This window comes from Gavia stellata, chromosome 19 (genome assembly GCF_030936135.1).
Source record: "Gavia stellata isolate bGavSte3 chromosome 19, bGavSte3.hap2, whole genome shotgun sequence".
NCBI classification, from domain to species: Eukaryota; Metazoa; Chordata; class Aves; order Gaviiformes; family Gaviidae; genus Gavia; species Gavia stellata.
In genome coordinates, this window is record NC_082612.1 from 13,196,555 (window position 1) to 13,340,733 (window position 144,179).

Sequence of the window (144,179 nt, forward strand, 5' to 3'; positions counted from 1 at the left end):
AAAGATAGACCTGGAAGTTCTTGGTCCCCTGTTGTTCTAGGATTTGGAGTTGTTTTTTAATTGCTGTTCTTGTGGGTGACTAGGGGATTGCCTTAGAACATGCATACTTAAGTAACTGAAAAGATCCTCCCTTCCTAGGTAAGAGGCTGTATTGACTCAAGTACCAGGCTAGCAGGCAGCTAGTGGCACTTCCTCCAAGCCTAAATACATCACCATACACAGAAAAGGAACATTCCCTTAAGGACTTTTAATAAGCAAGACATCATAAAAAAGCAGATTAAAAAAATGGGGGTTTGTTTTTCTTCTCCCCCTCCAAGGTACAAATTTGAAGAATATCATGCCTGTAACCAAAATACAGATAATAAATACTCTCGGCTTTGTAGCATTTCGCTTCACTGACTCCAGCTGCTCTGGACATCTCTTGGACTTAAACCCCAAGAATGGTATTGGATGTGTGAACCTCAGCTCAATATTGAATACTAAACAAATTTTCACCTTATGAAATCACTTCACTGTTGTAGGCCTAATATTTTGGCACCATCAAATTAATTTTGCTTCCCAGAATTTAAAGGGAACAACCTTGTATACAGCTGGAGGCAATGTTTTCCTTTATAGTTGTTGGCATTTTTCTGTTCCAGGACTACCCAAACAATATTTTTGTTTCATGAACAATTTAAGTATTTCCAAATGTGATCTTGTCCCAGTGAAAGTGGGATCTTTTGAATTTTCTAAAAAGAAAAAAATAATCAATTGTATATGAAGGAAGAATGTGTTCAGAGTAGACTGCTCCAAATCAAGGCAGGAAGAGGAGTGAAAACTTGCTCATCCATTTCCTCAGTGACTCTTCCCAAAGCAGAGAAACCCAAAGAAAGTTTTGACTGAAAATGATAAACATTCTGGGTTTGATGAGTTGGCCACTGGCAAACTCCCACAGGAGACTCTGGCAAAAGATCCCCAAGCTGTTCTAACAGGCGTTAGACACATAATACACACAATAGCCTAATATTGGAGTTCATGTTTTAGAGCGAATCCTCTGACTTCACAGGTGTGTTGGACCCCTGCAATTCACATCAAAATATAGTTTCATTTTGCATAAGGATTTCAGGTTTTTGGCTGCGCTAACCTTACAAAATGAGCCTGATTATGTAGATTGATAATCCATTCTCTCTGCATCTGTTTGAATTCAAAGACAAAAATGAATCTTTACATAAGAACAATATAGGGCAAGAATGCAACCTTTGATCCCAATTTCTTTGGTTGATTTTACATTTCTACTCCCAGCTCTTTCTTACTGGATTCAATAGTGTTTACTTATTTTTCCTCTGCAAATTTTACACTGGCATTAAAACAAGAAGTGGTAGCTCTTATTTAAGATCCGTGTTCATATACAGTCCACGGCAAGCTTACTGCCCATAAATCAAACTGATATTTCTCAATAACTCCTCTCAAGCTATTCTGCTCTGTTTTCTAATCCAAAGAGGAACTGTCAGTCATGTTTATGGGTCAATTTTCAGTTTATTACTCTGGTTGACTAACAGGCTTCCTTGCTAGATCTGACCTATACTTGCCATTGTAAAATAATTAGAAGTGATGCCTCAAAGTATTTACTGCTGTGGGTTTGTTAAAGTTAAGGTTTGCTCAGAAAAAATAAGCAATGTGTCTGGCTGACGACAACAAAAACTTCAGGGAGGAGAGGAGACCTTCCCCAGCTACAGATAGCTATGGGCTACAGTCACCTTCCTGCGATTCATGTCCATTATTAAGCAATAAAAACAGAGTATGTAAAAACTATGTATTAATACAGTTGCCTCTGCTCCGAGGCAAATTGACAAGTGATATAAAGCTCCAATGTGCCAATATTCAGGATTACTTGCACTGGCCACTACTAGGATAACACACAACTCCCAAAACATGGCCAGAAAAACACTGCATTATCAACGTGCCTCTTCTTGTGCACCTCGCATCGCCCTCCAAGCAGCTACAGAAAAGGTGTTAGCATACTATTCTTCCTAGTACTGAAACCCGTGAGGAAGTCTGTGAAACTCACTCAGTAAGTCTCCTAAATAAACTCACTGTGTGATAGAAAAATAGGAGAACAGAAGTGGAGAAGGCTTGTTGAAGGTTTTGAAAAAAATGGTCTTAAATGGAAGGTGTTATGACATACTTTGGAAAGCCTGAGATAGTGAAAGACCTCAAACAGGGGATTGTTTATCAGCACCACGGTTTGTTAAAAAGCATACTAAACATAACAGAAGCCTGCTTGCTTAGTTTTGTAACCATTTTAAAAAGTGGCATAGTTTAGAAGGATGAAAAGCTCTTGAACCCACAGCAAACCTCAAACTTCAATAAGGAAAGCACACATTTATTGAAAGAAAAATATCTGTGTGCCTGAAGCTTGCTTTTTAAGAAAACTGTTACAGAGGATTTATAAAACACTCAGGTGGCTCTAGAGATAGATTTATCCAGGATGCATTAGATGGAGTTTCTGAGGTGTTTTTAACTTGGTTTGCAATGATTGCAGAGCCATCGTTTGCATTGCTTTGTGATTTCACTGAGGTGTATCATTTGGAAACACAACTGCCATCTCTGAAGCCTCTTCAGCAGGGATAGTGACAAATAGATACCTAAGCCACGATTTGGCTGTTGCTAATAGGTGAATGGGGAGTTTGCAGGGCTGAAAGTCAAATGAGGTAGAATAGAAAGCCTGAACTTCTGCCATGGAAAAGAGAAACTGATCAATTCAGAGGTGAGAGGGGACCCAAAGACACTTAAAATTCAGAGCTATTTTTCTTCCAATCTAATAGCAGACCCTTAGCTTTTGTCTCAAAGGGTTTAGCTCAAGATTTCTTCATTTTAGTCCTTTCATTTGACACGTGTGTGATACAAGTGATAGCCAGGTGCTGCCCTTGGTCACAGCAAGCTGTGAAGACAGCCTTTTAACCTGGCACTAAAATATGGTCCACAGGGAAGAGAACTCGCTTGGCTCAGTATCATTTTGTAATCCTGCAAAGATTCCTCCCAGACTTTAAACTGAGTGTGTCTGCAGACCCCTGCAATGGTCCTAAATTCTTCACCTCCCCATTTCAGGCACAGAAACTAGATGGGTAACAGTCTTTACTGCCTATTCCTCATCAGTTAAAAATTAAATTTGCTCTTGCCATATCCAGTACTGATTACATTTAAATGAATTTAGACATAGCCACCCATTTAAATGAATTTAGACATAGCCACCCATTTAAATGAATTTAGACATAGCCACCAAGTATATTTGTAAATAATTAGTAACTGATGTGTATGGCACCACAGAGGAAAGTGCTGAAGTTGCTTCAGCAGTTAGCCTTCTTAATGCCTCTTCCGATACAAATAAAAAAATCATGTCTAATAGGCTGATACCAAAGGTTAGGCTTCTACAGACCTTAGGTACACTGCGTGCCCAGGGGTCAAACTTGGAGCAACGAGAGCACTGTGTACATGAATAGCTCTGGACCAGACTGGGGGGCCAGCAGGTCTACCAGCTCTGCCGCAGCACTGGGGCTGGCAGTGACCAGAGGTACTCATGGCAGCAAGCAGGGAGCTGGGAGGGGAGAAGAGAGGAGGCTATCTGTATTCACACATGAGGTTGTTTATACCAAACTCTGCTGACCCGGAAATACAGATGCACCCAAGTCTCATCCCACCAGCTTGCTACTCTTCAGGATGGGAGTAGCTTAGGGGGCACAATAGTGTCAGAGAGCTATTTCTTCAACACTTAAAGATTTATTCCACAGAGAACATTCAAATATTTTTTGTTCACTCTCACTTAATTCCTTTTGCCAGTATTAGAGAGCATGGGAAAGCAAAGTCCTGCAATGGATAAGATCTGCAGGGTTCAATCCCACACACAAACTGTTTTATGGGAGCACATGGACTGAAACATGGAGCATTCAACTGCTGAAATATGAGATTTCACTAAGTGACTGGGTGAACAGATTCTTTTCTTAAACATTTGCAGAAAATGAACTAAAATGGTAGAATAGTTGAATTAACTTCCCTAGCAATTCCCCACAAGCTTTACCCAGGGGGGTACATGACTCAAATTATGTACATAAAAAAACACAATAAAAATTTTTTGTTCTGATTTTCATACACTGATCAAATGCACTGAAAGAATGAATTTATTCTTTGTTGTTTTCAAAACCAGTACACCATAATAAATATGTAAATGCTGACTAATTAATGAATTACAATTCAAGCTGCAGACAAGCTGTTGCTTTTTAGGTACTGCATTGATTGAATTCTGTGTCTTTTTTTTAAGTGCACCATTATCCTCCAGCAAAATGTTTGATTTATGATACAGATACAGTAGAAGTTTTAAGTTTTATCCCCAGATGTCTCAAAAAAATAAAGACAAAGCAAGCATCTAACTGGGAATGACACCAAATGTCAACATCCCAGCAGTTTTTACAAGACATGTACTCCCACATGGGTAGTGCTGCAGAGGACCAGGGTAAAACAAAATAGATGGTCATCCATAGAGGGGAAAAAGGCCACTTAGGGATGATTATACAATACATCTTTTGGTGGAACCTTATTCACACACAGCTTTTTGTCCAACCAGCATAGACATGTCTTTTCCCCACTTTGATTTGACCTTGTTCATTAGCATATTGCCTTCCTGATAAGCAATTTTAAGTCAACAATACAAGTTTCATCATTACCTGCATTTTTCAACCAGACGAGATTAATGCACAGCCCAAATCTATGCTTCAGACCCTTGTAAACCACAATGATCCTTCTGTATGTGGAGGGGCTTGGAGGTGAAGCAGTATGATTTGGGTTGTCAGGATTCGCATAGTTAATTTAGCACTAGCATGAGCCTGAACTTACAGAACATGATATCAGAGCTGACAGACACAGCAATACTGTTATTTTAGCCTTACAGTTAATAGCATAAGCACTTAAAGTCACTTGATAATTACTCAACAGCCAAGAAACTTTGCCTGTTTACTCGAAAAAGGCCTAGCTGGTCACGATGCCCCACCTAGTTGCAGGTAAACAGAAGCCTGTTGTGCCTGGGTAAGCAATCCTAGCAGACAAGATGCACATAACCCCTGCAAAACCCTCTGCACAAAATAACAAGTACTACATCTCAGCCAGCTGCTGTACACACACCACCACACACTGTGCTAGTCATATCAGAGATGTCACAGCCCATACACACGAGGAAAATGAGCTCTTCTCTTAACTCCGTGTGGTGTTTTCTTATTTCTTGATTAGCATAGAGAAACCTGCATAGTCACCACCATAACTCTCGAGGGGACACCACACAGTCTCTGCAGAGCAGTCTCATTTATGTTCAGGAAGATGTTATTTAAACACTCAAGAGCAAATCTATTAGGTTGCCTGCTGATTTTACAGCAGAGAAATATCTAGATGCTCTCTAGAGGGTAAGTTTAGACTTTTTTTTTTAAATCTTTATTTGCATGAAAATACACAAAAATTTGATCTTCAAATGCATCTGACAGATACTCTTCAGCTATTGATGTGAGGAAAAAAGCAGCAGAGACATAATACAGAAAGATAATTCAAGAAAAAATAATCACAATGTAACAGTGTCCTGTAAAATTGAATACATGAAACCTTGCCAAATCTTTATTTCTGAGACCATCAAGAGGAAAAAAACACCAATGTTATAGAATGTCATAAAATTCTGTATTGATATTTCCAGAACAAGTGTCTGTATTTCCCCCAAAGTATTTTTAAATTCATCTATTACTGTAGAAATAAGTCAACATTAAAATGAAATCATTCCTAGTCCAAAATTGCTTTTCTGCTGGATTTGATTTGGAGGAGAACTTGGAACTCTGTGAGCTTATTTTAAAAGAAAAGCAAGTGTTGCATCCTTTGCAAGGCACACTAATCAGATTTAGATGATGCAGTTTAATAACAGCCAAAAAGCAAACTGGCAGGAAAAAAAATCCCATTAAATTGCTCAGGACAGTTGCTCTGGTGCAGATCCCTGCCTGGCAGAGGGTGCTGACTGAGGTCCCAGCTTTACCAGAGACTGACGAGGACTCGCCACCTTTGCCAAGGTGTGCCCTCCCAGCAGACCTGCAAAGCTCCGGTGCCTGTTCGCTCTCCATATATACTCTAACACTTGAACTGTGTCCTTAATTGGACCTTTCCCAACCTCCCGACTGTAGCGGACTTCTCCGCGGAGTGCTGATGGCTGCACGCCAGCCCGCAGGGCCAGGCGGGAGAGCGGGCTCTGTGCTCTGCTGGGCTAGCAGAGGTCAGACAGCTCACGGCATCAGTCACAGCCCCCAGCAGCCAGTGGCACCAGAAGAAGTGACATCAGATGCAGGGTGGCATTTAAAGGGGGAAAACCCCGTATACGCTGAAGCTCTGGGAGAGCATCCTGGAAAAGGGATGAAGCTCACCCTTGCCACTGCTATTCCTCCAAAGGCAAAGCCCCACAGAACAGAGGCTGGCTAAACCTCCCAAAGTCACTCTGGCTACAGCTGAGCTTTCCGGACTGGATTCAGAGTCTGAACACATGGCCGTGACCGGAGGCCGTGCAGAGGGAGTCTCTGTGCCTCGGGCAGCCCAGCGTACTCCAGGTGAACAAAGAGCAGAGCAGCTTCTGCCTCCATGCCTCAAATAGTGCAAAATATGTCCCCACTAACGCTGCTTGTTCTGGTCCTGGGGCTGACAGCAGAGACTGCTGTTTCTAGTTTTTCTGATCTTTGGAGAAGTTTGTGCCACTGAGGGCTTTAAGCCTCATGATTAAGTTATGCAGAGATTGACACTGTACTGCAGTAATAGGTGCAGATGTTAAGTAGCAGTGATTGGTCTGCTGTGACCAGAAAACCCATATTTAATCTGAGTGCAAACACTCAGTTTTATCAGTAATTCAGCTTAGTTATTCAATTCCCTTCCCACTTTGAGGTAACTCTTTTTTAAAAAAATAATTATTACAATTCGTAACAGAAGCGGTGTTCTTTTATCCAGCTTTGAACCGAGGTGCCCACCTACCAGAATAAATCAGGAGTTAACTGGGACCATTGAAAAGAGTCAAAAGCAAATCTCTGCCTGCTTGCATTACTGCTATCTAAAAATGCACTATAATTAGGTTTCTACACACACAGATACCAAAACGGGGTCATTACACCTGCTCCTCCCAAGAAGCCTTAGTACTATTCACTAGTTAATTGTCCATTTCTGCTCTCCCCAAATAAAAACCAGTGGTTATAACAAGTATTTATCTTCAGTCCTTGGCTACTTGACAAGGATTATTCAGTGCTTAAAAATGCAAGTTGAAGTGAATTAGCAGTTGAACACCTTTTTTTAATTATTATTTTTAACATTGAAATGTCTGTCTTAAGAGTCCCAGGCTTTTTCAGAATAGCCAGGTGCTGTTTCTTGACGCTGCCTCAGACTCACAGTGAACAACGTGAGGGGGCAGGAGTGAAGGAATGAGAACTGCCCACACAGCAGGGAGGATGAGCAATTTCATTTCTGCTTGCAGACACAAGCTTTTATCTCCTCTGCTAAATACCAGCTTTTACTGTAGAGATGCAGTGAGCCACAGCTATTCTTAAAGGACTTGTTTTGTGGTGGGCAGATGCAGGCTTTAACTTTAAAGAGGGAGAAAGTAATAAATATTTAAAAACACCCACAGGTAGCGTGTGAATAGTTAACGTCTGTTCAAGCTACAGAGGATGCTTCAGAGAGAGAAAGCCATAGGCAGTTTGCCCTTCACCACTTGCACAACTTTCACTTCAAACACAAGATGCTTCACTTATCTTCCCGCAGTTACATCTGCCAATATAATTTGTCTGTTTGGAATAGAGAAATGGCCCATCATCATTGCCTCATTAAGTAGTAAGAGCTGAAACTTCTGTCATGAACCATTTGAAATGCAATTTCTCCTACTCTGGCAATAAGATTTAGATCTGCAAATTCGATGTCTTAAGATGTTAAAGACTCCCCTACTAATAACACACAGGAACACACCCCAACTGAGACAAGCCAAAGCCTTTGACACATTCCGAGTGGCATGCCCTTTCAAGTTTACCTTATACCCCATCTGTATTCTGTGTAACTGAGATAAAGCATGTTAGACTTCGGTGAAAATGAGTGGGAAAGCATTGCATCAAGCGCTCTTCAGAATCAGTTGGTTTATTTCACTTACAGTTTTTTTAGAGGCAAGATAAATGGTTTATATTTATAGGGCCTAGAAACTTAAGACTGAAATGTCTGAGATTTGGATCTCATCTTGTGACTCTGGGAATTTATGCCCGACAATCCAGTCTGCCAAGCATAGGTAATCACCTAATACAATTTCTCAGTTGGATTTGGTCACTTAAATAATTTGGGAATCTGAGTTAGAGATGGTGCTTTAAACTGCCCTTGCTCAAGAGAGCAAGTAAGGCAAGAAATACTGCAAACCTCCCCTAAGATATCACCAAGTTCTCAGAGCTAAATGAATCTCTGAAACGGAAGGGGCACACAGACAAGTTACACTGAGGGATGCTACAGCAGCTACTATAGCACAGTTGGAAGTGGTAGCCTGTTTACCTAACACTCAGGACCCAAACTCAAGACAACAGAAGCTACTGGGAAGGTGGAAACTTGTTAGTGGACTTAACACCTCTGTGACTTTTGTAAACTTGACTGTAAGGCGACATATACAATTTTGGTTTGGAGCAGCCTTTAAACCATTGCTGATGAGTTCTATAGACACAGTGGACTTCCTCAGGGCTATTTAGAGAGCAGAGGAATTTTTATGTGTGATTTGACCCCAGCAACGTCCATGGAATAGAAATGTGTCTTTCTAGAGGGACTGAAGTGTGTATGTATCCTAATACAAAGCTTGCTAAAAAGGAGTCAGCTGGCTAGGTTGGCTATGTATGACCTTGCTTCCAGATGTTACAAAGCACAAGGAACAATGCTTAAATCAGAGTCCATATGCCAGGCATTCACATGAAGAAAATGAAAGAGGCAATTCTGATAAAAGAAACTCCGGTATGGCACACGCATAAAAGATCAGCTGATAAGGTACATACACTTCCTCATCAGGAGAGGCCACAGGCATGCTGTAGGTTCCCATGTCCTCCCTCAGGATCTATCTCCATCCGCTCCTACAGCTATGCTTTCTCCTTTGTAAGATCCCAACAGGCACTCGAACCCCCAACTCCTCTTCCACCCACTGGGCATGAAGTCTACTGGTCCCAAACCAAATAAGCAAAACACTTACAGAAGTAAAGTGAAGGACACTCTCTCCCCCTGCAAAACATCCTGGCCTCAGCCTGCAGAACAAGAGCATTAAAAAGAAGAAAGCCAAAACCTCAAACCTGGAGCCCTCTGCCTCTAACCAAGGCAGCTGTTGTGCAGAGCCCACCCACAGCATCTTTGGGCAGCACTCTGCGGAAGGAATTGGTGCAAGCTGTTATCGCGAGGGACCAAAAAAATATCTTACCTATTCCTCCACTAGAAGTGTCTGGCTATACCCAGAAGTTTTTCATGTGTTTGCAAGGCCCTAGATGTTTCAGAATTAAACACAAGCAATCTAAAAGACTTTGCTGTTTAGGTGATGCAAAATATAGCACAGATTATGAGCCAGTGAAAAGCATGCCTTACCTCTCACAGTTTTATTAAATCTTTTTTGCAACCTAATAATAAAGCCTTTACACTGTCCTTACAAAGTATAACATGAAACTAACATTATTCTAGTTACGAGTCATACATATGGAAAACCTCTTTCAAAACATTGCTATTTTGCCTGTGGACTGCAAGAATATCTGTTCTTCCAGTGAAACACATTAAGACTGAGAGCTACTCTGGAACCAGTTTTTCCCCAAAATATGCCAAAGCACATACCTAGTGGGTATACTCCTTTGCTTGGAATCAAGTAATTTCTGAATTGTAGCATGCATACTACTAAAAATGCACAAAGATGAAAATTTGGTGATTGACCTTTATTCTTCCAAGTCATCACAAGAGCAAAGGAAACTATTCAATGGGTTAGTTTGTCAGTGTGCGTCTTAGGTTATTATATCACCTGGTTTTGGTTAGAATCTCAAACCTAAACCATTCTGTCATTGTGATGAATATGCCCCATAGCACAGAAAGCTGCTATGGATGTCAGAAGGCAGTGTGCTATGAGCATATATGGATCATATGGATAATCTAGTTCTGAGTATTGTAGAACAGAAGTGAGCACAGTATTTTCCAAAACTTCTTTTCCTTCTAGTGTATTGGAAGAGAGAAATAAGAAAACAGTTAAAGTGTTTGTCACCTGCATTTTAACATTTTGCTGTGAAATGATAATGTGACATTTTTCTGAAATTTCAAACTGTGTGCAATAGCTTGCTAGAATTATGTGGGAAAATACCTCCAAGGCTTTCTTCCCAGATTATTTTATTTCCTTTATTACAACAAATACGTTTATCTTAGTTTTCAGAGCACTGATTGTGAGAAAGGGGGGAGGGAGGCAGGAGAAAAGAAAAAGCAACTTTGAGTTGCCATCACCAAGTGCAGAAAACTTCGCGTGTTTAATCTAATGACAAATTGCAGTGTAATTGTTGCTTCCACACTGACTACTCACCAAAATGACAGTAAGTGATGTTGACAAAAGGTAACAAGCCATGGCACAAAACTTCTAACACACACAGAAAGAAAACCCTGGAAAGGGTGTGGTAATGATAGTTCATCATCTTGATTCTGAGACGCCGGAGTTATTTGTGGATGGATCTCCATCCTTTCACCAAACCACTCTGACTTTTCTACTTCATTTTCGTTCCCTTTGATCTTTCATTTACTCTGGACAAAATGAAATGTGGACTAAAGGCTCCATCAGGAGCCAAATATGTTGTAAACTTCAGACCTGCTAATGTTAGCTCAGACAATTGCTGTAAATGGAGGGCTGCACAGTACGAGAGCTCTGCCAGGGATCCCACAGACCATACATTCGGTCAGCACACCCACCTCTCCATAGGGGCGATCAGTACCCACAGCACACATCTCTACCTCAGAATGAGAAAAGTAAGGACAAGGACTGCTTTGCTGAACCCAAGTACTCACAGGGGCTGTGGGCATTTGTTTGTTGTTATTCTACTATTTATACTAATGGCAACAGCATAATGAGGTTTGTTCTTTAAAATGTAAGCGTGGAAATGAGACACAGGAGCCCAAGTCCAGGTCTTTGAAGGCATCTAACCATATAACTCCTAATGAAGCCTCTGTGAGGCAGGACACCTAATTTTGAGGAACTGAACAAATAAGGCTTTCATCTGAAGTCAGAGACCAAGTCCCTAAGTGAATTTCTGGCTATGCTGACACCTTAAAACTTTTACCAAAAAGAGGTACTACTTACAAAAGAAGTCCAAACACACAACAACGTCAGTTTTAAAATTTCACAAGAACCAAGGTATTTTCTTTATCTATTTTTACTCCTGATACCAGAGAAAAAAACACACTAAAATTCTGAAATACTGCACTTCTAATAGCATCTTTTATACCAAAGTACTTGAAAAACTGGTATATGCTTCTCCACGAACATCACAACTAGTTATGTGCAACACAGCAATACAAAATTAAAAGGAGAATTTTGGTTGCAGAATGTCTTTCTTCAAATGTAAGCAGTCCAGTCTTCAGAGTCTAGAGCTACGAAATCCTCTACAGCTGAAAGATAGTCAGAAATTACTTCAACCAATAACATCTATTTTGCCTTTTGCCTAAAACTGCACATTACCTAGAGCAAAAAAGTTCCCTATGGCTGAAGGAGGCCTGTTCAGTACTGTGAATCAGGGACTTCCAAGCAACATTTGTTCCTCTATCCTCCACACTGTCTTTGAAGTCTCCTACCCAAGCACAGATCTAGGCAAGCTATGATTACAATAGCTTGTGAAATCTGTCAGATCACAAAACAAGATGGGAAGGAAGGCTGCAGATTTTCCTGACATGAAGCAACTGAGGGCATTAAAGGACATTTCTGGGGTTCCCAAGAACTCCCACAAGGACAAAGAGAACCCACATGGGGACTATGGCTCTATCTCCAGACAGTTAGGTAAATCTATTAGAAAATGCAAACCTGATACAAAAAAGAACCAGCCCGCACCCCAAAAGCAAACCCAGCTATAATTACGTGTTTGCAGTAAAAAATAACTGCACCTATATGCCAGCCAAAGAACTGAAAAATCAGGTTAAGATGAAGATGCAGGGTTTCCTCATCACTACACTGTGAGTTAGTACACCAAAATATAATTAAATGATTTAGACAAGCACCAAGACCAATTTGTACTTCTTTCTCAGCAGATTAGAGAAACTGCACTCAAAGCAGCTTGTTAAGCAGTAAGTAACATTTTAAAAGGCATTTAACAATCTGTTCCTCATGTAACTCCTTTCCAGCCAAATTGCACCTATAAAGTTATAACAGAACTGCTTCGGAATCAAACATGAGTTGCATATTTTTATTACACATGAGGTGGTTAGTGTATTACAATTCAATTAGCACATATATACATAGTTTTCTTTCACTGCACTTTATGAGCACTCCAGCAAAACCTTTTTTATACGTTTACAATATGAAATTACATTTAAGTGATATATCCAACATCAGGGAGTTGACATGCACAGAATAATGAGTCTTGTTTATCTTCTTTGCATTGTCCTGTTCACCTAACTTTCCTATGGGTTTCTGAATGACCATTTTTAAGTTTGTTTTCTTTTTTTTTAAGTTTCAAGAGCAATCTTTTACCATGACATGTTGGTTGTTTCCAAAGCACTGTCACTCGTCCAGTTCCATATATCAAGGGCAAGCTGATCTTTACAACAGTACCATCCACCAGCTGAAAAGCACAAGGTCCCAGTGACCAAACACAAAGAGGCTCAAGGTACCACAGCCAGCCCTTCCACTCCAGAATTACATTTGGGCTGGAAAGAGCAGCAATGACCAGAAAAGCAGGGCTTAGAGCAGCTCTGCTGTTCAGTCCCATGGTCAAGCACTGTCATTAGAGCTCCTGTGAAATTTCTACCTTTAGACCAAAACCTTGCTCAAAGTAGTTCGCTTTTTTGAAGTGGAATCTACTTACCCAGAGAGAAAAGACCCCAATGCTTCCCACAATGAATAGTTCTTACAGTCAATCCCTCGTCAATACATAAAACGCTGAGGCAACCTGTGCCTGGGATTTTTGTTTACCCACAGGCAGCAGAGATGCACATTTGCATCCTTCGTGCTCAGTTATTAACAGTAAATATTGCTGGCTCTTTTTCTTTCATAAAGGGTCACTGGTACCAGTGTAGTGTAGAGTCTTTTTGTCTCATGAATAAACAATCAAAAATCTGTTCTGCCCTTCTACAGACAAAGCACATTAAGGATAAAAAAATCCTTCCCCCCCTGTGTGTTTTCAAAAAACTTCCCACTGAATCCTGCATTCCAGTGGGAAACAAATTTTATTTGTGTTTATGTGGACATGTATTTGTGCTTATCCATGTGGGATGGTTGGAGAAGAACCATGGAATAGATCAGACTATTAAAAGCCAAGTGATCTTTGCATTATTGAAGCTAGTTGTCAAGCACATATTATCCAGCATGAATTATGAATTACCATTTCTGAAGCATCAGGTCACTGTTCTTATGTGCTCCCACATTAACTTGCAAGATAATCCTAGATGATCTGAAGACATCAGACATGCTCTCCTCCATGGCCTTCTCCTTCCCTGTCACTCAGTAAGTGACAGCACAGCTGTTTTCAAAAGTTAGGTGGGAAGAACACAAGGATGTGTGGGCAGAAGCACAGGTGCTGTCTTGCTGGACAATATATGCTGAATTTCTTGCTTTTGTAACAGAAATGGTCTTTCAGAGTGAGCACCGGCAACATCTTTTACCCAAAATCGAAAGGCTCAAAGTATTATGAAAATATAAGAGTAAGAATGAAACACTAGTCCTTTTCCATGAAACTTAAGATACACTCTAAAGCAAAGAAAGCTTTTCTACTCTTAAGTTGCATTTGTAAAAGGCTTAGGGAGTTACAGAATATTCAGGACCATAAAATAGCTGTATTAGTTCTCTTCATCTAGTTAAGTCATTATTCACCCCCCCTCAGCATAGGAATACCAAGCCTGACAGGTGCTCCAGGCAGGGAGATATCAGGCTGTTGAGCACAGAAATGTATATTCACCTTTGTGAGCGAATCCAGTCTAGGTCAAGTTTAGTTTCCCAAGGCTGTTGGAAGCAAAAGAACCTAATAAATGTACTGGAGAAAATGAATGGGGTATGAGGAAAAGTCTGGGCTTTTTACTTTTGCTAAACTGCTTTTTCCTCTTTCTATCTGAAAGGTAATTTGTACTTTTTCAATCTTTTGACTTGCCAGTTTAGATACAGTTGGTCTATTACTAATTCATCATAATTAGCAACACTCATCCTATTAGGGTGTCTGTTGAATTAAGTAACAGGAGGAGTCAGTGTATTATTCATCTTGCTATTAAAAAGAAAGATTTAAATGGTTACAGCAGAAGTCTGAGAGCCAGAATTTCTGTCTTCCACCCTCAGTTCTGTGACAATTCATTACAGAAACTCACATGGGTCATAATTCCCCTCCGGCTTTTTTTTTAAACTCTTCAGAGAAAGAGGATACAACACTAAACTGAGATATTCCTGCACAATTTTCAGCTACTCCGCTTGAGTTTCACATCTATAAAATGGTGAACATGGTAAATAACATTGCATATCATTAGACATTTGGTTAGGGTGGTAACCAGTGATGTGCATACAATCAATGAATTTCTAAGCAGGCAGTATTAGGTTGCCATTCATGCATTTCATAATAATAAAATTACTAATGTAGCTTTCTGTCATTTAGGATAGGCAATCTCTTCTGGGCTAGCCTACTGTGCATGGTAGGAAGTTAGAGTTTGGAGAGAGCTGCCTAGGAGCACACTTTACATTTTCATCTGTGCTGGCAGTGTTACCAATGAGGATGAAATTCAGAAAAATAGCAGCAAAAGGAAAGATGCAAGGAGCTTGTTAAAATCTAGCTGAACATTGAAAAGATAGACAGACAGCAAGCCTATCAATCTGTTTGACATTTACAAATGCCACTGGCCAATATTTTTCCAAAGTTATTATTTTACTCCAGAAATAGTTTAACATTCATGTATATACTGTAATGTTAATTCATTTTTGTCATCAGTATTTTAAGTTTTATGACTAAAACTACATATTTGATTTCTTAGCTGAAAGATAAGTTGTACGAGATAAGGGTGTGCAAAGAGGATAATTTGTCACAAGCGACTGAAAAACTAAAGGAGACAAACATCACACAAAAAAAGGGGTGGAGAAAAAGAACCAGTTCCTTCACTCCTTGGTAAAAAAGTTGGGGTTTGTCAGGAAGCCAGTCTTTGTGCCCAAGAAGTGAATAGAAGTCCTTCATTCTCAGGCAGATGCTTCCCTAGGACTGGATACATGGGAAACATCTCCAGCAAAACTTCTCCACTGGGACTCCCATTTCAGGTTCCTTTCCCCTTTCAGCTCAGTATCTGAGGCTGGGAAAAACCAAAGTCTAGTGAGGGATAAGAAAACAGGGGACACTGTTCCCTGATCTAGCAGCATGTGTCCCTGCTAATCACATCAGGGTGGTTCATTTCTTGCTCACTGAATAGCAGAGGTGGAGTTTTCAGTACTCCATTACTTGGCAGTACTGCTTTAAACTGTTCCACCTGTACAAAGCTTCCCCAGTTTCACCAGATACAGGTCTGCGAATAGGTATTATGCACAAAAATAGTCAGAGATAATCATACATTTCTCTTGATTTAGAAAACAAGGCTGTTGCTATGGAATATGTCAGCTGCCTCTCATTCTGCTGTTAGCCCTACAATAGTGGCCAGCACAGCCATATGAAAAAGCCCTCAAACAAGAGCCAAGAGAAACAGAACTTACAGAAATGCAACCACGTGTCTCAGTAGTGTCATCACTCCCTGTTCCTAGGAAATGTCCTAATTCATCCGGACATTGAGCGCATACTCAAGAACATCCCTACACATCTTTACATTTAAATACATACTTAAACACTACAAAGGACCTTCAACTGAAGCTTGAAGGTAATACAGATGCCAGTTTAGTGCTTTTAATTATATAATGATAATGCTGTTTCATCTTATCAGAATATCATAATTCACACCTACAACCTTGTACTAACATCTTTCAAACACTGCCAGTTTTGATCCTCCAAAAGATCCCTATCTTGATCTTCCAAGAGGTTAAAAAAAGGCAGAGGTCATATACAGATTAATTAGCACTGTTTTCTGAAAGTCTATATTAAGCCCAAGATAAGGGCAGTTCAACAGAACGCAACTACTTAAGTGAGCACCAGTTTTGTTTTAAATCAATACTCAATTAAATATTTCCTGCAGTCTTCACCATTAATTGCTTCACAGTAGAACAAATAACATTTTAACTGCCTGTAAACGGGTAACAAACCTGTTTTCGTATTTTGTAATTGTTTCTCTACCTGGCACTCTCACACTTCTTCCTTGCTCCTGCCCAAACACATTCAAAGAATGAAGGGATGATATGATAACATACATAGAGTTAGAAAACATATCTTTTGACTGCAAAAAATGTATTGGGATAAATAACAGCAAGTAGAAAAAGAGTATCAGAGAAAGTGATAACTGATCAAAAACACAGCTCTAATAGGTTTTGTTCTTTATCCGCGAAAGCACTTCAATCTCTTTTTTTCAAATTTGGGAAGTTATTCAGTTTGCATGCCCTGAAGATTTTTTTTTTAACAATATTTAAGCTTCTTTTTACATATAGTTTGTAATTAAACTGGATGATATCACTAATATTAACCTCAAAATATTAAAAAGATGGCATAACAAACATCTATCATCAGCCAGAAGGTAAATATTTTGTATCCAAAGTTTCCAATGCCCAAATCAGGAAAGGAGTTGCTGGTTAGCATATTATTACTGCAACTCACAGAACACCAGAAGTCAATACACAATGCTGGACTTGATTCACATCATATGAAAAGCATTAAAACATCTGTTCTGCCTAAAATGAAAGGACTCTTTATTTAGAAACTTTGTGCGTTCCCTATGTCATGACATCACCTGTACAAATCTCTGCCAATACTTCATTTCTGTAGAGAACTCACATGGATGCTTTAATTTCCTCTTTCCCAGAGTGGTGAAATACCCTCCTCTATTACTTTTTCCATTCCAGAGAGCTGCTCAGGCTTCAGGAACACGTGGGCTAAAGGACTAGATCAGCACCCACTTTCAAACAGCTCCATTACCCCCTCATTTATTGAGAACAGTTTGCTCATGGGTTGTAAAGCCTGGTGTGCTGGTTTTGGCTGGGATAGAGTTAATTTTCTTCATAGTAGCTAGCATGGGGCTGTGTTTTGGATTTGGGCTGAAACAGTGTTGATGCACAGGGATGTTTTAGCTACTGCTGAGCAGAGCTTACACAGAGTCGAGGCCTTTTCTGCTTCTCACCCCACCCCACCAGCAAGTGGGCTGGGGGTGCACAAGAAGCTGGGAGGGGACACAGCTGGGACAGCTGACTCCAACTGACCAGGGGGATATTCCAGACCATATGATGTTATGCTCAGTATATAAAGTAGGGAAAAAGCTGGCTGAGGAACTGCTGCTTGGGCTGGGCATTGGTCAGAGGGTGGTGAGCAATTGTTTTCATTTGCATCACTTGTCTTTCGTTGTTGTTATTTTCTTTTTCATTACAATTTTTATTAGTAGTATTATTTATTAGTATTAGTAGTAGCATTAGTAGTAGTATTATTGAATTTTATTTCATTTCACTTATTAAACTGTTCTTATCTCAACACATGAGCTTTCTCACTTTTACTTTTCCCATTCTCTCCCCCATCCCACCTGGGGGGAGTGAGTGAGCAGCTGTGTGGTGCTTAGTTGCTGGCTGGGACTAAACCACAACACCTGAGTAGAGTTGTTTGCAAGGACATCAGCTTCTGTACTTAATCCCTTACCTACCTGCCCGCCCATCCCACTCTGAAAATCTGCATTCATCCTTTTCTGCAGCCCTTATCTAGAATAGCCTTTCCACAACTCTTCACTTCACTTAATTGCATCAGTAAGAGTTGCACACTACCTTTCAAAAAAGCCACAAACTGCGGCTGTTCCTCCTCTTATGTAGTCCATAAAATGTAGCAGGAGATAGATGATTAGAACTGATGGCATGACTTTACATTACGAAGGGCAGCTAACCCTGCTAGTACAGAGTACAGTATGCTGGTGAAATCGTTTTTATTAAGAGCAATGACAAACAGTAAAACTAATTCATGCAAGAAATTAGGGACCTTAATCTGATGCTCAAGACCAGGACTTCAACAGGTAAACTGTGACTGATATTCTCAGAGTCTCAGTGAAGACGGAGAACTCTGAAAACAGAGTTTATCCTATTTTATCAAGTAAAAATAGACCACAATTTATCACACAGTGTTGCAAGGGCAAGCTGCAGCACATGTGCCATTCTTATGTCTTCAAGCACTCCTGATTAGGGCTTTGTAAGGTTTCCCTGCAGCTGGCATTCTTCAAAGTTCTACATATCTACAAAATATTCTTCCATTAGCAACTACCAAGTAATTTCCACACAAACATCTAATGAGAAGTCACCAAGACTGATCTCAGAGGGATGAGCTAACATAACTTTTTCCAGACCAACCTAACTTAATTTGCCTAAACCAATTTTTACGCCATTACCCTCTCCTGCCCTGTGCCATGCCCCAGCCCCAATCCCATCCAAGATGAGAAAGGAAAATTTCAGATCAAAACACAGTTGTTGGGAAAACAGAACATTTTCAGCAACTGAAGAAAGTAGAATTCAAATTTAAATGGGAACCTCAGACTTTCTCACACTTTCCAAGACCATAAGCAGGCATTCTCTTTTAACCATCTGATCTGTAAAATGCAGCTAACTCTTCATAACTCTTACCCTTCAGGCAGCTTTAAAAAGACTTATAAGGAATAGAAATTTTATAGAATAATTTAAGCCATTTCAGGGAATGGAAAAACTGTTTTAAAATTACCATTATAAGCACATCGTGTACTATGCCATTTAAAATAAAAATGACAGGCTGATATATAATGAAAGATAAGAATAATACCTAGCACAACGTGCACACAAGTCACTTTAAAAGTAGTTAGAAGTAGGTATTTTGCAAATGTGCTTTACCTTTTCACTTTTAGGGTTATTTTCCAATTATTATCTATGAGAAATATACACAATTTAAAGTGATTTTTCATGTACAGGGTGTAAAAGAAGAATAATTATAGTAAATCTGGGAAGAGGCTTCTGTATAAAGCAATTGCAAAGGAGAAAGAATAATACCTGGTCTGCTTAAAGACAAAACAATGGTTTTAACAGAACTTCTTTGTTGCTAGGTGAATGCATCCTTGTGTGAAATTTAACTGGACAGCCATTGCAATTAGAGCTCTCTAAAACCAGAAAGTAGGCACCACTTGGGCAGCGAAGCTTGCCATCAGCCCAATTCAAGCTCCTTCTTGGGAAAGCACAGACAACGTGCCATATAGGCAGATCTCTTCAGGCCAGAAGAGAGGGGCAGATGCTTCTTTCCTCTGGAAGATTATGGATCAAAATGCTTAAACAAATACTTCAGGTTCAAATGTGGTATAAGTTTGTTTCTGATAATAGATGTGTAATTCCAAATAAAGTTAATTTCTCTCAAAGATTCTCAAAACCCATTCAAAAGGATTCTCAATAAGCTGTTAGTATCAAAACACATTTATAAATATCGTCTATGTTATTTGTTTTGATGATTATTTTAAAAAACCAAAGCACTAAATTATTATATAGCTACCTGGCTATCCCACTGAGGTATTAACAAGAGAAAGATGGAGTCACTGTATTCCAGTGAGCTTAACGGAATGCTCCTGACACAGTAAAACAGTCTAATTGTACCAAAGGAAAACTGACATGCTGGGGGTTTGGTTTGGTTTTTTACATGAAAAATAAACTAAAAATCCTGAAATTAGAATAAAATGTTTTTGTTATTTCAGTCTAAACAGACATCTTAATTTTCACCGTCAAAAGATATCCTTTCAATCTGAATTGCCACAGAAAGCTTTATTTCAGTACTTTCCACATTTTTGTGGCACAGCAGTGCCTCACAAGAGCAGGGCTTCCAGACCACAGCTCTTCAAAGTGAGCCAGGCTCTTTGCTTGCACCACATCTCCCACAAAACTTTTCCTACTTCACAGCCCCCACAAAGTAAGTTTTGCTCCAAAGCCATAGTTGCAATAAAGGGTACAGCTTAGATGAGAGGGACCTCTTATTATGTCCCAGTGTTAGTATGCACCCTATCTGGACATCAGAGTAACTCTGTTTTGCAGACCTTCCTTCCTGGAAGAAAAAAAAATAATTCAAAGTGAAAATGGCCAAGCAAATTTATTCTTACTGCAAACACACCTTTGTTGGCTGAAAAGATATTTCTCATGGTGTCACCTGCACTATACTTATGCACTTCTCCCTCGGGATAAATATGCCCGCAGCTTGGATATTATAGCCACATTATTAAGAATCTCTTCTGTTTAAGAGTTATACAAGTGAAAGCTTTTCATCATAAAATAATTTTACTTGTGGTTTAAGACTAGAAGAAAAATGCTCTGATTAAGTTGTATGCATCACATGGTTAGGCCCAAGTATTGCCCAGAAGGCAATCTAGATAACTATAAATAATATACAGGCTAAGGCAAAAAGATCTCTTGATAATCACTGACCTGGTCCCATTGCCTTTCTCTGGCCCTCCACAGGAACACAAATTAAAATTCCTCATAGTATAAAGCTTCTTGGATATCTGTTGTTGTCACGTTAGCTCCTTCTAGTGTTTCAGATCCCATGTGATAACGTTAGAGATGAGCTTCCTCCACCCTTTGTTACCCCTTCCAGCAAGTTGACCACATGAAATTAAATATTTAAACTTTCTCAGAATTTGGCTCACTGTTTCAGTCCTTGTCACCTACTTGTTGTAAAGCACATCCATCCCCCCTTCCAGCATGCCTGATGCTGTTCAGTGACAGTCTTTAGTGGTTTCTCTGTCAGTATTAGTTACCCACACACTGGATCTTCAGACAATGGGCTCATATTGACAGTAGGATGCATATATTATCATCACACATAATGCAATGGCTTTCATTGCCAGGTTGGAAAGGTGATTTTTCCCAAGAGATTCTCCAACCCAACACAACTGCCCAGCGCATGCGACTCTGATCTGCAGCAAGAGTGCGACAGCTCTGCTGCGTGACGGCAACTTTACTTCAGTTCTCTTCACGTTTGTCTCATAGGTGTAATCGCCTTCTGACACACTCCCTCTGATCATGGGCCTGGTTTAACAGCATTTTACAGCTAGTTTTCATAGACAAAGGAGTACCAAGATGAAGAAGAATCAGAACCCAGTGGCAGGTGTCTAATGAAAACATCTCTAAGTCCGTAAGATATTTTTTGCAATACATTTTACCAAGTTAGAACAAAGGGACAATAAGAAAATTTAGGACATATTTGCAATCAACAGCAAGATAATAGAAAGATTTTATGCCCTGTTCTTCTTAAGAAACTAGAGTTCAGGGTTTAAAATCAGCAATGCTTGCACATACCATAGGGATTTCCATTTAGATAGCCACTGGACCAATTACCACTTCAACTTCAAAAGGACCAATTATCACTCCAACTTCAAAAGCCACAGTATATTCCTACAACGTGCATCTATACAACATGTTACTCATTGAGATATACTCATTAGGGAGAAACACCTCCAGTAGTTTTCTAGACAGTCCCACAAGGAACAGCAGTCACACCATGATAATACAGAGTATGTCCATGAAGCACAAGCAGCACCATGCACAAGACTTGATCTAAAAAAGCCAAGCAAGTCTTAGAGGTCAGCATTAAGGCCATGTTTGCATCAACAGGTCTTAAAAGTCTCTCAGACCAGACAATTCTGCCTTATGCTGAATACCATAAACCTCAAAGCCTGCCATCCATCATCAGCTTTGACTTTGGACACTGTAGAATAAGTTGACTAGATCAAATGACAGTCATATTCACATCCTAACACCACACAAGTTAATAGAAATAGATAAATGTTAAGTTACGCAATAAATTAAAGCAATTGGAATCAGTGAACATACCTACTTTAAAATCCTGCCCAAGCTTGATACAAAGTCCAGCCTTAAGGCATCACCAGCAGCTACATTTCTAAACAACAGCAGGTAAAGCCTTTTCAGCTATAACCACCGAGAACCAGTGACTATGTTTTACAAGGCACAGGTTTGACACCTCACCTGGTGAGGCGTCCTTCCAAGAACTTGGGAACTCTCGCCCTAGAGTTTTTTTCCTTAACAGAGCAAATATTACAACAAATCTAATAAAAAAAAGAAAACAGTGATCTTCTACTCCCCCTCCTACTACAATACTGGTGAAATCTATCCCATAACACTACTCACCTCTCCCACTGTCTTGCCACGTAGCCTGGAAATGAGACTCCACAGCTCTCTAGCTAACGTTACTTCTGCAGTCTGGAACAGAGACACAGCCCTAAGGGGGGAGCCTTCCTCTGCAGCTTTATGAGCTCCTTCATTTACATCCACAGCCAGAAACCATCAGCCCAGTTTACTGATCAATTCACCCAGCCAATTAAAAAGCGGAGAACATGTACCCTTTTAATGACTTAAAGCTGTACAGGTGCACCAGGCCCGTGGATTTAGTCCTCACTTCAGCCAAGGATGGGAGAGGATAATTAGCCTACAGCTGATCTGCAGAGTCCATCACTGCTGCTAGACAGCACACAGGAATCATTCATTTAGTTTAATTATGCTAGGAATCTTACCATTGATGGAAAGCTTTTAATGAAACTTAAAGAAAAAAAGAAACTTCCACGTCCTATCTGAACTTCTGAAATCAGCTCTGTTCCTGCTTTTCAAATAGCAAAATTCAACGAAAGCATTAAACCACAAAATCACTCATTCCAGTCCTCTATGTCACGGTTCATCCTCACACCTCCATAAAATTCTGATCAAAAACTTGCAGTGTTTAGCCTGCAGCTTGTCCCAGGAAGGTACACGCAGAGGAACTGACCTCCAAGACTGCCTTTATTGTCATTACCCCTTAAAGCTCACAAGTTTCAGAACATATTAGCTCCCTCTGGAGTGACAGACAAGCTCTGTCAGGGTGTTGACACCTTGATGTTGCCCACAAACACCCCGGGTTCTGGCTGTCAGTGGTTATTTGTTAGAGCTGGCAGTCATCCTACAGTTGTTTGGACGGGATACTCTGTTTGGATGCTCTTCTATGTAACCTTTAAACGGTTCAGAAGAACAGTGGCATCTGCTCCTCACAGAAAGAAAGGGTAGGCTGGGCAATGCTGTAAATGCTTTAATTTTTTGTCTTCACTAATTGCTAAAACAATTTGTTTTAAAAGACAATTTAAAGATGAAAGGAACAAGAATAACTCTTAAAATTGTGGGCACAACACCAGTTTGGAAATTCCACCTTTTCTCTGCTCTTTCTTTCACTGCTTTAAGGTTCATTGATTTCACAATTACATGAAGAGTCAAACTAGGAAGCATATTCCTATTGGAAACATTTTACCTGTTCTTGTAACTTATGCTGCCTAATGTAACTAAAATTGAGAAAAAAAAATAAGAAATGGAAAAAAAAGTACAGTTCCTCCCCTCCCCGTGTATATACTTCACGTTTTTAAAATCTTTGTACCACGTCCTTCAAGCTTCAGCTTTTCCACTAGCATGGATTTCTTGTATAGTTAATTTTCAGGTTACATATATAAGGATAGTTAAGTGTCATCAGTGAACTGTTGGTAAGTAAGTGTCTTGCTTTTGACTTGTGAATGCAACAATTTCGAGACTTCTTTTATTTTTGGAGCATTGAAGAGCCATTGGTTGCATTCTCTTCATGTAATCTGGGAAAATCCATCTTTGTTTTGTAGAAAAGGTCAAGGGAAAGAAGGTCTTTCTCTTTTCCAAATAATTTGTTTAACGATAAGAAGCAATCTCGAAGTCATTTTGGACCTTCTTTTTCCTGTGGAAAATCTGTTGACGATGTTACAATGTTCTTTCTTCTAGATGTCCTATTTGTTCCATTGTGGATAGAAGCCACCTATTCACCAGGACAGTGCTTAGGATCCAGCAGGCATTAAACTTTGTTTACCCACAAAAGTAGGACAATAAATTATATCTAAATAAATCTAAGCTATATGGTGACACAAAGCACTCAGTATGGATTAGTTAAGAGCAAATATGTCCAAATAAAGATTGAAGTAAATTTTTGCTTGTGAAGAAGCTGCAGACAGCAAATAATAAATGTATCTGGTAGGCCGAGAATAAATAAATTTGAGTGGAAGATAATGGGAAGGAAGGTTTCCTGCAGGCAGCCTGAGGAATGTTAGTGTCAATAAATAGTAACATATTTCCATGCTGTAACATCTATTAATACTCCCCCAGGAAGTTAGGCATGATAAATTAACATTCCCCTTTTCTAGAAAACTCTGAGATGAATTGGTAAAACTCAGATCATCTGAATCCAGTGTCCTTTGTTACACAGTTCCTGTTTGAATTAAGATAAAAACAATACCTAACTCTGGACTTCTACTAAATGCGTTAATACTTTCTTTAGGTCATTAGGTCACATGAAAGGATAATAGCTGAGAAATGCAATGTATATAAAAGAACGTAAAAAGAGACTAAAATGATGGTGTTCTATGGCAAAAAGGAACCAACCAAACCAAACCACAATCAAGACAATACATAAAACAAAAACCAACCCAAAGTTGTATCACTTCATAATGAAGCAGAGTTTCTCTAGAATAAAATGGGACTCCGGCTTCTTTGACCGTGTATTAGATTGGGTAGTTACACACTGCCTCATGCAGCCCCTGGAATCTCCATTCACTAGATGGCCATTCACTGTCGTATCGAATAGTTGTCATGTTTTATCCTGCAGAAGGCCACATTTCAACAGGGATGAATAGTACTTATGTATTGCTTGGAAATCATTTTGAGTTTTTAAAGCTTCCCAGGGGTACCTGGTCATTTGTTCCTTATAAAAGATACAAGGAACATATATAAGGACAGACATACTTTCTTTGCTCAGGGATGATGTGAGAAATGTCTCCTCCACCCCCGTGACCATTGCTGTATAATGGTAAAGTAACACGTTAGTTATTCATTCTTACAAGGACTGATGTTAAAGCTGCCAATTAAACCTTAAAATCCCCCAAATGGGAAAGGTTTGGAAACTGCCCGATGTTCTCTGTTTTTTAAAATCGTTTCCTCAACAATCTTTCTAATACAGCTTGTGGTAAATTAATACAAATAGCATAGCCTTAGGATTCCAGTAGTTCATAGTGGTCCGTGCCACGTCAGATCACCTGCAGCAAGAGCAAACACATCGCCGTGATTTTCTCTTTTAAAGAAGACCTTACCGTTCAGCAACAAAAACAGCAAAAGGTTTGCTATCCCGTATTTTGCAGAACGACTAGATTCTGATGCCCTGACTCCTGCCAAGAACTCCTTCCTGCACAAACATTTACTCTGACTTAAATGTGGCTCTGCAAAGCCTTGAACCAGCAGGCAAACTGGAACTCTGGCAGGTAAAGAAACCCCACTCATGTCAATTGCCATTCTTAAATGTAAGCATAGGCATAAACTGCTTGTTGAATTTTGCTTAAGAAGATAGTCAGGACTGAAGAAATTCATTAGAATTTCATTTGGAAGAATCTAACCTGCCAGAAGGAAAAAAATCTTACTGTTTAACTATGTTTAAGATGAATAATTTGGTATCCAAAGACAATGCACCTGCATCTGGTTCTGACAAAACAGTGTAATATAGATATGAAACCCATTCCCCATCTCTTAACTATCCTTTGAAAATATCACTGTAATTCCAAATTTAAATAGTTTCACAAAGTTCTACAACATAATTCTTCTCCTCAGGACGTAACTCTGGAGGGGAAAACAGTAAAATAAAAAATTATGGAGATTTCCAAAGACTGTTAGTTTAAGTAACACAACTTGTGCAATGCATTGGTCATACGTAATAAATAATTATGCAAAACTCAGAAAAAGTATGTGAAAGTAGACACAGTATTTGTCTCAAAGGCTATTGAACACGCGAGCTAAAAACCATATGATTTGCTATAAGCAGAATTTCCCTGTGCTCCAGATTTCCCTCAAAAATGTACTATGGTTGATTTATAACCAGTATTTTCATGGAAAATAGGATGAAGCAAGTGCATCCTCCCTTTCAGCCAGGTGCAATGGAGAGGTAGCCCCATCACGGCAGCCTTCAGGCCACTGCAGAACCAGGAGGCAGCCTTGGGGCATGTTCTCCTGACAGACCTCAGGCGGAAGGAGCCAGTCTGAAAACATTTTCAAGATGGGTGGGTCTGCATTTGTAAAAATCAAAAAGAATAATGCAACAGGCAATGATAGTAGTCAGTGTTTTTATAAGCCAATGTTCTTTTGGTAGCGTGACTGTTTTTTTGAGGAAAACACTTGCCTTTTTGCCACAGCGGCGTGGTTAATAAGTCTAGTCTTTCTCAAGAGCTCCACAAGCCCAAGTCTTCCTTGCCTTGCTCAGGGCAGAATAGCCCGTACCTCTGCTGTTGCTGCCACAGGGGATGTAACAGAGAAATCACAGGCTTGGTGACCGCTTGCAGCATCCTGGGGCGCAGCAAGACATGAGGCAGGAGAAGTTCGGCCCCTGAATCTCTGGTTAAGTCCCAGAAGAGACACTTCCAAGTTCTGCAACTTTTAAAATGAAGCTATCCCATCCTCTGGCCTTGAGACCTAACCCAATGGTTTTCCCTTCTCTGCAGTCAGAGCACCCTGCTTCTTATCCCCCTAATGCCGTCAATCCTCCCCCAGCAAACAGCAGGTACCAAAGGGTCCTTCATTTCCACAATGCCTGTACTAGCAGCAATACCAGAACCAAGGATGATAGCATATGTACTTCGTTTCTGAGTACATTTCTTCATGCTGTTTCTTTCTCTGAGTTTTGACCTTCAAGCTCCCCATTAAAACTGTTGCTTTTGGCAGAAGCAAAAGCTCTTGACCACAAAATAAGGAGGAGGAGGGAGAGGAGGGAGCAGTGATGAAATGGAAAAAAACAGGCATCTGACCAGAATTTAGACTGTTTGAAGAATAACATGTCCAAGTTATTTTTCCCACCAGAAATAAGGGATAGAAAGGCTATGATAGTTTTTGAAACTGTGAGCTGCAGGAATGGTGGGATTTGTGGTAAAAAAATAAAAGCTAGAGGTACTCATATTTCGTCCAATGCCCTCTAAACTTGCTATAAAATGGCAAAGTGTTATCATTCCCTTGGGGACACTGAGGGGATGAAGTGATATCGTGAAACAAGTCTGCTAGGCCACTTTCCTTTTGCCTGCCCCTTCCCTTCCTCGTCCTGCCACCCACCTCCAGTTCTTGCCGCGGGCAGGTGAGCACCCCCAAGCAGCGCAGGGGCACCCCGGGTCCCTTACCCCTGCACGGTGCCTTACCCCTGCACGGTGCCTTACCCCTGCAAGGTGCCTTCCCTGCTCACCCGGGTTTCCCCCAGCAGGAGGGCCGCCTTCTGCAAGTCAAGTACATAGCTGTAGGAAATGCCTTATTGCAGCCTTGACATTTCCTGACTGCATCGGATTCAACGACAAGAGTCTCAAGGATGCTCTCGTAAAGATTGTGTTTTACTTATCATGGCCCAAACGCAAAGGGGGACATCAGTCAGCGCCTCGTTGTTATAGTCAGATGGGTTTGTATCTCTCAGAGGAGAAAGTTGGGAAAGGGGAAGGGAGGGAGAGAATAGAAGCCTGATTTTAAAAGATGGCTGGTTTACTGTAGCAGTCATTAGCCTGTTTTGCTAACCTCCTTTGACTGCTGCTGCTGTGGTCTTACAGCCAGTTCTCTGCTTGCGCCCTGCAGCGCCCGCCGCTGCTTGGGATGAGGTGTGTGCACTTGTGCGCGCGCGTGTGTGTGCGCACGTAGCGTCGCCTTTTGCACCGTCGGGGCAAGGCACCACAGCAGAAATCTGTTCTCTCATTTTCAAGTAGCGTGGGGCTGGGATACTTAGCCAAAAAAAAAAAAGCTACCAGCTGAAGAGGAGCATCAGAAAGAACAGCTCTGGAAAGGAACAGGCCACGCACTTCTTTGAGTCTGAAACTGCCTGAAGTTAACAGCTCACATAAGAAGAATAAACTGGCGGTGCTGTAATTGAATTTTTATGGAAATAAACAGGTGGCAGATTTACTATGGCTGCGGGGATAGCAGGGGGTGAAATGCTGCAGCCACATTAACCTGTTTAATTTAATAGCCTCTCTACTCCAAGAGAAAAAAAAAAAGATACTGTGCAGTTAGTTCAGTCAGCTGGGTGCCAAATGTAAATAACTACAATTACCTACCATGTCCATGTGCTGGATGGGAAAGGGCTCTGTGCCAACTCTCACTTAGTTGTCATGTTTATTAATTAAGCTCCAGGAAGTTTAAAAAACCAAAAGTTTTCATGAAAAATCAAGACACGCAGAAGGAGCATGCATATGGCAGCAAGCGCAGGGGTTACCTGGGTCCCCTCTGCGGTGTCTGCAGCACCGCAGCCTCACTGTCGGAGAGATGGGACCGAGGCGGTAGCTCTGTGCCAGGCTATCGCCCACCGGGCTGTTGAAAACTGGTCAGCATTTAATAGCAACCTTTAACGCTCGCAGGGAACCTGCATCAAATTAGCACAGGGAATCCAAAACCATCATGTATTTATAAGCAAGGTAATTGTATGGGGAGGGCTGGAAATACTAGATTTAGCTTCTCTCCCCTTAACTGCTGATGCGAAACAAAAATAGGCTGAGGCATTAGTAACGCTATATTTGCATCCTGGCATGTTAGAGGTATATGAAAGAAATGCTGCTATAATATTCGAAGAGGGCTCCAGGGCAGCCCTATAAAATTACACATTAAGGGAATGGGCAAGCTACACCGTTAGGCAGCCGCCAGCCAAAAATAGGTTCCAGGGCTCTGCCCCTTGTGCATATGGATGATGATACAGTCTTTAAGTATATGATCAGTCTTTAATGGTGAAATATAATAACAACACATGTCCTGGTGCACTGCTGTCCGTGAGTTTGTGTAACCCCCTACACCTGTGGGTAAGTAGCCAGTAGAATACTTTATACATAGTACTTCTTTTAATTCAAGCAAATGAATGTACTTCTCCAGAAAATTGCTCTGTTCAAGAAAGGGAGTCACATTCGCTGTTAGCATACGCTGGCGTTGGCTTTAATAAAGCTACAGCAATTTATATGCATTGAAGATCTGGTCCAAGTGATCATGTAATTAAAGGCTGCAATGCAATTGCATCTCATTAGTATGGCTGAGATGAAGCTTTAATTTTGTCTCTACCTGCCTTCTGAGCAAAGTATCTGGGGCTTTAACATACTCTCACTGTTAGTCTTTATGTAATTTCCTAGCTATCTTAAGAAGAGTATGACTGAAGACAAGAAGATCCCGTAATTTGAAACACTTCAGCAAGACATGACTGGAAAATTGCACATTGACCCATGTCTCATTTACTATGCTTTGTGCAATATACAGACTGCACACAGAAGAATCCTTCCTTATTCCTCACTAATCTTCAGTAAATTATTGCCTTTTCTCATTTATTCATGGACAAAAAACCCCGTCTTCCCCTCTGAACATTTAACAGTTGCTGCTCAACTTACTAGACATCTTCAAAACCCTCCTCATCATACTGTTTTGCTATATCTGTCACTCTAAATGATCTAAAATGTCAGGAGGACAGCGAAAATGGAAAGGCGTTTTTAAAGAAAAATGTCTTTTAAAACACAACAGGTAACATCCGGCTTGGGAAACTGAAGTTCATTTTTCTATTGTTCTAGGTATTCTCTATAAATCCCAAGAAGAAAAGCAGGAGCTTGCACTCCTGGCTCCATTTTAAAATTGTGCTTTCTGAAAGGATACTGATTTTGAGTAATTACGGTGATAAAAGTATAAAACAAATGCAGAACAAGGTCCAGGTTCTCTGTCCCCAGTGATGCATCTGAGCAAACAGTAAATTTAAACAGCAGTAAGGATTGCATGTTGCAAACTATAACTGCTAAAATATAGCTCATTCTGAGACATTATTAATGACCCTCCTCTTAGATGCCGTGTATCTTAAATATTGCAACGCACAATTAGGGTATGCAAAAGATACAAGGTAATGAATCTGTAAGCTGAGGGAGAAAAATAATAATCTGTTAGAGAGATGGTTCTTATCTCCTTTACTTCTCTCAACAATCTTCAGCCTGACCTGCATGAAGTTCTTTACTGAGAGAGTGGTGAAACATTGGAATAGGCTGCCCAGGGAGGTGGTAGAGTCACCCTCCCTGGAGGTATTCAAGGAGCGTGTGGATGTGGCATTGTGGGATGTAGCTTGATGGGCATGGTGCTGTGTGGTGTTGGGTGGGTTGTGGCTTGTTGTTGTTGTGTGGTGGGTTTTGGTTTTTTTGGGGTTTTTTTGTTTGTTTGTTTGTTTGGGTTTGTTTTGTTTTGTTTTGTTTTGGTTTGGTTTTTTTTGTTTTGGTTTTTTTTTTTTCCAGGTTGGACTTGATGATCTTACAGGTCTTTTCCAACCGTAGTGATTCTGTGATTCTGTGAAGGTGCATCCTTAGTGGGTGCACCCCTAGTCCTGAGAGCCTGTTCACCCCCTAATAAATGCTAGCATCGCCTTGCATGGTGAGACCCCTCCCCAGGAGCAGCATGAAGCACGGCAGAGCAGAAAGAACACCGACTCCTTCCGCAAAAAGGCAAATCCCCACGGCAGCGACCTTTGGAAGGCACACCCAGGAATGCCCCCGGGAGCCTGGAGCTGCGCTGGGTTGATGCTACCATCTAGTGGGTACCGCCGGGAGGACGAAACCAGGCAGGGAAGGAAAAGCGGCTCCGGTGGGTCCCGCTGAGCAGCAAATCACAGCAACTCTCTAACAAGCCTGCAATTTGGCTTGAAAACGCAGCGAGAAGGGCAAAAACCAAACGGGCTACAGATTAGCAGTTTCCTGGTGTTTGCTCTCTCTCAGGGAGGTCTCCAACCCAGCAGTAAGACTTGCTGGGAAATGTTTTCTTTGAGCAAAAAGCAAGTCAGGACTCTTTAAAAGCAGTCAGGACTCTGTGATCCACTGATAGCAAAGGATGATCCACGCTCTGTGTCTCTGGACTATGAGAAACAGCCTCAGATCTGCAAACTGAAAACTCAGTATTCTTAGTGTTGAAGCTCCCGCTACAATTCTGAAAGGTTTTTACTACAATTGCAAATAAAACCAATATAAATTCACCCTGATGGCATCAAATCTGAATTCATTTTTTAAAAAATATGAACACACAAAAAGAGCGCTTCTCTTTCTTTTCCCTGAAGCTCTGTTAAACTTTGGGAGGGTTGCTGTTCTGGAAGAAATATCTTCAGGCTCCCCAGTCCCTCACAACACGAGGATTTAGCACACAGGGAGTAGACATTTTCATGGGCAAAATATGCAAAATATTGCACTGATGGGGTCCTTCTTCCTCAGAAACCTGTGTCTAAACTGGCCACTGCAGGAAAATTATGTTGCTCCTCATAGTGGTATAGGATAATGAAAGTGTTGAAACTAGAAAAATATGATACAGGTATATAAGTGTCTTGGGAGTCTGAAGGTATCATAAACCACTCACACTTTACCTTTTTACTATCAGAACCCCATAATGCCTACATAGTGTTTTATCACCAGCTTTTCCTCAGTTGGTTCTTTATATGTAATGGATACAAATAACTCTTATAGGTAGTAGTGTAGTATTCAGTTATGTATTACTGGTAATCTAAATACTCCAATTTTACTTCTTCTTCAGGGGAACTGGTTTTTTTAATCCAGGTTACTCTTTGGCACACATGCATGAGAAGTTAATATTCCTCTGAATGAACAAAAAAATTGAAGTAAACCAAATAGCTACTAAAATAAATTTGGAAGGCTTTCCCCCTGACAGGATGATAAATATTGCAAGAAACCCAGTTCTACATATGTACAGGAATTTTACAGCTGTTCTGATGGGCATTCAACAATGTAAGTGTAAAAAATGCTGCAAAAACAAAGGGCAAAGTATTTTTTGTGTATATCTGCTTATCAAAGTCACCAAAGCTTTTTCCATCTTTTTTGCTGTTGTCTCATCTTTTTTTCTGGTTGTTTTTGGTTTTTTGCTGTTGTTCCTGTATTTGGTTATTGTCACTCAAGCATCTCATGTTTATTTCCCACAGCAGTATTTTCAGTCCAGAATAATATATGCAACTCATATTTAGATCTTTTGATACTGATTCTTGCTCTAGTTTTTGGGTTTTGGTTTTTATTTTGTTACTTCCACAATGGTTTCTTTACAGCATTATACTTCAAAACATGCCACAATCTCACTTTTAGAATATATCATCTTGTTTGCATTTTTATGGGTGCATGAGCTCCATAGACTATTCTTCATTTTTCCATTGCAGGAGTGCTAAAACGCCTGTGCTTTTGGTTTCACAGAGTTTTATGTAAAATATTCCTTCAACTCTAATCTGAATGAGTGTGATATCCTTGGATTTTATTGTTCCCAAGCACGAAAGGGACCTGACCCTAGTGAAATTCTATCTGAACTTGAGTTCACTTTTAAACCAAGTGAAACTCAACTCACATCCAACCTAACACCAGTGCACAGTCATCTGAAATGTTTGGGAAGCCCTTATAATGGTGAAACAAGCACGACTTCACTTATAGCTGTAAGCTGTATGGTAACTTGAATAGCAGGCCAGGATGAGTCCCATGGCTCTGGACAGTCCAAGTCAGACCCACCACAACTGAAGCACCACTGCAATTTGCAGGTTTCTATTTGTTTGCGAATATATCACATTGCTTTTCTATTAAACCAACCCAGGTGTGTGAATACGGACATGTTAACTCGAAGGGCCCAGAATCCCTGCTTATGAAAATCAGTTGATGTCAGTGGAATTGGTTGATTTGCACCGTTTAACCATCTGGCCTTCTGGCATTTTCTATCAAATACAGCTAGAATAACAGCCGAGTAGCTAAGCATAAGCTAACAGATAGGGAACGTATGCAAAACAGCTGTACCTTTTGTAACTGGAAAGTAAGAAATAGATTTTCCAGATGAGTCTTAGCTCTCTGTCTGGCACTGAAAGTGCCTTCACCTGAAATTTAGATGTCGACAATACTGAGCTATAATCTGCCTGTTGGTAACACCCCGAAATATGGCAGGCTGGACACACCCCGACCAACCCAGCACCTGTGCCATGGCAAATCCCCTGGAGCACTCACCAGCAGGCGTTTCCCTCACCACCCAGAGACGCGCTGAGTTTCTCCTGCTGAAACAGCTCCACTTGGAAAAACTGATTCAATACTAAACCAATGAGGAGCCCCAGCCCTACGCTCGGGGAGTTAGCATCTCTCTCTCTCCTGGTAGTGGTAGAAACCAAGATCCCCTCGAGCCCCCAGAGAGCTTGGAGGGACACTGGTGGCCTCGCCGATGTTCATTGGACTTCTCTATTCGGTTTCTTGTTTGGAGGGGGAGGCATTGACCAGCCTTCGCCCTTACCTCCTAGCCAACTTCACAGCTGGGCACGCTGAACACACACAGAGACCTTTCCCTCCCTCATTTCTGAGTAAGGCATCTACACCCTTCTCTTCCTTTCTGCTCCTCAGGCTAAACAGCTCCCTACTCAACATGCTGGCTTTTACAAACCCCGGGTTTAGTACTTTAAGGTATATCTACAAAGCCGGGCAGTGGTATTCAAGCCAGCGTGGGCATCGGAAAGGCCCCGGCTATGTTAGCACACAGCACCCGTCGATAACCGGGCTGGGCTGTGTGTGCCCAGGGAGGCTGTTGTTGATCTAACACGGTCCTGCTCCCTCCGGTACTCCATCCAGCTATCCGGGCAACGCACACTGCCTCTCCCTCTGCATCGCCCCTGGGCCTGCAAGTTTGATATGGCAGCACTAAGCCCTCTTGGGAATCTAATCTTAGCTTTTCTGTGCCTGGAACAGGCTTATTCGCCTGTGGACGTGGCAGTAAGAAAAACAGAATTTTTGGTCTCTTTTGGGGATCTGAATCCAGACCTAGAAACCTTCCTCATACTCCTATCACCCCCTAAAATCCATTCCACGTGTCTGCCAAAGCTGTTTGTCTCTGCTTCAACAATGACACCAAAATAATGCCGTCGTTGCCCAAATGCCAGTCGCTGTCATCTTCTCAGCAGGAAAAAAAAGGATCTTTGATCTGAGCTAGTTATTCATCCTGCCCCACACCTACTACTACTGTTAAAAAACATAACACACTGAAGGGAGATTGTGCTATATTTCATGAACATTCATTGCTGGCGCTAAGGGACGTACCCATCTGTTATTTGCTTTCAGCTTTGCTTACTGATAAAAGAGGAAAGACAGCTTGCTGATGGGCTCTTTGAAGCAAAAGGCTTCTCTCTTTTTCACAATTAAAGGCTATAAATTATTTTTTTCAGTAGACGGTATGAAGCCTACCTGAAATCAAAATTAAATTAAATTAGATTTAATTAAATATTCTGTACATTTTTTTGTATCGCGTGACTTTGAGTGATGGAAGCTTACAGCTCCGGGACCCAGGAGGGAATTAAGGGCAGAAGGCAGGCAGAAGGACGTAGCTGCCTGTAGGATAGAGGCTATGACATGTACTGGGCTATGTCCTTTCAGGGGTTCTCTCTGCTCATTCTTCAGCCATCGCAGATCCCAAGAACATCCCAGAACTGAAGACAGATAGCCTGCTAACACACTGGGAGTGACCTCAGCCGTCCGACACACCGCACGAATCCCCTCCAGCGGTCACTCCATCCACCAGAACCGTTGGAAGTTGTCCTCCACTTTGGGCTCTCTCAACGCAGCCAGGGGCACTGGGGGAGAGAAGGTCCTGTCAGAGCAGGTCCCTGCAGGGACTTGCGTCTTGCCATGATGAGCAGGCACTCCTGTCAGCTTGTTTCTAGGCATCTTGCTGACCTTTCCCACGCCAAGTTTCTGCTCGTGGGGGTGTAGATCTCTGCTGTGCAAAGAACAGACATAAAGGCATAAAACTGGTGCCAGGAATACACCTCCCAAAAAAACCATAAAAAACAGCCTTGGTTTTGTTGTGCTCTACTCCGCACGTGCTCAGACGCTTCAGTTACCTCCTGCTTTTTCAAAAAGGCAGTATCTGAAGATTTCAGCATTTAAACAGGGATGGTTTTCACCTCCAGGAGCACGTCATCAGGGATAAAGCACACCTTATGCATGCAGGAATTGTGTTTTCAGAGTGCAAACAGGTCCCTCCTTTTTGTTACCCAAAGTAATCACTGCAGTGCTAACCACCAACAATCAGTGCCTCAGCTCGGATTTAACACCCAAAAGTATTGGAAGTCCCCTAGAAAGCTTCCAGTTTTGCCAAACAGACCCGTTACCTGGCGGTGACCCCTCTAACAGACAGTACCTCTGCCACTCTCCACGCCCCGTCAGCGGATCTCTGGCCAGGCACTGGGTTCCTCTTCGTTCAGCGCAGGAACATTTGGCAGTGACAGTTCTGAGGAATGGGAGCTATTCAATGGAAAGGGACACCAGCGACAGACGATATGCAGTTTCTTTTGATATACAGTTCAAAGCAACATTTCAAGCTTTGTGATGGAAAGTTAATTTTCTGACATTATAATGCTTGCTGGTATTATACAACTGGGAAGCACAGGAAGACCGATCCTCTGTGATTCGCAGTCAACAAGTTCTGAGCTTTCCGGATTCAGATGCGCTATCTAATGAAGTGCCACAGTTAGCAGCATACTCTCTGCACTTCTCAAAACATTTGAGAGCAACTCATTATTTTGACAAGGTCATTTCTACTGCTTGGACCAATTAAACCTCTTAAAGAGAAAAAAATAGATTTCACGTTAGCACAGAAAATTCAGCTGTAGATTCAAGATATTTCAAAGTGCCTGCATAGTTCAGAATAAATAGCCATGTAACATTGGAACAAATTTGCTAGCACAAACATCTCTGCACATCCATTTTCATTTTGCTAAATGTGACCAATATACAGAATGCCTGTAAGACAGTCCTATGGGTGTGCAACCTCTACGTACAAGATACCCAAATAACTAGACCAGCAACCTTTCCCCATTCTCCCCTACGTATCTCCCCATTGTTCACAGCAATCTACAACATAGGAGCAAAATCTGAAGAGGAGTGTTGACTGGTGAATTCCTATTGCTTTGGGAGGCAGGAGGTCTGCGTAAGCTGAGTCACCATGCCACAGGTGTTGTCTTAAAATATCCTAGGAAAACATTCAGGGAAGAATACCCATGCTGTCTGCTTGTATTGCTGTTCTACCTTTCTTATATCAACAAGCCCTCAGAGAAGGCTGACAAGTACTACCTTACTAACACCAATCAAGTGTTTTGAGATTCTCGATGAGATTGAGTATATGGTTAAAAGGTGACATAAGATGGAAGGTAAATGCCACCCCAAGTGCAGTCACCCCTTTGTGTGCCTCTGGCTACGGGAATTGGTTTGCCTGAAAAACGCTGTAACGGTGGGTCACCTGGGCTCAGCTGGACTTTGGGGGATACATCGCTTTGTACAAAGTCAGGGTAACCTCACAGTGGAAAAATCTCAACTGTGTTACTGCTTTGCCTGCAGCAATCATTGTTATCTCTTCTGTAAGCATATCTGTCACTGTTGCAGCTGAACATAATTATAATAGCAATTTGTCTACACTTTGAAAAAGATGTGTAGTTTGCAGTGGTGTGACCCCGCTGTCATGGACTGTCTTGGCTCTGTTCTCCTCCATACAGCATGTTTGCCACATGTTTGGGTTTTTTCTTTTTCCTCTTGGACAATAAACAAAAAAAGCACATAACAAAACCTCCAGCAGTCCCAAGGCCCTTAATCTTTACTCAGGCAAACATGCCATTAAAGCTCAACTGATACCTGTCTCTGTTCAGACGGGCCGGCCCCAATAGGGCAGGTCTGGTTTCTCCCCATAGACCTCCCCGTTCAGGACAGCCCTGGGCACTGGCCTTTGCCTGGGAGCACTGGAAGAACAGCACAGGTACGCTCGCTCGTTATGAAGACGACTGTCGCCATTGACCGGGAGATCTCCCTTCCTGCTCTGGGCAATGGGGACCCTCCTCTGCAGACTTCTTGGGGTCACAGTACACAGTTCCTTTCCCCAAAGGCGGAAAGGGCCACCTCTCTCTCACAGTCCCACAGCATTTCCGAGGCACCAGAACAGAAAAAGGGCTTAGGTAGAATCAGGTCATGAAACCTTGTGTCATGTGAAAAGGGAGATCTCCTATGCCCTTGTCCTTGCTTAAGAAAATTAAAGAAGGGAAACAAGGAAAGAGATACACATGTACAATAGAAGTGAAAAAAATGTAGGTAAAAAGTAGGTAAAAATACCTATGCTTGTGCATTATTTATGCTAGATTAACAAATGCTTTTCATCTCTGGTCATCTAATACATACAATCCTTGAAATATACCTATATGTGTGTATACATATATATATATATTTCCTGGTATAATTAGTTCATTTGTTAGCCTGGTTTTATGCTGTCGAGAGCCTTCTGGGAGAAATACTAGGGATTTCACGGATAGTCTGAACTTTTTATTCCTTCCTTTCAAACAAGGTCTATGGATTATTTATCTGTTCCCTTCAAGTGTGAACACATTCTGTCATACATTATTACATGAAGCTCCTTAGGGACGATGTAATGCAATTAGATCCCCTTCTGTCACCTTCTTTCTAGGCCTGGAGATATTGTACTCTCCAAACCTCTTCTCATACATAACACATTCATTTAATTCCCCGCAGCACACTTTTTGCCCTTCTCTGCACTTCTTACAGTATTTAAGTACCATCTTCAAACTTTTGCTATGAGACTAGCCAAGAAAACAGCACACAGGAATTAGTCCAATTTTTGGAGATGTTGTAGAGATGTTTTCTTTCCTTTGACTCATAACAGTGCTCTTCCTGGTCTTCTGGCAGCTCAATCCTTTGAGAGAAGGAGCCTCAAAAGCAAGCCATTTCTAAAAGCGAGCTACAGCTTGTTGCTTTCTCTGGTGCACTTCAATCATTTCCAGGGCTGTACCGAGTATCCTGGGTTATATGATTTCCTTTGGCTCAAGCATGTCATCAGCATCTCGATTCTGTTCTGGTCGTGTTACAGTCAGCATACAAACAGTGCGAGCAATGAATTTCAAAATGGATATGCTGGGAGCTAAAGGGCATTTTCTTAGTTTTCAAAGTGTTGTCACAAAGTGCTAAAACCTGGAATACCTATCAGAAAGAATGAAACATCTGCTTAGGAGAGGAAGGTTATAATTTGTAACAGCAAGCATTTCTATCCTAAAAAAAAAAAAAATAAAACTGAGGGAACAAAATATCAGTCCCTCATCAAGCAACCCTCTGGAGAAATCAGCTATCTCCTTACAAGCAATACCACTTACGAGTGAAGCATTCTCCACTTTTCTTTCTCAAATGAATTTTGTGCTCAATAAAAGCATGAACGTGTGATTACATTATGCTTCTTACAGTTGCCTGTGCCTACCTGTATTTAGTCCGCTTCTAAACCCTGTCAAGTTTACATTTTCCCTATTGTTAAATAGACTATTTTGTGCCGTTTGTTTCTTCTGCACAATAATGAGCAGACTGGTATGTGTCACTCCGGCACTGTCATTAACAGTGGACTGGAGCAAGGCCATGCCTTGCTGGAGCAAAGCCAGACCAGGGAATTGTCTTAATAAATGCCAAAGCTTGTCCGAGAGAATACCCCAAACAAAACAAGCCAGAAAATTTCCAGCAAAATAAGTTCTCATTGACATGCATCAGGTTCCTCAAACACAAAATACTAAATAGAAACATGCCCATTTTAATTAATTGTTTCTGACCAATACTTTTCCATAAAATCGATTCACCATTTGCATATATAAACATACATGTGTCTGTGAGAGGGGCCCTGAGATGTATGACTGGTTTCCAGCCAGGTGGAGCAACCCTCAGGACCCAGGGTCTGTCCTGGAAGCGTCTTTGCTGTCGAGAGCCCAGCAGTTATTCCATGATTCATAGCCCAGGAGCAGATCCCACTTGCACGCTGCCACAGGTAAGGGGCTCCATGAATTTCTCAAGGAGGTTTTTTCCCTAGTTTTCCCCAGTTTTTTCACTGGAAGTTTCACACACATACTTTTTTTCCCCCTAAAAATTAAAAAAAAAAATATCCAAAGCTCCAGGGCTTCTGAATACCTCAGGGCTCTGAAAAGAAATTTCTGTTTTCCACTAGCTCTGTTCTCCAATATTGACTTCTTCAGAGAGCTCATAGTAAGTTTGAAATGCAGGTCTACACAATTCAACACTCGGGGTGAGCACATGCTTTAAAATGTAATTGCTTTGGTTTCCCTACAGGTAGAGGAAAAACACACTAAAAATGGTGCAGTGTTGCCCACTCTCATGTGTTTCTCATATTTCCTTCTCTTTTGGTGGAATACACTATATTTCAATTTTTTTACTGGATTCATCAGCAACACTGTACAGCCTCATAATAGGGGAAGTAGGCTCCTTGAAGAGTTAGCTTGGACTTAATGGTGGGTTTAACGATCTAGCTAGTGCACTTCTCTTCTTAATCTGAGTGTCATTACAACTCACCTGTGTGAAACGACATGAAGATCCAAAGCAGATGAATCGGTACTACATCTGCAAAACGAGTGTAGCATTGAACTCTGGTCTTCTCACTAGCGTAGTGCAGTGCAACTGTAGAGATGACTTATGAGGCAATTCCTCTATATTAATTTAGATGACATGCTCTCCCCCTCAAAAATAACTTAGGCATTCTTCTGCCCATGCTGCAAGTACATTTTGCTGAGTCAGCCTTTAACTAGCTTTTTATTTCAATGCCATAAATTTCAACAACTGATGATAAAATACATACTTTTTCTTGCTTAGGAGCACCAGGAGTTTAAGGTCTACATTTCTGTAAGCCTGGAGCTGGATTTGGTCATTACAGTGGTGCCTGGGTGTAAAAGTAATTAATTGTTTCTAACCAATACTTTTCCATCAAATCAATTCACCATTTGTATATATAAACATACATGTGTCTGTGTCAGAAAAAAGCTTTTAAATAAGCCAAAAATCAAAGAGATGGGAAAATTCGCCTTATAGTTGGGGCAGGGGTGGTGGTGCTGAAAGCCATATTTACAAATGAAACTACGCTCTCTTTTGGTTTTAAGATCCAAACTTGCCTTAACTATTGCACTAGCAGTAGCACCTGCATTTTTTTAGAAGATCAGTTATACATGCCAAATCCTAAAAGTAAGATTTTATTTTACTATTACCCTGAGTCTGATAGGGGCCTGGGTTGCTATTTCTGCTGTTTTAATCCTCTTTTTTGCTGGCCACATTTGCCTGGCATGCGTGGTGTCATGCCACGCAGCGGGAGAGGTTTGCTTTCCCCTGGAGCACTGCAAACACTGTCTAAAGGTTCACAGACTCTTAGTGGTAATAATTTCTAATGTCCTCAGTTCCCTGTCCTACTCACACGCTCAGTATCAGCCTGTAAGCCAGATTTCATGTCTAGACAGATTTTATATCCTCTTGGTTTGGCAAGGACAAAAAGATTGGGGCTTTAGCTTTCTATTGTGCGGAGTACAAAGTGATCCCCAGGCCCACATGGGCGTTCTACCTGGCAAAACGCTGTGCCATAGGGACCTAGGACACTGGTGTGTATGTACACATACATATACACGTACATACACACATACACAGGACCTAATCTCAGTCTTCCTCTGTTTTGGTCTCTGGCTTCTCTCCAGCGCCGCTTCCTGTGGTTCATTATGATTTTTGCCTTTGATTCACTTACCACAAGTCTTATGTTGATTATGGGGTATCAGAGTGATTTGTGACCTGTGGAGGCTGGTGACAAGTGGAATAGATATTTCGTAGACCCTTCTAACCCAGACATCAATGGTACAGTTGTCTGTGATAGTGATCAGATTATTCCCGCATTTCTAACACATTTGAGCAAATGTTAAATGCATCCTGCCCCTTCCTTCCCTTTGTTTTTCCTCTTAAAATGTCATTTGTAGAGTTAGACTTGTAAGACAGAAAAATATCTGAAAATATCTGATTTAAGGCTAAATTTACCTTTGCTCATGAATATCCACCCTGCAGAGGAAAGGACTGTAGCACCTTGAAGGAAACAGTGAGAATTAAAACATTCATTTTGAAGAAAATACATACCCAGTTTCACATAAGATATCTGAAGGCATGGATGGGTATGTTGAATCTTACATTTAACTTCACAGGGAGAGGTTATCTTTGTTATGTTTGTAAATATAATGAAGGACCGAGCCCAAAGGCACTGATTCAGCTCAAAGGCTGCAAATGCCCCTCTATACTGTATTGCAAGCCCCATAGGTGGGGTTGCTTGCTTGTTCTGAACCCCACCGCTGGAAATATCCCCTAAGCATTGAAGTCTATAATTAGTGTCTAAAGTTAATCTTTATGACTATTCCAAGGTTTGAGCCTAAAGTAGAAGCTTCAAAAAATTGCAGACAACTGAATTTAGGATGTTGTACTGGAAACCATTCCTTCAATCAGCATTATGTTTCTTCCTCTCTGGTAGTTCCAATTTAATTTCTCTCTAAAGCATTCACTTCTTCTCTTCCAACGCGAGTTATTGTTATGCTCTTCTGGTGATGAAGATTGACCAGAAACTGGGCTGTACTGGCAAGACTGGAGGCAGCAACTCAAGAAAGTGATTATTCTCCTCTTTTTAGCACTTCTGAGACCACATCTGGAGTAGCATGCCCAGTTTTGGGCTCCCCAATACCAGCAGGACATGGACACAAGTCCAGCAAAGGGCTGTGAAGATGGTCGGGGATCTGTGAGGAAAGGCCAAGGGAAACACGTACTGTGGAGAAGGCAAGAAGTCCTCAGCTGTCCAGTGGGTGGTTTTACAGAAGAGAAAGCCAGATGCTTCCTGGAGGAAGAACAGTGAAAGGACAAGAGGCAAAAGACATCATTTGAGCCAAGGGACAGAATTTCAGCTTGAGAGTGGTCAAACACTGGAGCAGGCTGCCCAGAAAGGCTGTGCTATGTCCATCCTTAGAGGCATTCAAAACTCCACTGGGCATGGCCCTGAGCAGCCTAGTCCAGCGTAGAAGTTGCCCAGTTTAGATAAGGAGGCTAGACCGAACAAACTGTAGAGGTCCCTTCCAACCCAAATTTTTCTGTGATTCTGGTCTGTAAGCCTAAAAGTCCTACAAAGAAAAGGAGCAACATGTGAATCAACAGGCAGAGGTATAAAGAAAGGGATGAAACCAGGGCAATTTTAATCCTGAGCTGAATTCCTCTGCCATTTGAGATGGTAAATTATTTCATAAGCATAACTAGGAAAATGTCCAGTTCCTGAGACCCATTTATAAAATTCACTGACATTGAAAGAAGTCTTCCAGAACAGCATCCTTCCCCCTCTCACAAAATGTGCTTGGATTTTTGATGACATTTCGCAGAGGGACAGCCAGCCCTGAGAGAGCTGATTGATTCCACTCCCTGTTCACCAGGGGTAGGTTAAAAGCTGGCGTGCCAGCATCTAGCCTAGCAATACCAATTATAATAGTAAAATGACTAATGAGATGAGTAATGGAGGATATCATGGCTTAAAATTTCACCTTTCCCACAGATGAAAGGTTGAGGGAGATAGTTGCATTTATACTCTAATTCCTCCCATATAGGCACCAGATGGCTTTTAGAATTGATTCCATTGATTTTCTTTTTTTTTCTTTTTTATTTGACATTCCAGCAAGAGAGCTCTTCTTTCGTAGCAGCTGTGTGACTTGTCTTTGCATAGTCCTACAACAGTTCTTTCTTCCCTTTCCTAATCTGTGCTTTTTTTGATAACCAAAAAGCCAATTTTGCAAAGTTTAAACGTAGCGGCGGTGCAAGACGGAAACATTATTCTTTTGCTTGTTATTAATATGGTTTGTCACTTAGGCTAAACAAAAATTCTGCCTTCAGAAAAAGGGTTACATGCAAGAGACATAAATGGTGGCTCACTGTACAGCATGTTAAAATGTTTTGCCTTCTACTAGGCCCACGCCTTGTCCAATATTGTGTGTCTAAGTCACACCTGGAAAAGCCCTTAAGCGCATACCTATTTGTAGGTGGCAGAAGTAGTTTGCTAACTAGGAATGGACTAGTCAGCTGGGGACTGCATTTGCAAATTGCACATCTACCAGCAAATCTGAGTAAGTATTGTAAGAGGAACCTTCTGAATAGCACACATATGGTGCAGAAATTGCCATACCTCCAGAAAGGAAATATACAGAGTGGTAATGATAAACACTATTAATAGTATTTTAGTCAGTGAAAATTATGAGTAACTAGTAATAATGTACCCTAGTGTTTTAATTTGAAGGTTTTTTTCTGAGCTTAGGAGTTTCACAAAAGTTTACACTGTAAAGGGCAATATTTCAAGAAGGAAGGCAGGCTTAAAGCCATGTTTTAAAGAGCTCTGAACATCAGGATACTTCAACAGTTCAGGCTTGTCCAAGCACGATTTTGCAGGGCGTCACGAGGCGGCACTGCTAGATCCCATGCTGGGAGGTCTCCTGCTCCTTGTGAATCTGTGATCGCTCCCTGCAGCAGTACTGACTGCGCTCAGGTCTGCTTCAAAGGGTCTCTCCAAGTGGAGTGAGGGTGTTGGAAAAGCAAGACAGTTCATGCTCTGCTTTAGACACTTCCTCTGTTGACAGCTATTGAGGTGAATAAGTAGCTTCCAAAGAATTTAGTAGCTGTGTCAGCGTCAGGCTCTCCTGAAAAAGGAGAAGAAAAAAAAAAAAGCTGTTTTACAAGCTTTGCAGTGGAGACTGTAGCAATAAGCATGTTTGTTTCACAAGGAATCTCTGGCCTTTATATCCCCAACTTCCCTCTGATGAGAAGACAGCTTACAAGACTGTAACATCTGCTGCCTTTTAGAAACAGGACGATGATATTAGCTCAGCCGTATTGCACAGGAGGGGTACTTGCATCCATGGAAATGTTGAGATGTGACCATAGGGAATGCCCTGACCTCCCAAGTCACTTAGAAACTTTTGAGAGTCTTGCACATCGGGTCACCATTCCCACCAGTTGTCTTTTGCCTCAGTGGAAACCATGACAAATGTGTTCACAGCTTTTACTTCACAAAGCGAGACAGTGCATGGAGAGTGCCAGTTGTCTTTGCTAGGTAACTGAGAGTCTTCAAATTTCTGGTCAAGAGGTCTATCTCTCAATTTGGAAGGGGATTTTATGTTTTCAATTTATTACTCTGAGTTTCTTTCAGTTGAATGGGAGATACTCAGTTTAATAACTTGAATTTATAGGCTTCTGCTAATAACTTCATCTGGCTATGGAGTATGAACAACAACAGTAAAGACAGAGTAGTTTTATAGCAAAATAGCTTTTGAAAAATTGAAGTTGAAATTATGCTAATATAGATATAAATAAATGGAACTAGTCTATGGCATCTCTACAGAGGAAAATAACACAGCAGGGATACTTCTTACAGCCTTTCTCACACCTTTTTTTGTGATTATTCAATGACTTCAACTTCATGCACTTCAGAGAAATGCAGTGATGCCTAGTTGCCATAGCAGTACTAAAAAACTGTTTCAAATTCATGAGTGTAGTCTCTTGTCTGTACAATTTTTTTCTCCTGGAATTGGCGGCCACAAGAGGCACGGTCCTGATCCATGCATTGCCGATGGGAAATGGGGAGTATTTACCCCTATGAGTGCAAGACGTGAACCCTCATGTGGGCCAAGATCTTGTCTCTATTCCACACCTCCAGGAGTCATTTCTGTTTTCACTGGTGTAAGGCAGACTGAAAACCACTGGCAGATACTTTGGAGAAAGGGGCTTTTCTCACAGCCCTTCCTTCCCTGTTCCCCTCCGCTTATGGACATTGCCTAACACCTGATAAAAATGATAAAATAGTTTGAGTTGGAAGGAACCTTTAGAGATTATCTAGTCCAACCCCCCCTGCAATGAGCAGGGACATCTTTGACTACATCAGGTTGCTCAGAGCCCCATCCAACCTGACCTTGAATGTTTCCAGGGATGGGGCATCTACCACCTCTCTGGGCAACCTGTTCCAGTGTTTCACCACCCCCAGTGTAAAAAATTTCTTCCTTATACCTAGTATAAATCTACCCTCTTCTAGTTTAAAACCATTTCCCCTTCTCCTATCGCTAGAGGTCTTACCAAAAAGTTTGTCCCCATCTTTCTTAAAAGCCCCCTTTAAGTATTGGAAACCTGCGATGAGGTCTCCCCGGAGCCTTCTCTTCAGGCTGAACAATTGCATCTCTCTCAGCCTGTCCTCAGAGGAGAGGTGTTCCATCCCTCTGATCCTTTTTGTATAGAAAAGAAGAAAGCACCCTCCTTCCTGACAGCAATGGCTTTATTTGCAGTTGACAGTTATCCAGGGTTTAGGCATCATGCCTATCTGTCGCCTTCTCCAGCCACCCTCCGCTCTCTTTTGGAAACACGAAACCTTTCACTTGTGCTGCCCTTTCCGACTTGCAGGTGGAGCTTTGACTGCAGCTGAACTTAGAAAAGTCTCTGTTACCCATTAACTTTTTCTTTCCGTAGCTATATTGCAGTCCAGCCACCGAAGTCTGATCCAACTACAGTATCAGGAACTGAAGAACCAAGAAGGCAGATTCAAAGCATCATACAAGGAGCTCCACTACATGAATATGTATGTGTGTGCACATGAGAGTGTGCACACACACACACACATGCACACACTCCAATTGCTAAATTACACTTTTTTCATAACTTCAGTCTAAGACAAATGAAATCGCCCCCCAAAAAATAATGAAAGCCAAATTGATCTCCTAAATGGATCAATAGAAGCTTAACTGAAATAGATAGGGGAGTTTATCAGACCTGATGTAGTAAAATACTAATAAGATCACTTCCAATTCACAGATATAGAACTAAATTTTCAGCACAAATTGATCTCATTGCCAAGGATGAATGGGAACCTTTAGTAACGGATTAGGGCTGTAAAGCATTCTTTTTCTATACAAACAGTAGATTTTCCTCTTATCCTCACTGATTTCATGTTTTTAATGCTGCCTTTCTTCTGCACAAAACATCAGATTTCTCTCTGAAGTGCTTATTTGTTTCAGAAAACAAACTCTTGGGTCATTGTCTGCACCATTTTGCGCTGGATGGTACCTGAGAGAAACAGTATGGGAGTAAGAATTACTTATGGCCATGAATGTAAAAGCGTTCCTCTCAGAGCCTTTGTTGCTACCCCTGCCTGCAGCGATCACGTAAGGGGTTTGGGGGAAGCGGAGCAGCCTCAGGAGAAGGGACGGAGAGTCCCCAGCAGCATTTCAGAAGAGGGAAGATCTGAACTGGAGGCTCCCATCGCTGCCACTGACCACTGGCTATTTGGTACCTTCTCCTTCAAATTTCTGTTTTGAGATTGTCTGCAAGAAAGAAAAAATTAATTTTTCTCTAACTCCTTGACTATGAAAAGCAGGTCGCTCCCTCTGCCCCAGAGGCAGACACCAAGCCAGCTTTTGGAGTAGGGCTGAAGCTCCCCCTTCTCTGCATTCCTCCTGGCTAGCGAGATGCTTTCCTCCCTCAGCACATTATCCTGGCTGCTTACCCAGGCATATGTACTGCTAGTTGGATGGATGATCTCGTTGGACTTACCACTACTATAAGAGTGGGATTTACCTCATCTGTTTTCAGCTGCCCTAAAGTCCAATGTGCAGCTATGTTCTTCTGTAGCCTAAGGCTGTTCTCCATGGTCAATGGGGAAACACAGGCTGCTCCAGAGGGAGTGGTGAGAAAACCCACCGCACTCAAATGGCTGTGAGCTGAGATGTGTCAAAGAGTGTCTCTGTGAAAGGCAGCAAAGTCCAACAGCACTGGAGAGGCAAGAAAGCAAAACTCCACTAAAAGCAGGAGGCAGGCAGATAGAAATTCATCCCACGTACACCAGAATAGCCCACATTGCCTCCTGGAAGGACCAGTTTCTCTCCGGTGACTACAGAGATCTTCAACACTTGCACTGAGTAAATGCTTAGTTTTCAGATGGTTAGAGGCAAGCAAAACGAATACAGCTTTGAAGATCCAGCATCCACTGCTGTGAAGTTAGCTCTTAATCTGATCCTGATTTTTTCTGGAAGGCTGTTCATGCAGCTGCAATATAACTTATTGGCTGCAGGTTGATCCACTTAAAAGAGAAAAAAACAAGGGGCAAGAGTAAGCATTCCGCTTCCCATTTTTAGTTATATACATGTAAATAAATGTATTCAAAAAGGAGACAGCTCTTGCACAGCTTTATCTTTCTCTGTCTGAGTCCTAAAATATAAAGAGAGAAAACAAAAGGAATTGCCAAGAGAAATCTTCTTGTGCTATAGGACAAGGAAAAAAAAAAAAGACACAATAAAGTATGCAGATGAAAAAACAAATCTGAGTTTTGACTATGTAAAGTTTTGGTAATGTTAAAAGGTGCTCTCTGTACCAGCAATTTCTGACCCATTGCGCATGGGATACCGAGTTTTGTTGTAACTCAGTCTGAAGGCAGCATACTGTCTGTGAAGCGATACCAATCGTGTTGATACAGAGACATTCAGTAAGGAGTTTGGTATGCTCTGGGATTAGGGAATCCAGAAGAGTTTCAGCACCACAGAGGAAAGATGGCTGAATATTTATATCCCAAGGTATCACATTTAGAACAACTTACAGGAAAAATAGGGGTGAAATTTTAACACAGCATGATAAGAGGCCTTTCCTCATGTTTCTTTTTAATAAAGCGATATTTAACAGGATCATTCATGCTTTTTAATTGTAGAACCGGCTCTGCATCGTTAAGAAAATTGAATTCATAGATAAATGCATTTATAAAAGTATTCTACTGAGGTAATAATCTCTTTGTAAGGAAACCCTGGAGTAGTGTACAAGAACAAACACTGTCTACTAAGGAAAGCAGAATGATACTGAAGATATCTGACAGTAAGACAACTGGAGGCCAAATGCAGGACTCTCAGCATTACCATTTACTACAAATAAACTTAAGGAAAACCAGACAGAACTGAAGAAAGATAAGATTTCCTGGACCAGAACTTCTGAAAGAAGCACATTGAATATGGCATATTATAATAGATGGAAAAACCAACTAAAGTGGAGTTACAATCAATTTTTGAAATAACAGAAACATAAATAAAAGAGCAGCAGTATCATGACACCCATCAAACCTGTATTTTGTTAATGAGGAGGAGAGGATTTCTGCAAAATAGGCTGTTAATGTAAAATCCATAACTGTGCCTAGACTTCAGATAGCTGCCTCTGGAATGATAGCTTCCTGGTCTGCTCCTAGCATTACCAAGAGTGCAAGAATATAAACTGTATCCAGAGTGCAGACAATAAAAACAAAGTTGTTTTTTTTTTTTAACGAACAAAATTTTTTAGTAATGGACTTGAATTACAGGCTTTGCAGGCAAAAATTTCAAAGCACTTTTGGAATCCAATGAGTGATAAGCACACTGTTCAGAGGAAGAAAGAAAAATTACTGCTCCTAATAGAGTCTGCAACTTCTAAATTAAGGCTCTGGAAGTTCCTCTTAAGTCTGAGAATTAATCTCAAAATACATCAAATTAGATGCTCCAAAACAGAGACAACCAAAATCTGTTGCTGTCTTTTAATATATTTTTCTTATTACTTCAGAGGCATAATTGTAACTGAGGCACAATGTGCTTGCCCTTTCCATTATCACTTGAACTGAAATGTTTGGAATAGGTGTCCTAGCAGAAGAGAAACAATATTGTGTGCTTGTCTTAACCAACCACAATCATTTTATGGGTATAATTCCTCAGTTGTAGACTAAAGAATTCAAAACAATATTTCTCGAATACGCTTGAATACCAGATAACTCTTAGGGAACCACAATTTGTTAATTGATACAATATTAGCAGAAAAAGGAGATGCAACTGTCAAAACAATCATTAAAAATATATTGTCCACGTATTAGCAACAAACCACATCAAGAACTAAATTTGTATTAGATGCATGCGCATTTGGGGCAGGATGGGGAGCCACAAATCTTACCAGACTGAATTTTCATGGTGAAGAAAGGCAGGACAGAAGCAACTTCAAAAAAGCAGTGCTGCAGGGAGATTCACCCCTCCCAGGGAGGGCAGCGCCCTTTTACAAGTGAAGAGAGAGGTGGTTTGTGCGCCACTTCAGAAGTACCTGCAGAGGAATATGGTGGGTGTCTGACCGGCGAACAACCTGTCTTGGGCCGTGTGTCACCTTTGTCACCTGAACTCGGCAGGATTTGTGTAAGTTCCTGCTGAAGGTTCACATCCATGCGGTCCACCCGTGAGGGTGTTGCTTCTTTCTTCACCTCTTGCTCGAACGTTTCACATGATGAAGTGACCAACTCTGGACAAGCGGTGGTCACGGCCGTGGGCAGAGGGACCTGCTGTGGACAGGCGTTTTGTGAAGTTCAGCTCAGCCACTTCGGAGTCTGAAGAGGAACATTTTGGTGGGAACTCATTAATGTTCATTTACTTCTTTAAAGCGCTTTGTATATGGCACAGTTGTCTGTTAGGTTTCTCTCCCTTAGCCAGGGCCAAAATAGCATCTGTTACACAACTTGTTGCAAAGCATTGCTACCTCTCATAAAACTTGGAAATAAGTGGTTTGTCCTAACGATTAGTTCTGACCTGGAAGAAAAGTAAAGTAAAGCAAATCAAAACGGGAAAAAAAGAAACAACCCAAAACCCCAAACTACTATTCTTTAAACTACACAGTAACAGCACAAACAAAAATGGCTATCTATCTTTCCTCCTAGATAGAGTCAAAAAGGGAGAGAGAGTGCATTTTTTGAGACCATGTTCCTCACAGCTATTAAACACCCTAGTCCAGATACAGTCGCTGGCTCAAGGGAGTCCTTTATCCCCTCGGTCGCTGGGAGGTAAGTCAGGGAAGCTATGTCTGTCCCTCTTTCTGATACTTTTTTGCTCTCAGAAGAAAAGCCACAGGCAGGGACAGGACACTAGATTATATGGACCTTTGCTTTCAGCTAATACAGCAACTTTTGTATACGTAGACCTGTGTCACCCATTTGCATTAAAAAAAAAAAAAAAAAAGGTTAGATGGCACAGAAAAACAAAGAAACTCCTGGGTCTCAGTTTCCTGCTAGTTTTAGTCCCATCTGGTGGCTGGAGGCTCTTGGGACACACACACACAGAGCCGAACCAGACCTCGTAGTGGAAGTCACCCAAACTCAAATACATTTGTTGCCAGAATGTAAATAGGGGAAAAATACTGAAACCAAATCAGAGACCTTGGAAGGTTTATAAGAATGTTCGTTCTGTATCGGTACAAATGAATGCCACAATAGCTTTGACCTCTTTTCACCTCAGTCCTAGTCAATGTAACTTGTCCCAGGCATCTCTTACCTGCCCTCAAGTTTCATCCATTAGCCATTGGTTTTCTCTGGCAAGGAGAGATAGGTCTGTCTCTCCAGCATCCTCCTTCAGGAGGACTTTAAGCTTGTAGTTGCCTCTTCAAGTCACCGTGACTTGAAATTCACGGGGACAAAACTCTGCCCATTCTTTCTTACAGGCAATGACTCTGTCAGTGTATTGCCCTGATCCTCAATTTAGTCTGTCTCCCTACTGTTAACTTTCTTCTTTTCTCCAGCCTCCTAAAATAAACCAGCTTTTGCAACTGCCCTCAGGAAATGAGGTTTCTTGGGTTGTTTTTTTTTTTTTGAGATGTGCTTGCCTCTCCAGGGAGTTGAATTAATTATGCCCCATAGAGACAGGAGCACAGAAATACGCGCAACGCTGGCAGCACTGACATGTTCAGTTTTGGGGCCGATTCCTTTTATAATGCTCATTGTTGCTCAGTATAAAAGACAGTATGGTTTACAACCTTCCAGTAGCTTAGATTTGTCACAAACACAGGTTTCTGGGTGGGCTCTCAAAAGCCACCTGGTTTTCCCCAGACTTTGCTCTCATTAAATTCAACAGCCCCCCTGGATAGGGCAGGAGCAGGAACCAAGCAGCGTAGGTCACGGGCCACCTCTCCACAGGGGCTGGTGGCTTTCCCAGGGGCATTGCTTCTGATGGTGCTCTGCAGCTCGTGCCTCCCATTTCCTCCGCCCAGGCGGGGAAAAACCACTCCAGCTAAATTTCTCTGTGGTGTCAGCACCTGAAAGGCTGGCGCTGGAGGTGCTTAGAGGAGAGAGATGAATATTGGAGCAGCGTCCCAAAATTGCAGCAGCACAACTCTCCCGCTGCAGCACTCGCTCCTTCCCCACGGCTGGTGGCCAACAGCTCAACATTAGTACACAGAGATTGCTCTTATGCGCTGCTTCCACCCATAATGCTTTATTCCCTCTCTCACACACGCTCATGCACACACCCCCCTATCTGCTTTTATTAGAGAGAAAAAGTTTTATGTAAGTCTGGAGGATTGGGTTTTATTTTTAAAATGTTTGCAGTAGTACTTCTGAAGCATCCCTATCATCTGGCAAAAACGGGAATTTAATGCAAAACCGTATTTCAGTCATTCTCCCAACACTGCTGCTTCCCCTACAGAAAGTGTTTTATTGAATCCGATTTTTTTGAAATGAATTTGATATTCATGAAAGAGCTCAGAGTGATAGCTTGGAAAGCGGTGGCCAGATTTTCGTGCAGAACCCAGGTAGCAAAACTGATTTCAGACCGGCTGCAACGACTGTTTGAAGAAGCTCGGTTTTTAAGCTGGGGGTTTGGTTTTATTCTGCAGAGAAACATGTGACACATGCACATCATCATGCAAGGCCGTGTTCCCACTGACACCCAGAGTTCTTCCCAGGCTCCTTTTAAAGGCTTGGTACCTGGATTGGGCTCTGTTGGATAGCAGGCTCCACGTTTGGTGCCTTTGGGAGGCAGCGTAATGACGGACAGTGACCAATAGTGTGGTCAAACCACGATTCAAACAACTGATCCAAAATCAAAAGGCTGATTTATTACCTGACAGATTCAATCTTCTCTTTCATCAGTTTAGTTAGAAAGAAAATGGTTGTATTTTAAAAGGAATGTTGAAAAATATGGTACAGATGAAATACAAAATAGAAAACTTTGTCTATCTTAGAGTATCGGAAAAGACTACCCAAAACCTTACACTAGTGGTTACATCCTCCAAAGGACTTCAAAGTTTGCAGCAGCATTGGTATCTACCCAAGAGCTATGTTCACATGACCCGATAGGCACAGCCTCTTTGATATGAGTAAACACAGGTGCAGATTTGCATCAACCAAAAATAGTCATGTGTTAAGTTTTTCCCGTAGCTCCCTTTTGTTATCTTTTCCATTCCCATCTAGCTTTGTTCCAAGTTCAAAATAACAAGCCTTTGCTTCATGCACAGTTGTAGTGTTTGGCAAACTGGGGGCTGGTATGATACCTTACCAATAAAGATGTTCCATGAATAAGGAAAAGAGGGTCCATCTTATTTTGTCTCATTTATATATTGGGGAAAAATAGATTCTGAAGTACTGTAGATTTATTACAGAGAGCTTGAAAGGACCTCCTAATTATTATTCACTGCTTTATAGATCATTGTTAAAAGTGTTAATTTCAATTATCTAAATGTTTTTCTGGCTTGTATGTCATTTGCAATGAAATTACTAGGGCCAGATTTACTGGTGTACACCATTTGCTGTGTGCAATTCCAGCCTCGGGTTTACGACTGCTTTGTGTTGCTGGAGTGGTGCACTGAGCTTTCTAATGATTCTGGCTTATTACCTTTTCCTCACACATTCTATATCAATTTATTATTCCACAGTGGATAGTTATATGCTTTCTGCAATTTACTTTAGAAATAGTATTAAAAATGAAGCTGACATGCACTAAATAATAGTTTATTGATTTTCTTAAACTTGCAACACAGGAATGCACCTCTGCATTGCTAACCCTAAACCACACATACATACATCTACGTGTATATACAGAAAACCACATGTATAACATAAGAGAAAGCCAGATGAATGCCATACAAGTTGAACATAAATACGTCTCAAATGACGTCTTGAAAAATTGTGAGAAAAAAACCCTACATAATACAGCACCAGTCTGTGTTTTGTACGTGGGCACATTCATAACATGAACAAAATACAATTTCTCCATGAGCCACGCTGTTAGAAGAGCTACACAAACCGCTCACCAGCAAGCCCAGGAAGGGGAGATGGCCACATGCTGCTCCCCCTCTGCCCGGGGAAGTTGTTGGGTTTCAGACTGTATTTCAAGCACAGAGTTTTGGTGCAGACATCCATTGTCAAGAGCCAAACAGCAACAAATCAATCCCGAATCTGTAGGACTAGATTGTTTCTGATACCCGATTAGGCAGGTTTTTTCTAAAGCAGGAATAAGGGCAGTGTTTGGGTAACCACCTAACCTTTTGACTAATATATAATGATTTCATTTCTAGAAGTAGCAACTCTAAGTGAGCACTGAGACTAGGTATTTTATTACGCACATGTGTCTGCTTTAGATAAAGGCTTTACGTATCCATTTTGGAAAGGATTTTGAAAACGATTTTTGTTTAAAATATGGGTAAAGGAATAAAAATGGGTCAAGGTGTATTCAACACAAGAGATAATTATTAGCATGAGCTACAGCCTGAAGCATTTTAGAGTACACATGCCGCCAGATAAATGTGACACTCATGCAGCACTGTATGCTATCTTCTACGCTAGCATGCTTTTCATCATCCAGATGCCTTTGTATGATCTAAAGTAGGGCTGCATGAGACTTGCAGTCAAATGCAGTGCTGTCAGAAAGGTATGATCAATCATCTCTGCCAAGCTGACAGTGGAGGATCTGATTTATCCTGCCTCTGACTCATATATTTATTATAAAATCAAAGGTAGCTAGAGTTTAGCATCAGTACAAAGTGCTGGAGTTTTGTTCAATAGTGAGCCGTTGCATGTGGAACAAGCATCAAATCTCCTGGCATTTAATGATTCATTTTAAATATATCTGGCACATGAATTAGCAAACAGAGCTGTGAAATGCTAACAGCAGCCAAAACTAATTTATGAATATTGAATTGCACTGTGCAGTATGTCAAGCAAAAATACAGCAAGAACTCCCTTAAAAGCTTCTTTGCCAGTCCCAGCTTTCTGGTAATCAGAACACCTGAGAGAGCTGTGCTGAATGTAATGCTCCAAATCCCCAAATAAAAAAAAAATTAAAAAAAAAAAAAGAAAAAAGAGAACAAACCCAGAAAACCTGAAATGTCTCCCTAGAAATGGATAACAGATTTTTTTTTTAATGAAGCTGTTGGTAATTGAAAATATACAAGTAATTAAGTGTACATAGATGGCTAATCATAAGCTTCACTGCTGTGCACATAGTCTTTCAATTTGTCCAAATCTATCAATATCCCCACAGAGTTTTCATAACCCCTAGCAGGCTTTGTCATGTGTCCAAATTTTATAACACAAGTTGGCCGTGGCAGGACCTCTAATGGGGTGTTGGAGTGCAAGTGCAAGGATTCTATTAAAACACTGCAGCACATCCGAGATACCCTAGAGGAGCTGAGTATTTGATGTGATAAGCTTTAAGATCCTCTGGTTGCAATCTGCAAACAAAACTATAGAAGCCTGTAAGGGAGGAGCTGTTTGGAAAGGCTTTAGATGCTGATGTGACCATAACTCGTGATCATGTTACTTTTTAAAAGTACTGTTACAGACTGGAAAACTGGTTTTCTATGACATGACAGTTTTCAGATGAGGAAAAATATGAGGCTTAAAAAAATCGAAAGTGGATGGGCAAGAATAGCACCCAGCTGAAAATTAAATACAGATGTCTCAAAAAGCTGGCTTGCAGGGGAGACACTGAAAGGAAATGCTTTCAGTGAAAAGTTATTTGTAACCTTCAGTCAGGGTGAATGTAGGAGAAAGCACTGGGGAAACGGGAAGAATCATCTGCCTTGGAGCTCATATTTATACCTCTAAGGTTTTCCTCATTTTCTCCCAGAAATTTCGCCAAGTGTGGCAGAATGCACACATATACACAGTCTAAAACACCTCAGGCTTTGCACACACTGTTTGCCGGGCTGCATCACAAGCCCTTTTGAAAGCCCCCATCCACTTCAAGCCAGAGATCCTGCCTTAGTGCTTTTAAACAGCTTCACACGTAGGTACCATGAAAGCTCAAGTTCTCGTGAAGACTTACTCGTTCATCAGTACAAGTCTGCCTACTATGCTATGCATATTCATTGATTAGTATCCTTAGAAATCAGCTGGATCTCATAATTAAGACAAGCCAGCATTGCTAGCAGCAAATTATACATGTACTTTAGATCCAATTACACTGTAATGACTGAGTGGCAAAGAGATACTGGCAGCTAAGACCGCATCGAGTGGCTTTCTTGAGGCAGAGTCACCAGTATGGGCTAAAATTAGAAAACTGTCCCATAACATTTAAACTCCTCATAACAAACAGGAGGGGGAAAAAAAGAAACACCAAAATTCCTAGGTAACAATTTTAGAAACATTGGAAGTACAAGTGGTGATTGCAAAAGCTAGCTACTTTATAAAACCCAGGACTCCAGCTCGCCTTGAACAGAACAAGCTCTGGGCTCAGCAAGGCGCCTGTCTGCAGCTACGGCCCCTTGTCAACATCCAAAGCACCAGCCCTAGGCAGTGAGGTGCACCCCAAAGGAAGCGCTGGTATTTCCCCTTCAAAAGAGATCGAGCTGAATTCCTGGGAGCAGAAAAAGGCCTGCAGAAAAGCTTAGCAGTGGGAAAGTTTTGTAGCTTTGCGTTGTGAGAAGAGAAGGAGCTACAGAAGCATCCAAATGATGGTAGCCACGGTGCTTTTGTAACTATGTTGGATCATCACCAATACGATATTTAGAAAAATATCAATGCTTTGGTTTAGATCACAACACTGTAGACATTCCTGTTACAGGGAATGTAAAAAGGATCCAAACTCTCTCTTGATAAAGTCAAGCCTTTGTTGAAAAAGGTTTTTTATCCATTGGGGTCTTTGCACTTCAAGGAAAACATTATTTCAAAAGTTCCTTTGAGTAAAAAAAGGAAACAAGAAAGCAAATGTAAACAGAATTGGTGTGTCAATTGTAGACATGCTCCCCAGCAGTTCCTTGGCAAAAAGACAGTGGCAGAAATCAAATTAAACATGGACTAACATGCAAGAAAAATATACATAGGCTTCTGAAGGCAAGCAAGAAATTCAACATCAGTTTGCCAAGTCTCAACGAGTCACCAGTAAGTGTTTAAGGCAAGGAGACTTTACTGAGTTACTCCAGACTCTTCACCACGGAAAACGGGATAAATGAGTGCAGAGGGGATGTCTGAGGGGACAAAAACCTCAACTGCCACTTTCTGCAGGCAAGAACTCCTACCTGGGCACAGGGATATCTCAACCCTGCCATCTCCCTTTGGCAGCACCAGCCTTCCCTGGGGACTGATTCTGCCAGGGGGGAGAGCCAGGCTGAAGGGGAGTCCACAGCACCTTAGGCAGGGTACAAGCTGGCATGGGCACAAGCGCACTTTCGTAGGATGGCTGTCCTCACTACTGTTATGAGGCTTGCACAGAAATACCTTTAAGGACTATAGAGAGAGTGTGAGTAAGTTTAAGAGACCAATCCAGTTCAAACATCTGAGGCTCCAGTGATGTTCCTGAACTGGTGTTTGTTACTGGCCTTATCTGTGCCAGCAGCCGTACGGACAGTGCAGTCACTGCAGAAAAGACCCCAGTCTTAGGAAGAAGCCTTATAACCAGACAGGGGCTATCAACACATTGTCCTGCACCTCCCCCGGACCACTTCTTCCCAAGTTCAAAATGCCGGACTTTGCCATTCACATCCTTCCCAGACATAAATATACCTTTCGCACTGGATTTCAGTGTGTTCCCTGCTACAGGCTCTGCTCTACAAGCCATCTGTGCTCTGCTGGTCATTAAACAAAATGTTTGATGTGTATTTTGGAAAACCAAAATGTCTACTTCCTCCTGAAAAAAGATCAACATCCATTTTTCTAAGACTGAATTAAAACCTGTCTGGGTCCTAATATATGTCTAATGCTTGAACCAAAAATTCTGGAGGTACTGAACATTACGGAAAGTGCTTTTCATCTTGTTGCATCAACGCAATTAGCTACCTACCTTGTGGATATAGATAACTTAAATCTTTTTCTTTAGATTAATGTTTGAAAAACATTCTTAAATTGAAGGCTGATCTTCCTCTGAAAATCAAGAAGCAGGAGCATACGCATTCAGACAAAGAATTATATTTATACACATAGTCAAAGGGAGATGAACTTCTTGCAAACCAAGTCTTTTGGTTTGGTTTTAATTCAAAATGGAAAATCTGGGAAATGTAGTGTGTTCTAGTCAGAAGAAATCTCTATTGCAATTTGAACTGAAAAAAAATTATTCTTAGGGGGTAATTGTGATCCTCGCAATTGGCTTTTAATAATTTTATTATATTGGTGGCAGTGACTTAGGTTTTATCTCACTCCAGCTCAGCTATCTAACATATTAAGCATGCCTAGACTAGTCATCTCATCTGCTCCTTCAACAAAAACAGACCGACGAGCAATTCCAGAGATCAGTTCATCTCACCTACCTTAAATAGCTGTCTTAGCATGGGATGCAGCACATCCTGAGGCAGCTTAGTTTTCTCAAGCTTGTCTTTCTCTAAGCCAGCTTAGCCCTTAGTTTCTGATGTAAATCAGATGCATATTTATATCAAATCATATTAAATGTCTTTGTTACTGTCCACTAGCATTAAAAGACAGCTTTTTAAATGCACAAGTGAGAGTAAAAATGAGCAACAATTTCTGCATAAAGTGAAAAAGATACCAGAAATTAAAAAATGTGGCACAAAAGTTATGACAGTTGCTTCATTTTGAATGGCTTTTCCAAAAGTACTTAGAAGTTTTCTCATAAAAACATAATTTGAACACATTATGGCAATATATACAAATACATATATATACACTCCTACAAGATATGAGATATGTTTAGCTGCTGAAGCCGCAGCTCTGAGCTACCTACCTCTCTCCATTGTAGTGAGGATCCACAGCAAGCTCCTAAAACACCGTGATTGATGGCGCAGTACTTTAAGGCAGACCCAAATCAGTGCAGGTTAACTTCAAACGCCACATGGCAAACTGCTGCAGCCTGGGAGCTGGTTGGCAAGGCAAGGACCTGGGGACAGGCATCGCGCTAAAGCGTCTTTGCTCCTCGGCCACAGTCAGGGGCTGCGGTATCCCTGGGAAGATGCTGCCTGTCAACAGCATGTTGGCACTACTGCTTCACAAGCCCCACGCCATCATGACAAAAAGTACCCCTAAAACTTGGCAGCTGCCAGTCACATCAAAGACCTCAGTGTATTTTGTCTTGTACCAAAAACATCCATGTACAACGACGCAAAAAGGGCACAATACCTATGAAAAGAGCTATAGGGTGGATCTGGAGATTTTATCAGACCACAGCCACTTTGTTTAAAAAATGAGATTCTCTCTCAGCTGCTTTGATACCTGTGTATGAAGGAGATTATCTGGAGTAGCAGAAAAGAATCGTGAAAGCTCTGGGTCCAGACAATGAATGTATTGCTGATGTAGTGAAGGAAGAGGGGAGGGACCTGCTGCCTCCCATCCCATAGCCCCTCGAAAGCCACAGCAGACTCCTGGGCTGGGAGGGGATGGCAGGGACAGTCCTGCAGCATGGGGCACCAGAGAAAAGGTCGGCCACGCTGTGCCCACGCAGAGCTGGGAGCAGACTTCAAAAATCAAAACGTGCCCCTCTGATAAAACCATGCTTTAGGCCACATAGCAGTCCAGATCAGGAGGCACAAAGATAGGTCAGCATCTTCGGAGGCTTCAGATGCTGAACTGTTTCTCTAAGAGGTGTTGTACTAAACCTCATCAGTATTTGCTACTCATGTAAAATGTTCATTTCTGTTGCCTTTGGTGCGCTTCTGCCTACACCCCAGAAGAGCAACAAATTCAAAGAAGAAAGACAGCAGCACCCACTTAAACAAAAAGAAAGAAATTTTTTGACAGAGTCTGGTTGATAAAAAGGTGCAAAGGGCAAGAAAAAAATAAAAATTAAAAAAATTAAGGATCAGTAAAAGTTCTCCACAGAAATAGTCTCATTGGCCTGACTATCTCAGACCCTAATAAGAAAAATTATATCTAAAGTTTATTCTTTATTCTAAAAGAATTTCCTTTATGACTCTGAACACAATACTTTTTAGAAAGTCTTAAAAAAATAACTCAATGCTTTAAAAAAAATTTTGTAACCTGTTTTTCCTCCATTTGTGAGGATATGCTTCACTTCCAGGTTTAATAAAAGCCCTTAATACTGACTTTTATAGCACAGGGGAAACCCAATTACAATATTTTGTACTGTGATTGTATACGCTAAAGAAACTCAACCTGAAATTAGAATCCCTGTGCATTTTCAAAAAAAATCGGTTTTTATTTTGCAAGTAATTTTTTTTTTTTCTTCCTAAAATAGACAACTTCACAATCAATGAGTCATAGGATTTCCCTTGGGACAAATTAACTCCTTACATGAAATAAACCTAGTAAAACGTGGTCACCGAATCACGCTTCAGAAACATTACTAAACTTTAAAGTCCACGACAGGAAAACAAAGCAACGTTCAGTTATATTTACAGTCCCCATTTATTTCTGCAAGTTAACACTGCCTACATTTAAACTTTCAAGGAATATGGCACAACAGCAGCGAATTCATTGAATGAAACAGTCAGTGCTGAAAGCCTGGCATCCACACTATCAATGTTCAGGAGGTTTTGCTTTGGACTAGCTCCGGTGGGATCCCACGCGCTCAGCATCCATTTGCTGAGGAGTGTGCTATATGCGCTCCTGGAGGGCGTCAGGCAGTTTCTTTTTATCAGAGAGAAATGCAGTTTGTGTACTTGAACTGGGATGGCAGGAGATGGCCTCAAAAGCCAAATTCTGACCCAAATGTAAATACTGATTAAACGCATACGCTGTCAACATAAAAATCTCTCTCAAAATGTTTGCCTAAAAAAGTTTCAAATAACACTAAGTCACTGTAAACAGAAAACATTTAAAGAAAAAAATGTTTGCAAAATGTTTTCTGTGTCTTAAATTACTGCTTTTCTACATAATCAGTTACTCCCATTTCCCTACTTCTATGAAATTCCACCATAGAAACACAAGAAAGAAAAACATGTATAAATTTTAAGACATTTACTGTACACCCTTAAAATGGTAGATATTCTGAATATATACAACACATATACAATACACAGTCTCCCTTTACTGTAGTGGTCTGGCTACTAGTTGTGCTTTTCTCCCAATTTAGGAAGTTTAACATTGCTTAGTTCCATAAAAGTTTTCATGAAACATACAACTTGCTGAGAGCAAACAGCTCAAAAAGCAGTGCATTCAGTACTTAAGCATTGTATTCCTAACAGAGTGACAACGAACCTTAATCTTAAGGTTGAGTAGTCTTCAACTAACAATACAAAACTGAATTTCTAAGCATTAAAAAATTTATCTACAACTATCTTAAAAAAAAAAAAAGGGCAAAACTTCAGCTCATATTTGAGCCAAATCTCAGCTCAAACATCATTCTGAAGATGGATTTATTTTGATTTTATCAGTTTTGATGGCCTTTCTCTGTTTCAGCTGAGATAAAACAGGAAAGGCAGCACTGGCAGAGCACCTGTTCCTTGGTGTTTCAAAGCCCAGTTAATTGGAGTGTGCTTGAATGAAAAGCCCACAGATTAGGTGCATCTTCTACTCAAATCAACAAATCTGTTGTAGCTTACCTTATTCATAAAATGGTATTGCATTTATTGCCATGTCCATACAGTATTCCCGCCAGTGACTCTTATTCGTTTCTGCACACCGACAATGATACAAACCCTTAAAATTAGGTTTGCCTGACTGGTAACTGCAGGTCCATACGCTTCCAGATAGAAAATATTCATACAGCAAATGAGGTCGCATTCAATTGCTTTGACTCATTTGAAGGTGATTACTCTGTTGCTGTATTACCTATACATATGTACACAAAGAAACATTGGTAAAAACAGTAATAATTTCCAGACTGGTAGAAACTTTAACATGTATAAAATTACTGCCTCCAGGCTAAAATCTTCCTGCCCCACCGGCAGAAATATTAATTCTCAGAAGATGCTCCAGCTGGCTATAGTATAACAACTCTGGAATGAAGAAACCTTGTACTTGCGACCACAAAGGTGTGGAAGCCACTGTGCTTCTGCATCAGTGTGCTGGTGCTCCCAGCGAGCCAAAAGAAGTCAGATCGGGCTGCCAAACGGGGTGGCTGGAAGAACATTAGTAAGTGAAACTCAGCAGCTTTAGCTCACCCTTTTCCTGGTGAGAGTCGGGTTCTTCAGGGACAGCAAGCAGGATACATTCTTCACAGTACACCTGACTATTACTTACACATTGCTTAAACCTATTTTCAGTGACAACACAACCAAAATCCTAGTTCGACAGGCCTATGGTTTGTTAAACTATGACACTGTAACGAAAGAAATAGTGAAGAGATGAGTTCCCTCATAGCACAAGTTCTTGCTTTCTACACATAAACCAACCGCATCAAAAAAAATTTTGCAACATCATAAAATACAGTTCTGGTAAGTGACTCGCTCGGTATCCATCCCAGCTCTGACTTGTTCCTCCAGTTTGCAGAACATTAGGTAGCGGGAAAAATCTCCCTACCCTCTTCCTCAAGTTGAAATGAAACACCAAGCCAAAAGCCGTACACCAAGATCAGGATTTCTGCTCTTCCTCTGATGGGACGACTTCCAAGAGGATTTGCAATGTTACAGTTACCCTGTCTGCAAAGATACAAGCATACACATGGGAAATTTTGGTGGGGATGGAGAAGGCAGAAGCAGCAAGGAAAATTATCTTACCTGCTCTACAGCCTACTTGCACATACGGTTCACAGCAGTCATATATACCAGGTGGAAATATCATTTAAATGTCTGATTCAATTTTTTTTTTCTTTTTAACTATGTTTTCTTTGCCTCTGATCCAAGCCTACGCATATACAATAATAATGGAAGGGTATGGAGGTATAACCTTGTTCAATAAAGGTCTGCATGCATTTAAAGGCTGTCTTAAAGCATGACTACTCTGCACAACTGCTTAGTTTTAACAAAGTTGTAATGTTGAAATAAAAGTCTGAAAGAGTTCAAAAAGTTAATTCAGCTGTGCCAAGATCTGCCTAAGCAAAAAAGAAAAGAAAAATTAAAATAAAAGGAAATAATGATGACAAAGCTTCACAAATCTCAGAATGTCACACATCCAAAGCAACTTCACACTGTCCTTTTGTTACTCGGGACATTTATTTCCTTCTGGTGTTTTTGGTAGTTTTCTTTTTAGGGTACTGATTCATAAATGGTACGGTTAATTTACATATAGAATAGTAAAAGAGCATTCTCTTACCACTCATTTCTCTTGTCCCTTTTTTTTAGCACGCCATTTTAAACAAGCAGGAGTTGTTGTAAGAGAAAGTTCTGATTTTCCTTGTCTAGCACGACATGTCGGCATTTACACCAGCGTAAAGCGAGGAGGCTAAAACAGCGCAACTCACAAGACGACATGAACCGAAACTACTTTCCCGCTCTCCTGCCTGAGGCACACTCTACCATCTTTTCCTCTTCTCTCTGGAGGTCACCAGTTCCGCGCAAAGCCAGGCTGCCCTTAGACTATAAACTGATGGGGTCAGAGAGGCTGAGAGTCAAGAGGGACTGCATTTTCCTCCTGCCCCCCTCCCCTGCCCCAGCGGGGCCTTCAGAGCTGGCTGAGCCGGGCCGGGGCGAAGGGGAGGAGGAGAGCCCGCAGCAGGAAGCCCGCAGGCCTTCGCCCGGCCACCCCACCCCTTCCGGGTTTGAGGCCGAGCAGGGGAAGAAGGAATAAAACAGACTTTCTGTCAGGCTGAGCTACGGTGTAAGAGCTCATGGAAAAGGGCGCGGCGGCAGAGGGAAGGCCTGGGCATCTCGAGAGCTGGCTGCGACTTTAATACCCTGTCTGAGAAAGCGGACAGGGCCGCCTGCAGCAAGACCGTGCCCTCGCTGTGGCGGGAGGCCCTGCCACTCTCCCGCTTCCGCGGGCTAGTTTTGCTCTGCGCTGGGATGAAGCCACGGAGGAGCAATCAGACACGTTGGGGGGGGGGGCTGGGGTGCTTACTTGGGGGTTTTGTGCCACATACTCAGGATAAGACGGTGTAAGGAGTATTTCCCCCAAAACATGGTCCAATCTGCCTCCAGTCAGTATCTCTATATTGTCTGCTTTGAGCAGTACCTGGAGTTACAGGACCAGCTTCACATTTGTAACGTGACAACTTAACATACCATGACAGTAAAGATGACTTCCCCCTCACTTTAGACCCTAATTTTCCCTTTCAAGAGGAGAATTCACAGTAAATAGGTCCCAGGGGACAACCTTTATAAAACACCCGGGTCTAGTAAGCACCTATGTACCCAAGACCTACATAAGCACCACATCAAGCTTGGGCGAGGAAAGAAAGCAGTAATTTACTGCATATGTCTAAGACTGGACATGAAATCTGCGACAGCAAAATGCTGAGGTGATTTCCTGCAGATCCCAACATCACAAACTCAACAAAGAGGAGCAAACTGAGCATATAAGACTATGTCCTCAATGTGCAAGTGTCATCCTCTGGTGGTTTTAAATAAGCCTAAAAGAGACGTTTTGTTATATAAACAGATCTCTCTTCCAGCATGGGCTCGGGCTATGAAGAAAGCAGGATTCAACTTTTAAGCTCCGCACAATTCAATCCACTGTAAAGAAATAGGTGTTTTAAATATGAGTCTAAGGTTGGGTTTTCAACTGAGGAAGTCTTAATAGAAGCATTCTCGTGCTGGTGCCGCATCCTTTTACACACTGAGCTGCTTCGTAGGATTTGTTAGGCTTGACTTTTTTCATTTTCACATTAGTTCTATAAAAAGCAAGAAAGCGGAGGTCAAATGAATCCTGTACTAGCTGAAAATTATTTGTCCCAGCACATGACGCTACAGCAAAACTTCTTTAGAAAAGGAGAGAGCAAAATGTTATTCTCACTGCAAAATACCACCCAGACCCTATTAACCCCACAAAATGTGAAGTTGCCTTTTGTTCAATACAGCAATTTGGTAAGGAGAATGGGCCATGTAAATACCATTAAGGACAGTCAAAACAGACAGAACAAAGACGTTCAGCCTTGGAAAAGATTGCTTGGGTGATCCATTCAAGGGCTCTGCTACCGTAACCAGCCTGAAACACCGTTCATAAATGGGCTCACCTTCAGGCTAGGTCTTTTATCCGACTACTCATTCTGGCTGCTCAACATCCCTCTCCTCTGATCCTTAAAAAACCTATTCTGAATATCCAGTCTAATCTTGTGTGGGGCTGGGCTGTAGCCACGTGTTTTTGTACCAGTGCTGTCCTTTACTTAAATAGCACGTGTTCCACGTAGGGTTTATAAGCAGCAGTCACCTCTCATCTCCAAAGCACCTCTGGGGAGCTGAACAAGTGAAGGTCCCCAGCAAGGTGACTTTGCAAATGGGTAGAGAGAGCCCCACACCACCCTGTTCGTGCGCTGAGCTGCGCAGATGAAGCAGCCTGGGAATAGCGTTGTTAGCAAGGTGCTGTGTTCAGACTAACAGGCTTTGACTCCCTCTGTGGTAATACACGAAATGCTTTGCTGAAGCCTAAGTAGAAAAATCAGTTATATTCTCAAAGAGCGTTACCCGGTTAATCTGGCAAAAATCTACCTCTTAAATGACAATCCCTTTTTTTCACGTTGTCCTTTACCTCATGTGTATGGAATTACTCTTTCATGCCTATGTACACCTAATGCATATTGTTTCAAGGTTAGAATATCAAGCTTGCAGCTACTCAATGACTTTTCTTTTCTGTATCTCACAGAGGTACCTTAAGTGAATTTATTCTCATTCGATGCCTTTGAAAAATGCTCTCAGGCTATGCAATGGAGCTCCCTTAACACTCACAAAATAATGCCAGTTTAATGACTCCACACAGAAGGTTGATTCCTTCTTCTGAGGAAAAAAAAATATCTTTTTATTTAACAAGTAAATCTCTGTCAGCATCAGTTTTCCATCATTGCTGTTGTTATTTTGGGAATAATAATTACAAAGCAAACAAGCTGTTTCACCCACTGACTGGTGTCTGCTACTTTCCCCTCGGAGCCAGTACACTGTGTCCATCCATAGGTATCACCAGGCCTTCTTTCTAGGAGGGGAATTTTGTGTTATCTGAAAAGCTAGAAGATTCACCTTCATTGTCACAGCTGGCAGAAAAAGCTTCATATCTACCCAGTCTACCTTAAAGAGAATATTTTTTCTCTCACCCAAGTAATGTAGTTCAACACTGGCATCCTGTGGCCAGAGATTCAAGTAACTGTATTCCAAAACCTCTGAGACTTCACAGAAAATGCCAAAAATCTCCTGGGCTTGATAAGGGAAAATTTCCTAGTCCCTAAATGTCAAGGCTGAGAAATTATAAACAGACAAAAACCCAATTATTTAATAGAATGTCCTTGTGCACACAACTGTTTTCATTTGCACTGGAGCTTTCTACACATTCCCAGGACATTGCAAGTAATTTATAACTATATGTTTATAAAATTAAGAAGACCAGAGTGTGCTAACCTTAAGCTAACACCTTTTTCTGTAAATACTTTTGGCCCTGTAGTCTATGGACTTCCCAGCATGAATTGAGAGGGAAATTCATAGATCCTACAACAGATAGGATTTAACTATACAACCTATATTTATATAAAGAAAATATTTATAAAAGGTTATAGTATAATAGCATACATATAAAAACCCCATTCTTTTATTGTGAGCAGCTCATTTTAAATCATCCCTTGAGACTGAAGCATAGAAGACGATATGCATTTTTGATTCAGCACCTATACAAATCAACTATTTGTAGTTGAAAACTTTCATGGGTTGAGTTTTTCTTTTGCAGCAGAAGAGAATTTCTTTCAGTTTTGTTTAATACATTATCCATCATTCCTCAAATATTTTGCCTCTATTCTTGTTTCACATTTTGAAAAGTACCTCCATTTTGGAAACCTATCATGCTGAATAACAAAAAAAAAAAAAAAAAAAAAAAAAGAGAAAAGCGGGGAGCTGCAATAAATGATACTGACTTATTTCTAATTGAAATGCTCCAAATAACCCTTCTCCAACACATCAGAACTTTCACAAATGTTTTCAGAAACTTTCAGAAATGGTATAAAAATGACTCTCAGTGTATTTCAGGTATGAAATACTACAGCCAAGTCACGCCAAAGTTGTTTTTCATGAAGCTCAGAAACAATTTCCACAGAGGATTGTCAGGCACAGTATATTTTGCTATCATTTTGTCAGGAGCCACCACTAAGGACAATATGCCCATACCAAGCCTGCCTGAGCCTGTCCCATTCCAAATACTCCTCAGTGGTCCACAGACGCACGGTCTCAGCAGGGAGCACCAAGCCCATCCTGCCATCACAACTGTGATGTTTAAGTTTCCAAACCGATTCTCCTAGGAGTGTAATACTGACTCTATTAGCGTAGGCCAACAGCCAGGGGAGGGAGATGGGTGATTTAAAAGGAATCTGATGTTTGTAGGGGAGGGAGGGGAGAAGGGGGCAGGGGGAGAGGATTCCAGTCATTTAAAGTCAATCACTAGCTGAAGAATAGGCTTGCTGTAAATGTAGCTCGTTAGTTAGCGGACACAGATTGTAACCGGCAAAGCAATGCCGTAGCATACACCAAAAAGAAACTTGCATTGTCATCCCCAGCTCAGAGCAGCTGCGAGGATCCATCAGAAGGATTTCACAACATGGGGAGCACTGAGAAACTCCCGGAGTCAGCACGAAGGAGAGGAGTCCCACCAGGACTTACCTAGGAGCTTTCTGAACCACTTTGGCTTCTTGTCCCATACAATAAAGAGGTAGTAGGCAGGAACTCCAGTCAGGGTTATTGCAAATCCAATCCCTGTATTCACTGGATCAGAGTAAAGTGACAGTGCAACCATGAAAAGGCAGGTGAAGGAAAACAACGCTGGAATAAATAGAGGCACCTGAAACATAATCACACAAAGAACCATTACTTTACATTGACCTTGTTTTTGAATGACTATGGCATTTATATTAAATATAAATTGGATAAAACCCAGCAGCACGGGGTAGTTCTGGAGAAATACAGGTATCTAGAACATGCACACAAAATGTCAGTGACTGCAGAACCCAAGCTATGCAGAGTGCTATGCAGTGAGTACCATAGAAGTCTTTTAATTACACGCTAAAACACTAGAGTGTTTTACGTTCTTTAAAACGCAAGTGCTGTAAATAAGTTACATTGCAAAAGTCCTTTCTCTAATCCCCCAGTAGATAAGTAAGCAGCACTAACTGCAGTAAAGATTTCCTCTTTGATAATTACCTATTAGAAAACATTTTAAAACACAACCGGGAGATCAAGTCACCTTTTAAAACTATTAAGAACATATTGATTTTCTTCCTAAGGTAAAAATCAAAATCTAGCAGGAAGAGAGGAAATTAAACAGCAATTTGACTAGTGATAAAGATATTTGATAGCATTATGCAACTGATAGCTACTGAAAAAGCACTTTCTGACTGTATAAATGATAGCATTATCAGTCTCACTGTTGAAAGTACAAAAAATAACAGTATCAAATTAATGCTCTCAATTTTCAAGAACACCGCTACAACCACTATGTTAGCACCCCTCTGAAGGAAAGACCTACAGGCATGGCTTGTCAGATGTTTGGTGTAATGGAGAATTGGAGAATTCCTGGGAAATTATTCTCTTCCTTTCATGCCTTGAAGCATTACTGTTCCTCTTTTGTGCACTGTCAAAGCGGGTTTTTTTAATCAAAGCAAAATAGGTTGTGCTGTTGACCTCCTTATTTATAGATATACCTACCAGAATGCAACAGTGCACATTCTTAGTTCTTCACAAAGTAGGCTTCTTGGCAATATATAAATAGGGGTAGAGTTGTCCATTTTTTCCATGGTGGACATTATCTTTCCGGATACATAACGGGACAACTTACTTTGTAAGATGTTACTTAAAATGAGCAAGAAGAATGGCAGAACCAAGGCCAAACCAGCTACTGTTCAACAGGCCAGACTATTAGCATTTTCTTTCTGGGTTCAAAATAACTGCGTCTGCAAATCCATTGCAAGTCCCAAATATCATAATGATAACACTAACAACTTGTTTGCACATCAAATTGGCATATTCAATATTGGACAGGCAATGAAATAAAAGTTTAATATTAGCGCTTACGCTTGACGTGAATTCTGGCAGCAAAATTACTCAGGCCTTTATCAAAGGAGACATTTAAATAGAAGACTGGCTGAAAATCAGGTTGGCACATGTAACCCTAATATTTGTGGTTTGAACCTTATGTGACTACACATGACTGAAGGTATTTTCACACAGTTTGCATCATGCTGCTCAATGCAACAGACAAGTAAAACTGAGCAACCACCTTCACTTTGGCACAGCAGCTTCAGCTGCTGCCCCCCAGGCACCAGGGAATAGGCAAGAATTATCGTTCAGAAGGGAACACAGCTGGGGGAGCACTGGGGAGCTTGCAGGAAAACACAAGGAGTCCCTTCAGTGCAAAAGACTATTTCCTATTAACTCTGGTTTTCTCAAAAAAGGAGGTTAGCGTTCTACAGCAGAAAATGCTCCTTTACTGTCTGACTACACAATAGATAGGAGGGAGAAGGATTCATGTAAAACAGTAGAGAGCGGAGGTTACCTTGAAAGGACGAGGCATATCAGGACGTTTATATCTGAGATAAATCAACCCAGCAACTACTAGTCCAATAAAAAGCCACCTGGCAAAACTGAGGAAATTCAGGAGGCTGTAGAGATCCCCGTTGAATAACATTATCATTGTAAGAGGATGCTGCAAAAGAAATTCAGAGCATAAGAGGGGTTTAGTGGATTGATCTCTATTATTTTACAGCAGCGATGTCAAATTTTTCCACGGGGACAAGCAGCACAACCTTTCGCACGGACACCTGCGGGCCACAGACTTCGGGCCTGCCTTTGTCATGCAATCAGGTGTGTGATCAATACCTAGCTGTCCCCTGAGACCACGTTCAATCAATATATATCTGTCCTGGGTGGCCACGCATGATCAATACATATCTGTCCCCTGTGACACAGACAGATACACAGGCACACAGCCCACTGTGAAACCAAAATACTTGAGCATCCTGGGCACTGTTCTCACAGGACCTGACAAATATATTAGCCCCCTGCAGTTTTACACGCTCATCACGGATGCAAACGACAAGAGCAGCTAAGTTTTGGTCACATCTGATTGTGTGAAAGCAGAGGTTTATAGGTGTCTTGTGGAAGAAAAAGTCTTATGGTCTGTCAGGCTGCAACAAGGGAACTCAGCAAAGAGGGCATGGAAGGGGTTAGCTACACGCCGTGGGATGCCAGCTGGGTACACCGGGTTGCCACCAGCTTGTATTTGCAGTATGCCTTTCAGGCTTGCAGGGCGTAGACTTATCACAGAGTGGAAATGCAAAGATTTCTAAGCAGAGAGAAGCATTTAGCTGTCACTCAGGTGGCTACTGAACAGCAAGGAGAGGGGACACTAGAAAAAATGCATTTCCTCATTAAAAAGCTGTTCTGAGATACAAGGCTTCTGTGAGGCAGGCAAAAGCTTATGTATAAACTAGAGTGTTGTGCCTTGGGTTAGATGATTAGCGTAGGCTACAGGGATCTATTTCAGGGTAATCTCTGGACAAAAGCAGAATATTTGTAGCTTGGATCAACTCTGCAGGGTAGTCCACGCTTCCTGTATGAGACACCCTGTGCCCGCAATGACACAGTCCTTGCATTCGGGGATGAAGGAATGAGTCCACTTCACTGTAGCCCTTATTGCTCAGCAAGAGGGAGATCCTGGCAGCGACAGCCTCTCGAGGTTTATAACAGGCAACAGGTGAAATCAACTGCAGATACAGTAAAACACTGGGCTAAATCTTTATGTAAGGAAAACTAACTTGTATTAGTTATCTAGATTCACAGCCTCTCTCTTGCTCCCTTTTTTTTTTTTTTTTTTTAAAAAAAAAGCAGTGAAGACAGCATGGATTTGAACCAGAAGGATCAATATTTCAAATATGGGTCTCTGGCTTCCAACCTCTAATGACTCAAAGCGCTTGGTTCTTTACACACAGATATTAAGCAAACTCCTTTCTGTAAAGGTCAAGGGAAATTTTACCACTGAATTATATTGGGCAAGATTTTTTTCTATATAGACTCAGGCCCTGAAAGTTTAAAATCTCAGTTATAAGCATGATAATGCAAGAAAGGGCCACAGGCAGTCAAGGAGAGCTATAAAGAAAAAAAAATAAAGTAGGGTTACAATCAGATTGCATGATTTCTTGCAGTTGCTGCACTCACCCCATTATCAAACACCAGGACATATATACATAAACAGATTTCTTAATTCCTAAAAGTGCTTTTTTTAGTTAACAAGCCTCAAACACTGAACATGCTCATTTTCTCAGTTTCTCCTCAAGTGCTCTTTCCTTCCTTACAGTGTGTAGACCTTGGCAGGAGAAATAAAATAGGAAAATGCCAAAATGCAGACTATTGATGCAGAATATATCCTGCAACTAGTCTAGTTGCAATAAGGTAAGAAAAAAAATTACAATCTCTGAAGGAAAGCCATCTTCCTATGAGAATCTGACTTTTTCAAAGGAAATCAATGCACTGGTGTAAGAGGACCAGATGTAACAGGAGAAAACATCTTTCGGAAAAAAATGATATATTAATACATTTTGTGCATTTCATTCCACAGAAAATGGTCAATGCAATTTACCCAAAAGGTATGAATACTTCAGCCCAAACAAATAGAAAGCACAGTAAATGCTTATGTAAAATGAATTCCATTAAAACTTTTCACCATAATCACATTGCCTGATTTTCACAATTTGGATGCCTCAGTTGTATGCGCACATATAAAATTCAACACTTCAATTGGCACTTCAGAAGTGAGTTTATAGGCATCTATAGCAAAAACTGATTTAAATTCCAGTACAAGCATCTGATCTTACTAGCTTACATTCATAGATGCACACGCGTCTTCCGCTATGGCTAGAACTCCCCACAGATGCAGAGGTCTGTCCAGATACATTACAGTCATTGGTCCCAAAAGAGGGACTGAACACCCACGGTTATGAAGACTGCAAGTTAAGTGGAAATCTTCTTGGCACTATGCAAACTGAGGTCGGTATTTTGACATTTTGTCCTAACATTTTACCATACAAATTAGTCTGCAATGCAAACACATGGTCAACATTTAGTTCTGCTGCTATTTTAGAAGTCAGTAATAGGATTTCTACTATAGTACTGGTGTTTTTCCTTAGACAATTCACAGACTATTGCCCAGGCACACGTTCTTTCATTTTTTAATCACCGCTACACTGCACTGCTGAGGGTTCCCCTTCCATTATCTTAGTGCATAATTGTTTGCATTTTTCACTATAAGGTGGTATAATGAGCCTTTAGGGTGCTCCCAGATGCTGGTGTTTAGCTGCACTTCCAGTTAAATGAATCCCTTTTTTGTTTGTTTGTTTAACTGGAATTTGTTTCTCTGAAAGGGAACTAGCTCATCACTAGCAGGTCCTTAGAAATAAAGGGCAATAAGACATGAATTAGGTTGCAGCAATAGGCAGTCAAGTGCTACCAACAAGATAGCAAGGAGGAGATGATAGAATAAGAACAACTCCCAAATCTCATTCCTCTCTTTACTGTCCTCTGCCCTGCCCAAAACCCACGTACACATTCATAAACGAGACTCAAGCAGTGCCCAAATTCTGTTCGAATCCTCCAGAGCAAGCCTGTAATATGAATTCTTGTGCAGGAACATTTGTTTGTATGATTTACCAAAACAATGACAGCTGGCAGAGGAGTGTGCTTGCGGACATGAATCATGGAGAGAATTTCCGGAAGGTGACCCTCACGGGATGCAACGAAGAACATCCTGGTGGGAAATAAATGTGGACAGACTTTAAATGTGCTCATTACTGTGACGAGGCAAAGTGGCTCATGAAAGTCACAGAGCACAGCGGCACTTCTTAGGCTTGTTTGAGGTATTCTGAATGAAAAGACTAGCAGGAGAAGCCCATACGCAGAAATCAAAGTCATCACTGAACGTGTCCCCTCCTTACCTTACTCTATGATCGGTGTTTGGAATTAGTTAATATTTTCCCTCCAATTTCCCTCCTTCACATGAAACAAAGCAGCCATTAATTAAGTGTTATGCTCAGAGGGATCCATTTCCAAACCATTCAAAGGGTTTTAACAATAAGATACTAAATTCAATGGGAACAAGTCAGAAAAAGCCCCACACCCGGTAAACATTATAGTCATTTTTCATTTCCTGCTAAAGGAATGAATCCTACTCTCCCTTGTATATCCCATGGCTTTCACCCCCAGTAACATTAGCAATGCTCACCTGGAGACCGCAAAAATGCCACCATTCATAGATCCAAAGCAAGAGAGAGCAACAAATACTGGTACAGCTAAAGAAAAGTTTCCCATTAGTCGTTCAGCAAAGGTCTGTTAGAGGAGAGAGAAACATACAGTGATTTTTCATAAAACATGAAAGTAATTTTACTCTATTAACAAATTTTTAATACGTATGGTAAGTTTTATTTATACCCCTTTTCTGCACCCCTCAGTGAAAGCTGTGCTGTGCATTTGTTACCTCTTATTTTGTGACACCAAGGCCACTGCAGATGAGGTCTCCCACCCTTACCCCTGACTGCGTGTGGAAGATCGCCAGTTGGGGCAATGCTGTGGAGGTGGAATCAGGCTCTGATTTATGTCAGTTTAGACCATTGTGACTCAAAAAAAGACGACCCAGTCTGGTTTGATCTGCATACCTAGTATTTTTTTTCATTTGGCTGATGCTACCCAGTGGTATAGTCCATCCATTCACACTTTATTGTTCTAAGTTACCAGAAGAGCCTTAATTGGAGTTTGGGGCACCACAGGAGACATGCACAGTTTTCTTCAGGTTTGCAAAATGTTTTGTTTCCAAATCTCCCATGAGCTACAGAATTTGGTCATTTTTTAAGTGCCACATCAATTGAAATAGCCACAGGCAGCGTCACTACTGGAAAGTAAACGGAAATTTTTATTTCCTCATTGTGAGTCAGATAACATAAATATAAAAAGCAGTGTCATCACCACAATTCAACAAGAACAATCAAAGCGGTATTTCCAAGCCAGGCTGCCTTGCAATTCCTTCCCAAATGAACTCCAGTATTCACAGCAACCCCCTTCCTAAGTACTCGGAACGCATGTTGTGCAGAGACAGCGTTACCGCTTCTTGCTACAAGAACTAGTTCAGAGCTCCCACTTCCACAAATATCTATGTTTCCTGCTTCACAGGAAGCAGGCCTACAATTTATAGCAAAGAATTTTTCAAGCATGTACTTGGCTATAAGATGTAAGTCCTATTGACTTTGTTATATCAGGTCAATAAATATGGTCTAACGTTACATTACAAATGCTATCGGTGGCCTTAAGTGCAATCCACCTCAGTCAAAAAATCAGACTAACTTCACCGGGATGCTAATATGCCGTGTAAAAGAGGAGCCATAGAAAAGCCTGATTGGATGTGTCCCCCCCAATTTTTTCCCCTGGAAATAAGAATATATCAGCAAGAATAACTGCAGCAGGGATATAGCTTTGTATTTTTCTTCTGTAACTTACCACTGCTACAGCTTTTGAAAGCAGCAATTCCCCAGCACTGATTGTAGTGAAATAAGCCACGTTTGTTAACACATAGCCAACTGTGACGATAATCATTGAAATGCATATTGCGAGGGGTATGTTTCTGAAATACACAAGGTAGCTCATTATTTTGCAATCTGGTTGCTATTCCCTGAACATGAAACAATAACATGAGAAGAAGCCACTAATGATGGTGAATGCACATTTGGTGATCCCGAAATATCATAATTAGCAACTACCAGTAAAAAAATAACACTTCTAAACAAAATCATCTAGACAAAGCAAACAGGTTTATAATGAAGAGGTGAGAAACCATTTGAGGGTGGTGTCCTTTAGGGTTGCCAAGAGGTTGTGGTCCCCATGCTTCCCATACAAGAAGTATGGCCCATTTGAGCTGCCTACCCATACTGACTTCCAAGCTGAGCCCAACAGGAAGGCAGCAAGTATCAGTGCTTGAACCAGCAATAAGGCAGATAACAGATGCAGGCGATTCAGCTCTCTGTCTATCAGGAGAGCAATCACAGTGGCATCTCCAACATACCTACTGGCATTCAATGACTGCCCACCTGGAGGCAGTTCGACATCTTTCCCTGGATGACAAAATGTCTAGCATGTGAAATTCTGCCCTCTCCTCCTCTGTGCAATTCTTACCGTATCCCAATTATCTCACTCGCTATTCAACGGTACATGAGGTCAGAATATGACACAGAAATAGGCACAGCACAAATTTGTACTGTTAGCACAGCACAAATAGTACTGAACAGTACAAAAACCCTGACATCTTAGCTAAAAGACAGAACAATAACAGACAAATAAATAATAAGGCCGAACTTTTATGTAGCATGTCCTCCCAGTCAGCAAAGCAGAAAAGGAGAATTATTTCTATTTTGAAGAAGAGAAACAGAGGTACAGTGAATTTGTCTGAAGCCACACTGCAGGCAAATGTTCAAGTCAGGAACAAAAAACAGATGCTTCAAGTGTTACTCTAGTCTCTTTCCACTTGACATCTTTGCATCAGACCAAGAGGAGACTCAGATTTGAAACCAATGTTTGGTCCTTTAATTCCAAGGCCGAGAGTTGCAGTTGGAATAACACAGTATGTGCACTCCCTCTGAGGAGAGTGGAGAGCTCCTGCTTCATGGCCGGTTCCCTCCAGCTGTCTGTATTAAGATTGCTTTTGAAGAGATGCAAAGGTTGCGACATTTAGAGAACTTTGTTGTGAAGGTAACCCCATCAGGTGGGAGAAAGGAGAGACGGAATGAGGAATCCTGATGTCCCAGAAGCGACCACAAGCACAGTCCTAAAGGACTATTGCAATTGCCTCAAAGGAAAAGGTGTTTTGAAAATCAACACAAAGATTCATCATTTTTGGATTTTTTTTCCTCAAAGAAACACAGCTGGGTCATAATTTAAGGATCCTCTTCACTACCAGTCCTTATTTCTCAAAGAAATCCTTGACATCGCTATGCCTGTATAGAGCTAAAAAGAAGCTCTAAACTGAGACTAAATAAATAAATAAAACAGGACAGTATCACTGTTGCACATCTTGCCCACCTTAGAAACCATGGTGTCAAATACCGTTGTTAACCCAGACACACAGGTAAGAGGATCATACCGTATAGCAGCACCAAATCTGGGTAGACACCATGATACCGTATTAACCCACTGCTACCTCAGGCTCACAGTCTCAGGTGAAGAAGCTGGAAGGAGAGGAGCCAGTCAGCTTGTAGGATGTGCTTGTTGATGGAGAAGGCAACGGCAAGGACCAGAGCAAACAGCCCAGAAAAACAAGTGCTGTATTGCTGGCAAAACCACAAAGTTACTGACTCAAGAAATACTGCAGAACTGTGTGTTGATAATATGTCTGTGCAAAAAATGTTTTAAGTCAGCTGCCAGATATTTTGCAACCAGTTTAGTTAACCTTCTTATCTGACCTGCTTGTAAATTGAATTCAATCCACTTAGCATCAGATTCAAGGTAGGGATACATGGTTTCAAAACCTCTCAGAACAGAGATTTTAATTATATCTTCTGCATTACAGATGAATGCTTCGACCACCAAGCTATTGGATAAGTAAGTCAGCACTTACTCCAACCTTAAAAAAATGTTTCCAGCCAAAGATAGCAAATTTGTACTCTTTTCACAAATACCATTTGAATGACTGAAACCACATTGTTAAACTTAACAAACTATCTTTGTCCATTCTCTTACCAAACACCTGCTTGCTGTACTCACTTCTAATTTAAATCCCAGTCTAATTTCCTCTAAAACAAAATGGCAATTCAAAACTGGGGGGGGGGAATCATGCTTCCAAACATGACCATTTTCTTAGCACTGTAGGTCCTGTACGCTGAAGAGCACTAACCCCCTCGGATAGCAATACCAACAACAACAACAAAATCAGGAGAAGAATAAAACCCAAGAAACAAGGCAGAACTAGTCAGCAAGCACTAATCATTAAAAAGCCCGCAGATCATAACTCCTGCCTGGGGCAGCACAAGGGATGCTGTGACTTTTAAGCTCCTGCGTCATCATCTTCTGAGCGAAGCGATCGCTCAGGTTGCGCCTCCTTTTGTCTCCCGGCAGGAGCAGGCCTTCAGAGGGTTGCCGTACGTTCACACACAGCCCTTCCGGGTGCTGCTTATTAGGCACTGCTTTCGGCGACAGATTTAGACAAAAATGAAGTTTCAAGATCTCAGGGATGAGTAATACAGTACGGTTCATTTCTCACTGACACCTCAGTTCAGATTTACACTTGGTCTTCGAATCATCTGAAAGCACAGACAGGCAGGTACGAACCATATGTAAAACCACTCAGTGAGAGATTTAATCATGTCTTTTCTATCCATCCAATTTAAGAGGCAGTTCCCAATTTGCAACAGGATACCATTATCAAACTCTCTGCTATGAACCGCAGTCACTGCACTGGAATGAAAACTGTAATGCCATTAACATTAAAGATTATCTCCTTTCCTTGGAGAATCACTGTACCAATTTTCTTGTATTTTAGATATTCTCCTAGACTTCCAAATCTTCTCTCCAAATCAGGAAAAATCATACCTAGGTTCTATTCTCCATTAAATTGCCTCTATCAATGCAGATTTCACCTTTTCACTCTGCATCCTAGGAAGGAAACACAACATAGGGTGTTAGCACACCGATAAGCCATGTGTCTGATATAATGCAAATTCACAACTGCCACACAGCTAGCTGAGAGTTTTGGACTAGAGGGAGTGAAAAAATTCAAGAAAAAAATATTTTTCACTTTAAAGACTTAGATTCATTGAAGCTAAAACCTTTGATGGGTAACTTGACCCTTTCAGTACAACCTTTCTTAGGAAAAAAAATCTTAGAACCAAGACAAAAATCTCATCCAACCAGTAACGACCTCAGAAAGGCCAATGGCTTAAAAACTATAGCATTGTATGTGCTCAGATACAATATTTTATTTACTTAAAGCAAGCCCAGGACTTGAACTTGCATTGAAGTAGCTACTGGTTACTGTAGGGCAGTGTTACCTTTTGCCTTTTATTTCAGAGTGAAATCTCAACAGATTTCAAAAATCAAGAAAAATTGTTTTCAAATTAGCTGTTTTTCTGAGTAGACCTCGAGGTGCTGACGTTAGCCCCAAACCTATACAACAATTTGGAAGCACCTCGTGTGTTACTGTCAAGATGATATTCAAGCAGGCTGCTCCTCGGGTAGAAGAGGAAGCCGCTGCCAGCAAAGTCTTTTGCAATATTCATCTCTTCTCCCAGAACTTTGAAGAAAAACAGTATCAAAAGGAAAAAAATAATCTGAGGAAACCTGAATCAGGAAAATATTGACACTATAATTATAAAGTCTTTATAAAACTAGATGAGAGACAATTAGAGTAGCTTCTAAGCATCTGAATGTTGATGAAAACCAAATTGAATCTCCACACATTTTAAGATTTACCCATCCCTAGCTACTGTTCAAATCCAGATCTTCCCCTTCTGCCCCATATACAAAGCAATTGTAATGAAGAATCACAACAGCTTAAATAAAGAGCACATCTACCTTGCGCTTCCCAGGAAAAAAAGCCACTGAGGAGCCTACCATCACAGAGAAATTCAGCATTAGTAATACAGCTAGTCCATCCTGTGGCTACACAGGGCTGAAATACATTGCCAAGCTATGCTGTATACAGCTTGGAAACAAATTTTCTCCTTCTAGAGCCTGTAAAGGGCCCCGGAGCCAGGGCACAGGGTTCAGTTAAGCAGGATATCCACTGGGTTTTGCATTTGACCTTCGGTGTTGCAGAATCATAGATCGTCTGATAATCTGCTCTAGTTCTTCACTACCTCCTACAAATATTTTTGAGAAAAAGAACAGAGAGCAGACTAAGAGCTGGGGGAAGAAAAACAGGGGAAAAAGAAAAAGACAGAGCGAGAACATGGGGATAAGAACAACAATGTCAATAAATCAGCCAAGGAACGTTCCCAGAAGTCTACAGCTCATATCCCAGCTTAATGACAGCTTTTATAACAACAAACAGTGACCGCTAAGGGCTGTGACCACTGCGGGCTGTTCTTGCAATGAAACGACAAGCACACAGTCGAATGTGCCCCACCAAGTCAGCAGAGTTCACAAGTATGAAACACATTGTCACCACATCCTTTGTTGTTTAGAGGCCATGCCAAAATCATTTCCTTGCGTCCATTTCAAACCCAGGAAAAAGGAGAGAGGAAAAAAAAATCCTAATTCCTTCACATGATTTCCACACAAGGATTTGCTTAGTTTTCGTGAGCATGATCCTGTATATGCTGTATTTCTTTAGTTGAAAATTTACCACCACAGGAGTTTCAAGATCCTTTTCAGAAGTTCCCTTGTGCAATAATTTATTCACCATTTGCAATCTGTTAAGCAATTTTCCAAATGAACTGTTTCCAGATTTTGGCACTCTTAAAAAAATCTAATCATCCATTGCGCTGTCCATAGGGCCAAAGCTTGGCAGTAGTCACAAGTGCAAATTTATCCAAATAACTTGACACCGGAAAAAATAACCAAATACAACAGAGAAAGCAGCAAGAGAGCCCTGGTCATTTAATATCCCATGACTTCATTCCAAGACCAGAAGACATATAGGCTTGGCTTAGTAAATGCTACGTTCCAGAGCCCGACCTGTATCTCACCATTCCCGGTTAATCATTCTGTGAGCTGTGGCAATCCTGGACAGCAAAAGTGATATGTTTTGGTATAAACTTACTTATCTCTGATGCATGTTTTTAATGTGAAAAGCAGCCTACAAGACAGCCCATTACAATGAAGGGATCAAATGGTTCTCACCATGTCAACATGTGAAAAAATTACAATCTCGCCCATCTGTTAGGAGAAAAGGAGGATGCAAAACTTAAAAGGAGGCCACCTCCCAGGACAGAATCAAAGCCACGAATAGAGAGGCAAAAGGGATGGGAATCATCACAGCACCTCTCGAATCCGCATATTTGTAAATGCTAATATGGGTCTCAGCTGTGACTGACTTTAGCTACAAGCTATTGTTATTTTGTTTATTGTAGTGAAGGTTCTCCTCAGCAGATCAACACTTCTCCCCCTTCACTGCCTCCCAATATGTTCCAGCCTTATGTTCCAGACCAGAGCTGCTGTTTGTGGGCTTGCAGCTCAGACGCTATTAAATTATGTGACTTCTCTTCATCTTCTTTTGATTGTGATTTTCCAGGGGAGAAATGAAAAAAGGAAAGACTAGTTATTAAGCTGTGCTCTCATTTACGCCACCACACGCTCCCTGAATGTTACTGATAGAGCGAGTGTTAAAGGGCTTCCTTCTCCACTTCGATGCATTCGTTCTGTACCTCTGACATCTGCAGAGACACAGCAGCACGACACCAGGATAACAGAGTGAAGAATCAGGCTACAGTCTGCATTTAAAAACCTTCTTGCTTTCTATCACCTAGCAAGAGAAGAGCTTCTGCTGTGCCTAATTACTTGCTTTCTTCCTGGTGTTTGACTTCACTGGTTTGGAGTATAATTGGTTACAGCTCATAAAAGGGGCCTTCTATGACCAACTGACTTTAAAGGGTCAAACTGCGTTATAAGTGTGCTGGGAAGGGCAGTAGATTTTATTAACTTCTCAAATGTTTTCAATACCCTTCCCAGCAGGCTTTCCTAAAAAGTAAATTAGCATAAATACTCTCTTGGCTAAAACTTAAGACTTACAAAGGTACCAATTGCACAGGGTAACACTATTCTCCATAACATCTCCTTCTAGGCAGACCCTCCCAGCTGAAGTCCCAAGCAGATGCAGATCTATCAACAGCCCTAGAGAGACTGAGGATAATTGTTACACTCACAAGGCAATTTGCTTTATTTTAGTGGAGATTTGAACCTGGCTGCGGTCACATCGTGTACCGACTCAGGTTGGCAAGCCAGTCCTCACCAGAGTGCTGTATTCATTTACGTCACGGCCCAAGCCCTAACTTGTCAAGGCAATGCCCTTTATGAAACACCTTTCTTTGAAGAGCAGAATGGATTCCTCTGAAATTTGGACTACCAGCTAGAGAGACCTCTCATGTTCAAGCAGGATCCTGAATCTTTTCACACGGAGTGAGCAGCATTCCTGGCATTCCCAAGAAAACTGAGCCCAGACAGCAGATATTAAAGATGACAGCTAAATCCACAAAGGACTTTCAAGGTTACAGCAGCAAATATTAGTCACGCTGTCTCTGCTTAGCCACGTGTGTGTCTTGTACAGCCAGCACGTGAGCACCATTAGGAGCCAGAAAGCAAGCACAAGAGGCAGTACACAGAGCTGCTGAAATAACATGAAATGCAAGTAAAATGGGGGCTTAATTTTTAAAAATATCTCATTAAAAAAAAGAAATAGAACACAGACTTGAAACATAAGATATAAATGATCCCCTGTGACTTCTCAGTCAACTCTTTGATAAACCATTTGCTCACATTCATCAAGTGCCAGTATCCAACATCTTCACATTACCTCATTTGGAAACTTATCGTACAAAGTTTATGACTGTTTCCAAGAGACGTATGAATAATCAGACCTGGCTTTTACTTTGCACTGTAGCTTGACCCCAAGTCATATCCCTTCCAAGGACCTAAAGGTCCCAAGGACTGACCTAAGCTGGCTTTTCTTTCCCGTTGTAACAGTCAGGCCTAGGCACCCCTGCGTGGAGCTAGGCTTGCCCTGGAAACTCAGGCGTGCTTGTCCTCAGAGAGCCTGGGGGGCTTAACCGGAGAGAAGTCAGGTGCCTGGGAATGTGGGCAGCAGCTGAGCAGGATCTCTAGCATAGGATCTGCGTTTAGCATTTCAGAACCTAAAATGACAGTGAAGATGCTTGGATGAAGTTGCTCATTTATCTAGGGTATTGCAATTAAGGTGGGGGCTAGGTTGGACCTGTAATTAAAACAGTGTCTGCCACTCTCTTTCACAAAAGCTTGCCTTTTAAAAAGCAGCATAGTCTAAATTCAGAGTATTCAAATACATTGTCACTCCTGGGTTTGATGAATGACTTTCATGCTTCTTCCTAACATCTTCCTTTCATTTCATTCGTGGGAAACTTTCACATACTCTAGGAAGTTTGTGACCTTTTCCACCAGAGACACAAAAACTCAGATTTGACTTTTATTGCCTAGCTCCCGCTCAACCAGGAGATGAAGGGAGCACCTCTGCTCTTTCGCAAGCTCCAGCATTTTATTTTCTTCCGAGGCCTATTTGCTGGAAGCGCTTACAGCACTGCCAGTAGCGTAGATTATGGTGAGAAGCAATAGTAAATCACGGTGCTCGCTTGGAGGCACGGAAGCTATAACCACCAACCTGATATGGGGTTGTAAAAACAAAACACCTGCCTGCACCCAGCTCATGTATGAAAATGAAGGGGAGTGGAGCAGAGGCACTATTCAAAGCACTTCTCCAAGCTGCCTTATCTAGCACAGGATCACCACTCTAACTTCCTCTTAACTGCTCTGCACAGACACGTACCTCACTGACAGACTTAAAATAAATGTAAGAAGAAGGGTGGGATGTAATTTATGTTTTATTTATTGCAGGAGACTCTCCTGGGAATTTGAAATTCTTAATTCCCTGAACACCTGATTTATGAACAGGGTCTACTTTCCCCGGGCAGAACCACTTTTCATAGGAAAGACAGAGTGTCCTGAAGTTCCCGGCAGACTTACAAGCAGGCAGAGCTGCTGTCCCGCACGGCTGCTTTCCCATGAAGCACAAAGACAGCAGTCGGCAGAGCACTGGCAGTGGTTGGGGGGAAGACTCAGCAGAATAAACAAGGGAACCTGAGGTGGGAGATGAGTGGATAAGACCTCATAGCTGGGAAACCTAAGCCAGCAGACAGTGGCTACCACGTAGCAATAATGTCATGGCCAGGAAAGAAATCACGGTGGTTACAAGAGGAATCCCACTAAAAACCATGCTGCCTGTCACAGCACCCTTCCCATACTACTGCAGGTACCGGAGCATTTGCAGGCGGCAGGGTTGGGGTGGGGTGGAAGCAGAGCCCTGCCTTGATCGGTATGTATTTCTGTTGTCTATACTGAGGACATATGTTTCTGATTTATGGCACAGCAAATAGCAAAGCGACACTTTGAGTAATGCAAGGGAGCAGGCTGGCGAGGCTGCTATCATTCCCAAAACGAGCCGCTCAAGTTCAGAGCCTGGGAACAAGCAGCCTGAATACAAAACACCTCGCTGGGCTCCAGCGGAGGGTGCAGGAGGGAACGCCGCCCCCTCGGCCCCGCAGCTGAACATTTTAGGAAGCATCACTGGTAGCATATTAATGACTCCTTATGGTAAAAAGGGAAGACAAATGCTTAGGTGCATAGAGAGATGGAGGGAGGAGCGTGTGTCTGTGTGTGTGTGTGCATAAAAGGAGTCAGATTTTTCATACTTGTTAAATTCCTTGACATTTAATTTTGAGCAGGAGAATTTCCACAATGCCAAGGATCATAAAGGAACAATTTGCTGCTGTATGTTACCATTGATATTTCAGCGTGAATGAAAATCGCACCATTCGGTGATGAAAAGAGCAGCTACTTGTAATAAGGAGCACCATGGAAACTGAAATACCATTTACCAAGAAAGGCTCTTCCGAAGGAATTCAAAATGAGAAAAATGGTAACTGCGGGTGCCTTGAAGCATTAGCATTTTAAAAGATATAAAAGGGTTTAAATGAAATTAAAAGGAGATGTCTTAACAATACTGCACCGCCATGAAGGGATAAAGAGCTTTCTCTGCAAAAAGCAAGGAAATGAGGCTCTTGCTAAGGACAGCCTAGCAGACTGGCTATAGATGTGGGACGGCCCATATAGCACACTGAAATAACTCTGTAAGAAATGGCTAAGTTCTGACACAGAAGAGAAATCCGGAAAACTCCAAGTGTGAGCTGAAATATGCCTTTGTAGTGTGCAGTAACTGGAGACGCTTGAATGGAGTTCAAATGGGAATATCAACTTTTTCTGGTTTATTACCTTCAGTGCTTTGAGAAAGGAAATATCAGTAAGCTGAAATCCTCTCTCGCTAAAACTTCATAATACTTGAACTACAATCACATGCCTAGGAGAAGAGTTTTGTTTGGTTTTTGGTGTGTGGTTTTTTTTTGTTTGTTTGTTTGTTTTTTTTTTTTTTTAAAGTACTGATGACATGAAAAGAAAGATATAAAATTTTCAAAATCACCAGTAAGGCTGGATTTTCCTTTTACTGTGTCCAAGCTGAGAAATCTTAAACATAACCCTTAGAAAGTTAGTACTGAAACCCTTCTGCAAATCAAGTTCCTTCCAGTTTGGCTAGTGACATAAGATAACCAGAATTATTAATCTTTTTCAATGATCTTGGACAGTATGGTCAATGAGACTTAGGAGGGGGAGGCTGACTCATCTTTGCAATTGCACACTGTTCAGTCTACACTCTGTCAATGATGTGCTACTCTTCCATGCTAAAATCTTAAAATGAAACTGATGATGATGGTTTATACAGAACTTACTGTACCGTCTCTCATTCTGACTCAAAATCAACCTATGAAAAAACACGTACCCGTGCCATCAAAAAGCCCTACGTCCTTGCACTCCATAGCACGCTGTCCAGGACCAGCCTCCCTGACATCTGCACCTGAAAGTAAGCCTAGAGAAATCACCAGCTCTGCAGAACAGGACAAATGTACGTGTTAGTTTAGCAAAAGTCCTTGCAAGGCTTGTTTCAGCAACCAAAACAAGCACAAAGCAGATGGCAGGATTTGGGTCACTCTGGGGGAAACTACTTTCTTAGGAGCAGAGAAAATATGTAATTCGTTACACTCCAGGGTAGTTCCTCGAGGACAGCACCCTGACTCTGACAACAGTCAACACCATTCCCAGCTGGCCTACAGTTGGGACCTATCTGTGTCTGGGGTAGCCTGCAACTGAGAAAAAGACTCTCCTCATGGCCTTCACAAGCACCAAGCAAGAATCCTAAAGCAATTCTGCTTATTTTTCACATCTATAGAAATATTTTGTCTGTAGACCCAGAAGTGCATCCTCTAATGAAGTTTTGCCCAAGGAAAAGGAATTTCACAGGCTTCTATGCTCTTTGTGAATAAATCTTTACTTTTATCTGGTTTTGCCTAGCAGCTGTTTTTTTCCTGTAATAAACAGATATGAAAAAATAGAAGCACCTGTCATTGCTTCACTGTAGGATGAATCTAATGCTTCTTTTCTCTAAAATAACCCCACACAGAAGTTAAACCTCTTGTCAGACTAGAGTCCTCCCATTCTCTATCCATTCTCATGATCTATGGAGGAAGTCTCTCCATTGCTGTCAGATGTCTCCAAATGATGATATCAAAACTACACTTCTAAGGGACATTTCATTCCATCATACTTCAAAAAATTAAATACTCTTATTATATAGCCCACTTTTTTGCAACGAACAAAACATAATGACAAGGTGAAGATGCAAATAACAGTACTTGCTCAACAACAAGTGTTACAAGTGAATGAGGATTGACATAATAGACCACAGCAGTGCAACTTGTAAAATGCAGATTATTCACTTCACAGCCCCTCTGGAGCCATTATAATCTTATATAAATCCTCTTAGTTTACAGTTCATGGATATAGGCTGTACTGTAATTTAAATGATTGAAAACCCTTATGGGTTGTTAGTTAACAATATTCTTTTCTTAAATAAAATATCACTGTCACTGTGTATTTAAAATTCCAACACACTCATAGCTAAATATCAAAGTATAAGCTACAGTGTAAGTGACCTGCTTCCAGAACATCAGTAAACCCCCCCACATAAAACAGCTACCCTGGAGGGAAAGGGTGTGCAGGGGAATAGGAATCTGAGCACTCGCTGGGTAAGAACCTACAGCCGCCTCTGATGGAAATTCTGTGATCACACAGAAAGGGATACGCTCATCTACAGAGAAGATGCACAAAGCCAGATTGTCTTGTTTCGATACAACTATTACATGTCTTAAACACAAGTCAGCAATTTCACTACTTAAAGCTGAACAATCAAATAAGACAACCCCACTGAATGTGTCGTCCAAAAAGACGGTGTAGAAGTTGAATAAGTTATTCTGCTAGCTGAACGAAATGGAATATATTCCTTTTCTTGTGTATGATAATACCATTGCTATTGATATTTTGAACATGCTGTTCTAAAGGATAATTACTCTTGATGACATGGCATGTGTTAATAACTGTTTGTGCCATTACAAAACTCCAATCCAATGCACATAAGTACAATAAAGGACATACTACCCTTGCAATTTTAGTAGTCCATTCCTTTATTTGTATTTTATTCTCCCATTTTGTATTTTATACCAGTAAAAAAATGCTATCTCACCTTCTCTGTCACTTAGTTGCCAGCATCAGCCTAGAGAAGTTTTACATGGTGCTCTAGGAAAAGGTTACTGTTAATGGCATCCAAGATGCTGCTACTGCTTCTGGTATAACACTGCACTCACCTAATACTGGCTTAGCACTCAGTACTTTGTCATTTTGGAGGCTCAGCATTAAAGGGAAAAGGAAACAAAAGGGACACAAAGAGGTTCTTGCTCCTCTGCAGCCAGGAAAGGATGCACCACGGTACAGATCAGAACATCACACTGTGAATTAAACTAGCAGTCTCTGCCATATATAACTACCCATAGGTAGTGGGTGTTGGCTTGCTTTTACAAATAACAGGAAAAACGGCTATGAGACTCCCCCCTTTTTCTGTGTGCCGGGTGTAACCCACACTAGCAGTACCTGTGAGCAAAGACTGATCTACACCTACGCAATTTCATATAGAATTTATTGGCCTCTGCTGGGGTTTACAGCGAGATTTCAGTGCTATTTGAAACCCAGATTTAAATCTCAGACCGAAACTTTATGGTGAGTGCTCAGAATCATGTCCCCCCACAGCTAATGCCATTGGTAAATAAGGAAATAAAAGCACCAGCGTCAGAGGAAACCAGGCTCCTCTTTTCAAGTGGGAAGGGGAAAACCCAGGAGAGGTTTGCCTACACCGCAGAGCAGCATCAACACCAAAAGTTGTATAAACCATATGTGCTTTCTTTTACGAAAGGGACAACCCCCACGGGGCCCAAGGTGATCGACGTGGAGGCTGCGGTGGAGCCGCAGTGACCATGCTCTGTATCAAAACGCAGGCTCCGAACCACCTCACCTGCACACGCACTGCGTCACCTTACTCAGCTGTGATCCCAAAGCACAGGCTGATAGCTGTTATCAGCAATCAGGGGTTTCAGGCCTTGCGTTAGCATACAAAGAGACAGTACATCAGAGTTAAATGAAATCTGCTTCTCAAGCCAGTAATTCTTGCGTAGACAAAATGTTTGCTGATTTGGCCCGGTATGTTTGGTACGGAAGGACTCGGTGCCATGGCTGACGTTGTAAGTGTATAGACACAGCTCTATCTGATCGCTACTTGACAATTTTATTTTTTTTTTTTTCCCCATCTGGTTATAACTGATCTGGTGAGTTTACTCATTTTTCTATCTACCACTAATGCACTGCTGTCTCACCTCTTTTCCAGCAAATTCAGTCAGGCCACCTGCTTATGAACCACTGAAAAAGAATGAAAATCTCTAATGAGAGCCTGGGACCTTCGCTGCGGCCAAGAGAAGAGCTAGCTTAGCCCTGAGAGACCCATGATCTCTCCAGTAAAATACAGTATGTTTTACAGCTCTGGACCTTTAGCAGTCTTGCAAGAGATTTTTATTCCTGCAATGAATATTCCACTGAGCAGCTTGGGGTTCCCATAAAGAGGATACTGTCACCCTTCCGTACATGTGCTGCTATGTCCCTCAGTGCAAGAGAAATAGATGTTAAAATAGTCTCGTGTGTATTTCAGGTGGTGAAAAATGAAGGAAAACGCAGGGCAGTGGAAACTTGGAAGGTTACATTGTTCTGTCGTTACATTACATTAGCCTGCTGGTAAAGCAGATTAGGATTTTGCCAACTACCCGGGGAGACTGTGAACAAACGTTTGTTTTACTTCCTTAGCAGGGCTGATTCATAGTAACAATGATTCACGTAAACAAACAAAAAAGAAAAAAAAAGGAAAGCAAACACACCTTGCGCTCAGCAGGTTATCACATCAGCAAGCAAACAGAGCCACAAGGGCTGGAAGGCAGCGACTTGCTCTGCAGCGATGCGCGAGGCAAACAGAGCAGCCGCCGCAGGCAGTCGGGGCAGCCACCACCCTGAGCTGAAGCCAGCATGTAGGCTTATCGCACCCTTATGCCTCGGAGCCACCAAAGCTCTGTGAAACTTGGAGCCAGAGGTGCTGCAAGACTATCCCACAAACGTGCGGGGTGCTCAGCACCCTGGGGAGACGCCTCCACTGCCACGGAGGAGGAGGGAGGGGAGGAAACTCCAGCTGACTTCCCTGAACGTTGCTTCCTCGAAAGAGGTGCCACAGGCTTGGCAGAGGATGAGAAACCTGGCTGAGGTTTTGCCTCTTAAGCGTCCACTTCCATGTAGATGTTTGCCTCTTCCGTGTACGCTCCAGGCAATAACTTCACCCGTACCAGGTCACGGCACCTTACATCACCAGCATTAAATTGCCAAAGGCAGTCACTTGTAAAAATCAAAATGCTGAAACATCCTCATTCCCTGCAGAAGAGATTAGTCCAGATCCCCTTTCTCCACTATTCTTCAATCAGAAAAAATAAGGCTATACATATCATGGCAGCCCACGCAGCTGCTTGTCCGCTCATCCCACCAGTCAGCCCGCAGGAACCTCTCCCATCCAGCAGACACCTCTCCTTCAGCAGGAGCCTGCCCGAAAGAACATGCATTTTCAGAACTATAAGTGATCTTCAAAAAGTTTTGAGTGCTTCCAGGATTCTGAGAGATTTCATTCAGTCATTTTCATTTCCAGTTGGGCCTTTTATCTTAAACCACAGAGCCTACGTAAACAGAAACAAGCGTATCAAAGCAACGGCTTCTGAAGCATTGCCTTAATGCAGATGCTGTCTTAGCGGGGAGCCCATCACGCGGGCAGCCTGCTCTCCCATTCCCCCTTACCCTCCTCCCTCCTAACAGCACGCACAGGAACAGAACCACTACTAACCCTGTGTCCTGACATAGATCAGCCTGGTATTATGGCCTCTGCCTTTGCAATTTATCTTTTCTCCTCTCTTTTTCCTTCCATCCTCCAGCTATGTTTGCTGAATACCTTTGATTTTTCAGGTAGCTGACTACATTTCTGATTTCTGCGCTAACATCTTTGCAATATCTTTATCACATTCTTGAGACATAAAAGGAATTGGAATCAGATCCTATATCAGACAATTAGGAGAAAAAGAGTAGTGATAGCACTATTAATTTCAATTCGCATATCCACAGCTAAAACCCAGCACAGCGATACTGACCTAACCCTGCACCTACAGCATGCATTTTTGTTCTTCCATTTTTCCACTCACTCTTCCTTAAGCACCCATGCCAGGCATGGGCTGTAAGTTAACTTTGACTGTATGAAATAATAAATCATACTACAAAAATTAAACAGAACAAATAGATAGAAAAAGACAACTACACTTTTTCTTTTTAGTATTGCCTCAAAGCTTAGGTGGAAAACCTGCATTTCCTAGTCCTGAATATTTCCGTGGCCATCAACTCGACTTTTGTGTGAGTAGGAGCTTTTTATACAAGGAATATAAATGTTAGAACAGGTAATTATACAAATGACCTTGCCTGTCTTCATTCGATAGTGAATTATTAATCTCCTCAACTGTAATTTTATGAGGCATCCTTATTGTCTTAATTAATGATCAAGGTACATCTTTGAAGCCTTTACAGACGCCATAGATTACATCAGTCTCTTTTCTAATTTACACATATTGACTGGCATATCTGTTTAAACCCTGTCACGGGTAGCTCTTCACTGCAGTCAATTTCTATACAGAACTTCACTTTTTTTTTTTTTTTAAACATTAAAATAGAAAGACAATAAAGTGGAAGTGGGAGGTAGAAAGACTGGAAGTCAGCTGAACCAATTCAAATGCTAAATTAGTGTTTAGAAAGCAGGTGCCAATGACAAAGGTACTGGTGCCTGAAAACTGCACCCAAGGATCATCTCTCCCTCTCATGGTGTGAAATTGCACCGCAGGACTCAGCACTGATACAAGCACCAAAAAAATCTGGGGTGGGGAAAAAAAAAAAAAGAAACTGCACAAGGGAAAAGAAATAATAACATATGCTGAATGCGTGTCACGTACACATTCCTGAACATTACAGATTGTGATAGCGTCCATTAGGTCAGTCCCTAACTAAATGCATAAGGAAAACACGCAACCTCTGGAAAGCAGTACGCACACACAGCATCTACCTCCGGCTGTCTACAGAGGTAAGGAAAAGGAATAGTGCCCAATGAAATCTGCAGCCTTTTTGTTATCCCTGCTGCTGAAGCCTTTGCTCTCTGTGATCCCTATTCCGGATGACAGGTGAATTCTTGCAGCAAGCCATCTTCCCAGCCCCCCCGCTGCCTGCATATATTGCTCTGGTGAATTCAAAGCACCGCTCAGACGCAAAGTGCACGTGCCAAAGACAAGGCAGGGGATTCAGGTTTGCAGAGTGTCTTTCTGCGTACATCTGGATCACTCCAGACTCCAACTGCACAGGCCACCACGTTTTCCAGCTGTGCTCTCTGTTTCCTCTCTCTTATGAGGCAGCACCGCAGTTGAGGAGGACCCACTGCACCCGTGGGGCAAGGGACACCCAGGTGGGGTGGGAGGAGTTTGCGCTCAACAGCCTAGAACGGGCAAAGAACTAAAGGACTGAATCCGCATCCTCAGTTAATGGTGAGATATTATACATGGTAGCTAGTGTGCCAGAACTCTCGGAAGTTGCAAGGCCAAAGAAAAGTCTACGCTACAAGAGTATGGGATAATCCACATTGTTAAATCCAAAAATCCAGTTCAATGTAACTGAAGTTAAATAAAAAAAAAAGAACCCACTACTTGGATTTTAATTTGAGTTGCCAATTTCAGTTCCATCCTGACCTTTTCCCTGTTTTAACTCAAGCTGCTAGCACGGGTAAAATCAGTTTCCCTTGTTCACTCCAGCTGGTTGGAAATATTTTGTGGATTCAGTGACCCTCACCAAATGCTATCACAGACCCTCACCAAATGCTATCAAATTCCAGGTACCGAAGCTATTCTGCTTATATCTAGGCAGGATACCTTCACCCAGTGTCAGACTTAAAAGGAAGGAACTGTATTTATGCCCAGCTAACTTTGTGAGAAAGGCTTGTCCAAAGTTTATTTAAAAATAAGATTGTATCCCCATGGGGAACACCCCCAGGTGCTAGTTACTTGTGTAGGGACCTACACAGGCTTCCTTGTTCTGCTGATACCGTATGAGCGTTTAACAGACTGGGACCTACAGAAGCAACACCCAGAGTTTATTAAATCTGCTAAGACCTTCAGTTCAAGGAATAGGCACTTAAATTTTTAAATCCAAATAAGCTTTTTTTTGGTTCCCCGTAGCCCATGGCTTACCCTCAACCTTGGAAGGACATAAATACTCTGAAAATGAAGCCAGGAGGTGATACCTCCCACTGCATAAAGTGGATAGAGAAAAGAAAGGGAGGAGAGAAAGGAGACAAACAGAAGGAGAAGAGATGAAGTAACCCACCCTCCATTTTCACAGCAAGTTTGTGTCTGAGCCAGATCTCTTGAGTCCCAGTTCAGTGCATCAACTACATCATCTGTCTTTCCTGAATAAAAAGCAGTGATGAGGTGTGTTTGAAATGACAGACAGCATAGCTGCAGGGAGATACACTTCTGACTTCATTCATTTTCTGGTGCCTAAGGTAATCAATATCAATATTAATACTCCTCTTCAGAGTAGAGCTTGCCATTAAATTATAAAATAACAAAAAGGAACAAAGAAGCAGAGAGGCAGAAATGGCAAGGGCTTGCATCTCTCAATTAACATCAAAAATATTTTTCATTGTTATGATTACTAGGAATAACCAGTCAGGGTCTAGACTGGTAGTGAGCAACAGTGCAATTCAAGTTTCTGATTGATTTTGGAAGGGGGGTGCATCCTAATGTGAAGTGCCAACAATCAGATGTCTACAAACAACTAGGGAGCTGGAAGAGTTTTAGTGTCTTAGCCACCATTCCCCTCCCATCCATCTGTGTCCTGAAAAAAACCCTCTAATACCACATTTCTCTCATTCAGTCCTCCTAGATGCAAAGTGTGACTTTAAACATTAATTAGTACAAATGGTGGTACATATTAGATTAATTAGACATGACGCTCACATTATTTAAACCCAATATAAAAATACATTATATCAAACATTTTGATATCCTGATTTTACAAAATGTCTGATGACATCAAGCCTTGGTGACTTGCTATACATCTACTGCTTCTCAGTTCCTCAGAAAAGAAGAAATAAATGAAGTGAGAAGAACACTGGAAAAATCTAATAGACAAACTGACTAATCTCAGACCCCAAGGTCATAGCAAAGCAATTCATTTCTTGGCTTTTCAACAGCACAAGACATGATTTATCAATCTGAGACCAGGCTTATAAACACTATACATCTCAATAATATGTTCTTTGCACTGTGTAACTTTTTAAACGATGATAGATTGCCTGGGCTGGACCAAAGTTATTTTATAAACAGAAGCAGAATATTTGCAAATGAAATGGCCCAATAAGGGAAGGGGGAAAAATAAAAAAAAAGAAAAAGAAGAAAGGATTCTGCCAAATAGCAGGGATACTTAACTGCAACTGCAAATGAATCTAACTTTCTGCTGTAAAATATTTTCAGAATCCACATCCTTTAAAAATCTCCGATCTATCATTTTATACAACTGAAATTGAAGACCACTACAGGAAAAATATTTCCTAAGTTCAACAACACTAACAAAAACTTACACTGCTAAAGAAATAATATGATTTTGAGTTAAAAGAGGGCTGTAAATCAATACCTCTAGTTGCCCATTTGATCACAGACTTCCTTGAAGTCATTAAGGAATTCAAGTCTTAGTTTCCCTTCCCTTGAAGTGAGATAATATTTTCTTTCTCTTCCAACAACAGCCTGATCTTTGTAACATGAAGCATTTGGGCTCATCATCTGCTCGTACTGAGGACATCGAACATAATTTTTTTAAAGCAAGATTCTCTTTGGCCAGCATCTGACACAACCTGGCCCTGACTCTGACGAGGCTCTGAAGACATTGCTGTAATGTAAAAACACTCCAGTGTTATTTTCTCATCTGGAGTCCGTCAAAATTCCTGACAAACTAGAGTGCTGATCCTGGACTCTGCTCTGCCTGGGAAGGGAGGAGGGAAGTGCCATTCAGGCAGGAGCTGCTTTTAGGCTCTTGATTGAAAAAGCTTGGTCTGTTCCTTGGGAGTACAGAGTGGATGCTCAAGAATACAGATGAGCAAAAAGACTATGTATAAGAAATGAGTTTGAAAGTTCAACATGCTTGATTTCCACTCCTCTAAATTTACTGCTCCAGGCAACACGACTTCTGTCAATTTTCAGGTGACAAATTCTCTCTCAGAGACCCGGCTGTTCCTTCCTTCACTTATTATTTAGACAATACAATACGACCTCACTTTGAGTAGGGCTGATCCTTATAATGTAAGAAAATCAAAAAGATCAAAGCTGCATGTGACGTGGCTGCGTGAGGTTATTTTAGTGAAGCTCTGCTTCAAGGATTATTCATATATTTCATTTCAAACAGCAATTGCTATTGACCTAGCACACATAAGCAAAGCATAATTTGCAAAAGTAAAAGAAACTTATTATTACACTTCACATTGGAATTGTGGAATTGTTCCACATATTCTTGATAATAAAATTATTTCAGGCTCTTTTAAAAAAAATGGTACATTAAAGCAGCGGAACACTGCAACCACAGCTCCTAGTAAAACAAACATCAACTTCATGTTGCTTCAGGTCCTACTAATGCCGTATGAAGGAAGCACTTTAACAAAGAGGAATAAAGAAATGAGTCCAGGCTTAAAAATGAGACATCAAAAGGGGGTTTAGCGGGAGACAGAAACAGCTACTTTTACATCTTATGATAACTGGGGTTATTATAATAATGTCCTTTTTCTTTTATATAAGAAGGGACTGCGACATTTCCAAAGTGAGAATTCAATACTACTTCAAAAATCTGTTCAAAAAGTAATGGCATTCACTTTCAGATTTTTTCTTCCTTTTTCCATTTTCCGTTCTATAATTTAAAGGGCGCTTCCTCTCCACTTGGCTCGTTTCCACTGTCTCTGTGTCAGTTCTCGCTATCTAGGATTTCATATCGCCTAGGTATCTCAGTGCCTCGGGCCCGTAGTATTTATCCTATTTATAGACCTAAATCTGGAATTTATTGCGCCTGGGCAGGCTGCTGCACCTACACAGACTCCCACAGCCTCCAGGAGCCCTTTCTGCCTGTACAAACAGCCACAAAGGTGGCTTTCAGCTGGGCAAGGTCATGAGCATCCCCCCCTTGCCTCTCTCCTACATTTCCACTGGCACTTGCTGTACTCCAGCAAGCTTTCCCGGCGCCACGCACACCACAGCAAACAAAGCAAACCCTATCTGGAAAACTTTAACATCTAAAAGCAGATGTTACCACCTTCCTGTGCGTTTCAGGATATATTCTAGGGCCCTGACCCATCTCTTTCTCTCTCTCACCCTCCACAGTACCACAGGAGCGGAGGGGGAGTCCAGGACTCACTGGATAAAAAGGGGCTTAAAGCAAGGTCTCCACAAACGTGGGCCCACGGCAGCTCTGCTGCAACTCCTCTCTCTGCTAGAGCGTTCCTGCATTCTCCCTGCTGTAGCTGCACTATCCTCCCCCACAACTCTTTTGGTACACTTCACCGTGGGTTTGCAGGCGGTTAATGTGGGGACGGTGCTGATCATTCATCTCAGCGCCAGCCGTCAGCTACTTTAAAAGCTGCCGCACGCCTGGAAATATGCAACTGTGACTGATTCTCAGACAAACATTTACCTTGGCACCTGCAGTGCAGAAGGCATCACCGTGTTCACCTCTGTCACCGTAAGTAATTTGCATCCCTAACCATCGACAAACATTACAAATTGCACACCTGGAGCTGTTACAGACTCTAAGCGGTTCAAGCCTGTACTTCCCTCTTAAAAACAGCCACATAATACCTCTGGAGCACTATATGCAACCTTTAACATAAGGCATACAACAAGAATGAAAGGAAAGACAGCATCATAGGTAAAAAAAATTAAAAAAAAGCAGTTGAGTTCTAATAAATGCCTACAGCAGCAGCATGATTAGTGGCTCCCCTAATGCCTGCACTGAGTTTGGTGGGAGCTGAGAAGGTGCCCCGGGGTTTAGTTCACGCTATATATACCCTTGCCCTGTATCTTAGGAACCGGTGGTGGAGCAGGCCCCCGTTCAGCAGGACATCCTTCCAACAGAGCAATTCACGGGTGGCAACTGGATAAAAAAATATTACAACTGTTTCATTTAATTGCTTGTTTCAGGTTAACAGAGTCCAGAATCCCATTTACAGGTGGTGCACAGGTCTGTCAGCACAGCAGCTAGCAATCCACTTGCCCTGCCAGCCCCTGCCACTTATTTAGCAATGTTTAAAATCCCAATCTCTTCTACTGTATGTTTGTACCTGCGCGTGGAGGTTGTGATCCCAGACACCCCGCTGTAAACGCTGAGCATCTTCCCTTCTCCTCCTCTCCAAGTGCAAGCCCAAGAAGAGCAGCGATGAGGGGAAGTTTTAACAGCTTTGCGACAGCATTGCACACGTAACACTGAGCTGGTTTTTCCAGAGCCATCCTGGAATATGCCAAACCAGCCAGGCTACCCAGCTTGCCCCCGGCGCCTGCATCCCCGCTAGCAGCACAATTAACGTCAGCAGCTCTCCAAGGGTAACCTGGAGAACACGGAAGCTCTCTTGATGGTGGGGGCAGAAAAGATGTCACCCTGCCTCACATCCAGCTGCAACGGAGAAAACCCCAAATCTAACCCACACCACTTTTCTTGGATGCAATTCAAACATGCTTCAATAGGTGTCAAAAAAAAAAGAACTATGCCTTTCTGTTCTATGCAGAGGGCAACACGTTCAAAAATATGCACTCCGCTGAATAAGACCACAAGAAAAAAAGTCAACATAAACCAAAATAGCTGCAATGAAAATTACCAATAGTTTCAGTTAATCACCATACAGTTAAGAGGACTGCAGAGACACACTTTGTATGAAAAGTCCCAAAGGGCGGTGGGCATGTGAGTGTTTAAAAACATCACACAGTATTGATGGTAACCACATGATAATTTGCAAATTATATTGCTTCTAGCAAATGCTTTTGATCACATCACCAAGACTCTGGCTCCTAACACATCTCCCCAGAATTTCCTGAATTAGTCAAGGTCTTGGACCAGAATCACTTCACTCCTTTATTTAGTTTCATGTTTCTTTTCAAGTCAGTCTGCCATACAACTATTTTTCAAAAATAAAAACAATGTGGGGTGTTGTTTTTTTTTTTTTTAAATGTCTGCCTCCCCTGACTTTATAAAGCATACAGCTCCTTGGTAGTTAAACCCAGATTTGCTACTAGATCATCTAGCCTGAGTTCCTGTCTCTCCCAGGCCTGGGAACGTTAGCCAGCTGCTCTCCACTGAGCCAAATGGCTTGTGTTTTACCAGCACATGGCTTTTAAAAAGGTGTTCTGTCTGAACTGAGGACTACTAATGAAAAACCCAATTTTACGTAGGTATGTGCTAATGATTAGTCAACCACCTTATTAAATATTAACGCTGTATTTTCTACCTGCATTTGTCTGTTTCAGCTTCCAGTCATACATTCCTCGCAGTACATATCCTGATCACATTAAAGGGGTCGTTAACACCCAAGACCCCTCAAAGGTACTGAAACAAAGGAAATCTGACAGTCTTTCTGCCATTCTCATGTTTTATCATCCATTTCTTTGTAACTGTTTTTGGGTCTCTGATGAAAATTCCAAACTGCACCAGGCTTGCTTCAGACTTTGAAGAAACCCACTCAAAACCTTCTGCATGCTCCCCACTGATGCCTGTTCGGGTTTTGTTGGTTTTTTTTTTTTTTCCTTTACATGTCTCAGATATGTAGCTTTATATTCTCTGAGTGTACCATGCTGGGGGTCCTTTTTAACAGTAAGTTATTTGGTACCCAGCCAGGTATCTTATTTTAAAAACCTAAGAAAATTATATCTACCCATTAATTTTTAATCAAGTAAATTGATAATTTCCTCAAAGAACACAATTTGATTTGACAAGACGTATTTTCTTTAATTTTTAGAAAAGATTAATATTGTTTTATTACTGGTTGCATGTATCAAAACATATCTACCAAAATATATATGCCAAATCAAAATCTCCGTAACAGGACAGCTTTGCTTTCCGTATTTTACAGACTGGCGCTGTGAGAGTATTTGTCTCTGGTTTGAAACAGACTCCCACCAATATCCCCTGTTCGGCTTAATTGGATCGGATGCTGTGCTGTGTGTATTCTATATTCTGCAACTCTGAGACATCTAAAACAAGTAGAACTAAGTACTTGATTAATATTTAAACATAGCAAAACTGCCAAATATTGCAGCAGATAAGTTTCTTGGGCAAGATTTCCCTGACAGGGTACCAGTAACTTCCACTGAAAGGAGCCACTGATAGTCACTTCTACCCTGAGGGGGAGAATCAGAGCCCTGGAGATCCACTTAGTTTTCCGCTTTCTGTGCACATAAAAGCAGAATACATAACAATGTCACGACAGGCCAAAAATAGCAAATCTTCAAGCAGTTGCAATTCAAATAGATACCAGATCTGCTGGAAAGCAAGCAACTTGACCAGCATGCAGAATTTCTGAAGATCACTACCTTTTATAGCATTTTTAATTTTATAACAATTTTTTTCAAAAGTCAAGAAAAACATCAGGTACATACTTTTCAGGGTTTTCCACTTCTTCAGTAACAAAATTGAGGTAAAACCTGGAAAAGAGTTATAAAATGTATTATAAGGGGTCGGTAAGTTTTGATTCTGTGTTTCTTTCCCAATGAATCAAGAAGATGCTTTTAGTTAAGCACTGCTGTTAATTATAATAAACTTGCAGACCCATGTTTGGATTAAAGGAAGTGTGAGATTTAACCTTCCCTCATCCCCATGCTCAGGAAGGGAATTCTCAGAAAAGACAGCAAAGCAGAAAAAAGACAAAAGCTATGTAATGTCAGTGTGGAATTAAATTAAATCTTTTCCCCCGGCACACCAAGGAAATTACGGTTTACCCTAATCCTAGACACAAACACACACGCACCCTCAAGCCCCATATTCCATTTGTGGCTGTAGCCTTTTACAATTTCAGGTTATATTGGCAAAAATCCTCATCGGGGTACTCAGCAAGGACTTCTTAACAATAAAAATAAATGAAGCCTCAAAAAAAACCTTCTTAAAACCAGGATTTTGACACTAGTGTGTTGCATATGATCACAAACCCAGGCTGTTAACCCTGCATGCTCTTGCACAACCTCCAGGTTGTACTCTGGTCGTATTCCAGCAGCGTATAAGAGACAGCTACGTATGGGAATTCATAGGAACTACTCACCGGGCACAGCCCTGCATACAAAGCAACCGTAAGCCTCAAGGTCACTGAACCCTCTGTTCTGCATTTATTAGCGCTAGGTCTGTGCATCGCTGGATCACACAGATGTGCCTGGCTGAGATACGGGCACAAAGTAACTTCCTGGCTAATTAAACAGAGCAGTCAATACAGCGCTTATGCTGGCTTTCTACTTTTAGGACAGACACAGGAAGACAAATGATATCTGACCTAACAGTGCTACACTGAATAAACAAATGGTACCTGATCTGGCAGAAAGTCTGGGAACTTTTCTCCATCACAAGCCTTGGACCAGATCTGGGTTAGCAGAACGAGTTAGCGCTGGCTCACAGTTTAAAAAAAATGTGATTTTGTGACCGAGCATGAAATTCTGTAGATTTGCCATCTTCTACAACAACCTCAGTACTTGTTTCTAAACTTGCTAGTGCACAGAGCACAAAAGAAGGGGTTGGGGTAGTTCAAAGGGGAGATGGCTTCTAATGAGTACGACATTCAGCTGCTTCTTTCTGGTCTCAGTCCTGCTTCTAGACAGAAGTAATTTGACAGCCCCGCATCAGTCCTTTTATTGACGCAAAGACATGTTTCCTTGCATTCTTTTCTCTGCTTGTCCTTTTTCACCCAGCATTTTATATACCCTATAGTCTGCACTTGCTCTTCACAGGATGAACCCACACACATAGCGATACTACCTTCGTTTTGTTTTTTAAAACTGTCTCATTAGAAGTTAATAGTCTCGTAAGGCTACGTATAAAATTCTGCCCGCATCCAGGGACACAACACCAACACTCGCAACACTCCCTCACATTCAGCTTATTGGATTGATTTAGCCCCATGAAACTGATAGTGCAAGGGTATTGACACTCCACTTAATGGTCTGCTCTTCTGTGCTCTGAGGCAATCAATTTGAGCTGGTGACAAAGACAAATAGGCAGCCGGGAAGAACCACTAGCCAAATTAGGTCTTTTCCTGCTAATTTCTTTTATAAGTGGCAAATAAGGACCTTGAAATGAAAGTCAGAAGGTGTAAAGGAACAACAGAGATTATTTTTATTGTAGGGGTTTGGAATGTTAGGTGGAAAATGGAAAGAAATGGGAAAGAAGCAACAGAATAACAGCATTTTTGATGTAGCATTTTACAGTAAACAAACTCTGCCTCAGTGATGAATAATATTTAAAGAGCTTTTAAAATTGCCTTCATACCAAAACATACAGTTAGGGTAATATTTTAAAAGTGAGAAACCATCACATATATGGCTATGAGAGACAGAGGCATTTATATGCAAGAGAGGAAAGAAGGTAAAGACTGTCCGCATAATGAGTTCAATTTCTTTCAGGCTTCAAAATGCCAGGCTCTTTTCTTATCTATCTATCACAGATAAAGGCTTTGGACTCTCTTGGGTTCCCCCACACACACCCCACCCCCCCGCCATTTAATATAAAGGTTCTGTTCAGTACTCCAGCGTGCATGTTTGTAACGCTCCTGCAACCGGGAGTTACAGACCGTCAGAGAACTCAAACGCTTGGCCCATTGTCCCTCCGAATTAAATAAATAAAGCCCTTATCTCTCAGCCCTCACCTTTTGAGCGAGGTAAAGAACTTGCCTGCCTGTGAGGCTATGGTAAGGCAAGGGAAGACCTGCAGACAAAGCTATCTCAACATAAGCCCACTCTGTGCATTGTAGTCTTTTTATTTCCCCCCACACTGCTGCTGCAAAAGCAGGTTGGCGCTGTGCGATGCGGAGCCCTCACTAAGCATGAATAAATCGTAAGGCAGATTTGAAGAGCGGTGGCACCTTTCAAACCAGCTGCTGTGTACTTTGGTGGGGGAGAGGGAAAGAACTTAAAAGAAAGTTCTGAGTGGGATACTTGAAGGCAGATTCTCATACCTTTGCTCACAGTCAATAGCTCTTGACTTCTGTGGAAGCCAGTTGCACTTCTTAAGTGAGGTCCAATTCTCTCGGAGCAAGAGGCATAAGAATCTAGTTTTTTACCTTGTTTTGTGGTCTATACTGATTGTATCATGGTTCGCTTCTTATTCTTCAAATATGGCTTTTACAAAGCAAAGGCTGAAGTCCCCACAACTTTGTAACAGTTCACAGATCTGTTTTTCATGTAATTACTGGCTGGTTCAACAAAAATTAAAGCTTCATTATCCCTTTTATCCTTTTATCAAAATACCTCATGAAAATTTAAGAACATTCCTTTCTTGTTGCTTTTATTTCTAGTCTTAAGAACAGAAATAAAAATCTGACTCTTTTTTTTTAGTGTTCAGTGTGTTTACCTATTTTACACTGGAGAAGAAAAATCTTTCCTTTGTAGAGCTGCTTGCAGAATAACTGCTGAGCATACGGAACAGTGGTGAGATCTACCCTTACCTACATGATGTAGTTTGGCAAAAGATGTAGAATGTGCTACTCATTTCTTCATATAAATAGATGTTTTTGTTAGAGCATATTAGTGTCTGCTTTCAGGACAAATACTTATAGGTTTCAACAACTTACCAGCCTGAATAGGCATACATTCCTGAATAGAAAGCAAGTGGTAATCCCATAACACTGGCATCATTCCCCGCAAAGGCATTTTTAAAGTGCTGTGTTTCTCCTGCAACATCAACAAAAACAATATTGAAAAATAAGTTCCCTGGTCACCTACTACTTTAAAACAAATAAATATGTCACACCATGGAACACTTAATCACCCAACAGTTCACTGACTTCAAGTTCTGCCCTTGACCTTAACTTCTGACCCAACCCTTGCAGCCGAAATCTGCCAGCAATTGTAAAAGGTTTTGTGGCATCCCTAGTCATGCAATAGCAGAATTTGACCTATTAGGTTTTTTTCAAAGCATTCTGAGCTTGATGACACTCACCACACTGTCATCTCCAGCAGTGACTTACATGAAAGAGCAGAATGAGCTCTGTAGTTTTTGCTGTGGAAAATTTCACTTGTTTAACATTTTAATCAGAAGGAACATTGCTAGCATTTCACTCACAAGCAACATCTTTAAGATAAACAAACCCTATATCTTAAGCATTTCTACCACTGAAAAATTAACTCCCTAACACATTATAGTCAGTGCTGTATTAATATTACACTAAGAATTACATATCTATTAATGCAAATATGCAAGAGTTGTGTTATGCTCTTACTCATTTACAAGGTGCTCCATGGTTTGTAAGACCTCCCTACAACATCCCAAATTTCCTGAGAAGCAATGATCCTCCACAGAAAAGGAGCAGGAAGAAGCAGAATTCATTCAGACTTAAATTACCAAAGGGTCAAATCCCTTTACTCAGTTTTTACTGAGCCCTCAGACAAAATTCCCACTGAAGCGGAGGCTTTTTGGGCAAGGGAAGAACTGTGGCCAGAGGAAGGTCCCAGTGAAAAGTCAGGGACACTTTCTGAGCTACTTCAGGGCAGCAAACCCCATCCAAACCTGGATCTGGCCTTCTCTGAAGGTGTAGGAAAAATGGGGTGGATCGGAACAGAGAGAAGTTTTGCACACGAAAGGAGGTGAGGGAAGCGGCTGCCAGAAAGGAAGTGAAAAACATGAAAACAGAAATAGTGAATCAGCAGAGCGCTACACAGGAAAACTTTTATTTCAGAGTCTATTGCTAACCACAGAGAGCCGCCTGTCCCTGAGAAACCGAGCTCGCCGCCGAGCCTAACGCTGTGCTGTTGACTCAGATGGGAGGCTTTGTGAAGCATCATAAAAGAGCATCCCCAGGGACAGAGCCAACAACTGTGATAGTTTTTGTTAGATAAAATCTGCCACCAATTCATTAAAAAGTGCTCCCCGTTCTGACCCTGGGCGCTGAATGGCTCCTTGTGCTTTGTGTACCTTATTGTCTAGCGTTATTGTAAGGAGAATGAGCTGGGGCTTGTCACCATCTCACACCCGCTGCTGATAGGGCTGTAATGGAAAAGCCTCTTCAGGTAGCTGAGCACATGCCAGTGAAAAGAGTTTCTCTGCCAGCATGGCTTTACCCAAACGACTTCCAGAGAGCCAAGGAAAGGCTCATGCAGCCATGTCTGTGTTGGGTGCTGCCGGGGAGAACAAAGGTGTGTTTTCACACTCCTTGCTTATGCAGCAACATCGATATAGCCTATAGAGTAATTCTGGCCCTTCAAAAACTTCTGCTTTCCTTTCCTATGCTGGGGTTAGCCCCAGACTATTACCTTTAGGTGTATGCTTTAGTTTTTCACTTGGAAGAAGTAAAGCATGCATGCAGCACGAGCATCCAGTACTTGCAGGCAGCAAGTCCATGAAGCAACAGCTAACTACAGTTTCTCTTGCCACTACAGCACCTTTAACTTCACAATTAACATCACCAAAGGGGTAGAACAGTATCCATGACACTGTTTCTTTCACATATTCCCCAATTTTGAGCCCTCTCTGCCACCACATACCCAGTACCGAACAGGACTAGGCACGAGCCCAGTTAAAGGAGACATATTCTGCCTGGACTAGGCACGTGCACTGGGGAGGGGTATGCCCATCTGTCATTAAAACCCATCCTGCCCCTTTCACAAAGTTCACGCCAACGGCAAATTACAGAGAAGAGCAATCATGTCGCTCATTTGAAAACCGAGTCTGATCTGAATAGACTCATTGGCATGCTGAAGGAAATACCAGTTCATCCCAGTGTAGTTCCACTTCTAATCAATTACTTGACAGTACAGAGCTTCAGTAAAACAAGCACAGACTAATTAAGAGATTTTGCTGCTATAAGCATTATTTGGTGGAGGCAGGTGGGGAAAGACTAGGGAGGGTAAAGATAAAAGCACTTTAAAAGCATTTACTTTTCATTTCATACCTTTAATTAGCTGGATAACTCCAGGGACTATAATTATCAGAATTGCTACAAGCTTGCAAAAGGTAAGGAAAATCTGAATGCGGGCACTCCAGCTGACACTCGTGCTATTCAGGACCATCACCAGCGCTGCAAGGGGAAAAAAAAAGTCAGAAAGAAACATTTCTGCCACTGAAATTGCCACAAAACTCTTCGCCAGTAGAGAGGCTACACACACAATAGGTCCTGACGCGTTAAAGGAAATACACCCCGATAGCCTTCTCCAGCTGCTGCCCTCCCACTTCTCACATTCCCCTTCCAGATGCCGCATGAATGCTTGAGCTGAACACATCTGCCTGACCCACTGCACGGCCCATCCGTCTCTCCATCTCTGCCTGGCTCCCTCCGCACCAAATAACAGCTTCGTTTACCCAGATTCGTTAGCTGTTGGTAGACGATGGGCTGTCAGGACCCTGCCTTGAATGAAAGAAATTAATTGCCCAACCCTTGTCACTCCAGATTTCTGTATCAGTGCCGGTTTGAGCAGAGATTTGCATTTTCAGAAAACAGTAACAATTAATAACCACATTAAACTTTCTCACCCCCATTTAGGCCCCACATAAATTTGTCACTCACTGCCTTATTTACCCCCACTCGTCTTTTCCACTCTTTCTCCTCCCTTATTGCCGTACCACCAGCGATGCAGGAGGGCCAGAGTGCAAGTAACGTGCCCATCCTTGTTGGGAATTGGTGAAGCAACAGAGACCTTTTACTTCTTGAAAACAAAGCCCAGGTCTGCGCCTCACCAACACGTAGGGAGATAAGTGAGAAGGGCTTTTACGACCTGTCTGTTCAACTCACATCTCATTCTGGGTCAGGGAGGGCATCTTCTGGCCTTTACTACAGCACTGACTGACAGGAGGATGGTAGGTCTTATCATTTGAGTGCCAGTTATTCTAGCTTATTTAAACAATTACCCTGGCAAAACAGAATCAATAAAGGAATTTAGATATTGAAAAAAAAATTTACCTGAAGAACAGAAAATGCAAGACATTTCACTAGATAAAAAGTCCCTTTCCCCCTCTACTGCAGGGAAAGGCAAACATAGACAAACAAGCGGGTCACTCGTCCTCTCTTTCTTGCCATCATATGGAGCTCATGAATTAGCTCCTCATCACAGTTCTCCCATACTTCAAACTCTCTCAAGAGCACCGGTTCACGTCTATCATCAGCCATGTCACACATCTTGGGACGCATGAAAACACAAGTTGCTGTCCCCCAACAGAGTCTGGGAACTAGTTTGTATGAGCCGACAGTGTAAATCTGGCATGGTACAAGCATTGTGGCGGCAAACCCCGCTGATTTATCCCAAGCCTTTTATATAGATTCTGCTCACCAGCAAGGGCAAAAATATATCATAAAAAAATTCTTCTCAGTTTGAATCAAAAGTAATTTTGGTTTAATGGAAAAGGGAGAAAATTACAAGTAATCTGGATTCCAATATATTTTTTTTTTAGATATTTTTAATAAAATAAAAATTCCAGGAGGAAAAAAAAAAGTATTTTCTGGATTTTTTTATTTGGGAAAGAGAGGGGCCCACTCTCAAATGAACAATTTACCAAAGTCAACATAAACTCGCAACATCACTTAATATGAATTTTTCACCAAAAAAGATCTTAAAGGTCAAAACGTTTTTCCAGTTCTGTATTTCACCATATTTCAGAACTGAGACATTCTTTTCAAAGTCACAAAAAAATCACTTGGACTTCTGCAGAAGTGCTTGATTACCAGGAAGGTTAACAACTGTCATTTAAGCAAAATATATTTAAAATAGTCATTTGACCAACACTGTTTAAGTTATAAAGAAAATCCAGTGCCATAAACAAGCACTGGCTTCTTTCAAATTTCCTAGAAAGTTCAGGATATTGTACTTTTCTTTCCCAGAATACAAAGCCCAGGCAGGGACCAGGCCACAAGAAAATGTCAAGGAAGAGTTTTATGTGTAAGAAAGTATCTGCAATTTGACATCCAGCTTATTCAGAGTTCCAGCTGACTGCAGCAATCGGTCTGGTACCTTACACAGGTCAGAATATGTAACACGAGCATCCTCCCCGCAGACAGAGCCCTCCTCGAGGTTTTCTAATGCATCGGTTTCACCTTCCTGATACACATATGAGAATGTCACTGGATGGCAAACTGGTACAAACACTAACGTTGACTCACATGGAAACTCATAACCTTCCTCGCTGGCCAGCCACACACAAATCACAAGACCCAAATCTTTATAAGAGCTGCATTGGCTTGAAAGAAAAAAAATGCAGGCTGGTATTTTCATGGCTGTGTTAAAAGCCTTCTCCATCCCCAACTGTGAGTTCAAGCCAGCCAAATGCTTCATCTGAGGCTTTCTCATCAAATAGCGAAAGCAAAGCGGACACTGCAAGGACCTTCAGTTAATCGGGAAGCTGAAGGGACGCTACACCTACAGTCGGTGCACGTGCCATTAGCTTTGATGGTCCTTTATAAGAGTCAGTCCCTTGCAGAGTTGGATGACTGCACAAATACAGTAGGTCAGGTTGCAGGGCTGAGACTTAAAATCTTAGAAGATTTGAGACCAATTTAGTATTTTTTTTTTAATTTCATTTTATTGGATTTAATAGGCTATAAGAATTTACAGTCATCTTATAATATTTAGTCTTAGCAGTTCTATGTGCATAACAGACATATAGGGACATGGGGCTTATACTGCTGTCATGTATCAGCACCATACTGGTTGTGTTAGCAACTGGATAGTGAAAGGCAGCAGAGAAGAGGACTCATGAAGAAAGCTGCTAAAAAGCAGGAAAAGAATGACAACTGCGCCAGGATTCAAGCAGAAAATTATGTCTTGGGACTATGGTCATTATTCAACACCCCTCTCCTATGAATAGGGCCTCATGGAGATACTTCAAGAAACTGATTGCAGATGCTTTGACACAGGACCACAGCAAAGATCAGAAGGAAGCAGCAACTCCCCAGACAAAAGGACAGTGAAAGGAGGACTCATCTCTAACTTTGCTAACTAAAAGTCAGGCATCTAGTGTGGCTGCATCCTCAGTGAAGAGACAGTTAACTCCAGAGGATGAATAACACCACCTCTTTCAGATGCCTATCTTAGATGAGATGAGCTGCCTTCAGGAAGCGTCTCTCTCTCTCTTTCTCCACTAACTCCAGGGGGAACATAGACAATTACCTTAAACTAAACACCTAACTAAAAGCGAGATGAAGCCTAACCAAGGGGAGTATGGAGGGAGAACAAAATGGGGTCCATGAACAATCAAATGCAATAGTAATACTGATCACATTGCTTTTCACAATCCCTTTCCTTCACACAGCCGCAGCTATAGATGGAATACGAAATCTAATGGGAAAAGCAGCAGTAAGCATTACATCCTGGCCTACTTTTCAAGAATATATGTACCATTGCCTCAGCGGGAAACCAAGGAAACTGCCCTACCCTAACTTGTCAGGCTTTTAGGGTCAAAGCATTCACACAAAGAAAAAATACCCTCAATTTGCAGATCCTAATGCAGCAATCAAAATGAAGTTACAGGAGGTGCAAAAGCACCCATCAGAACAGTTTTTGCTATCCCTGCAAGCCAAGAGATGTGTTAATTTAAACCACTTGTCTGAAAACTGTCAATGGTAGAGAGTGACATCTGTAACATCTGTAACATCTGCCATGATGGGGGGAAAAAAAAAAAGAAGCAACTAAGTATACTCACATACACACCAAATTTATGCCAATAAAGCTTTGGCTGGAGTATTTGGCAGCAAGCACAGATAGATCTGTACAGCTGACCTTCGTTTTCAAGCATAATATTGCCTCTAACAGCCATAGTTTGGGGTATTTGAGATTTTTTTGGCAGACCTCCAAAAAAAGGGGGAAATTATAAATTACTGCAGCATAAAGTGCCCAAAATACACATGAATGAGTGTAAAAGCTTTAAAAACCTGTGCAAGTTTGTAACCTGCTTTCAGTCTCATAGTTTTTAATAGCTGAAACCTGTTTATCTGCTTTCTGATATGGAGGCCAAGTGAAAAAATTAGAACAGGCTCAGTTAAGATTGCATATCTATTCAGGTTACATATTGATAGTACAGTTCAATACCTTCACACAGTATAATTTATCCCTTCCTGTTACCAATATATTTAAGCTTACCATTAGAAGAAGAATTAAAAGATAAAGTAATATATGAATATAGGTGTTTTTTTCACTGTCTATCACCATGCTTTGCAATGGTGATAGGATGTTTCTTCATTGTGAGAAACAATAAATATGGAGTCTACCAGCTTTCACTTACAAAGAGAAATTACTTTTACACTCTTTCTCCTAAAAAGACCGTCTTCAGCATCAGAACAAAGGTGGACAACATGCCTTCTGCTTTATGTCCTGAGGCTGTTGTGTCCAGCTCTAGCAAAGTTGGGCATTTTGAAGGCCTCATCTCCTGTTTACATTTTCTTCAGCTGTCCTTCCCTATGCTGGGGCACATCCAGGTTCTCTCTCCTCTACCTGGCCACTTATTTTAATCAAAATTGTAGTAATTAGATAACTTTGAGATGTCTGCTCTTCTCTCAGGTACTGAGTTTAGGAAAAGTTTATGGCAGACTGACAGATGGACTGAGATATGCACATCCAGTCTTTGCCTAGGTTTTTCTCCTCACAGAGATTCACTTGACAAACACCAAGTGAATTAAAGTGATTTCTAAGTTTGAAAAGAACAGGCAGCCTTTACTTCAGAGGTTCAGAAAGCTGGGGTATCTGAAGAGAACCTCCACACAAGCATCCTTCTCTCTACCAATCCATTGAAATGTTTGGACTTTTTGGTTGGTTGTTTTTATTAAAGAAAAAAAATATATTAAAAAAAAGAAAGCACCATATTGTGGAACAGAAAATTTGCTCTATAGATTGTTCAAAATTGCTCAGAACAGATGTGATTTCGAGGGGAATTTTGTGCGTAGCACATGCTTTCTTCCTACAAATAATAAACCAAGAATGAGGATTTTTTTAAAGGTCACCACCTCCAGCAGTTTCATTTTAGCTCTCATCTGATCTACATCTTCTCTACAGCACTGTCGTTCCTTTTTCACGGCAGAGGCACTGAAGTGGAATGGCAGGGAGCAGAATGCGCTGCAGCCCCTCTACAAGAAGTACTTGTTTGCAGCTGGTAGAGGAGCAACAGTATTTGCCACTCCCCATCATAATCCTGGCTGCATCCATCTCAGGCAACCTTTTAATAATAGGCTTAAATTGCAGAAAAGGAGGTTTAGGTCAGGAAAAAAAAAAAGAGAAAAGTTGTCTTGTGACAAGGGTAGAAAAAAAATTGGGCTACAGTATTAGGTGAGGCTTTAGAAACTCCCTCACTGGCGGTTTTAAGACCAGTTTAGACAGAAGTCTGCCAGAAACTGTTTAGAAATGCTGACTGTGTTTGAGGGCAGGGGATCACCTGGAGATTTTTCAAAATCTCTTCCTGCCCTTTCTAGTATGATCAGAAATGACAAGGTAAAACTACAGAACAAAGCCTCACCCAAGGACAAAGTTTAATGGCGCTTCCCACTACCTTTCCCCCCGCGCAATAAAGACGGAGATGCAATGAGCTCTCCGCCATCAGGCACAGGAGGGAGAAGGGACCAGGAGTGGGTAAGAAGACAAAAGACACATGAGTTCACTTTCTGATTAACTTGAAATTTTCAGCGGAAGCAAACCCTACCTTTGGCACCATTAAGTGGGATTATAAGATCTTCAGGGCTCCAATGTGTCTGTTCAGCTCAACACCACCTTAATCTTACCTATCGCTCTGCCTACATGCACAATAAAAAACATTCATAACAATTACCACCAGAATAGCTAATTCTTACAATACAAGAATAACAGTCGTACACTCTGGGATCCCTGAGCTTAAGTGTAGCATGTGATCAAAAGCTACTACAAATGAAACTCCACTGTAGAGCGTACTGCAAAGAATAAAGATAGAGCCTCAGTCTGACACGTCACTGTTTTCTTCAGCATTGTCCCATTCACCATTACAAACTTTCTACAAGAACCCCTTCTTTCAGTGAAATTAGAGCTCATCCTACCTGCGCTGTACAGACCCGCGCTCACCATAGGAGCAGTCTGCTGTGAACTCTCTCCCTTTAGGCTGTAATTATTTCAGCATAACTCCACCCCCCCTGCAATGCTACTTCTTTGTTTAATTACTTTGCAAAGCCTTGGCTTATCACACAGATTTTCAATTAAAATAAAAGCAATAAAAACCTATTTCAAATTGTTCACTTATTGTGCTTGAATCACATGCACTTAACAAAATGCTTTGATGGAGTCCTCACTTAATATTCCTTCTGTCTCAGTGACCTTGAAGTTACTGAACATCTGTTTCACCCTTATCTTGCACTGAAATATTTTAGACAGATGTAGCCATAAAAAGTCATTGACCTCAAAATTCAAGCCCTTAATTCAATTATTCCTATGAAACCTATAGCTTGTGCATAATTAAGTTAGAAAGAAATGTGGTCACATACTGATTTTTTTAACACTCCTGGCAGAAGGGAACTCTTATCAAGAGAGCTCCTACAAAAAGCCACAGTAACCTGGAGACTGGAAATTTCAATGTCAAGTGAACTGCCTACCCCAAAGAAAGAAAAAGTCATCTGAACCTATTATTGCGCAAAAGTGAAGGGGTCTCCTGTGTGCTTTTGATCATTTTGCATGTCTTAATTCCTTTTTCTGGTCCTTTTGTTTCTGATATGCGCACTGACCAAATTGAAAGGGACAATCTGTTGCTAATTACTTGTGTCTACTCTGCACTCTCCTCCCAGCACAGCTGAATGGGAATGTGTGTGCAGGTGTGCAAGGAACACCATCACCAGTGACCAGCCAGAAGTGGAAAGAAGCCTCTGGCATTACAGGAACACAGCTCCACAGAGTCCCATTCGCATCACAATTTGTCCCTTCCCATTTCATGCAGCCTCCCACACCAGCCCAGGTACACTGTAAAGCTCCTGGGCTCCAGGTAGCCTTCCCTCCTTCCACGGGTAATTATTGGTTCTCTGTAGCCCTAAATGGTCCCTTTTATGCTAATTGCTAAGTTAGCAAGAGTAGGACAAGCTGCTGGTAACAGACGTGTATTTTCACCAAGCCATACACCCTGCTCCCAAAGTCATCAGCTGGGTTCCTGCTTCCCGAACCGCAAGTGCCACAATAAGTCTTATTGCTATGAAGGACAGAGTGGGACTAGGGAAGATGATCTCATGTTGCCTGTGGTCCACTCAAGAGAACTACATTTCTTCATGGCATCATACTTGGCACTCGATTGCCTCCTAAAACAGAGGTAGAGCAAAGCACTTAAAATCAGGTAATCATTCTTCCGTATCTCTGGCACTGGCTCACCATCTCTTAGGGACTGAAATTGCTTCTACAAAAGTAATGAGAGTTCTGCCATTAATTCAAGTGGCAACAGAATCAGCCTTGGCAACAGATTTTCCCTGCCATTAATAAAGTCTGGTCTTCTTTTTGCTACTGCGTATGTTCACAAACACACATATCCAGGCAGAGAGACACACTGATGCCCTTGGCATTGGATGCACAGTCATTTTGTAATGATTCACATCAAACAACTGACTACCTGTTCAGGGTGCAATTACTACTTTTTTTTTTTTTCCAATTTACATCATCTTTACCCTTCCCTGAAACCTAAAATTGGATACTTACTGATGCCCACAGCTGTAATGAGTTTAATCGCAAGTTCTGGGATTTCACACTGCATAAAGAAAGGTTCCAAAATGTAACGTCCAAATGCCAGCGATATCACTGCTGTGGCAGCAGGGCTAGAGTGAAAACAACAACAACAAAAAAAATCATAAAATTAATCTGCAATAGTACATAGATAATATTCTTATGGGATCATGCTGTAACTTTACAGAACTGTGAACCGTACTTAATTTTGGTGCCTGCTTGTAACTATGCTGCCACATACCATGATTTCTGAATTTCAGTCAAGCTGAAAATTCTGCTTTACTAAGGATCCAAAACCTACCTAAGTCTGTTATTAGAATCTGAGACAATGCAAAAAAATGAATGAAAATGGGATTTCCTAAAATGCAAACAGAACTTCTTCCTTTTATTGACTAACAACTTCCCAGCACTGCAAGTGAGAGCAAACATCCTCAAAGCACAGAAAGCACCTGCCATGAAACAGAGAAATGTGAAGAAAGGTAGGCATGCAGTGCAGTTGTTGCATTTACAAATTTTAAATACTCATAATATGCATACAGCCTTTCTTTCTGAGGCAAGCTAAACGTTTGCCAGAAGCCTTAGCACTGACACATATTAACAGCAAGTTACCCTGTGCCTCGGATCAGACACTGTCTGCATATTACAGTTCCAGTGGTCTGTTCACATTTGGTTTGGGAGGACACTTTTACCCTTCTTAGGACAGCTGGTGGCACCTCTGCTTCATCACACACAGTAAGGACAAAAGGGCATATGATTCTGCCTCAAAGGATTTTTGATTTAAACAAGAGTCCATGCAAATTTCTTGTGAAAAAATCTACAGCATTTAACAAAATAATGCCTCACCTTACAGAATTTTAATAAAAATATAGCTGCTAAAAATGCTATGGAACAGTGTAAAAATTCTGAAAAGGAGTTATTATTCTCCATCGAACGATAAAGGAATTTTCCACAAGAGAGTTTCGCCCTTGAAACAAAACCCACTTTCTTAGCGTTATGACTCAACCAAAATGTCACACATTGCGTTGGACCGAACTGCAGTGCAGCGAAAAACAGAAGTATCTTCCTCAGAAAGTTTCTGTGTGGACAAGTGAGGGTTGCAGCTTGAGCATCCCCCACACATGAGGACTGTTCTTTTCACTGGCCAACAATTGGCTTTGCAACATTTGCCTTTGCTCAGGGACCGAATGTCCTCTGTGCTGGATTTACCCAGACATTTACTGACTTTATCTCACTGCAATATTTCTAATTTACTTAAGAAGATCACCAGGCTTCTGGCTTTTAAACACTGCAGCTTGCCAAAAGTAGTTTGAAGTGTCCTAGATCAGACGAAAGTTCAGATCTTTGGAGCTTTCCCAGATTTTTTTCCCTCCGTCTCGGCACCTTTTTCCAGAACTTGGATTTTTCCCTCTCATTTTAAGAAAGGCCTCTCTAAAGAGGTGGTCGCTGCTATCCACACCACTATGTTTTTAAAAACATAGCTCCTAAATTATACCTCTAATAAATAGCTGTGTCTCTCATATTCCCATGTTTGGGGAGAAATGTTGGGGAGATGTTGCTGGCAGTGTAGTCGATCAATGGAGCTGGAAGCTGACGGAATGGGGAATTGATTGTAGTCAATTCCTTTTGCCTGCAATCCTAGACAGACGGGCAGCCCCCTGACAGCTCTGTCTTCAGGAGCGGGCAGAAAGCGCGTTAGCAGCTTTCAGGGAAAGGCAAGGAACACGAAAAGCCACCAGGAAAGGAGCAGGTACAGTGTCCCAGCACATGCCAGGGCTGAGTCAGTCACTCATGTGGCAGCGCACGCTCACCCATCCTGTGTTTAGCAACCACCACGGTTAAGTACTGCAGACAATGCATTCACACAGTTGTCTTCCCTTGTTTGAAAACAAGCTTTTTTTTTTTTTAATGGTATGTAATATGCCCACAACCTGACTTTTAGGGAGAAAAACAATTCCTACTTGTACTGGATGAGGAGTAGCGCAGTGTAAGGCACATCGAAACAACAGGTGATGCTGGCACAGTTTAATCAGTATGTGGGCAGAGTTTAAGTGTGTCCTAGACTGTAAAATAGTGGCAGAAAAGATATACGAGAGCAGGAAATGTTTATTTTGGTTGCAGCTGCTCTACCAGCCTGTAGGTGTGAAAATCCTGCAATCTTTCAGAGGAAAAAACGGCTTAGCCCAGAAGCGTGTGTGTAACTTCATCTACTGAAAAAAACTTGGGTATGCATTAGGTCTCAACTTCTTTCATAGCAGCAGCCAATTAGTTTACCGATGCAGGAGTCAGATATAAAACTCTATACAGAGTTTCGGCAGCGCTGCTCTGATCATCACAAGTTATAACAAGTACACCTCCCTTGCTGCCTCTCAGATTTGATGATTAAAGAATCCACTGATGTTCCTTCCCATGCAAGATGATTATTTTCTGGGTGTGGGGCAGATGACGATGACTAAGAGTGTTTTCATGGCACTCCTGGGACACCGTCATATGTAAAAAAATAATAATTTTGCAAGGAGAGGAATTTACGAAGCCTGGTTTCTCGTGGGTATTTGTGCCTCGGTTAATAAGGTCCCCCTGCCTCGTAAGGGGCAGGTTAAGGGGGATTTCTAACACTACTCTCTTGTTGATTCTGTGATGTGCAATGATATAGCTACGTTCACAGCTCTATGTTTCTCACAGTGAACACATAGATAGCTCTGTTTCCTCTGTCTGGTTTTCCTTTTTGGCAAAGAGTTAATATGGTTAAGACATCTTCTCTTTCATCACGTTTGATGGAAATTATGCCGTTAATTGAAAGGTGATGTATGGGTGGGGAGGACGTAGGGGACCATCTGACATACACAATGATTTCCTCCGGAAACAAGGGTTTATGGGTTCATGACGACTCAGCACTGTCAGTACTCTGAAACCCAACAGTCTATGCTAGAACTTGTCAATGTTATGTAAATGTAGTTGTGATTGGAAATGAGGCTTGCGCTTTTGTGACTAATTTGCTGATTGCTGAAGAGAGGGGAAAGGAGTGCTAAGTAGCCTGAGGCAGGACTGGAGCATTCCTGAAGTCACTTTACCTAAGTGAGTTGCCCTGTTCTACATGTACCAAGCTCTCCAGCCTCAGCAGTACTGTAAAAAAAAAAAATTTAAAAAACCTACAAATTCAAAGGGCCACATTTGAGTTTGATACAAGGATCCATTCACTTTATGAAAATTTATTTGATGTGATTCGATGATTCAGCATCTTCATATTGTAATTCACCTGTACAATTGTCAAGGGCTGCATAAGTCACAGGCTTACACACCAAAACAATACTTTGGACATTTTAAGTATGTAAGGACTTAATGTTGCTTTATTTGGCCAGTTAGTGCTTTTCATAGTAATCAAGAGTTAACTTCTCTAACACCCCACAAAAACAAAAAATGGGGACCTGAACTGACGTATAAAGAATACATGGTGCCCCCAAATCTGAAAACTAGCTTCACCAGGAGTTATTTCTTTATCCACAGACAACAGTGACCACTCCAAAAGCTACGGCAAAGAGTTAGAAAATTAAAGGTGACTTCCCTCTTCCACTCTAATATATATAGGTATAGGTGTTAGCATTTTTAGTGGCATTAATAGATAGAGTAAGCTTAGCAAAATTAAAGCAAGTAACTGAATTTGTGTGGCAGGCAGTTTTCTTAGATTTGTTTTTCCCCCCCATACACGTCTTCTTGAATGCTTCAATGCTGACAAGCAAAATAGCATTGTTAAATTCTCTGAAGCAACCGTACTAAAAGAACACAGCTCACTGATCAAGGTATATTTGATTTGTTTTGCCCATCATATATTGGAGATTTTTCTTTATGACTGAGAAGTGTATTGCCATCAGAAAAGAAACACAGAAAAGCCACGATACACTTACCGAATGATGAGTAATTCAACCCAGACTCTCACAAAAGCGGGTAATGGGCCAAAGGCCTCCAGGATATAGGTGTAGTGACCACCAGATTTCTTAATGCATGTTCCTAGTTCAGCATAGCAGAGGGCACCTGTGAGAATTAAACTGTGGCATCACGAGAGATATCCAGAAATACCTTTCAAAACATTTATAAGCTAAACAATGGAGCTGCCATGCTATCACAACTAGTTTTGATACATTTTAATCATTTTTTCCAAGCAGTTTTGTAAGTTTTAATTCATTCAGCCAGACTTGCAGTTAACTAGGCTGTACATCTATCCAGTTACATTCACGTGTAAAGCCACTGAACAAACTATTTGCTATCAACACGTTTCATTACTCATCCGTATCTCATGAAAAGGGACAACAAAACGCCCTGTCACGCCAGCTACCCCGGCTCCCCAGCCAGCCTGCCTGCACCGCTAAGTGAAAGCCTTCTGACACATTTGCTTGTTATCAAATGATGATCAGCTCCCTTCAGCCTTAGAGATGCCTGGCTCAGCCTCTGAAGAAAAGCCTGAAAACTGTACTACCTCTCCTCAGCCACAGGCGAAGCAACTGATTGGCCAAAATTTAGTAGCAGGAATTGCACATTAAGGATTTTGCTCAATAGTACTCCCAACATCGTATATACAAAATTCGGGGGATGGCTTAGCCCTGGCTTTTCAATGTTGGTGTGTTCTTTTGTTCTACTGATGCAATGAAAGCTCAGTTCATTTCTGCATTGCCTTAAATACAGACCACTTCATGTTTTCATAGCAGGAGGCTCATTTCATCCTTTGGTGCATTTACACTGACTAAAATAAAACCCAAATCATCATCACATGGCTGCATTAGTTCATGCAGAAGTGATTCAGTGCCCCTTTGGAGCAAGTGCTAGCGGCATTCCCAGCAAGTAGCAGCTCTCAGAGAGATCCCCGAGGCTGCTGCCAGCACAACGCATGGCCTCTGCCATTACAGAGCAGGCAACAGCACGCTGCAACTATGAGGACCTGCATGAAGCCTCCTTCACCCAGGCACCGTCTGCTACTGCTGCTTAATGAGCCATCACCCAGTGGATTCTCAGCTCCACGGGTGGACTGCATCAGTAGAGAAGTGCGCCACATCCAACAAATGTAGGCAGCCCTTTTAAAAGAGCCTGAGAAGCCAGATGAAAACAGTATTGACCTTTGTAAAGACTGCATCACGTAGAGTTAAGATCAGCAACGTATAGGAACTCGTTTCAGCTCTGTTCCCTGCATGCTTTTATGCTGCAGCACTTTAAGATGAAAACTACAGTTGTCAAAGTCACATAACATGTATAAGCCCATTAAAGCTGTACCACATTAGGACAAATTCCATCCTTGTTCATTTGCTTTGTTTGGGGCTTTGCAAAAATGTGGCAGCTTTTATCTGCTATTCTTCAGCTTATGTGAAAATGTACTTAAAGGAATTCTTACAGCCACGTTAAACAAGTTATTGATGGGTTTTGATACATGTTATACATGCAGCCTCAGCAAGACCTTAAGTGATCTTTGCATGTGATTTTACTACAATTAAGTCATGCAGGGAATGAAAAACACCCATGGCATAAAAAATGTGAAAAAATAACTGTAACAGGTCCATTCAGAGAAAGAGATAGAATCTTTTGCTGGGCCAAATTACACAGTTCTTCATATCTTGAGATCTGGAAAATGACCTAGAAAGTCCGTCTGATAAGAGAGATTTTTTTTTTTTTGGTACAGACTTTACTTCACAGCCAAAAAATTACTACTATTAAAGTTAAAGCCAAAAACGCAATGCTTAAGCAAATTCTGTTTTTACGAAATCTAAAGAGCAAGGTCTTCTAGCAGGGTTACAAATTGTATTTGAGGTCTTTCTTTAAAGGGAAATTTTGGTTACAGGCAGGACTCCACATTTGTACAACAGACGATGCTGCACATTATAGCAATACATTTAATATTTGACCAAAACGGGTCCTGACTTGCTTGTGCTGTCTGTTTGGCTCGGGTGGGCTTAGCCTGTAAACAGACCATGTTTCTTTTCGGCTCAGAGCCAATTTACACAGGGTGGTATTTGCGTGTTCCACTTATTAAGCAGACATGTGTTAGTCCGTGTTTGTCCTCTTTACCTCCTGCCAGAAAACAAATTGGTTTTGTTTTAAATAAAGCCAATATTCATGTTAGTTCTTCAGCTTCTTTGAGATTAACTCCTTAAGTAGGTCAATGGACCCTCTGTCCCACAGAGGCTGGGGTGGGGTTTTCCACCCTGAATGGGGGCTTTGTGTACAGAACAAGTCAACTGGCGTTCTTCAGAATTTAATACTCTTGAAAAACACACAAAGTTAGTAAAAACTGTCACAATAGGCAGGCCAGTAGTCAAACTCGCCTTACAAATTTGTTTCCATCCCACTGTTTTTTTGCAGCGCAATCTCTCAAAGCAACATCGTGAGCGGGAAATAAAGAGCAGTAATACAAGACTAGGGAGAGGGGTTATTACTGTTATTATTTTGTTCCCTTTCATGCCGATACAGCTTACGTCCAGTGGGAATTATTCCTCTCAGACCTTGCTCTAGCCTCAAGGGAACTAAGTCAAGCTGTCTAAACATTCCGTCGGTGTTCAAGCAAGTGACCTGCATCCCCAGCTGCCGGGGGCCTTACAAGCAAACCGTAAACTATCCCTTACAGCCAGAAGAAAAACATTATACGTATAGCGTATTGTATGGCATAAAATGGACATTTACTTTTCCTGTTCCTTTAGGGACCCGTAAGAAACAGTAATTTATGCTTCCAATCTTTACCGACCAGGCGCCGGGGGGACAGGGGTTGCATACCTCTGCGCCCTCCACACAACCTATCATGCAGCAAAAGCCTTCCGTAGCCCTATTGGTCCTCATGCTCCACGCTGTGCCTTGCTATCCAATGGCAAAATCAGACAAATAATAGCAACAATCCACCGGCAGCCCCTCTGGACCAATTAGAAACTTTTAAGGGACTTACCAAAGAGCGAGAGGATACCACACGCTGTCCAGACAGTCAAGGACATGCCCACGCTGCCCGTGTTCTTCAGGATGCCTTTGGGAGAGATGAAGATGCCAGCTCCAATGATAGTGCCGATTATGATGGATATTCCCCTCAAAAGCGTCACTTTCTTCTTCAGCACAACTTTTCCCTCCTGGGCTGGCTGTCCGCTGTCCGTAGAGGGCAACCTGCCATTAGCTTGCCCCTGCAAGTAGCTCCCATTAGAGACCATGGTTACAGCAGCTTTCCTGAACATGCTACAGTGCCACCAGCACACCGACGGCAAGCACAGGCAAAAAAGTTTGCAGCAGAAACAAGGGTTTTTTCCCCTCTCTGTGTAGGAAACTACTTAGTCTCTGCCCTCTCTTATCTTTCCAGCTGCTCCTACGCACAGGTAGCAAGCTCCTAAAGAGTATTGGAGCCTTTCCTGCGATCTGAGCCCGGCTCCGGAACACCTGCGCTTTCACACTGCGAGCTGGTACTGCCCTATCGTTGGAAACCAGCTCAGCTTCCGCGTGGACTTGTATTTAAGCTCTTGTCATACCAAGTTACTCCAGCTGAATGATGATGCAAATTCTCCAGGTTTGCATCAGCCATTTGAGAAACCTCTGGCATTACTCAGCATTTCTCTTTTTTTCTTTTTTTTTTTTTTAAACAGTAGGGGCATGTTGCATAACCGACCTGAGGGTGGTGGGAAGAACAAAGCACTCGCAAGCAAACCGAGCCAATCAAGCTAAGCACATCACCCTCGACACCCCAAGACACACTCCCAAATTTTTTTAAAGCAACTCGGAGCCAGAAACAAAAGCCTGCCTAAACACAAAGCTCGTCAGAGTGCAAGGGGAAAAGAAATCAAACAGGATACGTCATCCCTGGGTCTAATCCAATTCCTTTCTTGAAAAAACTCCTCTTAACGCAAGTTAAGTTTGCGGGGCTTAACTTCTTGTGTCGCGGTTGATCAGCCTCTCTCACATCTACGTTCCTTACCTGGAATTTTCTACAGGGACCTGTACCTAACCTAAAGCATACATACAGCCCCGGAGTTGCCTAGCAACACACCCAGCTCAGCCTAATGAAAACCCAGGGTTATTTCCACAGTACCGTCATTTTCATATATGCAGTGTGTTTCTGGGATGTCGGTAAGCGACGCCACAATGACACTTCCCCTTAAGACATACTATTAACGTTTACATCCACCTCGCGTGTGTGATCTGGCAGGAGGAGGACAACAGCCCAGAGCCCTGGATCTCCAGCGGCTCAGGAATCAGAAAGGGGTTTTTGTGTTATCGCAGAGCTTCCTTGACCAGATAAACAGGTAATAGGATGCATAAATACTTTCGTTTCACAACGTGATCATTCAAATTCAAACCTGAGAAATTAAACTGTTAAAAAGAGGAGCATTCTCATAAAACAGAGAAAAAAAAAAATCAATAGCCTTCAAGCACTTGTAACCTAATTGAGGGACAGCCTGTGCAATACATGCCAAAGGGGAAAAATCCCTCGTAGCGTAACTATCACAGCTGCTCGTGGCTTCAGATTAGATCAGTGCAAAGAGAAATGATTACTGCAGTTACTGCTCTTACAGTTACTGCTTAATTAGAACCTAGGATCGAGGGGGGAAAAAAGGATAGCAGTTAAAACATTTTATCATTTGAAAAGCAGGCACTGAGCTCAGAGCACTCCTGTGCCTTCAAATTTATGTGAGAAAGAGGAGAGCCCGGAGTACCAACACACTGCAGCTGTAAAACTTCAGTGTTTTTAAAGCCTCATTTTTTCAATTATAACTCACCTGTAATAATTTGCACTGAAGCATAAAAGAAAGCATAAAAAAGCTTATCTGGTTTAAATGCACACAGGTAAAAACCAAAGGGAGTGTAGCTTTTGACTGCATATGGTAGTGCTTGCCTATTCTCCGAACACATCCTACTTCTCCCTCCATCTGCTGACGTGCGCAGCAGCTGATCCCTCACTTCTCTGTACAGCTCCCACTCCCCTTGTCACTGCACCCTGTGCCCGACCCGTCTTAGGGGCAGCGATTGCCCCTCCAGCGCCTGCCGTGGGCCACTGGACAGACGGACTGCGGGCAGGACCTCCTCCGGGCACCGCCCAGTCCACACCAAGCCAGTTTTCATGGCGCCAGTTACATGCAAAGCCACGAGTAGGCGGTGTGCTATGCAGAATTGTTTTCCCCTGATGTACATCTCATAGGCTGCCCCCCAATAAGCTTATAAATGCCTGAAGTAACTAACTAGATCAAATCAAACCAGAAAAAAAAGCATTAACCACAGAACTGGGTTGGGCTGATGACCTTTATTTTCATTTTCAAAGGCTGTTTAATGAAGAAACACATGACATCTTAAAACATCTAATACTTTAAGGTAATCATTCTTAACTAATGCTTACCCTTTATTTACACAGGAAGATGGTTCCGAGATCAAACCAAAAGCTCAGTAACCTACCAGACGATCCTGAGGCAGCTCCCAGCAATCCAGCTGTCTGCATCAGCTATTCAGTAAAAACACTGAACAGTGTAATGGCTTTCAAATTTCATTTGACCACTAGCCAGAAGAACGCATGTTTGCTTGTTGGACATAGCTGTTAACGCTGTCCCACGCAGAGAAAGGGATGCTTGCTTCTTCTGTGGCATAGGGATAACACCCATGCAAAGCTTAGGACCATGTGAAATTCTTAGTGAAGTTTCTAAGGTGGGAACTAAGGAAAGCTGGATGCAGAAAACTTCTTCCTAAATACTAGCAGTTTGCTAGTAATCACGCTGTTTGCAGCTTTCCCAGTGAGTACTGTCAGGTACGCTGCTTCTCATGCTAGCCACCAAAAACACACAAAAAAATAGAAGCACTTTTTCTCCTTTGAGTTCAAGCCTTACTTCCAATTATCAGTTCCATTCAGGATAGGGAATACGTATTTGGTGTTGAGGGATTATCTGTTATATTCTGGAAATTTTATGAGAATTCTCCATCACCTAAGCCCAGTCCCAAGGAAGGCATGAAGCTGAAAAGGCCCATTACTGTCTGCTGCCCACGTTATACAGTATACTCCCAAAATCTGTTCTGATTATTTGTAGCCCACCAGACAATTCCATTTGAATTATTCATCACAGAGCAAGGACCATGGTATCACTATGTAACTGCAACATACAATGCTCAGTGTCTTTTCAGAGAGCTCTTCTGAAAGCGCAGGGCTTAACCTGTCCAACACTCAGAACAGCCCTATTCTTCCATAAAAATCCACTCTGAAAACAGAACAAAAAGGTATAAGGTGCAATTTTCTTTAGACCAATGAAATATGTTTGAAGCAATGTTTCTAAAAACGATGCTCTGAAAATAAACCTTCAACCTCTAATGGCAACTGGCATTGTGCACAGCCTTTCATTGTTTCTCTCTGGTTGTTTTTTTTCCCCAATTCATAGACATTTTCTCCTGAACAAACATTTTAAAGCATAACCGAGATCATCACTGTGAAATGGTTTCCTTTTGAATCTCACCATCAGCCCTGAACTACCTATCCACTGTCTGTTTCAAGCAGAAATCCTTACCGACCGAGCCCACGAGTCCTCCTACGCCTACACCCTGCAAAGAGCTAAACCGCTAGCCAAAGGAGTCGCCTCCCCGCGCTGGTTGCCCGCTGCCATCAGTGGGCTCTGGCGACCAGGACCGGCTGCACTGCTGGGACCTTCCACGGTATGTGTAACACAGCCTTTCTCTCAGCTGCACCGCACTACTCCAGCAAATTAAATGCTCGAGCATCACGGGTAATGATGATACTACAGTGTTGCACAGGCTGAATGTGCCTGATACGGGGGCAGTCCCGTTTTTCACATGAGTAGAGCTTGTGCCAAATACCTGGGCGCAGCTGTATCTCCGATTCCAAAGAAGCTACAATTTTGATATTACCCCTGCGGAATACTGTAACACACACACACTGAGCATTCCCCTTTATGGCAACACTACAACACACACACAAAGCGAAGGACCTAAAATTCAAGCCTGGACTTGAGCTTCCACTTCTCAAACCCACAAAAACTCCTTAATTTCTAGGTGTAGTGAGCATACCTTGACAATCCTTCCGGGCATTTGTATATCAGCTTATTGCATTGAGCAAATCCAAGAGAGTCACAAGCTAAGCCTCCAGGCCACACATTGCCACACCGACTGGAAACACGGGAGTAAAAAAGGAAGTATATCAAGACTGAAGAGGCAAGGAAAGCCCCAAACTCTTTTGTGTGGGTGGCATGGCATGAAAAACTTGTTTAGAAAACCGAGCTGAGCTCTTCTCTGTATAATGCCGAGCTGTTTGTGAGCCTCAGAAAGCCGCCCTGTAAGAAGGCGGTAGTCTGGTTTCAAATGTCAAAAGGAGGGAAAGATACCTAAAAGCATTTGTTTCATGTAGATAATCTAGCACTGAAAAGTTTTGACTAGGGATTTTCTGCTCCTTTTGTAGTGCTGAGAAATAGTTTAACTAGAATTGGGGGGAAAAAAAGAAATAATCTGTAAGCAATTTAAGAACTAAGGTGTCATTGGGAATTAAGTGAGAATAGTATCATCATGAAGTATACAAAAATCTCAGTAGATTGGGACAGGTTTTTAAGTTATAATGCAAACCTAGACCTGTGAGAAGACTAAAACAATTTGTTATTGTCTCTACTACAGGTCAGAGCTTTAGTTATAAATGGAATTACTAAGAATGTTGGGAGGAGTGTTATTTTGTAGTCAGAGACTCACAAATTACTTGCTTAATTATTTTGCATTCCACTTTGTGCTGGATACAGAGAAGATATTTAGAAGAAAAACAAAAAATGAGAAGGAATGTAATACACATCCAGCTCAGAGGTTTTAAAAATAAGACAAAATCCTATAAGAAATCCAAAAGCAATTCAAATGTTATTTCTTGTATTTTCAGTAAAAAGCTTCCAACAAAATGCCTATGCAGTCAGCAAATAGAAATCTGGTTCCAAGAAGACTGCAGACAACGATAGCAGTTTAGAAGGCAAATACTTCTGAAAGTTTCCCTGTCTCCAATTTGCTGATAGCTGCCAGTCAATTTTCAGTTAGAAAAGAAAGAAAAAGGGGATTTCAGAAATCTTTCCTATTTTTCTCACTATTAAAGCTTTATTTCAAAAGGCATAGTGATTTCAGCAGAACAGTTTGACATTTTAATGATTTGTTTTTTTAAGCAGACAAGAATCATTAGCACCTGGTACCAAGCAAGAAAGCTCCACATGAGAGAAAGCCAATTCTTACTGAAGCCCTGTGTATGTGAAAACACGATTGTGTTTTATACCAGCCTATTTTTCATACCCAGGATATATGCAACTATAACCTAAGCAATGCTGTATATAAATATTATTCCTGAGTTTTCTGTGTTTGCATTTCTCATCAGCAGAATAAGACAACAATTTTCAGAGTCACTATGTTATTGTTCCTCAGCTTTTGGCTGCAAACATTGAGACACCCTACAGCTTTCAAGAAATCAAGACCTCAGGGTAAATTGCCATCAAAACTGCATGTGCCAGATACCTGGCACAACGGCAAGATTGCTGTTGGCTTCAGGGAGCCAGGATTTTACTTGAGCTGTCTCAGGCTAGGCTGGGCATGTGAACAGAATTAATCAGCACTTCTGGAAAAAATTAGGATTTCTTAAAAAAAAAATAATAATAAAATCAAGATCGAGATGGAATTAGCACCAAGAACATTTTCTCTCCTAGCTCCTTTCTCCATTTTCCTGACAAGAATTCTTCACACTAGGTAAAAAGCTTATAATGTGAAGAAATCATACAACAGCTGCCTAGATCATCAAATTTAGGCTTGGCCATTTAATTACTCCCTATTCACTTTTATTGTATTTTTCACACAATTTATACAGTATCATGTGTACAAGCAGCAGGATCCTGGGGCATTTGCCTTACTCTTCTATTTGGCCAGGCACTGTACTTTATGTAAATCATGTTTTTGCACTATGAATCACATCTTCCTTTTTTTAAAAAGTGTTAACAATACTGATCCCAATTCACAGGTGCGACAGACAGATTCAGCCACTGAATTCTGTTACCAAAATAATCTATCCAAAGTCTTGGAAAAGGGAATTTCAAGAACTTAAGCAAAGTTTTCATTTACTGACAGCTCTATGGGGAAATCTTTCAGACCACTTGTTTTAATCTGAACTGTGGTTCCTTATTCTCACCCTTAACAGAAGGTCACCCTTCTTTCCTGTCAGGTTTAGCAAGCTCATTCCCCTCCTGTTGCATACAGCTCGGACTAGATGGAGCATACATTTAAAGTTATTTGATTTTTCTGAAACAGAAAACTACACTCTTACCCAAGAATAATTGTAATGGGATTTTTAGTTCCCTTCTCATTCCTCTCTGAATTGCCAGATGCAGCAATAGCTGCATCTATGGATTTCTCTTTTGGTTCATTTAATGTAGTTTTTTGTCTGGAGACCAAACAAGTCTTGGCTGCAGCCTCTTGCAGGTCATGAACACAATAAGGTCAGGCTCCAGTCAATAAACTGCCAGGTGGTTAGGGCTTCTTTAGCGTCAGCAGCAATGGCACAACATGGGCACTGAGAGAGACGGACAGCAGCACCCCAATTAAGGGTTGAAGCAGTGACAGAGTTTACCACAAGAAGGGATTAAACCGCAGAAAAGCAAAAGCACGTGTGTGCAGAAATGCTTCACTAGTGACTGGTGGTCAATCATTCACACTGTCATCGTAATTTAGCATTGAAATGCAGCCTATAGAACCTACAGGGAATCATTTTATTGGCATCTAAATGTGCATACTATGTCTTCTTGAAGTATTAAAAGCTCCATCAAAAAGGGCACTCGTTTGGAGCACTGCCAAGGTGCTTCAGCAGTTTGTATTAGTGCAGCTCCATATATTATTCCCACATTTCAATAGAGAGGAGCATCTTAGTGCTGAGGTCAGCCTCTGTTTCTTCTCTGAAAGCAAAGTTCCTCTTTTCCACATTCACAATATATTCTTCAGAGACACTGTCTATTCAAGCATAGTAATTTTATTGTGTTTTGTGACATTTACTAAGAAGATTATGAAGCCAACGTACAGCAGGAGCATGCAGTGCATGGGCATCATGATGGTATCTCTGTCTTGTCTACTCTAGACTTTAAAACTTTGTGCAAAACAGATACCATGTCAGAAATCTGCCCTCTTCCCCCTCACCACACTTGCGGGGAGGTACAGGTTATCCAGAGCCTCAGAAGTCAAGTCTCCAGGACAACAAAAAGCAGTAATATGGACTTCTACGTACATTTCAAATTCATGCGTTACATATAAGCTTACAAACAGCCAACAGCTCAACTCCCTCCGTGTATAATGCACCAATTCTAGCTTTTTCCCATCCCTCCCTCCAAAAATTAAGAGAGAAAGCTTTTCTACCAAATGCCTCCACTTTTATCATAGTCTCTTTTACAACAAAACAGACATTAGCTACAGTGGTTTATTCTTCTTTGTTAGTATCTTGCACTTCAAGGAGGAAAGGACTCCAAGAGCACACTTTGAGGACTCCTGCCTTAAAATAAATTGATATAATCAGTATTGCTCACACTTTTCCAGAGGGTCCAGGCCCCTCTGTGTAGGGAGAGTAGCAGAGAGGGGTTCAATGGGATGAAAGACTCCCAATCCTCTCTCACACACACGCTGCTGCAATTTGGAGCCAATACGTAGAGTAGAAAATGTATAACCAGCCATCTCTATAGCAAAAGCCAGTCCTGCCCACTGCATAACCTGTCACACACAGAAGGGACCTTCCCCTTAAGTATACGGTCCTGAGTACATAGATATCTCCCTCCATTACAGGGTATCCCCATCAGCTTTATGAGTCAAAGTACAAATTTTACTTGAGCAAAAGCAGTACATGGAGTTAACTACGGTCATTTTCAAGCAGCACAATACCTCCCTGTAAACGGTACTCCTTCCGCATACAGAAGGCTCAAAGAGGGAGTAGGGAAAGGTCCTGCACTGTAAATCATGTGAACGCTTACCGGAGAATAGGTCAAAGTACCACAGAAATTTAAGTTGGGGGAAACTTGACCTGCTCCTATATCAATTTCTATTTAGGTTACACAAATGCAGGCTTTTATTTATTCTTAAAGAAAAAAATGGAACAAATGTTTATTTGGACAGGTATAGTCTAAGCAGTGAGATCATGCTAATCATCTGAGTATATTTTTATTAATAATAAACTTCAATTTATTAAACCCTTTCAGGGAAACTAGGGAAAACATCCCAACTCAGTTTCCTGAAAACAACATAGATTTAAAGGCACCTCCTCAGACATGACAGTAATGAGGTTGGTACATGAGGGATATCTTGCCATTAGTTGTTGCTTTATTTTCATTTTTCATCTTTATTTCTCATCTTTTCTCCCACTTAAAGCACACTCTGTAAATTCTGAGCTAAAGTAGAGCCATTCAGAATTTTCTCTTATTTTTCCATATTTTTACATGCCCCTTTTCCAGGGAGCACCAAATGCCCAAGTCTCAGTGAATCTCCATGAATAATGTAGAATTCACTCTTTGATCCAGGCACCCGTCATTATCCCAGATGGCTCAGGTAAGCCTGCACCCAAGCAAAGCAGTTTAATCCAGAGCTTTTGATTGTCCTGCCTGCCCCTCAGGCTATGCCAGCCTTGCACACTGGAGGAGGACTTGACCAGCCAGCTGAGCCAGCCTTGTGTGTCCACACTAGGGCACAACCAAGCAGAAACCTCAGTGAGGAAACAGCAGTTATCAGATTGCCTTTTGGCATTGGTGCCATTTCTTGAGCTAGTCTGGGGGCTGCCACATCTGCTTTCCTCCAGCACAGAGTCAACTCAACTCGGGGATTTCTATTTTTCTCTAGGCAGCACAGCAAGAATGAGCAATATCGTTAAAATAGGAACTACCCTATTACAGGTAATATGGGAGTAATTCCACTGATTCTCCCCTTCCACTGGTCCTCCCCTTTCAGATGGGAAAGGCTTCATTGTTCCTTTCTCATCAAGGAAGAACAGAAGAGGCACTAACAGTCAAAGTACCAAAAAGTGCCAACAGATCCTGCAGCCAGAGTAGAGAGTTTTTTGATGGGCTCTCTCCTTCGTATGGACATCCTTGCTAACCTTCACAGAACGGAGGATATCATCATGAAGCACAGTGCAAAGGACCGAAAGGTCAAAGTAGTGAAGAATTTTATTTTATAGAATGTATTTCGCATTATATTTCTAATATTGCTTCTCCTGACAAAAGCTATTCTGAACACACTGGGCGACGAAATAGAAATTCAACCTCCTGACAATTACTCTGTCAGAGAACTGGAAATGAGAAACCATGCTCTGAGCCACTGTCCATCTTCCTAACTCTCCCTTCATCTCTCCATGAAGGGTACAAAGTCCAGTTGTCCTGGAAGAATTCCCTTTCCTCCTGTCTTCTGCATGGCACAAACATGCAACCATGTATTTGGGAACTTATGCACCAACACTGGAGCCACAGTGACAGATGAGTCTCTCTGAGATTTGGGAGAGCTTTTTACATACCCTGTTTTATCTTACCTTGTGAGCTTATCCTACCCCAGCCTTATCTATCCAGACACAAAAAAATCCACCTCTATAAGCTTCAGGATCTCTTAATAAGTGAATTCATCTTGTTCAATCCAAAAATGAAGTAATCTTCCTAACCCAAACAGTCCAATGTGTCATCAGCTTAGTCAGTACATTTTCTTTTGATTTAAACAAACAATACAAATGCAGTTTTCAATCATTTAGGCTAAAGACTGACGCTAAAACTCCTCACCCCACATACACCAGGGCAGAACTTCTTCCATCACCTCTTACGCTACACTGAGCATAATAAACTCAAATGACATGAAATCACAATATGTCTTGTCAGCAAGAAAGCTGCAACTCCTTAGGGTAAAAGACCCATACATTTTTATTTCCTCTCACATGGCCGTGCATTTTCTTCTTTTTCTCCACTTCTGATAATTACTGACTTGGGAGGGTGGAGAGCAGAGAGAAAAATGGGGAGAAAAGCCAGGAATTGTGCCAACCTCTGGTTTGAAAAAGTTGTTTTCTTCTCTATTTTGGCAGTAAAATTTTGCATTCGTTTTCTTGCATTCCATAACTGTAGCTATCACAGACTTAGTTTATAAGGGGAAATTGTCAGAGTATGCAAAAGTAATTCCAAAGCTAAGAAACAGGAACACTTCAGCCTCTGTATTCTGGATTTTCATACGTCTGTTGGCAATTTCTGTAATTGAAACAGCAGATTCAAAACTCAGCACCACAAAATATATAATGAGGTGTAACAGGACAAAAGTTTACTGGGTTAAAAGGAAACCTGCAACTATTTTGTTCAGCTAATAAACCCTGAAAGTAAAAAAAAAATCTGGGAACAAAACCAAATATGCATCGTTTTGTTTTTGCCTTGAAAACAACTGTCCAGGTGCTTAGCTATCACCCAGAGAGTGAACATTTTGGCACATCAGGGAGTTTGCAAACGTGAATGAATGAACGAAGGGACTTTTGGCTCCTTTCTCTGCAACCGGTTGACAGGCTACTCTCTGGGTGTATTTTAACAGAGCCTAGGGATTACACGCCCTTGTCCCTGTTCAGATATGAGAAGGGCCAGCCACACCTGAGGCACTGCTATAAGAACCGCAAGGGAGAACAGCAGCCAAAATGGCAGGCGGGCACCAGCACCACTCCAGCATGATCGGTGCAGAAGTTAAAAATAACCTCTACTTCAGTGATCACCTTGTAGAGTAGCCTATCAACTTCAGGTTCAGCATCTGCCCCTGCATGAACTCTGACCTATTGGCAATATCTATCACATTGATAAAGGGATACTTCTCTCCTCCAGACAAGACAGATGTGCAGTTTAAATCTCTCAGTTACCAAAAGCTCCTTCCTACCTAGCTGCCAGCTAAACTAGTCAGCTTTGCACGATAACCTGATAACATGAAGGGCAGTACAACATCTTTGGTATTTAAAAATTAAGATGCTGCTTACAGTTATGCTCAGTACTTTATCTGCATGGCTTTTCTGCTTCCATACTCCTCTTCTGATTTGAAATTACAGAAATTTATTTGTATTCAAGGCTCCTCAATATATTCTTTTGGGTTCTTTTTCTGTTCATCAGAAGGATATTTTCATCTTCTAGAGTCTGGCACCATCCTGAAGAGCAAAACATTACCAACAGCTTACAAGCAGTGTGCATTCAAATAAATTACATGTTTAAATGCGTCAGTTAAATTACAATGCTCAATTAGACAGCTAATTATGTTGAAAATGCAGTTGTGTGCATAAATTGATGGCCACTCCCCCAGCCTGCCTGGCTGCTTCCATTCATATATTGTCCCTTCATAAGTTTTATCTTTCAAATATCACCTGGCGGAAGGTTTATCTAAGTGCAGTCATACACTGCTTCACTGTTACTTCATTTTAAAAAATCGTTTCAAATACAATTCAACATTCGTACTGAGTTTTACTACCTGCCATCAGAATTTTAGTGGCAGTAGGATTTGTGGACCAGGTTCCCAGACTTCTCAGGGTCACATTCCCAAAGGGTTTTCCCTCTGTTTATGATGTCTCACTTTCCAGGATGCTTTTTAATCACTCTCACTGTATCATTTTACAAGTTAAAAATAAATGTCTTTTAAATTTACATGCACATGTAAATTTTACAGATGACCTTTTGAGTTAACAAAAGAAGCTGTGGATGAAACCATGACTGACACACTTCCATTTATAAAACAGTATCAAAATTGCCATTGCACTCATTAATACTAGCTAGGACCTGGAAATCACGTAGGAAGAAGAGTCTGTCAGCATCAATTAATCAAAATTTGATTTAAGGATAATACTTTAGTATGATAAAATACATCCTCATGTGTATTCATGACATCTCATCCCACAATCATCATGCAAAACAGATATTTTCAGATATATTCTCCATGTTTCACCCTTCATTGGGTTTCTATAGGTTTACAATGTTTATTGGCAATCAGTCTAACCGAAGCATTTATACACAGCAATATTCAAGCTCTCATAATTGAGGAGATCTGTGAAGAGATCCTTTGCTGTTTCCAGACACTTACATATCTCATTTCTTACAATATGAAAGGAATCATCAGCAAAGTTCGTCAGTATTCCTGTATTAAAAATTTAGGCAAAATAAAGACAGACTGATACCACGAAAGAGAAAAAATAAACTCCACTCGAGCTCAGCATACAGTAGCACTTCAGGCAGTCAGCTGTTCTTTTCAGTTCTTATGCTCAGAAAATACCGAAAAATTAAGGGTGGGAAAAAAACTCTAGGCCTGACTATCTTCTTTATTTTCTAGCTTTTTGGTCTTTCTTCTGAATTGTCAAAGGTAAAAGTTTTATTTTAAGGTCTAAAACCATTGTCATACAGTTTCTCCACACTGTCAGGCCATATGAGCCATGATTATTTGTGACAGTGTTCTCAGTCAGCCCATATTTCCTGATAATCCATTTAAGACACCTCCCAGTAAAGAAAAAACAACTGAAATAGCCCGGTGCCTGTAGCTCTGAGCATATATGGTAGTAAATCCAGGTCCTTGAGACACCTCAAATTAATCTGAGTAAGTATTGCAAATGACAATGTATGAACCTACTCCAACTTCGACAACACAAGAGACAAAATGATCTATTGTACTACTTTTTTTAAAAAAAATTTATTACCTCTATGATCATTCAAGAGGGAAAGCCTTCATAATTATGTTCTGCTTTGTCCTTTCAGGACTTGTAGTAGCTCCGCTGAAATATCTCAACAACTGAAATAAGGGAATTCCAGTGTAAGTTTTTTATGGCATACACTACAAATTATTAAATTCCACTTTGAAAATAAAAATTCTCTGTTTGTCTCTTTTCAAAAGTGGCATTAAAATCCACACATCAATTTCTGACATGTAATTTTGAACCACTAGTCATGGCACAACAGACTATGTGAAATATATAGAAGCAGGGTTACTATTTATCATTTGGTCCTAGGTCTCTGAGCAGTGCCAGTCTGACAGCCTACAGAGTCAGAGAGTGACACTGAGAAGGGCTAGAAACTGCTTAGAGATTTTTAAAGGTTATTATGACTGTCACTAAGCTCACTGCTCCACAACAGATTGAAAAATGCAAGAGGTTTTCCAGCTGAAGTCACGTGTGTGTTAAAGAGGATTAACGTGAACAGCCAGCTAGCAAATACCAGTTTGTTTCTTTCCATTTTTTTAATCCTCCTTTCTTTCTATCCTGCAGTAAAACCTTTTTTTTTTCTTTTTGCCTCCTATTCTATATATTTTCCCCCTTTTAGAATAATGCACAAAAGAAGCTGGAAGTCATTTAACAGAAGCATCTAGTACAACGAAATTCTGTGCTACAGACTCTGAGGATGCAGACTGTGTAGTAAATCTCACTTGAAGCAGAGAGTATTAAATCATAGAACCACTGGAAGAACTCAGGGTCACAACTGTTCATTTACACAATTCAGTTGTTGCATGCTTATCTCTGCATTCTCTCCTGTCCCCAGTGCGTATATCAACAAAACCCGTTCAGTCAGAAAAACACCTTTGGGTTAGCCTCCAAAGCCATTGCGGACAGAAATAAAACAGAAATGCTTTGGGTGAATCACACTAAAGGGCAGCCTTCAGAGTGACACCTCCACCAAGGCAGAACGCAGCACTGCTGCTTTTGGACGTTGTGCAGCCTCGTCCCATCAGCTGGCCAGCTTCCACCTTCATCTACATCTCCAAAACATTAATGACATCACAGTTTGGCCCAGTTCTAGAACTGCTATTCACACTAGTAGGTTGGCCAAGCACGGCAAGAAAATTGGAGAAACAAACATTGTAACTAACAGATCTCACCATTTTTCCAGGTTTGAACAGTTCAATCAATTAGTCATATACTTCTTCACGTTGAAGCCTTTCCATGATAACCTGATGTGTTCCCTTGGTGCACTCTCAACTGAAAGTTAAGGGAAAGAAAAAATACAAAGGTTTTTTTTTCTAGTGGAAAAAAGCAAGACCAGAGGTCTGTGGTTAATGCTGAGCCAGTGTTATTCACCTTTCTCTTCTAGGAACATTTCTTTTCACAACAAAGAAGTCATTTCTGGTGACCTCATTAACTGCTGTATACCAGCTCAATGCCACCACCACAGCAGTTCTTCAAGACCTGGCAAACTGGGTTCCCCAACAAACGCCATCCGCCTGCAGGCAACGAAGAGCTGACTACAGCTACAGTTCCAAGATCTCTTGACACAGAAGTTGCATCTGAATTATCACTATTTTAATTGCCAGAACACATCTACCACCATGAACTTGCATAAACCCTTTCCAGATATACTTCAACTCTGGAGAAAAAAAAAAAAAGAAAATATGTTTTCTTTATTTTTGCTTGAAATTTTTTCTTTTGTTTTAGACTATCCACTCATATCAAAAAAGAAAAAATACACCACACTGTGTTCTTTTAATTCCTTGCTTTCAGTTCAGAGGGAAGTTTTCTGAGATTTATTTTTCAACAACTTTAAGGAAACATAAGAAAAAAAAAATCCTGATCTTCACTAATTTCTATCATAGGATTTTTTTTTCCATTAACATTGTTGAATATCATTCACAAAGCAATTTGACATCTGTATGCACTTAAACTATGAACATCTCAACATTTCCCTTTTAAATTCCTCAGGAAGTAGTGGTCAGATTTAAATACCAAAGATGAGGAAGATAAATTTCTGAATGGGACCTCTGAGAGACAGATTATAGCACATTGTAACTATTACATTAAGTTTTCTCCAGGTGGAAAAAAAGTCAAAGGTAAAGCAGACCCCTGGGTCTCTTATATTGTTCATTTAGGTCAGAAACCTTTGTAGTGCTTAAATATTTCAAACTAATTCCCCCAGAAAAACTTCAAACCAGTAATATTTCACTTTTTTTAGTAAAACTCTCTTGAAGTACAAAGTTGGCTGAGCCAATTTGAGCTGTAGATAGGAAGAAGTGGTACGTTAGTACAGCGAGAGACTGATCTCACTATACTTATAAACCAACAGGCTAATGCTTTAGTGCAGTATCTTCTTTTCATGCCCTTTTGCGAGTGAATGTGATTTGGGCCAACTTTGCTCTCAGATATGGCTCCAAAAATGGGGTAATGGGGTAATTCGGATGTCAGAATAAAATAAGCAGGATTTTTTCCACTGTAGTTGTTTCATTTCTTATAATTCATATATTCTTTGTTCGATTACCTTACACCAGAGAGTCTATCTATGTTTCAGACCTTAATGAGCACATAATACCCTTCAAGAGATACCTGTTTGCTGTGTTTAAGGCATTAACTATTTGAATGTTGTTCAGTTCTCACAGAGATCTTAAACTCCTGCTTATTCAGGCAGAGTTTTCTAGACATAAAAAGCACCACTTCAGCAGATTATCAGCCATGAACTTTTTCAATATATATCCAATAACAAATAAAAAAAAGCATTCAGACATATTTCATGGATCAAAGTAAGTTTGGCAGATCCTCATTTTGAAGCAAATAACATTTGTACCCTGAAATTCATTACTCTACTGTAACTCCCTGTACGTAGGTTACATGTGAAAAACAGAGAAACCAAATTAAAAGGAAGAAAAATTCAGCTTCATGTTCTCTTGGGAGGAGACAGGGATGAAGGTCCAGAAGCAGCTTCTTGCATTCAGTTATTCAAAGAAATGTGCGTTGGCTGCACAACCACCTCTGACAAGAATCATCAAGAAAATGCTGAACCTTATAATATAAACTACCTCCACTGTGAAAGTAACTCTACCAGCTGGTGGTAGTAATCAGGAACACAGTAAATTTATTTATCATACTATACAAGCCGCATGAAAGAAAAAGGGCAGCAATCATTACATTTACCTTCTGCACAGGAGTGCAGAACGAAATGCATGGCCTAGTCTACGTGATGTAACTACACTTATTCCAGAATGTCGCCCAATGAAATAATCACTGACTAATCTCAGCACGTAACTGAAGAGACACTGATGGTACTGATCATTTTATTTTTACATGGCTATCAAGCAATTTATTTTGTTTTAAATAGCAGTCCACCCTCTTTTGTCTGTTGGGTTCAGTATATCTATTATTATGTAACTTGCTTCTATTGTTTTTTTCATAACTTTTGTCATGATCTTGTGCTTGTGGCATCACTGTCTGCTGTGAAAATCATTACAGATTAGTGAATTATAAACAGCAAAATGGTCTTATTTTAGAGTACCTGTCAGGTTTTCTAATGTAAAATTTTGGTAATTTTCTCCAAACTTCCCCCAAGTGAGTAGCAAACAAGAGGGAATTTTCACTCTGCTTTTAAAATGAGGAAAGCAATTTATAACCTCCAAATGACTGTGAACATGGGAGGATCCTGGGACTTCTGTTTTCACCACTTGCCACTTCCCCTTTCTTGTATTCACAGCTCACATCACAAGTCCCACTGCCTACCCACTGACTCCTATTGCTTAACTTTAATCTGCTAAACAGTCCCACGTATTTCAGGAGGGTTTAGGCTCAAACCCTTTAAGACAGGGATTGGGTCTTTAATTTACAAATGTAAACCAACCTACACAAAAGAAATGCCTCAGACCACTCTGTATACAGGCATACACAGGCATCTTCTCACCCCGGGTATTCATGCTGCTGTGGCTGCTCCGGTGCCACCGTCCATCCACACAGTTCATTGACGTGGCAGGCATCCCTCCCATCTGTAGTACAAACACATCAACAAGACTTGGTCAGTTCTCAAAACCCAGCTGGACCCAACGCTAGGGAAAATACAGCTGTGTGGTACAACATGCTTCCTCATCCAGCTCTACTGATGGACCAGAGCCAAAGACTTCCTCTTAACATGGGAAGCCGAGCAAGATTGTCCCTGCTTCACTAAAATTGTTGCAATCGGCTATGTAAAGACGGGTGACTACTAAAGCCCGTGATAGCCTCTGTCTCTTCCCCCAAATATTGTTAGATGTGCAAAGGTGGCTCTTTAGACTGCTGTAATTCCTATACTTTTGAGAGGAATTCCTGTTCTTTTGAGAGGACACTGTCTATACAAAAAGGTTTGCCATTACAACTACACCCATTGGCAGTGGAGAGGAGACTAAATTACTTTGTCAACCCAAATAAAGATAGCAAAATCCCTGGTGTAGAAACAGATTCACTAACAACTGAGTACTTGTGCAGGCTTAAATTATGTCATTTGTCATTTTTTTGTACTATGCAAATACTCTGCACCTCTGCTAGACAGCATCTCCACCTTCACCGTGTTAACATCGTGACACATGCTAACATACGTTACCATAGCCATTCCAGTGCTGGCAAGGTCAGCATGAATGTTCAGCAACTCCAACACCTTTTTTTCATTTGCATCTTTTCTACGAGGAATAGAAACCCTGCCTGGAGAAGATGGATTCATTACAATACTTCTCCTTTTCTTCTTTCAGGTATGGGCCATCAGAGGCAGACAGAGGTTAGACTGGGCTCATAAGAAGACACGGAACATGCAGATCGTGTTGCAAGAACTGTCTCATTTTCATCCCTTGCCCTGTTCTAAGTTAATATGAAAACTATGCATGATTAATTTTTTTAAAATTGGAAAAGATGATGCCTAAGGCATCTCCAATCAACTTGCTGGCGAGGTGCATACAATTCTGCTGCAGTCCTGCAAGTCAAATAAGCTACATAGAATTTTAATACAGCAACTACTGCCTGCCACTTCAACACAATGATTACCTACCAACCCATTTAAGACTTGTGTATATGTGCATCGACAAGAGGGATAAATTGCAAGCTCCTTCAGAAGAGGAGGCAGCAGAATGAGGTTTTTACCAGGTGAACTACCCCATAACACTCAAGGCAGGTAAAAGGAGTCATCTAGGTGAGGTAAACTTACAGCAGGCTGTATCTGCTACAAGGCCTCTTTACAATGCCCCAGGGTCAGATAACGGCAGCATAACAAAAACAAGAAACAGAACCACCCATCCACGTAACAACACCTAGCATTAAAGTAAAGCCAGTAGTCTGCCAAATATACCAGGATGGACATATCTTTGGGCAGAGAAAATGTTGATAACTGAGGAAACAACACTGGGAAAAATTGGAAGAGAGGGTTTGGAGGGCACACCTATTACAGGGAAAAGAGGAACTTGAAAAAATTGCCTTGTTTCCCCCTCCTGTGCTTGTCTTTCTGACCTGTCCCTGAGCTCCTCTGCTTTTCAGACACATCCATATAATCCTTTTGGGTCATAAAAGGCTCTCACAACAAAAGGTGGTGTAGTTCCTCTGCTTATCTAGCATTACACAGCCCAGCTTTAAACCAAGTGCAGCCAGATGGAGAGTCAGAGGTCACTGGTTATTTTTAGGCTCCATCTCTCTAGGAAAAGATTTTCGCATGGATGTTAACTACCAGTTGAAGTAATTGTATGTACTCTAGTGTGTGTCAAGACGTTATTATGCTAGATCCAATCTACGGCAATCTTCTCTCTAGCTACACGAAAGTAACACTATGTATTATTATGACATAGTGATGGACAAAATTTGGCAGAAAATCTTGTTTAAGGCACAAAAAAATGCAAGAAGCTGCCATTGGATGGCAAAAAATATATCATTACCCATATAAGCACGGCTAGGCACAATTTGCTCATACCTGGGACTAGCAGACCCTGGGAACGTAAAAGGAATCACAGAAGAAACAACTTATTGTTGCATGCCACCACTCCAGTCAAGCAAGGGAGCAGCTAGCTTTGAAAAGCAGCCCAGCTTTCTAATGAGTTTCACAATAGTGCATAGATGATAGATGTATTCAGAAAAACAAGAGGTGACAATAAGAAACATTGTAATGTATCAGAAAACGGCAGGGTTTTTACCCTGGTAGATGCTGAGATAACAAATTTATTGCAGCTAGTCTTCTCTGTGTTTTGTTTTTAGAGTATGAACGCAACGTGTGCACAAAATTCTACTAAAACGTTTGATTCTTGGTACTTCATGTAGAATATACACGTATATATAAACACACACTTAAGATTTGAGCTGTAGACAGCATGAAAATGCCTACACAAGAATTTTCACTAGAAATTTCTGAGCATGAGATTTGTCCTCCTCCTCTAGACAACTGCAAGACATTCCTAAAACAGAAACAGAAGCTGGAAGGTAGATTCAGATTCAGAGTTTCAAAAAGATTTTTTACAGATTTTTGCACTCAATGCAATAAAGTAAGTTCAGTAACTAAGAAAAATAAAAGGAAAGTTCTGTTACAGATTAAAAACTGAAGAAGAGTGCTTTTTAAGGCAGAAGATCATTGAGTTACAATATACTCAATGGAATTGTAATAATACTAATGCTCTTTGCTGCGTTTATTGGCGAAATGAGAAATGGGGTATAACGGGAAAAATTGCTGATGGGACAGAAGTAGTAAGAATTCTGAGAAAAAAAACCTCTGAAGTCATAGCAATACTAAAGTACGGGGCAATACGGTGCCAGACAAAACCAAGTATAAGCAAAGGCCGTCTATGAACAGAGATGTCTTATGAATGACTACAGTTGCAATATCTCAGGACAGAATAAATGAGAAAAATTACGCAGTTACTGAGGAAGAGCAATAGTACGGACTTCTACTCAATGCATAAAAGAGGACAGAGGAAGACTATTCAATTACATGCTTTAGAACATCCTTCCTGAACACCTCGAAAAATACACTTTTTATTACCATTTGCAGCTTTATAAAGACCTGGACCTCCATTTCTACTCTACATCTAATGTTTTCATCTCGTATACACAAGGACAGCACATACGACTCCGAATACCCAACAGAAGCTGAGACAACTCTGGGACCTTATTCCTCAGGTTTCTACAGAGCTACTTTGCAGAAGTAGCTTAAAGCTTGGTTCTTCCTTTGTTTAAAGTCTACTTTATCAACAACACACGAAACAGGCCAGCAGACAACATTTTCCATTTGAAGTCTACAGTTCAACGCATAGCTTCTGTACCGCTCCTCTGCTGAAAACTCTCTATATGAAAAAGCGTAGGAGATGGACATTTTACAAGGTTGGGGCATAACACGATACATGCCTGCATTCCTCACTCTCCCCTGACAGCTGCCTCATACTCAGATCTTCTTTCCGGAAATTGCATATCACTACATGTCATGAATGTCAGGTCAAAAAGATTTGAGGTCTGTGAGGAAGCATTTCTACCTGTTCCAACTTGGCTGTGAGCACTTCTTTGTCCATCACACACTCAAGCATACATAAAATCAAAATGAAGATGTTATGAAATTATTCATTATCTTTATAGGTAATTAAACAACACTGTACATGTTTGAGTTTTACCTCCACTTCATGTTAATTTTGATATTTTGGTTTTCATAGAAATGTCTTCACTAACTTACAGCATAGCAGGAGGAAATCTTAAGACCATTTAATTGTCACAGTCCCATTCCCAGCTCTTGATCTTTTGGTACTTAAAATTGTCTCCCCAAACCCAGTAGTATGCCAAAAGAAGAGAAAAATACTGTCAAAATAGAACACAAAGAAAGAGGATCAGCTTCGGCTGCAGCTGAGGTCAAAACATTCAGCAACTCTAAAATTGTAGTAGTTACAGTAAGAAAAAATATGGAAAAATCCATCATGCAAGGGAATCTTTAGCCACACATGAATGACCAGAGCAAAAGGCTAAACTGTATGGTCATCTTGCTGCTATGGCAGGGGATGCCAAAGGTACATTTTTTGCTGAATAGGAAATTGCTAAAACACAACCTTTGCGATGAGGACATGGCAGTAAGTACTTCTAATCTTGTGTCCTGTGGATAGCTTTTGACAACGAAGTCTCTAATACTCTTGGCTGTGCTTTTTTTTTTTAATTATTATTATTTTTACTATGGCAGGCAGTGATTTTTTTGTGTTAACAGTGATATCGGGCAATACTGGCACCAGTACTTCTAGCTGTAGAACAACGGAAGACCGTAAAGCCATCTACATTCTGCTTCAATGTAGTGTTGAGATTAGTGCTAGACAGTTGACACCAGCAGCAGTTTCATCAAAGCCAAATAATTATACAGTTAGTTTTCTTTTAAAATACATTTCATAGCTGCTATAACCTCTTAATAACTTTCTGCAATGTGTGAAGTATCTCTGAAAGTCACACACTAGCCAAAATATGTCTGGTCTTCCTTTAATCCCACTGACAAGTTTCCAAAATGACGTTATAGTTCAATTACATTATTCTTCTGGTAATATAACAGGAGATGAGGGTGGGTATTAAGTCATTACTCGAGTCTGCAGTTGCACCTCAGTTATAACATGCTTTTTCAGCACTGATGCAAGGGAAAGATGGTGTCACTTTTAAAATCCAACAGAGAAGGATGGAAAAATTCCAATTCTTCCCAAATGCACAAAAACAAAGGAGGCTGTACAGGTCTCAAGTTTCTATTAGCAGGCTTATAATAGAAGACAAAAATAAAAAAGCATAAAACTAAATGTAGCTTTATGTGAGTAAAAATTACTGCATAAATGTAACAAAATCCCTGTAGAGAATAAGAATTTTCCTAAAACAAAGGTGTCTCACTGGTCTAAATGGATGTGCTAGTCTCATGCCTGCAGAAAAAAAGGCAACCCCTATGTATATTAGTTGAAGGGTTGATTTAACAAGTGAATCCCCTAGAGTTTTCACGGTGCCCAGAGTAGGTAATTTGGACCCAGCAAGACTGCTGTTCTTACTGCAGAAATGAAAGCCTGTTGAAGATGAACAAGTATGTATACCTTCTCACATTTTGCAAGGTTGCAAACATGCTGATTGTGGCACAGGAGCGATTTTTGAAAAAAATACTGCCAGCCTACCTGAGGGATGTGATGAGCCAAGAGATAACCTTCCCGCGTTTCACCAACCTGTTGTAGAGTTACCAACAATATCTCTTCACTATCACAGAGGCAGTTTTCTACCATAAAAACAAGAGAAAGAACAGTGTCTTAATAAGAGAGAAAACTGAAGCCATCTATTGTCTACACGAATGATCCAAGATCATTTCCCCATCCCAAAACCACCACCTAGGATTATTCCAAAAAGCACATCACAGATATTACGTAAAATAGCTGGTCTTTCAAAAGAACAATAAATTCAGAGTCCAGTTAGGATCAATAAAGATCAGGTAGCAACTTTATGAAGTCAGCTGTGTCAGTGACAGCGCCCTAATCAGATTTCCACCCAGGTAATTGCAGTTCAACGACGGGCAGCTCCTGCAGGCCCCCCACTCCCCTCCATTTCCTCGGGGGAACTTGTCAATGCAGTCGCACACTCTCTTAAGAGACTATTGCATTTCAGGGGTGGTCAAAGTTAACTTTGTACAGCTCAGTCTGATGCTGTGGAGACTCAGTAAGTTAAAATAAGCACACCAATATGAGGTTTTTCTCTCAGAAGGCACCATAAGCTGCTGGTTTGTGGCCGCATTCTTTCATCTGCTGCTTTCTTTGTATTATATCTGTCTTGGTCTACAAAAGAGGCAAAAGCCCTTTCCTACATCAAAGTTATTCTGAAGTAAATCGACAGAAACCTGTGTGGACATAACACCTCCTGATCTGAAATCAGACTTAGGCCCAAAGTCAGGATTTGTAAATCTGGTGGTAAAATTTATGGCAGCACTTTAAAATAACACAGTTTAATTAAAATGAGAGATGCTAGGGTAGATTTTTTTTCCCCCCCTTTTTATAGTTTCATGGCCAGACTGCTGCAGTAATTGAGGACTCATTATTATGATCTTCATCATAATTATTTTTCTTTGTTTAATGTTCAAACAAAGTTTCCCTTCCATCTTCCATTTCATTTTACAGATTTTGATCTTACTAGCAGCCTGGAGAGCCTTGTTTAATTGTCCTACATGTTAGGACCAAAGAAGAGAACTAATTAAAAAGAAAAACTGGGAAGTACAAAGAAGTTTCAGGGCAGTGGAGGGGGGCAGCAGCACAACAACAATTGCCAATAAATGCACACCTAATCAGCAAGAAGAATTATTGAAGTATTATTCCAAGTAGTATTCTCTTACCTGAGTAGTTCTGCCTTTCCTTACTATGTCTGGAAGTGTGTTTCTAACTGTATTTTCATGAGGCCCTCACACATCTAAATTTCCTGCATGATGACTTTAGGCCATATTAAGCCTTACAGGAGTCCTCACAATAACAGTTTGTCCAAAACCAGGAATTATTTGTGTCCCAGACTCCCCTCTTTCCCCCCATTTTCACCAAAAAATTTCACCCAGCTTTGTTGAGTCTTGCAAGACTAAATCCTTATCATTTAAGGCACTGCTAGAAATTAAGTGATGCTTTAGCAGCTCACATCTCCCCTTCACTTCTGTACATTCATCATGTCCTAAAGCGGAAAATGATGTTCTATCTAGGGAAGCAGTATGTTTGCTGTTTTCATTTCAACATAAAATAACTAATTTGAAAATAGGCACGTTTTCTCTGAAAATAAAATGGAATTATTTGCTTTGACTACACAAAGGTGTAAATGTTGGCCATGCACTTAAAAGACTGCTACCCCTCTGTGATAGAGAGTAGCTCTTGGTCAGTACTTAACTATTGTATAGGTACTAAGGCAACTTACGATCTTTTTTCTGCACCATAGCTTTTACATTTTTAACAGCTGCAGCAGCTGTCATTTTATAAGGCAGTTTTGATATGCCATAGAACCAAAGAGGCACTTGTTTAAACAACTTGTGGAAACCTTATGGTGATGTCTTCCTATTTATTTACTCATCTTAAGAAAAGCCACAGAAGAATTTAAAGAGCATATAGCCCCTCTTTGTAAACTGAAAACAAATACAACATGAAAATCTATTTATTACAGAAATTATGAGTTCTGAGTATGAATTATGCTACAGTTAAAATGTGTCAACCCAGCTATCCTTCCCTTATAATGGTGATAGCCAAATTGTCATCCCCAAATTTGGCCTTGCTGACTTGTTAAGATGAGTGCTAGCAGACATAGTACTACTCTGCCAGTAAGGGAAGAGGAGATCAGAACTTGTCATGCTAAGGTGCTTAAAGCAGAAGAAGGGCCAGGAGGTCACTGTTAACTTCTCCCCACCTTAAGAGGAATTCACACGCCTAGACACTGGTATCTAGTCCATTTGCAATCCATGTATCTTCCTGACTCAACTGATGTTCCAGTTGGGCACAGGTACCCCAGAGACCCTGTATATCACATCTGCCAACCATACAGAGGTTATATCAGCAGGTACAGGTGTCTTCTACAGTTAGGTACCTGAATCACTTCTTTTAGCTGTCTTTCACTGCCTGCAAACTGTAAGCTTGTAAAAACATTCCTCGTAGCAGTACTACGCCTGATACTGCATCGTCCATCACAGTCCGTTGGCACTGGGACACTCAACATTTTATCTTAGAAAAAGGTCAGATTTCCTTTTCTTGCACTTGATTAAATACAATATAGCAAAAAGGCATGCAGCATTTAAGCAGACGGAAGTTAGACCTCCTTTGAGATTGAGTACATTTAATTCTCAAATTTACTTATCAAATGGGCAAGACTAGGACAGATCACATTGCAAGGCGCTTCGGAACAGGGCATAATTTAAAGAATCAAATTGCAGCTTCCATGCCCATGGTCCAACTGCATCCCAAGTCCACCAAAAGGAAATCCAAGCACCCGGACCAGCCAGCAGCCGTGGCACGTTCCCCCAGGCATCTCGAAAGGGGATCCGTAACTCCAGGGCACACTGCAGAGTTCCTCTGCAAGTTACCCAGATGTCATTGCTTATAACATTCAAGTAGCATTTCCTGTCTAAAATTAACCCTGATTCCTGCATTCAGGAGTAATAAGAAAGAAAGATTAGAATTTAGAAAACAAACAGAATTATTCTCCCTAACTATTGGGGTTTCACGAGACTCTGGCAGAAATTACCAGCAACAACACTTGCTTTGAATTACAAAGAGCAACAGGGAAGGAGACTTGTTAAGCTTTCAAAATTGCTTTCATTCCATTTGCACCAAAGAAATCACACAGTGCTCAACACTTCTAATTTTCAATCACAGCTAGCCAACTTTGATCCCACGGTCTCTTATTAATTTTTCCTTCTCGCAGTCCCAAGCAGCAATATTAGTTCACCATTTTAACGTGCTTTCATCCCGCGTGATTTAGATTCCAATGGCCAAACTGAGAACTTTTATTACAGGTATCACTTAAAGTGGATGACGGGCTTCAGCCTGCTTCTGTTAACAGAGAACAGTTGATTGTTTATTAGAGATATGCTTTTAGCTTTTATTTGAGACACTGCTGCTGTTTTGCATCAAAGAGGCAATTCAGCATTTTTAACATTGCCTAGAGCCAAAAGGTCAATAAGAGCTGCATTATAATGTAAATATCACGCAGATGCAAATCTTATTCCACAGACCCATTCTGAAACAAAGAACCCCTCAGCCTTTTTCTTTAGGTGGAGCTATTTATGACCAATTCCATACACACGCTTTCAAAGAAAGCAAAGGTAAAGAGGTACCAAATATTCTTTTTACAGAATAATGGTACTTTCAGAAATAGCTATTTCAGTAATTAATATCCTATTGTCTTGTAGGTATAGACAGTAACACACATGAAAATCAGGATTAATCCATCAGGTTTTGTATCAAGTTACCTTTAATAGCTGGTGCAAAGAGATTAAGACTTACATACCTTGATGGTCTATTTCTTATATGACTGTGGCTGTAGGCCTGGTTTACCTTATGGAGAGCACAAAATCATTTACAATTAAAAAGCAGTATTATTGTACTTTATAAAATGGTAAACTGAGAAAGGCCAATATTTTCAAGCAAGACTTGACCTCAAGTAGGTGAATATTCATAGCTTTTGCTCCTCAGGCTACTACTTCTCCTTGGTTTATGACCATTCTGAATTTCCCCAAAACATATATTTAACTGGCAACATTTAGGTTTAGATGGTTAAGCTTTGACAGGTCACATAAGGTAGGCTTCATAACATTCAACTGTAGATTGCACCATAGGCCCTGTTAATAGACAGCAGAGAAAAAGGCATTTTTAGGGCCAGGGTCATCTGGCCTGTTTCACATATCCACCTTCAGAATGAGATCAGTCATGCCCCTGACATTCATCCTTTTTTCCATTCACTGCAAACGGAATCTAGCAGTTTCCTCAGATTAGGAGACACCACAGAGGTCTACATTTCAGCAAATGAATCCCAGCTAAAGAGGCAAAGGACAAACTCCCACTGTCCAGTGGAGGGCTGGGGGGACGGACACCCCTGAGCCGGCGGTGACGGAGCTGGTATACGGACAGACAGTGGCAGACAGCCACACAGCAAAATTGGTCTGGGACCCAGGAGCGGCAGAGTGCTGCACTCAGGACAGTAAGTTCTGCTTTCCAGACAGCTCTGTTTGCAAAGCCACCTTCACAAGGAATGCTCCTTTATATCAGGAAATAGTATCTTATTTGTATTTGTTGAATATAAGCAATCCTCTACTATTCAGCTTCAAGTGAGGCCCACTAATGCACTGTTTATAATGACTACTTGCTGTCAGAATGCTTTCAGGCATGTATTCAGGGTTCAATTATATTTCA

General features: G+C 41.2%; 1 protein-coding gene across 1 annotated transcript; it reads right to left on the reverse strand.

The window, feature by feature from the left end:
- Positions 1 to 61,921: 61,921 nt before the first annotated feature.
- SLC7A11 (solute carrier family 7 member 11) lies at positions 61,922 to 117,826 on the reverse strand. Its single transcript, XM_009820513.2, has 12 exons — positions 117,550 to 117,826; positions 114,536 to 114,662; positions 110,613 to 110,728; positions 102,893 to 103,018; positions 100,577 to 100,676; positions 97,407 to 97,451; positions 73,948 to 74,071; positions 72,683 to 72,786; positions 72,112 to 72,208; positions 68,963 to 69,112; positions 67,075 to 67,252; positions 61,922 to 61,989 (listed from the first exon to the last, which is right to left on the reverse strand). The coding sequence occupies exons 1-12, from the start codon at positions 117,824 to 117,826 to the stop codon at positions 61,922 to 61,924; spliced, it is 1,512 nt and encodes a 503-aa protein (XP_009818815.1).
- Positions 117,827 to 144,179: the final 26,353 nt, after the last annotated feature.

Coding starts and splice junctions, on each gene's coding strand:
- SLC7A11 (XM_009820513.2), bottom strand. CDS start 117,826: ATGTTCAGGAAAGCTGCTGTAACCATGGTCTCTAATGGGAGCTACTTG. Junction 97,452..100,576: donor ATGTATGCCTATTCAGGCTG/GTAAGTTGTTGA, acceptor ACTCTTTTCCAG/GTTTTACCTCAATTTTGTTA. Junction 61,990..67,074: donor GTGGTTCAGAAAGCTCCTAG/GTAAGTCCTGGT, acceptor GTATCTTTGCAG/ACAGGGTAACTGTAACATTG.